Source organism: Pongo abelii, chromosome 1 (assembly GCF_028885655.2).
Source record: "Pongo abelii isolate AG06213 chromosome 1, NHGRI_mPonAbe1-v2.0_pri, whole genome shotgun sequence".
In the NCBI taxonomy this organism is placed as follows: Eukaryota; Metazoa; Chordata; class Mammalia; order Primates; family Hominidae; genus Pongo; species Pongo abelii.
Window position 1 is genome coordinate 94,449,337 of NC_071985.2, and position 138,634 is coordinate 94,587,970.

General features: G+C 51.3%; 6 protein-coding genes across 13 annotated transcripts; 3 read left to right on the forward strand and 3 right to left on the reverse strand.

The window, feature by feature from the left end:
- Window positions 1-3,564: 3,564 nt before the first annotated feature.
- Window positions 3,565-61,973, reverse strand: LMNA (lamin A/C). 6 transcript variants are annotated; one of them, XM_024245455.3, is made up of 13 exons: window positions 61,736-61,973; window positions 28,220-28,781; window positions 12,838-12,994; window positions 9,100-9,225; window positions 8,654-8,824; window positions 8,317-8,442; window positions 7,520-7,740; window positions 7,205-7,427; window positions 6,612-6,719; window positions 6,408-6,527; window positions 5,897-5,986; window positions 4,883-5,152; window positions 3,565-4,560 (listed from the first exon to the last, which is right to left on the reverse strand). In XM_024245455.3, exons 1-13 carry the CDS (start codon window positions 61,905-61,907, stop codon window positions 4,534-4,536), a joined length of 2,373 nt encoding a protein of 790 aa, XP_024101223.2. In that variant the 5' UTR covers window positions 61,908-61,973; the 3' UTR covers window positions 3,565-4,533. The 6 variants fall into 6 exon arrangements, with proteins under 6 accessions (XP_024101223.2, XP_063583509.1, XP_063583511.1 ...); XM_063727439.1 differs by lacking the exon at window positions 61,736-61,973 and adding an exon at window positions 36,661-36,904 and having other exon boundaries at window positions 28,220-28,824; XM_063727441.1 differs by lacking the exon at window positions 61,736-61,973 and adding an exon at window positions 29,211-29,265 and having other exon boundaries at window positions 28,220-28,824.
- Window positions 61,974-62,438: 465 nt separating this feature from the next.
- On the forward strand, window positions 62,439-71,107 carry MEX3A (mex-3 RNA binding family member A). The gene is made up of 2 exons (XM_024246034.3): window positions 62,439-63,362; window positions 67,238-71,107. Exons 1-2 carry the CDS (start codon window positions 62,909-62,911, stop codon window positions 68,344-68,346), a joined length of 1,563 nt encoding a protein of 520 aa, XP_024101802.2. The 5' UTR covers window positions 62,439-62,908; the 3' UTR covers window positions 68,347-71,107.
- Window positions 71,108-74,414: 3,307 nt separating this feature from the next.
- Window positions 74,415-83,790, reverse strand: RAB25 (RAB25, member RAS oncogene family). The gene is made up of 5 exons (XM_002810042.6): window positions 83,449-83,790; window positions 78,807-79,002; window positions 76,448-76,641; window positions 75,166-75,246; window positions 74,415-74,759 (listed from the first exon to the last, which is right to left on the reverse strand). Exons 1-5 carry the CDS (start codon window positions 83,489-83,491, stop codon window positions 74,632-74,634), a joined length of 642 nt encoding a protein of 213 aa, XP_002810088.2. The 5' UTR covers window positions 83,492-83,790; the 3' UTR covers window positions 74,415-74,631.
- Window positions 83,791-86,443: 2,653 nt separating this feature from the next.
- On the reverse strand, window positions 86,444-90,220 carry LAMTOR2 (late endosomal/lysosomal adaptor, MAPK and MTOR activator 2). The gene is made up of 4 exons (XM_002810043.3): window positions 89,982-90,220; window positions 89,521-89,683; window positions 86,884-86,973; window positions 86,444-86,636 (listed from the first exon to the last, which is right to left on the reverse strand). Exons 1-4 carry the CDS (start codon window positions 90,047-90,049, stop codon window positions 86,580-86,582), a joined length of 378 nt encoding a protein of 125 aa, XP_002810089.1. The 5' UTR covers window positions 90,050-90,220; the 3' UTR covers window positions 86,444-86,579.
- Window positions 90,221-91,110: 890 nt separating this feature from the next.
- UBQLN4 (ubiquilin 4) lies at window positions 91,111-113,306 on the forward strand. 2 transcript variants are annotated; one of them, XM_002810040.5, is made up of 11 exons: window positions 91,111-91,347; window positions 93,093-93,244; window positions 93,623-93,840; window positions 94,417-94,679; window positions 96,305-96,463; window positions 100,729-100,954; window positions 102,039-102,178; window positions 102,706-102,789; window positions 102,955-103,070; window positions 103,271-103,454; window positions 107,787-109,617. In XM_002810040.5, exons 1-11 carry the CDS (start codon window positions 91,240-91,242, stop codon window positions 107,937-107,939), a joined length of 1,803 nt encoding a protein of 600 aa, XP_002810086.1. In that variant the 5' UTR covers window positions 91,111-91,239; the 3' UTR covers window positions 107,940-109,617. The 2 variants fall into 2 exon arrangements, with proteins under 2 accessions (XP_002810086.1, XP_054407379.1); XM_054551404.2 differs by lacking the exon at window positions 107,787-109,617 and adding an exon at window positions 111,595-113,306 and having other exon boundaries at window positions 91,161-91,347.
- Window positions 113,307-126,009: 12,703 nt separating this feature from the next.
- On the forward strand, window positions 126,010-137,916 carry SSR2 (signal sequence receptor subunit 2). Of its 2 annotated transcripts, none has more exons than XM_024236832.2 (6): window positions 126,010-126,117; window positions 126,845-126,999; window positions 128,629-128,727; window positions 131,910-132,018; window positions 135,081-135,158; window positions 137,314-137,916. In XM_024236832.2, exons 1-6 carry the CDS (start codon window positions 126,025-126,027, stop codon window positions 137,422-137,424), a joined length of 645 nt encoding a protein of 214 aa, XP_024092600.2. In that variant the 5' UTR covers window positions 126,010-126,024; the 3' UTR covers window positions 137,425-137,916. The 2 variants fall into 2 exon arrangements, with proteins under 2 accessions (XP_024092600.2, XP_024092606.1); XM_024236838.3 differs by having other exon boundaries at window positions 126,114-126,279.
- The last annotated feature ends 718 nt before the right edge of the window (window positions 137,917-138,634 follow it).

Consider the following 138,634-nt stretch of genomic DNA (forward strand, 5'->3'; position numbering starts at 1 on the left):
TTTAGTAGAGTCGAGTTTCACTATCTTGGCCAGGGTGGTCTTGAACTCCTGATCTTGTGATCCACCTGCCTCAGCCTCCCTCTCTTAATCTTTTATTTTATTATTATTATTTTTTAAATTTAATAGAGACAGGGTCTCACTATGTTGCCCTAGCTGGTCTCAAACTCCTGGACTCAAGCAATCCATTCTCCTTGGCCTCCTAAAGTGCTGGGATTACAGGTGTGAGCCACCACACCTGGCCCCCTCCTAATCTTAAGGACTGCTATGAAGCTGGGGTGCCTATAGTCCCAGCTACTCAGGAGGCTGAAGCAGGAGGATTGCTTGAGTCCAGGAGTTCAGGGCCAGCCTGGGCAACATAGTAAGGCTCCAACTCTAAAAAAACCCCAAACACCAATAAACAAAGAGCAATATGACGAAGATAATCTTGCCGGGCACAGTGACTCACGCCTGTAATCCCAGTGCTTTGGGAGACCGAGGCCAGTGGATTGCTTGAAGCCAGGAGTTCAAGACCAGCCTAGGCAACATGGCAAAATCCCATCTCTACTAAAAATACAAAAAAAAAAAAAATGCAAAAAGAAAGAAAGAAAAGAAAAGAAAAGAGAAAGAAAGAAGGAAGCTGGGTGTGGTGGTGCATGCCTGTAGACCCAGTTACTTCAGAGTCTGAGGCACAAGAATCACTGGAAAACAGGAGGCAGAGGTTGCAGTGAGCTGAGATCACACCACTGCACTCCAGCCTGGGCAACAGAGTGAGATTCCATCTCAAAAATAAAGAAAAGAAAAAGATAATCTTTCCAGGCCAGGTGTGGTGGCTCATGCCTGTAATCCCAGCATTTTGGGAGGCCGAGGTGGGCAGATCACTTGAGGCCAGGAGATCAAGACCAACCTGGCCAACATGCGAAACCCCGTCTCTACCAAAAATGCCAAAAATTAGCTGGGTGTGGTGGCACATGCCTGTAATGGCAGCTACTCAGGAGGCTGAGGCAGGAGAAACGCTTGAACCCAAGAGGTGGAGGCTACAGTGAGCTGAGATCAAGACACTGCACTCCAGCCTAGGTGACAGAGTGAGACTCTATCTCAAAAAAAAAAAAAGAAAGAAAAAAATGGATTTTTAAAAAAATTATTTGTTCTTACCTGTTTTAAAAAAAAATATTAAAAATAAATAAATAAAGCCAGGCGCGGTGGTTCACACCTGTAATCCCAGCACTTTGGGAGGCCGAGGCGGGTGGATCACGAGGTCAGGAGATCGAGACCATCCTGGCTAACACAGTGAAACCCCATCTCTACTAAATATACAAAAAATTAGCCGGGCATGGTGGCAGGTGCCTGTAGTCCCAGCTACTCGGGAGGCTGAAGCAGAACGGCGTGTACCCGGGAGGCGGAGCTTACAGTGAGCCGAGATCGCGCCACTGCACTCCAGCCTGGGTGACAGAGTGAGACTCCGTCTCACAAATAAATAAATAAATAAATACCCTGAGCAACATATTGACTTTTTTTTTTTTTTTTTTTTTTGAGAGGGAGTCTCACTCTGTCGCCCAGGCTGTAGAGGCTGTAGTGCAGTTGCATGATCTCGGCTCACTGCAACATAAGCCACCCAGTTCAAGCGATCCTCCTGCCTCAGCTTCCTGAATAGCTGGGATTACAGGCATGAACGACCACACCCAGCTAATTTTTGTATAGTAGAGACGTTTTGCCACATTGGCCAGGCTGGTCTCAAACTCCTGACCTCAGATCCGCCCGCCTCAGCCTCCCAAAGTGCTGGGATTACAGGCATGAGCCACTGTGCCCGTCCCTTACCTGTGTTTTGAATTTTACCATATGATATGTATTTTTGTTGTTGCTGTTGCCCAGGTTGGCCTAGAACTCCTGGGCTCAAACAATTTTCCTGCCTCAGGCCAGGAGTTGCTGGGACTACAGGCGTGCGTGCCACCACGCTAGGCCAAGCATGTATTACATTTTAACAACAACATTTTTTTTTTTACATAATGAAATGTGGCTGCTGAGTGCTGACTTGTGCTGTGAGCATCATGTGAGGTGACCACATGTGTGGACACCTTAACTGCCGAGTCCCCGGCTGCCGCCCCCGCCACGCTGCCAGCTGTGGGGCAGTGTTTGCGTGCGGCCCTATGCCCTCAGCCCTCCTCCTCAAGAGCTAGGAACGTCGCCAGCTGCCACTGGTGTTCCCCAGCCCACAGTGTCCACGCAGCCAGCTCACCAGGGTTCAGCTGAGTAGCGAAGGACCCCTACCCAGGATGCACAGGCACCACCTTGGTGGGGCTCTGGCGCCCCAAGGTGCCCGACTCAGGAAGTGCAGGTGGGCGTCCTCACTCTGGGACACACGACTCCCTCACTGACATCTAAGACCCCATATCTGCGGGGCCTCAGAGTCTTTGCTGAGGCCTAGGAGAGGAAGGGTTTCCTTCTTGGAAACTGCCAACCCAAGCAGGGACCCCTTCCTCAAACCTCCTTCCACTTAACTTCCCTTCCCTAAAGGCACTGTGGGGTCTCAGCCTATGGTGGAATCAGGAGTGTTCAGCATGACCTCAGGGGCGCTTCTCCTCTCAGTAATTTTGCCTTCTCACATGTTTTCCCACGATCCCAGCCAGACATGCCCTTTCCTCACTGACTCTTGACTGCAGGCTCAACTCTGCCCAGGGAACATAAATAAACTTCCAGAATCTTGGGATCTGTGCCACCTTCGAGCTGAGTGGCCTGAGTTCCAGGGGCCTAGGAGACAATACCTACCTCTCAAGACAGTATGAAGGCCAAATGAGATGCTGCAGAAATGCTTTGGAAACTAGGAAGCGCCAGAGAAAGGCTGGTTTCTATAGCTCATTTTCCCTGTTTGGGGCGCCTCCCCTCAGTCTGGGCACCTCGTGCCCCCAGATTGGAACCCCCTCGGAGGCTCCTACTTGGCCTAACACATCCCTTGTCTGCAGTCTGTTTTCTGACTCCCACTGGGGTGTAATTTCCCTGGGGACAGTGGGCATCTTGTCTTGTTCATTTCCCAATCCCCCAAGCTGAGCACAACATGGCACAAAGGGACATTAATTGCTCCTTTCCTCTGCCCTTTCCTGCAGCTTCTGTTCCCTCCTCCCCGGGTGTCCTTGTCCTTACGTCCTGATATGTCACCACCCTCAGACTGGGTCTATGTCATATGTCTTATATTCATGCTTCGCTCAGGGCCCAGCACAGAGAAAGCACTCAGTTAAGTGCTGGTGGACGAGGGAAGTTAGTTAGCAAACGCCCTCCTTCAGGTGCTGCTTCTCTGAAGGACTTCCATTGGGAGAGAGCCGTACAGTGGGTGGTGATGGTTATATCAAAGCCTTTCCCCCTCAGCCACCACCGAGTGCCCAGATGTGCACCCAAAGTGCTCTGATCTCTAATTGTTTCCCCTGGAGCAGGGCAGGGCTGGGCAGCAATGAACAGGAGGATGCAGTGACCGTGCGGCGCTGTGTGTGTGTGTGTGTGTGTGTGTGTGTATGTGTGCGCACGCGCATGCCCACAAGTCTGCACCTCAGTACACACAGCGACGTCCACCAACAAAGATACCACAGCAGCCAGGGGTAGAAACAACTAGTGTATTGATTTGGGGAGGAGAGAAGGGGTGCAGATGGGAAACGGGGAGGCAAGGGTTCTTTAGTGTTTGCCAAAACCACTGCCACACCCCTCCACCCCCTCTTGCCTTCCTCCTCCACGGTGGGTGCCAGCAGGCTCTCCCCTTTCCAGTGACCTCCCTCTCCCTCCTCCCAGCACCCCACTTGGCTTCAACCTCCAGTGACTGCACAGAGCCCACCCAGGGTCTAAAGCTAGGGAAGGCAGCTCAAACTCACCTTTCTTCTCCCTTCTTCTACCTCCCACCTCATTCCCATCTCTTGTCTAAATAAAATACAGAAAAGCAAGCGCAGCTGGTACCTGGGAGAATGGACTCACCCCGGGGCTGGGGGCAGGGGTGGGGACTGGGGGCGGGGCAGGCAGAGGAACCTCAGCCAGGTGTAGTGGAATCACGGCAGGCCAAGCCCAGGGGCCCGGCTCAAGCCGTCTTCTCTCTTTCTCTCTCTCCCTCTCGGAGGCTGGCCTGGCAGTGAGCCTGCCGTCCAGAGGAGGCTGGCGGAGAAGCCTCCATGCCTGCCTCTCAGGCACCATGTCACGGGGTCCCCGGGGTGGGGGCAGCAGCCAGGGCAGAAAAGCAGAAGCTAGCCTGTATAAAAGCACCCCTTTCCCTTGGCTTCTAGAGGAAGCCCTCTTTGGTTTTAAGGCAGATGTGGAGTTTCCCGGAAGCAGGGAAAAGGAAGGGAGGAGAAATTAGGATTGAGATAGATGCTTTTTTTTTTTTTTTGCTTGTGTTTTTCCTTCAGTATAAAACCACTGTAGAAAATAACTTCTCTTAGAAAAAAAAATACAGAAGAAAAAAACCAAAGGGTTATTTTTCTTTGGCTTCAAGCCCCCTCCCATGAGGTGCAGGGCAGGGGGTGGGCATAAGGTGAGGAGGACGCAGGAGGCCTCCACCCCCACCCCTGCCTGGCAGGTCCCAGATTACATGATGCTGCAGTTCTGGGGGCTCTAAGAGAGAAAACAGAGGAGAGAGATGTGAGCAGCAGGGCCTGGACCCAGACCCTCCCTCCCCTGGCCCCTAGAAGGGAGGTAGCATCTCCCCCATCCCTCATACTCCAGCCCTGCCCCTGCCCTCCAGTCTGGGGCTCAGACAAGAGGCGCAGGATGCAGAGGTGAGCTGTCTAGGACTCAGGCTGTGGGGAGGAGGCTCCCACTCCCCCGGGCTGCGGAAGAGAAGGCAGGCTCTCCCCCCTGCAAGGCCACCTTGTCCTACCCCTCGATGACCAGGGACCCGCCTGCAGGATTTGGAGACAAAGCAGAGACAACTCACCTGGGTTCGGGGACTGGAGTTGCCCAGGAGGTAGGAGCGGGTGACCAGATTGTCCCCGAAGCTGCCACCCCCACTGCCCCCCACACTGCGGTAGCTGCGAGTGACCGTGACACTGGAGGCAGAAGAGCCAGAGGAGATGGGTCCGCCCACATGGGCTCCTGAGCCGCTGGCAGATGCCTTGTCGGCAGGCTGCCCGCAGGTCCCGCACAGCACGGTGCGCGAGCGCAGGTTGTACTCAGCGGGGTCCCCCGAGCTGCTGCAGTGGGAGCCCTGGGAAGGGAGACAAGGCTCAGGCGGGACAGCGAGTCTGGGACTGACCACTCAGGCCCAACCAGGCTCCAGGCTCCTGCAGGCTCCCAGCCGCCAGGCAGGAAGGTGGGGTTCTGTGCCTAAGGAGCCAGCGGGCAACAGGGGTTTGGGAGGCCAGGGGCCCGGAGGAGGAGAGGGAAGACATAAAAGGGGAGAAGGCTCAGGAAGACTTGGGGACAGAGAACCAGAGCGGTGACTCTGACTCTATTCTAGCTACTCTGAGCTTAAGAGGAAAAGAAGAGAGAAAGGGAGCAAGCTTGTAGGACAGCAGGCATGCACTATTAATTGGAGTGGGGGGGCGGTCAGGAATGAGAGAGAACATTCTTGCAGGAAAAATGACGGAAATGAGAGGATATGCATGCAACAAGAATGGGGGAGAGAGGCAGGGCGGGTATGCCCCACGTCTGTCCTCCCCTCCCTTTCCCAGAAGACAAATCCAGACCCTTGTCCACTGCTCCCACAGGAATATTCCATGGCATCAGAAAGTTCCCACTCCCTTCCTTACCAGAGTAGGGCACCCAGACACCTGGGTTCCCTGTTCAAGGTATAGGGAGGAGAGAGAAGAAAGGCCAGGCCAGCGAGTAAAGTTCCAAAACATTCTTTAATGAAAAGATTTTTGGCACGGGGAGGCTGGGGAGAGACTGCCCCCAGGCCTGGCTGGGTGGCCCCAGTGCAGGCTCGGCCTCAGCGGCGGCTGCCACTCACGTGGTGGTGATGGAGCAGGTCATCTCCATCCTCATCCTCGTCGTCCTCAACCACAGTCACTGAGCGCACCAGCTTGCGCATGGCCACCTCCTGGCGGGGACATGGAACCAGGCCCAAGGGTCAGGGCCAGGGAAGGGTTACACAGCATGTCTACCCCAGTGACCACCTGCAACTTTTCTTGTGGCCTGCCCTTTATCCGGCCTGCTGCTTACTCTGTCCTCTGTGGTGACGGAGCTAAGGAACTCATTTCCACCCCGGAGGGACACTGTCAAGCTCTCCGGGTAGGAGTATGGCTCTGCCTTTAACAATCCTCACTGTCTAACTTCCACCCCTTGTGCTGTTGAGGAAGCATCTTTTGGTTTGCCTACTGGGTGGGTAAGTCTGGGACCTGCAACACAGAGCTCTAGAAAGGGGCCCTGAATTGGCAAATTTGGGTTGGGGGCAGCTGGCTCCGATGTTGGTCATCAGGGGGAGCCTCGTCCAGCAAGCAGCCAGGCCCAGGCCTACTTACTTCCCCAGTGGAGTTGATGAGAGCCGTGCGCAGGCTGTTCCCGCAGCCCCAGGTGTTCTGTGCCTTCCACACCAGGTCAGTAGGGGGGCTATGGGTGGCCCCAGCTCCTGCAGCCCAGATCTGGAGAGGAGAAAAGGACACTTACCCCAGCGCTCCCATCGCCACCCAAGGCCTCCCCAGAGTCCCAAGCGCCCTGCCACTCACCGTCACCACCTGCCCAGCCTTCAGGGTGAACTTTGGTGGGAAGCGGTAAGTCAGCAAGGGATCATCTCCATTCTGGCGCTTGATCTGCCAATTGCCCATGGACTGGTCCTGCCGGGAAGATAGAGAAGAGGAAGGTGGGGGAGGCTCACCCAGGCTCTTGGGTGTATCTTGCTCAAAGGCTCAGCCCTCTGCCCGCCTGCAATTGAGGCCTCTCCTTCCATCTACACCCACCCCTGTCACTGCCCTTCCCCCTGGGGATAATAGCCATGATCTGTGGACACATACGCAGCACCAGGCACACGGATACCTTATCTTTCATCTTCCCGACAACTCAAAGACTTAGGGATCATTATTCGTCCCCATTTTACGGATGAGGAAACTGATGCTCTGAGAGGTTAAATAACCTGCTCAAGGTCTCACAGCCAAAGAGTCCAGGAGCCAGGCCTGGAACTAGAGTGTGGAAGAGATATACAGGCTCACCCTGGTCCACCCTCTGAGGGCAAGGATGTTCCTCTCTCCACATGCCATCCCTCTGTCTTGCCACTCTCTCCCTGATGCAGCTGTATCCCCTTAGACCCTGACCAGGAGCCTACCTCATTGGACTTGTTGCGCAGCCGGACAAACTTGCCCTCCTCGTCCACCTCCTCCACGGCCACGCGCCCGCTAGTGCGTGCGTGCTGTGAGAAGCTGCTGCGGCTCTCGGTGGACTCCAGCTTGCGCTTTTTGGTGACGCTGCCCCCACTCTGTGTCTGGGATGAGTGGGAGGAAGCACGGCCACGGCTGCGCTGCGAGGTGGGGCTGGGGGACAGGCGTAGCCTGGGGAAAGGGAGACCAAGTGGGGGTCTAGTCAAGGCCAGTCGCCGGCCAGAGGACACTGCCCTCACCTCCCCAACGTCTCCCCAGCCCACCTCTCCTCCTCGCCCTCCAGGAGCTTGCGGTAGGCGTGGATCTCCATGTCCAGGGCTAGCTTGATGTCCAGAAGCTCCTGGTACTCGTCCAGCTGCTGCTGCATCCTTGCCCGCATCTCGGCCATCTCCCGCTCCTTTTCCGCTAGCAGCCGCCGGCTGGTGTCCCGCTCACGGGCCAGTGAGTCCTCCAGGTCTCGAAGCTTCGCCTCCTTGGCTGCCAGCTGCAGTGGGGTGGGAAGGTTTGGTGAGCTCCCAAGGGCCCGAAGTATGGGGAAGGAGGGACGTGGGTTGGTGTAGGAGACACCTGGCTACTCTCTCCAGGATTTGCAATCAGAGGCTTCCCCAGAGCCCTCATCAGAGCCAGCTCTGAACATCACAAGCTCTAAACATAGTCTTGGCTGGCAACTGGGAAGTCCTTCCCCTTGTCTAACTGAAACCTCGTTCTAAGGCTAGACTCTTTTTCTCCTGTCACAAATGGCACAGCCAGCTAGAAAAATACTGACGCTTTTAATACCTCACATTGCAGAGTCTTATGGCAACTCTGAGTTAGGGAGATTAAGAACAGCCTCCATTTTCGAATGGGAAAATCAAAGCCCTGAGAAGTGAAGGTGAGGTAAGAGTGAACAGAAACAGCACACAGGCCATCTGACTCCACATCCTGCGACCCTTCTTTGTGGTTCTGGGGACACTTTTCATCCCTCTCCTCCTCAGGAACCTCCCAACCCAACCCCAGGCTTCCAGCCTGCATCCTGCCCAGACTCTAGGCCCCTGGAGGGAGGGGTGAGGTGGGGTATCACCTGCTTCTGGAGCTGGCTGAGCTGGGCGGAGAGGCTGTCGATGCGGATGCGCGACTGCTGCAGCTCCTCGTGGGCGGCCCCCACCAGGTTGCTGTTCCTCTCAGCAGACTGCCTGGCATTGTCCAGCTGGAGGGGAGGACAAAGGGTTAGGACTGTGGTGACCGGGAGGGGTGGAGGCACAGGCCTGAGTTGGGCATCACTGCTACAGCCTCAGGTCCTGGGCCACCCTGAGCTCCCTGCCACCATCTGCCTGATCCCCCCAAGGCATAGCCCAGCGTGGGCAAGGGTAGGGCTGCCAAGGGCAGAGGCAGTGAGGGAACCAGGCGAGAGCAAGCACCTTGGCAGAATAAGTCTTCTCCAGCTCCTTCTTATACTGCTCCACCTGGTCCTCATGCTGGGCCCGCAGTTCCTGCAGGGCATCCGCCAGCCGGCTCTCAAACTCACGCTGCTTCCCATTGTCAATCTCCACCAGTCGGGTCTCATGACGGCGCTTGGTCTCACGCAGCTCCTGGAAGGGTGGAGCAAGGACACAGAAACCAAAATCAGAATTAGTTCCTGGGAGGCCAAGACCCAGGGGCGGGGCTCCCTGCCCAGCCCTACTCCACGAGCCACTACTAGCCCCACTTTAACCTGGGAGCTGAGTGCTGGCCACCCCCAACTCCCTGTCCACTAGGACAAGGGACTCAGGAAGGTGAGCTCTGCACGCAGCTGGTCCCCCCAAGCCCAGCCCAAGTCTGTCATGACGCAGCTCCAGCCCTCTGGCGTGCAAAGCACAGTCCCCACCTCGCTGTAGATGTTCTTCTGGAAGTCCAGTTCCTCCTTCATGGTCTGCAGCCTGTTCTCAGCATCCACCCGCCGCAGCATCTCATCCTGAAGTTGCTTCTTGGCCTCACCCAGGGCTGCCTCAAGCTGTGAGGAAGCAGGCAGAGGTGAGGAAAAGGGGTCACAGAACACAAGGACTGGAAGGAAGCTGAGAGGTGGGCTGCTGCCCGTGCACCCCTTCATACATGTGGAAACAGGTCCAGGGAAGGAGGGCCTTGGATGCCTGCAGGGGTCAGGACATCTACTCACTCACTCTTGGTAGATACTGTGCTAAGAGAGAAAAGATATATCTAATACAAAAAAGTAGCCGGGCATGATGGTGGTACACACCTGTAGTCCCCACTACTCAGGAGGCTGAGGCACGAGAATCGTTTGAATCCAGGAGGTGGAGGTTGCAGTGAGCCAAGATCGCACTGTTGCACTCCAGCCTGGGCAACACAGCTAGACTCTGTCTCAAAAAGAAAAGATATATGCCCCCCAGCCACAGGACTCCCTTCTCTGGCACAGCATAACAACTGCTATAAAGGAGGTATGTGCAAAGTACTGAGGGGACACGAGAGAAGGAACCAAAGTATGCCTGGGGTATTTTTAGGGGGCTCTGGGAAGGCCTCCAAGAGGCTAAGACCCAAGGGACAGGCTAGCAGGGCCTACAGAGAGTTACTGTCACGACTTCAAGGGCAGAAACAAGCATGCACAGACACAGAGGTATGAAGGCATGCGTGTTCTGGGGTTTTTGGAAAGATCAGTACTGCTGAAGCCTGAAGTACGGGGTGGGAAGGGATGGGAGAGGTGGCTGGGTCAGTAGGCAGGGGCTGGTTCATGAAGAGATGCCCTTATCTGCCATGAAAAGAACCTGAGGATGTTGAGCAGGGGAGCACCGCACTTAGATTTTCTTTTTTTCTTTTCATTCTTTTTTTCAGACAGAGTCTCGCTCTGTCACCCAGGCTGGAGTGCAATGGCGCGATCTCGGCTCACTGCAAGCTATGCCTCCCAGGTTCATGCCATTCTCCTGCCTCAGCCTCCCGAATAGCTGGGACTACAGACATGCGCCACCACACCCAGCTAATTTTTGTATTTTTAGTAGAGACGGGGTTTCACCATGTTGGCCAGGATGGTCTCGATCTCCTGACCTCGTGATCCGCCCACCTTGGCCTCCCAAAGTGCTGGGATTACAGGTGTGAGCCACCACACCCAGCTGTATGCTTATATTTTCATTTAAGAAAGCACAGGCTGGGCTAAGTGTGATGGCTCATGCCTATAATCCCAGCACATTGGGAGGCTGAGGCAGGAAGATCTCTTGCGGCCAGGAGTTCAAGACCAGCCTCAACAACACAGAACACGTCTTGCCGGGCGTGGTGGCTCACGCCTGTAATCCCAGCACTTTGGGAGGCCGAGGCAGGCAGAACACCTGAGGTCAGGAGTTCAAGACCAGCCTGACCAACGTGGTGAAACCCAGTCTCTATTAAAAATACAAAAAGTAGCTGGGCATGGTGGCGGGCACCTGTAATCCCAGCTACTCGGGAGGCTGAGGCAGGAGAATTGCTTGAACCCAGGAGACAGAGGTTGCAGTGAGCCGAGATCGTGCCATTGCACTCCAGCCTGGGTGACAGAGTAAGACTCTGTCTCAAAAAAAAGAGAGAGAGAGGAGAACATGTCTCTATTTATAAAGAAAAACAGGGCAAGGAAGCACAGGCTTATCAGTGCATCCAGGAAGGGCTGGGGGAAGGGTACAACTGGGAGGCTGGAGACCAGACCCAGGAGGAAGGTGGCCCAGCTTTGGTTTGGTGGCCAACCTGCTGGCTTCTCCGGGTCTTTCCATGGTATACTATGATGGTAGGGCCTGGGAAGGGAAAGAACCCAGGATGGAAGCTTGGCCACTGACTCTAATCCTGGCCCCACTATGGACAGATGAGACTGTGAAATTAGGAATAAACTGCTTCTTTGATTCCTAGCTTTTATTTATTATTTATTTTTATTTTTATTTATTTATGTTTTTTTGAGACAGAGTCTCGCTCTGTTGCCTAGGCTGGAGTGCTGTGACCCGATCTTGGCTCACTGCAACCTCCACCTCCTGGGTTCAAACGATTCTTCTGCCTCAGCCTCCCAAGTAGCTGGGATTACAGGTGCCCGCCACCATGCCCAGCTAATTTTTGTATTTTTAGTAGAGATGGGGTTTCGCCATGTTGGCCAGGCTGGTCTCGAACTCCTAACCTCAGGTGATCTGCCCACCTCTGCCTCCCAAAGTGCTAGGATTACAGGCATGAGCCACCGTGCCTGGCTACTTTTTTTTTTTTTTTTGAGGTAGAGTTTTGCTCTGGTTGCCCAGGCTGGAATGCAATGGCGCAATCTCAGTTCACCTTTGATCCTGGGTTCAAATGATTTTCCTGCCTCAGCCTCACAAGTTGTTGGGACTACAGGTGTGCACCACCACACCCGGCTAATTTTGTATTTTTAGTAGAGATGGAGTTTAACCATGTTGGTCAGACTGGTCTCAAACTCTTGACCTCAAATGATCCACCCGCCTTGGCCTCCCAAAGTGCTGGGATTATAGGCGTGAGCCACTGCACCCAGCCCAATTCCTAGCTTTTAACATGATAAATTGGAGAAGAGTGTTTTGAAAGTAAAGGCCACTCTATATACACAAAGCATTGTTAACACATGTCCCATATGTAATTAGCCATCCACTTCTGATGATGGCCTCAGTAGATGATCAACTCCAGTCCTCCTTTTCCCCAGAGAGATCACAAGGGCCTATAGGAGGCCCTTGTCTACAGGAGGGCCAAACTGGGAGGGATCTAGGGCCAGGTACAGTTCATTGCAAAGTTAAGTAGAAATGGCTTGTGGATCATTTTATTTTATGTATTTATTTATCTAGAGACAGCGTTTCCCTCTGTCACCCAGGCTGGAGTGCAGTGGTGCAATCACAGCTCACTGTATCCTCGACCTCTCAGTTTCAAGCCATCCTCCCGCCTCAGCCTCCCAAGTAGCTGGGACTATAGGTGCACACCACCATGCCCAGCTAATTTCTTTAAATTTTTATTTTCTAGAGATGGGGTCTCACTGTGTTGCCCAGGCTGGTCTCAAACTCCTGGACTCAAGAAATCCTGCCTCCTTGGCCTCCCAAAATGCTGGGATTACAGGTGTGAGCCACCACATCTGGCCTGGATTATTTTATTATTTTATTTATTATTTTTATTTTTTTGAGATGGAGTCTGGCTCTGTCGCCCAGGCTGGAGTGCAGTGGCGCAATCTCAGCTCACTGCAAGCTCCACCTCCCGGGTTCACGCCATTCTCCTGCCTCAGCCTCCCGAGTAGCTGGGACTACAGGCGCCCGCCGCCACGCCCGGCTAATTTTTTGTATTTTTAGTAGAGACGGGGTTTCACCATGTTAGCCAGGATGGTCTCGATCTCCTGACCTTGTGATCCGCCCACCTCGGCCTCCCAAAGTGCTGGGATTACAGGCGTAAGCCACTGCACCCGGCCTCCTGGATTACTTTAAATTCACTGTGGTAGATCCCATGGGCGGCCAAATTAGGATAAGATATGGCCTCAGTGGGTAAAATGACTCTAGGACAGGTGAATGGCTCTGAAATCAGGTGACAGGTCAGACCAGGCACCACATGGGGGAGGGCCTAGGTAGAAGAGTGAGTGTACATGTGTTAGGTGGGGCCATGGGTGGGCCCTGCAGGGTAGCCTCACCTTGGCCACCTGGCCGCGCAGATCGTGCAGCTCTCCCTCCAGCGTGCGCTTCTCACTGAGAGCAGTGCTCAGTGCGGCCTCCTTGGAGTTGAGCAGAGCCTCCAGGTCCTTCAGCCGAGCCTGAGCAGCTATCAGGTCACCCTCCTTCTTGGTATTGCTAAAAAAAAAAAAAGGGGAGAGTGGATTTAAGAGAAGGAGTCTGTGTGCCTAGACAGTGCCAGGCTCCCAAGAGGTCAGCCATGGGGGCTGGCGCTGCTGTGCCTGCAACTACCAGGAGAGGGCATCCTTGCATTAGGTTGGTTTGCATCTGCTCGCCTCTGGGGCTGGGCTCCCACCTCCCCAAGGTCCCTGAAAACCCCCTTCCTGCTTCTCCACCCTTTCCATGACTCAGGGCTCAGGAACGTGCCTGGGGCCAAGGGCAGAGCTCTACCCCGTGATATGAATGCTTTTCCCTCTCTCTCCCCCCATTCTTTCCCAAAGAGACAGGGGTACCTTTGTCTCCTACCCCTTCCCACAAAGGGCTTTAGCATTCTCCCTGGACTCCACCCACTTCCCTTTGGCCAAGCTTCCCTCCCTCTGAGGAGCCTGACAACTAAGCTCATGGCCCACATGTCCCTAGCACTTCTCGATCTGAGCCCCAAAGGTACTGGTCACCTCTCCTAGTCCCTTTTACACATGTGGGACTGTGGGGAAGGAAAGTCTGGTTAGAGCTCAGAGGGACCTCAGACAAGGACAACCAGGCACAATATTGACCCTTTCCTTTCTCAGGACCCAGTCTGGGTGCCCTGATCTGCACTGAACAGAGGGGTCCCTGCCTCCCTCCCTCATGCCTCATCCGTGCCCTGGGAGAAGGCTGAGCCCTACCCATCTACCACAGCCTCAGCATCTGGCTCCAGATGTGGATCCCAGGCCTCCAGGTCCATCTGGGCCCCAGCTTTAAGCCTCCCTGCTCCTCAAAATGGGTAAAGCTTTAGCTATAACCAGTCGAACAGCGCTGTCTCTGCCACCTCCCTCACCTTTTCTGGGCCCCTGATTATTTTTGCTAGTGGACTGGAGAAATAGAAAGGTCCTATTTTCTTAAAAACCTCCAGAGAACCCAAGAACTTTCTAGATGTTACAATCGCTTCACAAATACAGGGTGAGAGAAAGCAGCAGACCCAGGGAGTGGAGGGAAAGATCCAGAGGCCCTGGTTCCAGCTGCCATCTGTAACTCATCAGTGCTTAATTAAGCATGAGCCCACCACAGCAGATGGAAAAAAGGAAAACCAAGCGTGGGCAGAAGGAAAAATCTATCCTGGAAAGGAGAAAAGCATCCCTGCCAACATTTTTCTTCTACCACAAAAGCCCTAAACTCCAAGAGGCCCAGCAATTCACTGTGAAGAGGGATAAGGAAGGCTAGATTTGCAGAAGCTCTGGAGGACGAGACCCAGGCAGTGTTCCGCTTAGGAGAGTCCAAAAAAGGAGTCACCCCCACCTCCCCCCACCAGGCAGGGAGGAGGATAGAGTGACACTCAGAGGGGCAGGGGAAGGACATGAGAAGCCAGAGGAAGCTCCCCCAGCCTGCACACTTGCTCAGTCCAGGCCTCTGGCCACACCTCAGAACAAGTTGTTTAATGCAAGTGTCTTTCTCCTGCAAAAAAAAGCCCCTTCCAGAACCGGAGAATGTATTCCCTCCTCTGTCTCAGTCAGAAAAACTAAAAATAAAGTCAAAACCCAGCTCAGGTTTTGGCTGCCATCTGGCCTAGCCCCTGGCTGGGAGCACAGCCCCAACTTTCCATGACTTCAGAACTTTTCCGAAGCTGAAGCAGCTGCAGGGGGAGGAGGGAAAATGAAGAAAAACCGCTGGTAAAGTGAAGCGACTGGGGCAGACTTAGATTCCGAACTCCTTGGGCCGACTCCCAGGCTGGCTGGGGCTTCCCAGAAGAGGCCTCTCTACCCTGAAGGCTAACGGCTACAGCTGGCTGTACTGGGAGGCTCTCAGAATTTAGAGAACTAAAAGCTTAGAGTTGGTTCAGCTCAACCCTCTCCCTTTTATAGATGAGGAAACTGAGGTGCAGAGGAGGAAGGTGAATGGCCCAGTGTCAATTACCGAAAGCCAGCAGCAGCATTCCAGTCAATTCTAGCTGCTGATCTAGAGTTCCTCCTCCTCCACCTCACTGCTTTCCTAAGCCACAAGTTCCAGAGAGAACGGAGAAGCCAGGAGGAGAAAGAGGGCAGATGCTATGGCACAAAGCGTTCCCTTGACCAGCCAGCCTGAGCTGAAAGAAGCTGGAAGGCGATGGGATGATTTCAGAAGATGTCTCAAGGGCACCTCTTCCCTAGTCCTGTCTCCCCAGCCTCCTTAGGTGCCAGGAGGAATTCCAGGAGTTCCCCCTGGTAACAGCCTTTCCTTGCCAGTGCCTGTCGGACACTGACTGAGGAAAACAGAGATGCATGATCCCTGTGCTCTGCGAGCTTATGGGCTGATGAGCACAGAAGTTTTTTCTTCAGTCTAACCTCTTCACCTTCTGCTGCTTGCAAAAGTGGTGGTGGCAGTGATAATAATAATATAATAGCAAACACTTATATAGAGCTTATTAGGTACCAAGCACTGCTCTAAATATAATGTTAACTCACGTCATCTTCACAGCTACCCTATGCGATAGGTGCTATTCCTATGCAATTGAGGAAATAGGCACAGAAAGCTACATCCAGGGTCCCGCAGCAAGTAGATAGGGGAGCTGGAAATCCATGCTGTAGCACTTTGGCACAAGCCACAGTATATGGTTTCCAAGGAAAGTAAGGGGGCTGGCTGGGCGCGGTGGCTCACACCTGTAATCCCAGCACTTTGGGAGGCTGAGACACGAGAATTGCTTGAGCCTGGGAGGCAGAGGTTGTAGTGAGTCGAGATTGTGCCACTGTACTCCAGCCTGGGCGACAGAGTGAGACTCTATCTCAAAAAAAAAAAAAAAAAATTAGCTGGGTATGGTGGTGTGCCCCTGTAGTCCCAGCTACTGAGGAGGCTGAGGTAGGAGGATCACTTGAACTCGGGAGGCGGAGGTTGCAGTGAGCCGAGATTGTGCCACTGCACTACAGCATGGGTGACAGAGCGAGACTCCATCTCAAAAAAAAAAAAAAAAAAAAGTAAGGGGGGTATTTGTCTTTCCCTGGTGGTGGTTTTGACTAGCACTGCAAAGAGAGATTAGAGGACTAAGACACACCCTGCAGATGAGAGAAACCACGAGCAGAGAGGGAAGTGAGGAAGAACCTTTGTGGTTTTCTTAGGCACAGGGAGCTCCCATCTGCAGGGAAGAAGCCACTATCACCCATGGGCTCATGACTCAGACCTCGGGAGCTCTGTGGCCAGGGAGCCACACGCACACCCCAAGAGATGACTAGGGGTACAGTAGAGCCCAGTGTCTCTCCTCCCTCCTCCCTGCCCCCGCCCCCAAGTGCCATTTCCTTCCTAGGAGGGGTCCTCAGACCTAGCAGGGACCAAAGTAGACCCTGGCCAGGCATTCAGTCCCAGGGTGGTGGTGCAGCCCACTCCACTGGGGGTTGGCATCGGGAAAGCTGAGCACACGCTGAGTGCTGTCCGCGTGCTGGGTTGGCAGGGAGGACAGGGTGGGGCAGGCCAGAGGAGCTGGGAAGGGTGGGAACCTGGGCCCCTCAGGTGACTCATGCTCAGGCACACAATACCCGGGCAGGGGTCGGGAAATCCTCTAGTGCTCACAGGGGAGACCCTGGCTTCGCCCGTGTCCTGCCCCAGGCCGGGTGCTGTGCCAGCAGAGTGCCAGTCCTTTCCCTTGCATCCTCCAGGTTCCCCAAGCACAGGAGTGGCTGCATCCCAGCGGCCTCGTGAGGCGAGAAGGGCTGGGCATCCTGTTTCTAAACTCTTCCCATCACTGGCAAATCTGATCTCAGAAAGAGGGAAGAGAGGGGGTGGGGAGGGGAACAGAGAGGAAAAGAATAAGGTAGAAATGAGAGTTGGCACTTGCAAATGTGACCCAAGGCAGGGGTCTGCAGGGCTGTGCCTGGTGGGACAAGGAAGTCTGGCTCCCGGGCTGCAGCAGGCCCGGGCCCTTGGGGCTGTTTGGGGAAGAAAGGCACCAGCACAGCAAAGGGGCTGGGTGGGCACCGGGCCAGGCACTGACCCACCCTCTGAGTCACCCTGCTCAGCCCAACTCTGATGCCAGATATGGAAGCCAGGGCCGGCCACAGGCCTGTTTGGGCCCGGTTGCTGGGGGCAACATGCTAGGCCCGGAGGGAGAGGCCTCCGTTTCCTCTCCCAGTCTGGGGGAGAAGCAAGAGGGACAGACACTGTAGCTAAAAATAACAAGTGGGAGGGGAAGACAAAGGGGAGGTGGAGGAGCTGGCCCAGCCCTGCAGGGACTCCTTAGACCCACTCACCAGCCCTCAGAGTTCCCCATCGCCAGGCAGCACACAGGAAGGGAGCAGAAGAGCAGAGGGTCTCCCAGCCCCTGGGCATTTCCTGTCTCCCAGGAACGTCGCCCCCTGTGGCCAGGTGGGTACAGGGAGTCCACCTGGTGGCAAATGCTCTCCTGTATCCTCCTGGGCATCTAATTTGTTTAATTTTAATTTAAAAATTTTAATTTTTTAATTTAAAAATGTTTCATTTATTATTATTACTATTATTATTATTTTGAGATGGAGTCTCATTCTGTCGCCCAGGTGATCTCACTGCAACTTTCGCCTCCCAGGTTCAAGTGATTCTTCTGCTTCTCAGCCTCCCGAGTAGCTGGATTACAGGCCTGCACCACCATGCCTAGCTAATTTTTCTATTTTTAGTAGAGACGGAGTTTTGCCATGTTGGCCAGGCTGGTCTCAAACTCCTGACCTCAGGTGATCCACCCGCCTCCACCTCCCAAAATGCTGGGATTACAGTCATGAGCCACCGCGCCTGGCCCCTATTATTATTATTTTTGAGACAGAGTCTCGCTCTGTTGCCCAGGCTAGAGTACAGTGGCGCGATCTCGGCTCCCTGCAACCTCCACCTCCCAGGTTTAAGCAATTCTTGTGCCTTAGCATCCAGAGTAGCTGGGATTACAGGCTCCTGCCATCACACCCAGCTAATTTTTGGCATTTTTAGTAGAGACAGGGTTTCACCACGTTGGCCAGGCTGGTCTTGAACTCCTGACCTCATGTAATCCTCCTGCATCAGCCTCCCAAAGTCCTGGGATTACAGGTGTGAGCCACCACACCCAGCCCCTCCTGGACACCTAGACCTCTGCCCAGGTTGACTTCCTGCCATGTGACAGGGCGTCTTCTGCTGCCACCCCAAGCCACTCCTACCACCCCTCCTTTTGTTCCAGCAACTCCTCCTACTGCGATATATCCTCCTTCCCTCTGTCCCTCCCTCCCATTCACCCAAAACCTCCCTACCCCTCAGCCTACTTGAGCCTGTCTCAGCTCTGCCCTGCTGATTTCAGCCAGTGTTCTACCTGTTGGGTCGTGGGGCTTTTTCTGTGTGTCCCCCAAATACCCTGAGACTAGACGGTTCACAGGCTCAAGGCTTCTAGAGGAACCTTCTCCTGAACCAACTCCTATACTTTTACAGGGGGAAACTAAAGCCTGGAGACGGGTAGGCTCAGGCACTAAAAACCAGCCCCTAGGTCACCTGAGGACACTCACAGCAGATTGGTGCAAAACATAGAAAATGGCACAATACACACAGACACTGCAGAGAATAACACAGAGAGACCCAGTAAGACAGTCTGGGAAGTGTGTCTGCCTCTGTCTCGCTTGCTGGGAGATACCCCAGTCAAGAGAGTGATACGGAGGCCTAGTGAAACAGCCACTCCCACCCACCCTCAAATATACACATACCCACACCTTTGTGTGCAGCCAGTCATGAGGTTTGATAGCCCCCACCTCCCCCCAACGCGGCAAAGTAACCACTGCTTGGTTTCTTGGCTAGTCTGTGGGTCTGCCACAACTCGGGTAAGGGCAGGATGTGGAGACTTCCCCTCCCTGGCATTCGAGGTGCTATCCCTCTCTGGAAAGGAGACCTTAAAGAGAGGAACTGAGGCTGGGCGCAGTGGCTCACGCCTGTAATCCCAGCACTTTGGGAGGCCAAGGTGGGCGGATCACAAGGTCAGGAGTTTGAGACCATCCTGGCCAGCACGGTGAAACCCCATCTCTACTAAAAATACAAAAATTAGCCAGGCATGGTGGCGGGCACCTATAGTCCCAGCTACTTGGGAGGCTGAGGCAGGAGAATTGCTTGAACCCAGGAAGCGAAGTTTGCAGTGAACCAAGATCGCACCACTGCATTCTAGCCTGGGCAACGGAGCGAGACTCCGTCTCAAAAAAAAAAAAAAAGAGAGAGAGAGAGAGGAACTAAGGGGGGCAGCTGTTCCAGAGACTTAGAAGCCCCCTTGAGCCTTCCCCAAACCCCAACCTATGAAGTTCTGAATATCGTACACCTCAAAAGCCCATAGGTGCCCCAGGATGAAACACCCGACTTCCTCACGCGGGCATGTGCACCCACAGCAGGCATGGCTCTGCTTCCACATGCTTCCCTTGGGCGTGACACCTGCCAAACAGCCAAATATGCCTAGGGTCTGAGGCCTCTCAGATCCCCTACCAGAGCCACCAGGCTCCCAGCTGTCCTTCCCTAAGACAAAGCCAGGTCTTAATTCCAGGCAGAGGGAGGGGCTGAAGTGGGGAGAACTGGTGCTGAGAGAGGGATAGGAAGCCTGTTGACATGTTCAGACGCAACTCCAGTAGAAGCGCTGGGCCTGGCAGGGGGCCAGGCCTGAGTCACAGCTGCTGGGCGTATCAACGTGGCATTGTACAGAGGCAGGAGAAGCCTGAGGCCAGAGGCCAGGGCACTGGGGTCCTGCACAATGGGCGGCTGGCTTCCTCACCAGCCGCCCCCTGCAAGGTCTCCTGCCAATGCCACTTTCCTTCTTCCTGGCCTCTCTCTCTAGAAGTCATTCCGGTGTCGTCACAAAAATGCAGGGGTGGGGCTTGGGGATAGAGCAAAAGAAGTAGTGCCTGGAGGAGGGAGGGATGGCCTAAGAGCATAGTAGAATGTCCTGAAGGGGGAGGGAGGGAGACCAGTGACCAAAAGGAGGGACATTTAGGGGATTCCCTTCACAAGAAGCCAATTCAGCAGCCCCTTAACTCTCTATCTGGTGGCACATAGTTATTAACCCTGAGGACACTGGGAGAGAGTGGGAGCCACGCCCCAAGGTCAGGAGAAGAAATGGGGGAGGACCTAGGCAGTCTGGTCTCACTGCATTCCAGCTCTAGCCTCAGAAGACACAGCTCTCTCCTAGCCGGCAGAAGGTGGCAGCGTTAGAGCTTTGGGAAGAAAGGGGAGCCTTGGTGACTCCAAATAGCCTCCTTCTCAACTGCCCAGAACCTAGACCCCTTGAAATGAAGTCTAGATCCCCTGAGCCAGCCCTAAAGGGACTCATGTGTCCTATCTCCCTTCCATTTGTCCCCGTCAAATTCAGACCACTGTCCTTCTTGCTGCAACTTGAATGTAGTTGTCAAGAAAAGGCCACCCCTCAGCCTCTGCTTCCCTGACTGGACAAGCTTAGGGTCTCCTGTCCACCCTCCACTCTGCCCTCTACCGTGACTCAGCGCCCCTGCCGGGCCTGGGATCTCAGCCAGAATTATTCCTGGCTTCGGCAGGCGGGATTCCGGCTTCCTCTCTCACGACTTGGGGGAGGCAGGGGTGAAGGGAGGACTCCCCTTCCCAAACTCTTTCCCCTTCCTTAAGGGATTGGTAGGGGCCAAGACCTCCTCCCAGCCCAGCCACAGGTTGGGGGAGCCAGTGTGGGTGCTGGAAGGGTGGAAGGTGGGCAGCTCAAGGTCACCATGCCCCTCCCCCGGGTTCCAGGCCCTGTTCTCTAATCCTGGCCAGCTCTAAGGTAACAGTCCTGCCTCTCCTAGGCCTTCACCCTAGCTCCCAACACGGGTCAATGGGAGCCATTCCTGTGCCGAGTCTCCCTTTCCGACTCTATGACACAGCCCTTTCCACCGTCCAGAAGGGAGAGGCATCGAAAACGAGTTGTCCTTTCCTAGTAGCAATGAAAACAAAACATTTGCCAAGACGGTAATGTCACAATTTAACCATTTCTAACAAACTTTCATGGGGAAATAGAGAAATGTGGTAGTATTTTTAATTCCACAGCTTGTGGGAAACATTTCTATTGAGAACAACATTAGCTATTAACTATATTCACATTATTTATATTTGATTTTACTATTAATAGCTTGGTATTTTAGAGGACTGTTTTCTCATTTTGTGGGTCACTGTACTACTTTGGAACCTAAAAGTTCTCTGGAGACTTTCTGCTCCAATCCCTTTCTTTTACAGCTAAGGAAAGCCAGAGAGGGGAGGCGATTTGCTCAAGGTCACACAGCAATTTAGTGAAAGGGCCACGCCCAGAACTAAGGGCACCGAGGGCTAGGGTGTCCACTATATCACACTGCCTGTCATTTTGTTGGTGGACTACTTTGCCCGTTATTTATTTATTTATTATTAGTATTATTTTTTTGAGACGGAGTCTTGCTCTGTCGCCCTGGCTGGAGTGCAGTGGCGTGATCTCAGCTCACTGCAACATCTGCCTCCTGGGTTCAAGCAATTTCTGGCTAATTTTTGTATTTTTAGTAGAGACAGGGTTTCATCAGGTTGGCCAGGGTGGTCTCTAACTCCTGACCTGAAGTGATCTGTTCCCCTTGGCTTCTCAAAGTGCTGGGATTACAGGCGTGAGCCACTGCGCCCGGCTTGCCTTGCCTCATATTGAGGGATAAGAGACCCTGCAATCTTCCAGAGATCTCCTATAATATTAGAGTTCGGCCTGTCAGTACACTGGGCCCCCAAGGAGGTGAGAATGGAATGAACCCTGCCCTTGTGTCTGGGCCTCTGAAGACTTAGTCTTGGCTGCTGCAGCTGCTAGGGGTGGCGAGGGGCTGGGGAGGAGGGAAGCAAGGGGGAGGGGAGCAGAAAGCACGGTTGGTAGGTGAAGGGATCTACCAGTTGTCCATCCAGCTGTCCTAGGTTTCAGCACAGACACTAAGCTACTGAATCACTGAAGGGTGGACCTGGAAGTGGGGGCAATGGGCACATCCATGGAAGAGTAAGTCTCAGACTCCTGGAGGCCAGGGGAAGTGCCAAGCAAGGGCACCAATAGTGGGAAGGCAATAGGGGGTCCTAGTGAGGAATTATCCTCTCTTTTGTTTCTCTTGGGCTCTTTAAGTACTTCTCACCCCCCAGGTTTAGCTGCACCCTTCTTTCCCTTTGAATCAGAATGTGGATTTGGGCCAGGCTCAGTGGCTCTCAGCACTTTGGGAGGTCAAGGTGGGTGGATTGCTTAAGCCCCGGAGTTCAAGACCAGCCTGAGTAACATGGTGAAACCCGGTCTCTACTAAAAATAGAAAAATTAGCCGAGCATGTGGCACGTGCCTATAGTCCCAGCTACTTGGGAGGCTGAGGTGGGAGGATCACTTGAGCCTGGGAGGTGGAGATTGCAGTAAGCCAAGATCATGCCACTGCACTCCAGCCTGGGCCAGAGAGCAAGAGTGTCAAAAAAAAAAAATGGATTTGGTGGTGGAGGGTTGGAGAGGTAACACCCGGAGGTACCCTCAGATAAAGCCCGGGGCCCATGCATCCTCAAAGGTCTCCAACCCCATTAACCTAATGGGTCTGCCAAAAGGCACAGCTTCCTTTCAATCCGGGTGGACAATTCCCATGACAAGTCTCAAGATAGTCTCAAGACAAGAATCACCAGCCTCCCAGAGCTCTGACCATCTCACGATCGAGGAGCTGGCAGGGGTCCTGGGTCCAGGTATAGGCTGGAGCAAAGGCTATCGATCATATGCTAACAGGCCCTGCAGGACAGTAGAGTTTTGTTTTGTTTTTTTTCTTTTTCAGAGACAGGGTCTTTCTCTGTCTCCCAGGCTAGAGTGCAGTAGTGCAGTCATAGCTCACAATAGCCTCAAACTCCTGGCTTCAGGTGATCCTCCCACCTCAGCTTCCCGAGCAGCTGGACTACAGGTGTTGACCGGCTAATTTTTTTGTACAGAAGGGGGTCTTGCTATGTTGCCCAGACTGGTCTCAAACTCCTGGCCTCAAGTGATCCTCCTGCCTTAGCCTCCCAAAGCACTGGGATTACAGGCATGAGCCACGAAGTATGGCCATAGAGCATTAAGGTGTCACTGGCCCCAGAGCAGAATTTCCAGGCTGCAGAAGTGAGCCTCAGCTACCTGACTTCACCTTACTTCACCCTCTAGATCCTCCCTCCAACCTGTTCCCCAAGCTAGAGAAGTGAGGCTTAATGGTAAGAGCACACCCAACTGGAAGTCATAAGGCCTGTGCTCAAGTGCTGACCTATCACCCCTTTACTGTGTGACATGGGACAAGCCTCTGTGCCTCTGTGGCCTCTGCTGTTCTTGTCTTGATCAGAGCCTACATGAACTGGAGCCTCCATCTCCCTGCCTGTCCACACTGGGGCTGCAACAGTGGGCAATCCAGGAAGTTGTCAAGCACCAGGGCCTTGTTGGGTGGAAGTAGCGCTTCTGCTTTGTGGGCCTGGGATCTCCCCACTTCTGACTCAGCCTTCCTCCATCAGTTTCACGTGGGAAGACACAGACCCTGGCACTATCCTGCAGCCCAATCCATAACTCTGAACTCAACTCTGGATTCTAATTACTTGTGCATGTTGCCTGTCCAGAGAGAGCTATGTGTCCAGACACCACCAGAGGGTCTCAGGAAGGAGCCAGGCAAGGGACTCCAGGATGCAATGGGGAGGGGGGCAGAAGATGTAGACATTCAGACCACCACTCCTCCCTTTAAGACAACTGCTGTCGCCACCCTGTCTCCTGCTGTCTTCTGTAAAGCCCCCAGGGTGGGAGGGAGGGGGCAGCATCTGAGTCATCCACCCAGCTGCCTTGCCTGGGGTGGGGCCCAGCTGCAAGCCTGGACTCCAGATGGGCTTCCCTGGTGCTTACAACCTTCCCATTCTGCCTGCACTTGGGTATCCAAATCCCTTGGGCTACAGACTAGAAAGAGACAGAGAAGGGGCAGGGGGTACCAGGTGCGGTAGGTAGCTCATGCCTATAAATCCCAGCACTTTGGGAGGCCAAGGCCAAGGCAGGTGGATTACTTGAGCCTAGGAGTTCGAGACCAGCTTGGGCAACACGGTGAAACCCCATCTCTATAAAATATATAAAAATTAGTGGCCGGGTACGGTGGCTCACACCTGTAATCCCAGCACTTTGGGAGGCCAAAGTGATTGAGACCACCCTGGCCAACATGGTGAAACCCCATCTCTACTAAAAATACAAAAATTAACTGGGCATGGTGGCGTGTGCCTGTAGTCCCAGCTACTCAGGAGGCTGAGGCAGGAGAATCGCTTGAACCCGGGAGGTGGAGGTTGCAATGAGCCGAGATCGCACCACTGCACTCCAGCCTGGCAACAGAACGAGACTCCATCTCAAAAAAAAAAAGAAAAAAAAAATTAACTGGGCATGGTGGCACACACCTGTAATCCCAGCTACTCAGGAGGCCGAGGCGGGAGAATCACCAGAGCCTGGGAGGTTGACGTTGCAGTGAGCTGTGATCACGCCACTGCACTCCAGCCTGGGCAACAGAACGAGACCCTGTCTCAAAAAAAGGAGAGAGAGAGTATTGGGGAAAGGGGTTTCTTCTTGAAGCCTATAATCCAGCCCAACAGAAGGTCCCCCAAACTCCTGAGTGTGGTTGAGGTACCCAGGTTGGGTCAAAAATTGCTACAGGGTCTTAAAAACAACTCTCCATCCCAACTCCAAATCTGGCCCTGAACTCTGAGCTCTAATTAAACATTAAACCAGACAACACCTTCTCTCTAGGCTTTGGTGGGAGGGGTTGGGAAAATGCCTTTTTTCCTCTCCCAAATTCTTTACTCTACCCACTACTCTACCTCACCCTGAGCACAGCAGACCCAGCAGGGAGTGACCAATCCTGGCTCCTTCTACTGTGGACATAGAAGAGGACAGACACCCCAGTCTGAGTCCCCTTTGTCTTCACCCCACTTTCTATCAGCTTGGGATCCAGGTGTGCAAATCCACCTCTCTTTTCCGGAAGCCCAGCCTTCCCAGCCAGGATCAGTGGGGGAGAACAGAGGCAGGTGGCTAAATATAACAAGTACACACACCACCCCCGCCCTGCCCCACGTGCGCACATACCCGCCTGGTGTCCCAGGCCTGGACAGCTGCACTAAGAGGCAGAGGAGACAAACTGGCGTGGCTGGGTGAGCAAGAGACTATCGAATCCACTCAACCTGTTTCCCGATCAAAGTTTTGACCAGAAAACTGCTAAAACTGCTAAAAATGTCCTTCACAGGGCTTTGGTAGATGAGTGGACTAGTTTAGATGCAACGAATTCTCTGGGTCTCCCCTTCCTTGCTTCCTATCTGTCTTGCTAACTAAATTGTTCATATCACTAGTAGAAAAAAGACAGGACTGGCGTCAGGCCTGGTGGCTCATGACTGTAATCCCAGTGCTTTGGGAGGCCGAGGCAGAAGGATTGCTTGAGGCCAAAACTTTGGAACCAGCTGAGCAACATAGCAAGTTTCCATCTTTACAAACAAAAAGCAAAAAAAAAAAAAAAAAAAATTAGCCAAGCGTGGTAGTGCCTGCCCTTAGTCTCAGCTATTCTGGAAGCTGAGACGGGAGGATCGCTTGAGCCCAGGAGGAGTTCCAGGCTGCAGCAAGTTATGATTGTACCATTGCACTCCAGCCTGAGCAACAGGGCAAGTCCCTGTCTCTGAAAAATATAATAAAAATAAAGAAAAGGACAGGTGTGCTCTCTTTCAGCAGAAATAAAATTTGAGGCTGGGTGCAGTGGCTCACGCCCTGTAATCCCAGCACTTTGGGAGGCCGAGGCAGGAGGATTGCTTGAACCCAGGAGTTCAAGACCGTGGGCAACATGGCAAAACCCCATCTCTACAAAATAATACAAAAACATTAGCTGTGGGTGGTGGTGCCTGCCTGTGGTCCCAGCTACTCAGGAGGCTGAGGCGGGAGGATGGCTTGAGCCAGGGAGGTAGAGGCTGCAGTGAGCCATGACCTTGCCACTGCACTCCAGCCTGGGTAACAGAGTGAAACCCTATCTCAAGAAAAAAAGAAGCCAGGCGCAGTGGCTCACGCCTGTAATCCTAACACTTTGGGAGGCTGAGGCAGGCAGATCACTTGAGGTCAGGAGTTCAAGATCACCCTGGCCAACATGGTGAAACCCCGTCTCTACTAAAAATACAAAAAGTAGCTGGGTGTGGTGGCAGGCACCTGTAGTTCCAGCTACTTGGGAGGCTGAGGCAGGAGCATGGCTTGAACCTGGGAGGCAGAGGTTGCAGTGAGCTGAGATCACACTACTGTACTCCAGCCTGGGCAACAAAGCGAGACTCCATCTCAAAAAAACAAAATAAAGGTTGATGGCCGGGCATGGTAGCTCATGCCTGTAATCCCAGCACTTTGGGAGGCCGAGGCGGGTGGATCATTTGAAGTCAGCAGTTTGAGACCAGCCTAGCCAACATGGTGAAACCCCATCTCTACTGAAAAAAGAAAAAAAAAAATTAGCTGGGTGTGGTGGCACGCGCTTGTAATCCCAGCTACTCAGGAGGCTGAGGCAGGAGAATCTCTTGAGCCTGGGAGGCAGAGGTTGCAGTGAACCAAGATCGCACCACTTCACTCCAGTCTGGGTGACAGAGTGAGACCCTGTCTCAAAAAAAAAAAAACAAAAAAAAATGGTTGAGCCTGTCTTCCTACACACAACTTCCATTGACTCTTCAGAAAGAAGGGTGATGGGCCTGGCGTGGTGGCTCGTGCCTGTAATCCTAGCACTTTGGGAGGCTGAGGCGGGTGAATCACCTGAGGTTGGGAGTTCAAGACTAGCCTGACCAACATGGAGAAACCCCATCTCTACTAAAAATACAAAATTAGCCCGGCATGGTGGCACATGCCTGTAATCCCAGCTATTCGGGAGGCTGAGGCAGGAGAATCACTTGAACCTGGGAGGCGGAGGTTGCAGTGAGCCGAGATTGCACCATTGCACTCCAGCCTGGGCAACAAAACCACCCCTAGCAAAGGGTTCTAGGAAGAGCAGAAGTTTGGAGTAGATGACAAAAGGGAGAGAAGAAGTCAAAGCCAACAGCCCTTTACGGATCTCCAAGCATCCTTAGTGCTCTTGGCCTGGGTCTGCATAGAGAAAGGGAAGGCAGGAAGAAGGGAAACAAATTCTGATGTGGCTGGAAGAGGAGGGCCTATACTTCCAAGCTCCCAAAGGCTTTTTTAGAAAAGAAGAAGGTGCAGTTGAGTAGGGTGGGGTAGGGTGGGGCAGGGGTGGGTAAAGTGGGAGTGGCCTGAATCTTCCAACGGCTGGATTTCAAAAATGTCACTGTATTCCAGCACTTCAATAAGACAAAGATCTAACGTCAGCAGCTAAGAGGATGGGCCCGAGCAAAGACTGCCTAGCCTGGCTGGGAAAATGAAAGTGGCTCACCCCAGGGAGGGAAGGACAGTGCCCCCAACCCTCGAAGACACTAGGCGGAGGGCCAAGGGAGAAGTGCGGCCAGACCTGGGCATAACACAACTTCCTGAGCTGGGAGCCTCTGCCCTCTGCCTCCCTCCCTCCCTTGCATTCCTGGGCCAAGCAGGCCAAGGGCTGTGGGAGCTGCGGGGGAGCCGATCTCTCATCTCCCGGAGCTCTTTTGGTGGGCCTGTCAGCGCCCAAGGAAGGTCCCAGACACGCAGAGTGGCAGAGTGAGGGAGATCTTCCCAACCCTTAGAACCCAGGACAAGGTCATGCCGAGGGGGCCACCGCCAAGCCCTTGGGAGGGAAAAGGGGGATTGCCCTGCCTTCCTGACCTCGCTCCAACACACTGGACAGATGCCAACTTGGGAGTTATGTCTTAGTGGGCATCATGTGTTCAGAGCCAGCTTGGGCAAAGCTGGCACAGTGCCAAGCCCTCCAACAAAGTTCTAACAGGACCCTTTCTGCCACTCCGATGTGTCCTGGGTGCCCAGAGTTCTTCGAGCTGGCAGGGCTAGTTCTGTTTTGCTCAAGCCCCTCCCCCCGGCTCCAAATAGCTGGCAAATCCTAATCTGACCGAATTCAGGCCGGCCCCAGCCCCAACTTGTCCCTGATACCCCCACCATTCCTTATATCCCCCCCACCCTCTCCCAGAGACCACCTCTTCCCTCTCTGTCCTGTCTTGACAATTCCCCTTGACACTGCCAGTCACCCGCTGGGGGCAGTTCCGGGGAGGGAGGAGACTATGGCAAAGTTATCGGCCTCCAGGCCCTCTCACTCCCTTCTTGCGGTCGGCCAGGGGCGCCGGCCCGCCGCCCTCTCCACTCCCCGCCAGGCACGCAGCCACCTGGGCGAACTCACCGAGCTTTCAGCTCCTTAAACTCCTCACGCACTTTGCTCAGCTCCAGCTGCAGGCGGGCGCGCTCCTTGGCTACTGAGTCGAGGGTCTTGCGGGCATCCCCGAGCTCGGCCTCGTAGGCGGCCTTGATGCCGGACACCTCGCGGCTGACCACCTCTTCAGACTCGGTGATGCGAAGGCGCAGCCCTGCGTTCTCCGTTTCCAGCGAGCGCACACGGTCGATGTAGACCGCCAAGCGATCATTGAGCTCCTGCAGGTCCTCCTTCTCCTGCAGCCGGGTGATGCGGGTGGGCGACAGCGGAGTGGAGCTGGCCTGCGCCCCGCTGCGGGTGGCGCGCCGCTGGGACGGGGTCTCCATGGCCGGCAGGGTGGCAGCGCTGCCCGCGGGGCAGGGGTCCCGGAAAGGGCGCGGGGCTCGGGCCGAAGGACAGAGACTGCTCGGAGTCGGAGTGCGCCGGCCGGTTGGCTCTCGGCTTGCTCCTGGCCGGCGTGGGGATCTGGGCCGGGCGCTGTCGGACCTCGGGATCTGGGTTGGCTGGTGTAGGTGCGGCGCTCCCGCGAACACTGAGTCACCGACGCCGGGGCAAAGGCTCTAATAGGTCCTCCTCTGAAGGGAGGAGGGGCCACTGCTCTTAAAGGGGCAGTCCCAGATCCACTGGGGGTGGGGGCGGGAGTGGTGAGGAGGGGGAAGGACCGTTGGGGTGTGGCGGAGTCGGGCCCCACCCTCTCCAGCGCACCCCTAACTGCGTGAGGCTTAAGCTTCCCCTCTCTTGGCTCCTGCCTGCTCAGCACTGCCGGCTCCAAGCTTGCCCCCATTGCCTCAGACCTTCTGGGCTAGAGGGCAGACCCAAGGAGCGAGAGTGGGTGGGCAAAAGGATCGGGGAGAAAGAGAGGGAAGTGGGTGCAAAGCAAGGGAGAGGGTCAGGTAGGCAGGGCTGGGAGCCAGGAAATTGGGGGGGAGGGCTGAGGCTGGTGCCCATCAGTGTGACTCACCCTTCTTCCACCACTGGCTCCCCCTGTCCTCCCAGTAGTAATAGTGAGTCACCCCAACCCCCCTCCACACGTGGGCAGCCCATTCAGAGCTGCATCTCAGTGTGCCAGGAGTGGGGTGGAGAAGGAATGCCTGGGTTCCCTGGGGGGAGCAAAGTTCTGGAACCTGAGTTCCTTTATGCCCCCAGTTTGGGGCCAGGGATCAAGGAATTTGGGGGTCCCTTTTTTTCTTTCTTTTGCCCCAATCTATCTCTCTTCAAAGCCAAGCATTCGTTTTTAGACCCAAGCAACAAGCCACAGTCCCCTAAAGAAGTCCCCTAAAGAAGGCCAAGAATAGGAGCCAGGCACTGCCCCCTTCCATCTCCTGTCCCCTTCCTTTGGACCCAAGCACTGCCTGGGTTCCTTCCCCCTTCAGTCCCTTTCTACTGCTTACCCCACCCAGTCAACTTATTTTTTTTCCCCCAGAACTGTACTTATTTTAATGGATAATTTAAAACAGATACCAGAGCTGTGCGTGCATTCATTACGTTGCCAGAACACTAGGTCCCAGATTTCTGTGGTTCCCAGAGGGGCCTGAAAGGGGGAGCAGGGCTGGGGGCTGGACAGCCAATGTTGGGTCTCTATCCTGGTTTCAGCCAGAAAGAAGGTAGTGGGGGGCAAGAAGGTAGTGGGCAACAGGAACAGAAAAGACCCCACAGCCTTGCTGGCTGCAAAGGCCAGCACCATACTCATCTCATCTCTACTTTCCTCTCTGGCCAGGTCCATTCTGCAGCTGGCTCTGGGGAGGGGCCACGTTCTCTCACAAAACGAGATCACTCAGGTCCTCAGGGTTCGCTACCTCAGGCTCTGGAGCCTCCATCCTCAGGCCTCACCAAGGACCCTTTTGATAAGCCTTCCACTCCCCTCCCCTCATCCTGGCCCCTATCCTGGTCCCACCAGCCACCTCACCCTCTATTTTTCTTTTTTTTTTTTTGAGATGAAGTCTTGCTCTCTCACCCAGGCTGGAGTGCCGTGGCATGATCTCAGCTCATTGCAACCTCCACCTCCTGGGTTCAAGAGATTCTCCTGCCTCAGCCTCCTGAGTAGCTGGGATTATAGGCACCCGCCACCATGCCCAGCTAATTTTTTTTTTATTTTTATTTTTAGTAGAGATGGGGTTTCACCATGTTGGCCAAACTGGTCTCAAACTCCCGACCTCAGGTAATCTGCCCGCCTCAGCTTCCCAAAGTTCTGGGATTACAGATGTGAGCCACCACACCCAGCCCACCTTATCGTCTCTAAGAGGTGACAGCATTGAGGCCTGGGCCCCATCTGCCTGCATGCCCTGCCCAACTGCCTCCCACAGCTTATCCTCCGATGAGCAAGCAGGGAAATCAAATTATGTTGCTACCTTGTACAGCTCCAAGATATCAGGGCTTCTCTCAAATACAAGGAAAGCAGGGCTGGACAGGCCCTCACTTCTGGGTTCTGAAGCCTGGCCTCAGGGTGGATGAGGGACTGGAGTGGGATTAAGGCAGGAACTTTGGTTATTAGGGGAGGGGAACAAGGAAAGTTCTCATCTCAGTGAGGGTGCCTGGGCGCATGGTGAGCACTAGGGATGCACCCGGATGAGGGGGCCCAGAATATGGCTTCTCTCCCCCAGGGCGTGGCACCCACCCTCAGCTTCCCAGACAATAAAAAGTCTTCTTCTTCTCTACACCAGAAGCAGAGGCAGGAGGGGTAAGCCAGTGAAACATGAGGGAAGGGTTCATGCTGTTCCCGCTGCCTCAGCCCCTCCCTGGCACTCAGTGCCCGCTTTTCCCTTACCCAGCTGCTTGGCCTGGCTTCCTTTTCGGGCTGGGAAAGCTAAACCACACTTAACCCTTCCTGTCCTAGACCTCTCCCCTCTTTTTTTGAGAATCTTGGTCTGTCACCCAGGCTGGAGTGCGGTGGCAGGATCATAGCTCATTGCAACCTTGAATTCCTGGGTTCAAGTGATTCTTTTATCTCAGCCTCGTGAGTAGCTGAGACTATAGGCTATCATGATAGAGAAGGAGTCTTGCTATGTTGCCCAATTTGGTCTATAACTCCTGGCCTCAAATGATCCTCACCTCAGCCTTCCAAAGCTCTGGGATTATAGGTGTGAGCCACTGTGTCTGGCCAGACCTCCCCATCTTGTGGAAAAGGTGCAGGAGAAAGAAGGAGGGCTTTCACCCCAAATTTCACTCCAAGCTCTTTCTAAAGGTTCCCTGCCACCACCACCAAAATGGCCTCAATCCTAAATCTGAACTTCAAAGTGAACCTTTATCCTGAATATTCAATCCTAACTCTGGACCCCAGATGTCATAAGTCTGCTCTCCCTTTGCCAGGGCAAAAATCACCAACCCAGAAGCAGCAGCCAGGTCCAGAGGAGCTGAGCCTGCTGGAGGTGAGAGGTGATGGGGGTGGTGGCTAGAGGGTGACCACATTCTAATCCTACCTCTTAACTGCTAAGTGATGCTAGATCTGCTACTGAATTCTCTGGACCTCAGTTTTCTTACCTGTAGTATGGGCAGAGTGGCTATCAAAGACAGGGACTGAGCTCCTGGGTGTGCAAGAGTTCTGCACACTATGCCACAGGGTGATAGCAATACTATGCTTGCTCTCAAGGGAGACTCCCACTAGTGGAGAAGACAGAGGGAGAAGCAAAACCAACAAGCACAAATGATTAAAGAGCAGTGGAGGACTCTGAATTGGATGAATTCCAAAGGGATCCCAGAAATCTGGGAGCTGGAGCATGCATGAGTGAAATCAGAAGCAGTGGTTGGGTCCACCGGACGGTTTGAGCATTTTTTTTTTTTTTTTTTTTTTTTTTTGAGACAGAGTTTTGCTCTTGTCACCCAGGCTGGAGTGCAACAGTACAATCTCAGCTCACTGCAACCTCTGCCTCCCGGGTTCAAGCGCTTCTCCTGCCTTAGCTCCTGAGTAGCTGGGATTACAGGCACGTGCCACCACGCCCGGCTAATTTTTGTATTTTGAGTAAAGACGAGGTTTCACCATGTTGGCCAGGCTGGTCTCGAACTCCTGACCTCAAGTGCCCCCTCACCTTAGCCTCCCAAAGTGTGAGATTATAGGCGTGAGCCACTGCACCAGGCCTAGGCACTTTATCTTGAAGACCAATGACCTTGATTGGGGTGGGGGGGCTCCTCTGTGTTCTTATAGCATCCTAGTGTTTCCTCTGTGACCCCCATTCCTGAAAGTGCTGTGAGGGACAGAAAGGACCAAGTCTTGGTCATCTGTCTCCCTAACACCTGGCCTAATACCTGGCACACAGCAGGCACTCGGTGTTTCTATTTTTTTTTTGAGCTGGAGTCTCGCTCTGTTGCCCAGGCTGGAGTGCAGTGGCACAATCTCAGCTCACTGCAACCTCTGCCTTCCAGGTTCAAGCGATTTTCCTGCCTCAGCCTCTCGGGTTGCTGGGATTACAGGCACCCACCACCACACCCGGCTAATTTTTGTATTTTTAGCAGAGACAGGGTTTCCCCATGTTGGCCAGGCTGGTCTCAAACTCCTGACCTCAGATGATCCACCTGCCTTGGCCTCTCAAAGTGCTGGGATTACAGGCACGAGCCACCGCACCCAGCCTCTTTATTTTTTTAAGAGATGGGGTCTCACTATGTTGCCTAGGTTGGTCTTGAACTCCTGGAGTCAAGTGATCCTCCCATCTCAGCCTCCCAAAGTGCTGGGATCACAGATGCCAGCCACCATGCCCAGCCCTCTCAGGGTTTCTTGGATAAACAAATGCATCTGGCCTTGCCACTTTTCAGGTCAGTGACTCTGGACAAGTTTTTCCAGCGTTAGTTTCATCATCTGTAAAATGGGGATATGCAATAACTAAATAAGGTTACATACATTTGAAGGAGGGCTTCTTGGAGAAGGTAGATTTAGGGGCTTTAGAGAATTGCCTTATACATAGAGAATTCATGCATTCAACAAAGATTTACTGAACATCTACTATATACCAGGAACTATTCTAGACACCAGGGATACAGCAGTGAATAAAACAGACAAAAATTCGTACCCTTATGGAGCTGACATTCTAGTGGAGGGAGATAGTCAATAAACCAAAGACAAAGTTATAGTTCGTTAGAACACGGTAGGAGCTATGGAAATAAAAATATAAAGCAGAGGCTGAGCATGGTGGCTCACGCTAATAATCCCAATACTTGGGGAGTCCGAGACAGGCAGATTGCAGATTGCTTAAGCCCAGGAGTTCAAGACCAGCCTGGCCAACATAGCGAAACCCCATCTCTTAAAAAAAAAAATTAGCTGGGGGTGGTGGCACGTGCCTGTAGTCCCAGCTACCCAGGAGGCTAAGATGGAAGGATCACCTGAGCTTGGGAGGTCGAGGCTGCAGTGAGCTGTGATTGCACTACTGCACTCCAGCCTGAGCAAGAGTGAAACCCTGTCTCAAAAAAAAAAATTACATATATATGTGTATATGTATATATACACACACACACATATACATACATACACATGCACACATTTAGCAGAATAATGCTCACACAGTGAATAACTTACATTTTAACAATCTTTATAGTTGTTGCATGTTTTCATACATTCTCAACTGGGTCCATAGAACAACCTCGTGGGTTGGAAATTATTTCCCTGCTTTGCAGATCAGGCTGACTTTCCTAAAACTAGGCGGCAAGTAACAGGCCCAGTGCAGAACTGGGACCAGGTAGTCTGGTCCAAATCCTGGACATGCTTCTCTGTCTTCTGCCACTCTGGCTGGAGGAAGTCTATGCAGAGGTGCTGAAGTGGGAAAGAGCTGAGTGTGCTCTGACCTGCCGAGGGGCATGGGGAGCCACTAGAGGTAAGGCTGGAAAGGAGGGGAAGAGAGACGGGAAGGGAGAAGTGGAAGGTGGGGGCAGGGGCCTGGTGCTGGGATGGGGCCTGAGGGAGAGACTTCCAGCTGCTTGATAGGCCTTGAGGTTAAGGAGAGAAGAAAAGCATCAAGACCAGTGAAGAAAGAGTCAGGAGCACTGGCCTTGGCAAGAAATAAGCCCAGCTAGGGTCGGGTGGGTTCAGCCCAGTGATGAAGCCAGGAGGGATTCCAGAGGCATGCTAAGAACGATTAGTGTAGGGAATATTTATGGACTACCTTTATTATTAGGCACTAGATACTTGCATTATTTTGTTGGACCAATACACTAGCTCTACAAGGTAGATACTATTAATAGCCCTATTTTACAGATGACGAAACTGAAGCCCAGAAAGGTTAAATTATTCATTTAAGGTCAGGTTTCTCAACCTTGGCACTACTGAATTTTGAGCCAGATAATTCTTTGTTGTCAGAGAAGGTTCTTTGTACTCTGAGATGGTTTGTAACATCCCTAGCCTCTCCCGACTTTAGGCCAGTAGCACTTCCACTCCCAGTTATGACAATCAAAAATATCTTCAGGCATTGCCTAACATCCCCTGGGGGATAAAATTACACCCTATTGAGAATCACTTGTCTAAGGTCATATGGTTAGTAACAGAACTGGATTCTTTTTTTTTTTTGAGATGGAGTTTCGCTCCTGTCGCCTGGGCTGGAGTGCAATGGCACGATCTCAGCTCACTGCAACCTCCACCTCCTGAATTCAAGCGATTCTCCTGCCTCAGCCTCCCGAGTAGCTGGGACTACAACCATGCACCACTAAAAAATTAGCCCAGCTAATTTTTTTGTATTTTTAGTAGAGACGGGATTTCACCATGTAACTCCTGACCTCAGGTGAATCTGGTTGCCTCAGCCTCCGAAAGTGCTGGGATTACAGGCATGAGCCACCACGCCCGACCAGAACTGAAATTTTAATACAAGTTTGCCTGAATCGGAAAGCCAAGATCTTACAGGTGGCTAGAACCCTGGACAGGTAGGAGTCAGAGAGAGGCGACTCTTTGGAGGAGGGTCTGAGGAGGTGGAGGTAACGTGGAGATTCTAGGACATGGTTTGGGAATCTCTTTATAGTGAGTTCTTGAGGGAAGGTCTTATCCTTTGACTACAGGGTATTAAACAATGATTGAAGTGCAGAGTCACTTGTGTGCAGGTGATAGTTATAACCTTGACAGTGGAAGACCGTGCCCATTCTTTAAGTGGCTGCCATGTGCCAGGAACCAGGCTAGGGGCTATACGGAGGTGATCCCATTTAATCTTCACCTCAATCTTTTGAGGTAGGTATTATTATCTGCATTTTATGTGTCAAGAACCCAAATTCCAGCTGGGAGCAGTGGCTCACACCTGTAATCTCAGCATTTTGGGAGGTGGGTGGATTACTTGAGGTCAGGAGTTCAAGACCAGCCTGGCCAACATGGTAAAACTCCATCTCTACCAAAAATACAAAAAATCAGCTGGGCATAGTGGCACGCACCTGTAATGCCAGCTACTCAGGGAGCTGAGGCAGGAGATCGCGCCACTGCACTCCAGCCTGGGTGACAGAGTGAGACTCCATCTCAAAAAAAAAAAAAAACAACAACAACAACCCAAACTCCACGAGGTTGTAATTGACCTGAGGTAGCACAGCTGAGTAGATTTCGTCTCACCCAGGCTCAGCAAGGGGGAATGAGGCAGGCTCATAGGTGATGCTGGGTGAGAAGTGGGCCCTTAGATGGAGCAAGTGAATGACAGCTATTTGTAAAGTCAGAGATCCCCCTCACTCAAATGAAATCTCACCCAAAAAGCACAATCTACTAAATGACAGAGGCAGAGCTTCTCTACTTAGGGAGCTTGAGGCCCCTGCATGGTTGATCCCCCCAGCCCACTTCCAGGAGGCCCCTGGGCTCTGAGGAATAAGCCCCTTTCTTTATAAGTGGAATTCTGAGGACAGAGGAGGAAAGATTTGCCCAAAGTCATACAGCCAGGCAGGGCCAAAACCTCCAAGACAGCACTGCAGCTCAGTGCCACGCTGCCACGGGAGACAGGGCAGCCACACTGGACAGATGTCAAAGAGCTGGTCCACTTAGGGACTGGCATGGGTTCCTACAAAGTCGGGAATTGGCTGCTGGGCTCACTGAGCCAGCCGGGCTGGAGGGGCGACTGGATAATAAGTAGTAACCAAGCCCTCCCACCTGCCCCGGTCCCCCAGGTGACAAGCCTTTCACAATCAAGGTTACTACCTTAGCCTTCTCAAATTTCTTTAAGGTGCACAGGCAAGCACCATTATGTGCATATTACAGCTCAGGAGACAGGCTTAGGCAGGCTAACTGATTGTCTTCAGGCCACACAGCTGATAAGTGACAGAAGCAGGCCCAAACCCCAGGTTTCTGCCTCCAGATTAAATATACTCCTTCCCTCTTCGACCCAGATCCCAAGGAACCCAATCCAACAGCAAAATCCTATAGTCTCCCCAGGAGCTCCATTCCCGACATTCCAAACCACCTCCCCCACCCAACCAGGCCCAAATCGCCACCCCACTTGTGAGTCTCAGGATCCCTGAACTGTCACAATACACACCAGACTATTGCCAGTCAAATAGAAATCGGGCAGCAGGCAGAAGGAAATTCAGCAGAAATTCAGCAGTGACATCTCCTTCCTTTCTCTTGTCCATCCCCCAGCTTTGGCCCCTCACCACCTGGGGGAAGGTGTTAAGGGGGGAACGGGGCCGGGGGCGGTAGGGGGGGTGGGGACAGAGGCGTGGGTGGGGCCATGTGGGCCGGCGGCGTCCCAGGCAAATCAGTAGGGGCGGGTAGTCGGACCGGACTCAGGCGGGGCTATTCTCCCCACTCCACACCCCGCAGGCGGGCAGCGAGGGCCTGACGGCTGGTGCTGACGCAGGCGACTGCGTGTGGGCGGCTGCGTGTGAGTCTGTGTGTCTCTGTGTGTGTGTGGTTGCTGGGGCCTCCCCGGCCTCCTAAATGGGGGTTTCCTTTCCCTGTTGCCAAGGAAACAAACAGAAGCGCCACAACTCCAGGACTGGAGCTGGAAGAGAGGGCCCCCTCGCCCCATGGCTCACGCCCCTACACATTTCCAGGAAGTGAGGCAGAAAAGGATTCCCTTTCTCCCTCACCCCCATCCCGGCGTGGGCCAAATGTTTGTGGAGCCTGAAACTAGGGTGGGCAATTGCCCTGGGTTTGCCGGGGACTGAGGAGTCTCCTAGGATAAGGGATTTTTTTTTTTTTTTTGAGACGGAGTCTCGCTGTGTCTCCCAGGCTGGAGTGCAGTGGCGCGATCTTGGCTCACTGCAAGCCCCGCCTCCCGGGTTCACGCCATTCTCCTGCCTCAGCCTCCCTAGTAGCTGGGACTACAGGCGCCTGCCACCACGCCCGGCTAATTTTTTTTTTTTTTTCTAGATTCACATATTTTTAATATTTTCTCTATTTTTGTGGCCACTTAATAGCTTGTGCGCTGTCACTCGCTTGTGTTCTCTTTTTTTATACTTCAAGTTTTAGGGTACATGTGCACAATGTGCAGGTTAATTACATATGTATACATGTGCCATGCTGGTGTGCTGCACCCATTAACTCGTCATGCCCAGCTAATTTTTTGTATTTTTTTTTTTTAAGTAGAGATGGAGTTTCACCTTGTTAGCCAGGATGGTTTCGGTCTCCTGACCTTGTGATCCGCCTGCCTCGGCCTCCCAAAGTGCTGGGATTACAGGAGTAAGCCACCGTGCCCGGCCAGATAAGGGACTTTTAATGCTAAAATAGGGACAGTTGTTCATCCTACCTAAAGTGCATACAATTTTGTGGGGAGGCCCTCTTCAAGAAATACAAAATGATCTTTTTGCAAATGTTATGGACATGGCATCGTGTGGAAAGTTTGGCAGGGCTCCTCTTGCAGCCTTGAAAGGGCCCGTGCAACTGAGAGGCCCTGAAGCTTCACTTTCCTTTGCTCCCTGGTGAATCCACCCGGGTCCACAGCCCGTGCAGCCCTCACACTCCTCAGGGTCCCCGTTGAAAGCTCTCCTCTGGCCCTCAGGCCAGGAGGTCAACTAGGAAAGTGAACTCCCAGCCAGGAGGGTGGTGGTGAATCTGCAGGAGATTTCCTGGCGGCTGGGGTGGAGCAAGGGGCACTCTCAGGAGGAGTGGGGAGCGGGGCTGCCAAGTAGGGTAAGGGGATGGCCGGGGTCTCCGCCCTGTGGGATGGGGAAGGGACTGCACTTGGGCCAGCGTTTCATCATTCATTGCCTAGAAGTAGAACTTCAGAGCTGGGAGGAGTCTTAAGGCATCGTGCAGCCCAACCACCTCCCTTCTAGATCCACATTTGTCCAACTCCCCAGATTCCCCTGTCCGCTATCCCTAAGCCAGCCCACAGGCCCGCCCCAGAAGAGCACCCCATTGGCCCTCTTTCCCGGTTGAGCTCAAAGCTTGCACAGCACGCCAAGAGCCCACCTCACTTTGGCCTTGACCTCTGAGGGGCTCTCCGTCAGTGACAGGTAATGAGAAAACCACTGGGAGAGGAGGGTGACAGGGGTCTGGCTGGGAAGGACAGGAAGACAGGCTAAAGCTGGCATGCTCTCAGGCCCTGGCCCGCTCAGGCTACCCAGGGAGGAGCTAAGGGGGCATCTATTTCCTCTTGGCCATGGTCCCCTCAGTCCTACCCCAGAGGAGGTGAAAATGGCGCTGGCTTCCAGATGCAGAGCTTCCTGGCCTGGGAGTGCAGTATGGGGTCCAGCAAAACATTCCCATATGCCTTCTTTTCTCTCCCCTTGGAGCTTGGTGGAGCTAAGGTTTAGAGGTGGAAGATGTGTTTCCTGTTGGAGGAAGGGAAAGAGATGTTGGGGCTCACTGCGCACCAATGACGTACTAGCCGTAGCCAGGCTGGGGTCCCAGTGAGATGTAGTGGGGGAGAAGCAGAGGACCTGTGTGGCTTAGGGGGTGGGACCTCACTCAGGCCCCTTGGTGAATGGATCCAGGAGTGGAGGATGGACCAGAGAGACCTGGACACAGAAGATGAGTGGGGATGAAGGAGAGTAAAAGGGGGACAGGGAGGAGGTTGGGGAGGAAATCAACCATGAGGGAGGGGGTGAGGACCGTATTTAGAATCCAAGCCAGGGGGCTCTGGAATAGGGAACTGAATAGAGAGGTGAGGCTCAGAAATTGAGGAGGGGGCAACTACCTCGGCTGACGCCAGTGCTGCAGCCCCAGATCCTGTTGGGGCAAATATTTACCAGACGACAACAGTTGCTAAGCAAGGAGGAAGGAGGAGGGAGGCCAGTAGCTGCAGGCCCTTCCAGGCTCCTCCCCAACAAAAGCCAGCCTACACAGGCCTGAGCCACCACTCCCCACCCCAGCTGGGAGGCTGAGCTATACCCCTCCATACACGCACCTCTTGGGATCACCCCGACCCCTGCCCCCCAACACGCCCAAGCTGGCAATACGCCAGAGAGCTGGGCTAAGGGAAAATCCCTGGGCTGTCAGACCTTCCCTCTACTCTGGGACATCTCTTGGGGCTCAGACCTTGCAAAATGTCCCCTTCCCAATCCCTCCTTCAGTGGGGGCTGTGAAGGGGGGAGCCAAGGAGTGTGGATATGATGAGGGAGGGTGTGCTGAAGAATGGAGCCAGAATGTCCCAGGAACTGAGGCCTGGTTCGGGGAAGGAAAGGAGTGACTCCACTAGAGGCTTCGAAAGGGCAGGGGAGCAGGGCTGGTGGAGCCAGAGAAGGGGGTCCAGAGGGCCACTCCCTACTCTCGTCCTTGGGCAGGGGAGGGCGTTGAGGGATAAAGAGGGGGGAGGGTGGGGTATGTTCAAATGGAGCCAGATGTGGCCCTGTGATGTGGGCTGTTGTTGGCACAGGCACAGCAGGGGCAGGACGTGCCACTGCCGATGGAAAGGATTAGTCAGAAACTGGGAGGGGGCAGCCCCCGGAGAGGGGACAGAGGAGAGCTAGTCCAGGACCCCTTCCTCCTCCCCGCCCGAATCAGGGCTTGCAAGGAGGGGTTGGCTAGGGGTATGCACTGCCCTCCCATCTCCTTCTCAAGGGGGCCACCATCTGCCCACCATCCTTAAGGTTCCCACCCATTTTCCTGGCTGAGCCTCAGCTACTCTATGCAAAATGGGGATCCTGGCACCCTCCCCACAGCTGTTAGAGGAGTCCCAGACAGAGGAAGTGCGAGGGCCCAGCACACAAGAGGGGCATACCGGGGGTCCTCTTCCTTGGTGGCCTCATTAGGGTGAGGACCCTCCTCTGCAAGGCTTCTCCCTGGGGGTCGATCGCTGGCTTCTCACCCTCAGCCACAGGCCCTCTGGAAATTGGGATGCAGAGATGGGCGGGAAGGACGGGTAGGGAGGACACAAAGAGGAAGCTGCGGGGGCAGGAAGGAGGTTCCTAGAGCCCAGGGCTTCCTGGTGCCTATGGAGGTTCTCCAGGGTTGGAGGGTTGGCCACAGCAGCTGCAGGGCCCAAGTCCCCAGCTCAGCTGCAGCCCCCATGGGTCCACCTTGAGGCAAGGATAGATGAGGGCTTGGCTGTGAAATGAAACCAGGGGGGAGACGGAAGCTGCACCACAGGATGGACTTCTCAGTGCCTCTGCAACAGCACAAGTCCCCAGGGAGAAGTGGGAAGGGATCCCAGGAAATAAGGCAGACCCGAAGGGTGGGCCGGGGCGCAGCAGTTACGGGAAGACCTATAGACACAGCATATGGGACCCTTGGAGAGCCGGGCCCAAGCTGGCAACCAAAAGACTGTTGTTTTCCAAACTCCCATCGGAAAGTCTGAAAAATACACATGGAAACGTGACTCACTGCCCCCTCCCCATGGCCCCCCTTTCCTGGTTTCTGTGATTTTTCTCCCAAGAGTTAATTCAAGTCACATTCCCACAGAAACCAAAGCTTAATGAGGGAGCGCAAAGAGCCGGCTGCAGGAGGCCGGAGGCTCCCAGGAGGGGCTGGAAATGGAGATGAGCACTGGGTGGGCCAGGGCGGACTGGGCTGCAGCGTTCTGCCCACTGTGGAACACCTCGGGTGGGGGAAAATTCAGCTCTCTCAAGGGTGGAAATGGAAGGGTTCATTCACACCACCTAAACCAAACCATCTTGAAGACCCAGTTTTAGGACAAGAATGAGCCCTTGGGTGCTCACAGGCTCCTAACCAGAGGTGACAGAACCAGGACTGAAACCTGGATGCCCTTGCTCTGCCTGGGTGTCTGCGGTATGTCAACTGTACCTTGCTGCCCTCTGTACCCCAGGCCCAGAGAACTTGCTTTCTGGCCTCTTACTCAGAATCCATTCCTGGGGCCACAACTGAGGCTAGAAGTCCAGGATGGGGGAAGTGAGGAACACCCCTGAATTCACTCACCTCCACTCCACTGTCCCACCCCCGTGTATCACGGAGCAGGTGCACAGGCACGTTCCTCCCTTTGGGCTGGGGAGCATCAAGGCCGGCCTGCCCCAACAGGGTATTTCTGAGACAGGAATTCCCAGCCTGTCCCAGAGAGACCAGGGAAGGTGAGGACCTGGCACTGGGCCAAGGGTGAGTGGCCTTCCACTCTTGAGAATTCTTAGAAGAAGACCCCAAGTATTCCCAGACCAGGAGTGATTCCTAAGCATCCATAACTCATCATCACTCCTTGGATATCTCAGATGGAGTTCATGTCTCCCAACACACAGCTTCACTCTGCTTCTCTTTCCTCAGCCTCTCCTCCTTCATCTCCCTTGGCCAATGAGCCCCCAAGTCCTTGTGGTTCCTACCTCCAGAATTGTTATCTGTTCTATGTACTACCTCCAGCTCTCTGGTCTGCTCACCACCAACCCCCACCTGGATAACTGCAGCAGCCTCCCAACCAGTCTCTCTGCCTCCACCCTTGCCTCTGCTCCCATCCTTTCTCCTCTATAAACCATAGTGATTCCCTTCCTCCCTTCCTTCCTGGGTAACTGCAGCAGCCTCCCAACCAGTCTCTCTGCCTCCACCCTTGCCTCTGCTCCCATCGTTTCTCTTTCCCACAGTGATTTCCTCCCTCCCTCCCTTCCTTCCTTCCCTCCCTCCTTTTGAGACAGGATATTGCTTTGTCATCCAGCAGGCTGGAGTGCATTGGTGCAATCATAGCTCACTGCAATCCAAAATTCATGGGCTCAAGTGATCCTCCTGCCTCAGCCTCCTGAGTAGCTGGGACCAGGTTCACGCAACGGCACCCAACTAATTTTTTTTTTTTTTTTGGTAGAGCTGGGGCCTCACTTTGTTGCCCAGGCTGTTCTCGAACTGCAGGGCTCAAAGAGATCCTTCCACCTTGACCTCCTAAAAGTGTTGGGATTATAGGGGTGAGCTGCCACGCCCAGCCCACAGTGATCTTTTCAAAATGAAAGCCTCATTTTGTTTCCAGAAGACTTTAAACTAACAGTGGCTCCACATTGTATTTAGGGTAAGTCCAGATTCCTTGACCTGACTTGTAATGCCCTCCGCGACCTGGGCTCTGCTTGCATCTCTAGCCTTATCTAAATTCCAGCAATCTCAACCTCTCTCATTGCTTCCTGACTAATATTTCCAGACATGGCACTTACTTTACCCTCTGATCAACTCCTACTCATCATCCAGGCTCAGCTAAAAGTGCCACTAAGTCTGGATTAAATGTCCCCACTCGCCACCAATATCCCTTGTCACACTGTCTGTGAGATTGTCTGTGTATGTGTGTCTTCCCCCATTAGAGGGACTCCTTGAGGGTAGAGACTGGGTGGATCTGGTGCTCTGCCAGCACCTGGCACAGTGCCTGGTGCACAGAAGGTTCTCAATACATGTTTGAGTAGAGTATCCTCATCATAGCCCCCTCAACAACCAGCACCCTCAACATGCTCTACTCCTTCCTCTACTCTTCCCACACACCTTACTCCTCAGCACCTCATTCTAAGCTCCCCTTCCTCCTGCAGGCCCCACCTTCACTGCCTCCCTTCGTCTGAGCTCCCTGTGTGCACTGTAACCAGGCCTCTCTCCAGCCTAGCCTGGGGCACAGTCACAATAACAATAGTAAGGAGAGCTACTGTTTAGAGAGCACTCACCATGTGTCAGGACCTGTTCTAGGCTCTTTCCATTCCTTGGCTCATTTCATAACCAGCAGGAGCTAAAAAGGGGGGTTGGCCCTATGACCTAACTTGTCTGATGGTTCAGGACAGGTCCCTCCAGGAGATTATTAACTCCATAGTCACCATGTGTAAAGGAGATGGGTGTGCTCTAGGCCTCAATAAAAGTTTATCAAGGGAAGGAACAATATAATTGCCTACCTTTATAGCAGGTCCTATCACTAGTAAAACATTATGTCTGGGCAGCCCTGGGAGGTGAGCATGGCAAAGTCATTATTCTCATTTTATAGAGGAGAACTCCCTCTAAGTGAGTGGAGAGGGACCTGCTTCCAGCCACACTGTTGGTAATGAGCTCTCTTCCAAAGTGCAGCACCTCCAGGGCTATGCAGAGGGGTCCTTGTGGGCGGCAAGCCACCCAGGCGCCGAGGCAAGAGACAGAGGACATGAGCTGTTCCAGTATAATAAAATATAAAACAAGAATAGTTATACCAGATATAGATCTTAGATATGATTATATATGAATATCATTAATCATTAGTTTGTAGCAATTACTTTTTATTCCAATATTATAATAATCCTCGCTCTATAATCATAGCCTAGGAAAAACCAGGCCATACAGAGATGGGAGCTGAGGGGACATAGTGAGGTGTGACCAGAAGACAAGAGTTCGAGCCTTCTGTTATGCCCAGACAGGGCCGCCAGAGGGCTCCTTGGTCTAGCGGTGATGCCAGCATCTGGGAAGACGCCCGTTGCCAGGCGGACTGTGGTCCAGCAGTAGCGTAAGTGTCAAGGAAAAACACCCGCTACTTAGCAGACTGGGAAAGGGGGGGGGGGTCTCCCTTTCCCCGGGGGAGTTTAGAGAAGACTCTGCTCCTCCACCTCTTGTGGAGGGCCTGACATCAGTCAGGCTCACCCGCAGTTATCTGGAGGCCTAACCATCTCCCTGTGATGCTGTGCTTCAGTGGTCACACTCCTAGTCTGCCTTCATGTTCCATCCTGTATGCCTGGCTCTGCCTTCTAGATAGCAGTAGTAAATGAGTGAAAGTACTAATAGTCCCTGATATGCAGAAATAATGGCATAAGCTGTCTTTCTCTCTGTTTCCTTTCCCTCTCTGCCTCGGCTGCCAGGCAGGGAAGGGCCCCCTGTCCAGTGGACACGTGACCCACGTGACCTTACCTATCATTGGAGGTGACTCACATTCTTTACCCTGCCCCTTCTGCCTTGTATCCAATAAATAACAGCGCAGCCAGACATTCGGGGCCACTACTGGTCTCCGCGCATTGGTGGTAGTGGTCCCCCGGGCCCAGCTGCCTTTTCTCTTATCTTTGTCTTGTGTCGTTATTTCTACACTCTCTCGTTGCCGCACACAGGGAGAGACCCACCAACCCTGTGGGGCTGGTCCCTACAGGTCCTGAGTGGTATGTGACAGGGAGGTGCTGTGCCAGGCTGGATGGAGCCGTCCAGACCATTCATCCAGTGATCTTAACCCTCACTGGGCATCAACATTGCTTGAAGGAAGGGGGCTTTCAAAACTGCCAATGCCCAAGGTCTTGGATATTTTGATTCAGTAACTGATCTGGGGTGACACATGGGCATTTTCCTTTTTTTTTTTTGTCACTCAGGCTGGAGTGCAGTGGCACCATCTCGGCTCACTGCAGCCTCTGCCTCCTGAGCTCAAGCAATTCTTCTGCCTCAGCCTCCTGAGTAGCTGAGATTACAGGTGCACACCAGCACGCCTGGCTAATTTTTGTATTTTTAGTAGACTCTGTAGGGTTTTTGCCATGTTGGCCAGGCTGGTCTTGAACTCCCAAGCTCAGATGATCCACCGCCTCAGCCTTCTAAAGTGCTGGGATTACAGGCGTGAGCCACTGTGCCCGGCCTAAATTATTTTTTAGAGATGGTGTCTTACTCTGTTGTCCCTCACTGCAGCCTTAAACTCCTGGGCTCAAGCAATCCTCCTGCCTCAGCCTCATGTGTAGCTAGGACAGAACTTTTATTATCAGTTCCATTTTACAGGGGAGAAAACAAAGCACAAAGCATCTAGTGTTGCACAATTAATAAACGGTGGAGCTGGGATTCAAACCCTAGAGACCTAGCTTCAAAGGCCACATTCTCAACCTTGACTCCATAGCTGTCAACCCCAAAGTTGCAAAGGAGCCAGTGGTGGAGCTAGGCCCAGAATGCAAGTCTCCTCTGGGCAGAAAAGTCAGAGAGCCAGTGAACGTGGGTAAACCAAGGCCAGAAAAGCCACACTCCAGGCCTAGAAGCCTAGTAACTCCTAGGAGCTAAGGAACTAAGGCCTAATTGCTAAGAAGAGGGCTCCAGGGCCCTCTCCTTCAAAGGGGAGGAAGGGGTTGACAGTGGGGCAGCCTTTGCCTGCCTGCCTCCCTCCCTGCCAAAGGGGAGCCCTGACCAACCCCAGCTGAGTTGTCACCTCCCTGTGCTAATTGATGCAGCCTCCTAATTGCCCATCATGAGGAGGCAATTAAGCCCCATTAGAAAGCCAGAGCTAATTAGTGCTCAGCTTCCCACAGCCTCTGGGCACCCCAGGGGTCTACAGGAACCTGCTGCCCACCCCCAGGGAGGAGAACTGTTGCTTGTATCAAGCATACTGGAAGTTTATGTTCCTCCCTTTGTTTCCCAAGGATGGGGGTGGGAGGGGTGAGCATCATGGCTTACCCCTTACCTTTGTACTGCAGGGTAGCTCTATCTCTGTCCCACTAGAAATGACTTGCCTTCCCTGACAACTGACAACATTCATGTCACCCCACAGTTCACAAGTACTCTCCCATCACCCCCTCCATCCTCCCCACAGGCCTGCAGGTAGGGTATCCTGAGTTACCACTGGGGCTCAGAAAAGGTAAGTGATTTGTCTGGGATCACATGGCCCATTTTGACCACAGATCTTGTACCCCTAACATACATATGTGAGAAGTCTTTCCCATGATTTCACCTCAGTTATTCCTGATGTAACATGGTAGACAGTCGGGCCATGAGTTGTGTACCTTCTTTTCACATGGCATTTTATGCTAGGTTATCCCATTTCATCTGTCTCACTCCATCTGTTCATCTACCTGACTCCCATCCTAAGAACTCAATGCCAAATTCAAGAAGTCCTTTCTGGGATTATAGAACCTGAAATCTGTGGACAGGGAATCTAGTTCACTCTTCCACTAACTTGCTCTGTGACCTCGGAAAAATTGCTCCCCTTCTATGAGCCTCGGTTTTCACACCTTCAAAACAAGAGAACCAGACTGGAAGATTTCTAAGGTCTTCCCAACCTCCATCCATTCTGCTACAAGGGAATAAATGATGAGGGCCTGAACTACACTCTTGCATGCTATCAAGGCCCAGGGTGAGATGGGCATACCCCTCTTGTACTGAAATTGTGTGGGCCCCAAAGCTGAACAAGAATGAAACTATCCTGACAGGGACTAAGAGGCTGGGAACTCCCAGGCTATAGCAGAAGCTGGAGGATAGGGGTGATGGTGGTGGGTGGTGTAGACATGATGATCACACACATGCACGCACGCACACACGCACACGCACCCCTGGCCCTAGGACCAGAGCAGAGAGAAAATGGTGGGGGAGCTGCCATCCAGTTGGATGGACTGGAACTGGGGCCTACTCTCTTGCGCTTGGAGGAGAGTGAGAGGTAGGTTGGCTGCCCAGGTTCTGGCCCACATTAGGCCATGCAGTTTGCCAGCTTCCCTCCGTATCAGTGTTGGGCTCACATAGGGCAGGGCAGGCAGGGAGGCTAGGGGCCTTGGGGTCCATCTCCTCTGGGGTCTGAACCATCCTCTAACTCCCATGCTCCTACTCTTCCTTTTCTGCTTTCTGGGCCTTCCCAAGCATGGTAAAGAGTCAGGCTAGCCTGGGTTCCAATCCTGGCTCTGCCACTCATGTCCTGCCCATGGCACCGTGGGCCAGGCTGAGAGTTTCCTCTTTGATAAAACAGGGGTAACAGTAATTCCATAGGACTGTTGTGAGCAATAAGTGATATAAGCGATATGTGCATGTATGGCATGGAGCAAAGCGCCTGCCCCTTATTGGGGCTCAGTTCTGCCATCCCTCAGTTTCCCTGCCAGTACCTGGCAGAGCAGAGATCCAAGGCCTGGGCTGGGGGAATGCATGCTCAGCAGTGAGAAGGAGCCACAAGGCATCCGGTCCCCAGCACCAGGTCACTCTGCAGCCTTCCCTTTCCTGTGGTGAATCACTGCTTGCGGGCCCTGGGGACCCAGGAGTCCCCAGCTTGCCACAAACACTACCGTTGTCATGGAAACCGGGCCTCCCCTTCCTCTCTCGCTGATTGATTTCACCACAGCTTCTCCCACATTGTGTCTGGTTCCTAGATCTCAGCTTTTGACTCACTGACTGACTTCACTGCCTCTCATTTCATGTCCTCAAGAGAATAGCAGCCTCATCAGGACCCCCAACCCCTCAGGCTGGCCCCTTTCCCAGGTGACCACCACTTCCTTCCCTGCCATGTTAGGCTGGACATCCCCTAAGAAAATGTATTTCTGGGAGGGGTGAGCGAGAGTCTGCCCCTGAGCCCCAGGGCTTGGAACTTCACCCAGGCCTCAGGACCCCATCTCTCCTGCCCCAGCTGAGAACCCTCAGCGCCCAGGCGTGAGATGAGCAAGCACAAGGGAGGTGGCCACGGGGAGAGACCGACGGGCGCTGGCGCCACCTGCTGGCCCAGCGGAGACCAGCCCCACCTTCTCCCCTGTGGGTGTGTCCAGGCTAGTCCTGAGTGGCAGGAGGCCCTGGCTGTGTCCTTCCAGAGGAGACATTCCACATCATTCATTCATTCACAGATATTTACTCAGTACCATCTGGGTGCCAAAGACAGCTTTCATCTTCATGGGTAAAGTAATTAATGTGTGATGAGTGCCTCCAAACGCTGGGGAGCAGAAAACCCGGCACCTAACCGGGTCTGCGGTTGTGTGGCAGGCCTGCCTGAGGAAGGGATGATTAAGCTGAGTCCTGGATAATAATCACCAACATTTATTAAGCACTTTCTGTGTACTAGACAGTATGTCAGTACTTTACATGCCTCTTCCCGCTAATTGCACAACAATCCCATGAGGTAATTGCTACTATTAGCTTCACTTTATAGATGGGAAAACAGGTTCAGAGATGTGCAGTAATTTGCATAGGGCTCACAGGTACTACACAGTGCATTGCCACCCACCTACAGGATCCTGCTTGAATAGCCAGTCAGAAAGGGAGAAGCAAGTGTGTTCCAGGCAGAGGAAACGGAAGGGGGAGCCCCTGGCTGTGTAGACAGAGGAGGAGAGATGGGCAAAGAAGGCCAAAAAGGAACACCCAGGAAGGTGGAGAAAAGCCAGGGAGAAAATCAGGACTTCAGAGGGAAAGGAGGCATGTGTTGGGTCAGAGGTCAAAAGCAAGGCAACATAAAAGCTGAGACTAGACTCAGCATCACTCTCAGGGAGCCCTGGGCAGTGTGGGAAGGTGGGGCACAGAAACACAGGAGGCCAGAGTAGATCATGCCTCTGCTCAGGTCTGAGTGTCAGAGCTGGAACCAATCCATACCCCTGAGTAGTCTGTGAAAGCTGCCTGGGAGAGACATGTACAGTTACCCGCCTGGAAGGGCATGCAAGTGCCTGAGTGGACCAGGCAGCCTGAGTGTAACTCTCCAGGTTCTGGGACCGAACACAAGAATTAATTAGAAGTGTGGGGAGGTAATAGAGTGGGGAGCAGCCTGACCTCTAACCCCCAGACTCCTGGGGGAGCTGGAAGAGGGCCTAGTACAAGGATGTTGGCATTAGAAGTGTCTTGGACACCGGGCGCAGTGGCTCACGCCTGTAATCCCAGCACTTTGAGAGGCCGAGGCGGGTGGATCACCTGAGGTCAGGAGTTTGAGACCAGCCTGCCCAACATGGCGAAACCCCATCTCTACTAAAAATACAAAAAAGAAAAAAAAAAAACATTAGCCGGGTGTGGTGGCAGGTGCCTGTAATCCTAGCTACTCAGGAGGCTGAGGCAGGAGAATCGCTTGAACCCAGGAGGCAGAGGTTGCAGTGAGCCAAGATTGCGCCACTGCACTCCAGCCTGAAAGACAAGAGTGACACACCATCTCAAAAAAAAAAAAAAAAAAAAAAGTGTCGTGGAGGTCATCTGGCTCAAATCACACCTGCAGGGGCTTGCACCTGCTGGTGACAGCCCACTGTTCACATTGAAATCAACCATGGTGAGAGAATTTACCCCATGGAAATTAGCAACTGCCACAAACCAGGGCTTTCTCCACCCTGGTTATTAAACATTTACCAGCACACCACTGTTCCCATTCTCCTACCCTCCCACTCTTTTGAGAAGAGGAAACTGAGATGGGGAGTGACTCATTCAGTATCACATGGTCATTTTATTCCTTTCATTTCATTCAATCAATCATTTACTCGAGAAATTTTTATTGAATGCCTCCTATATGCTAGGTTTTGGAGAGACACATCCCTTATTCATGGAGAGCGATCAGTCTGAGTAACACAAACACACAAACTGGCTTTGAAAGCACTGGGAGTTGGCCGGGCGAGGTGGCTAACGTCTGTAATCCCATCACTTTGGGAGGCTGAGGAGGACAGATCACCTGAGGTCAGGAGTTCAAGACCAGCCTGGCCAAAATGGTGCAACCACATCTCTAATAAAAATACAAAAATTAGCCGGTAGCCAGGCATGGTGGCATGCGCCTGTAGTCCCAGCTACTTGGGAGGCTGAGGCAGGAGAATCGCTTGAACCAGGAAGGCGGAGGTTGCAGTGAGTGCACGCCACTGCACTCCAGCCTGGGCGATAGAGCGAGACTCCGTTCTCAAAAAAAAAAAAAAAAAAATTAACTGGTTGTGGTGACGAACGCCTGTAATCTCAGCTACTTGGGAGGCTGAGGCAGGAGAATCGCTTGAACCCAGGAGGTGGAGGTTGCAGTGAGCTGAGATCGTGACACTGCACTCCAGCCTGGGCGACAGCACAAGACCCCATCAAAAAAAAAAGAAACCACTAGGAGCTAAGTGCTAACAAATGGGTAAATACTGGGTGCCACAGCAGACTTGGGGGTATATGTAAGACCATCAGCATGGTCAGGAAGGCCTCTCAGAAGACACAACTCCTCCTTGGCCAGGTGCGGTGGCTCACGCCTGTAATCCCAGCACTTTGGTAGGCCGAGGTGGGCAGATCACGAGGTCAGGAGTTTGAGATAGCACAGGCCAAAGCCCTGGCCAATATGGTAAAACCCTGTCTCTACTAAAAATACAAAAATTAGCCAGGCATCGTGGCACGCTTCTGTAGTCCCAGCTACTCGGGAGGCTGAGGCAGAAGAATCACTTGAACCCAGGAGGTGGAGGTTGCAGTGAGCCAAGACTGCGCCACTGCACTCCAGCCTGGGTGACATAGCAAGACTCTGTCTCAAAAAAAGAGAAGACATGACTCCTCCACTTCAGCTCAGGTCTGAAGGATGAGTGGGAGTAGCCAAAATGAGAGAGAGGGTTCGAGGCAGGGGGAACAGTGTGTGCAAAGCCCTAGAGGATGGAGAGGGCCTGGCCAGGAGCATATGACCCATGTATACTTCTCATGATAGACTCATTTTACTAGCAGTGAATGAGAGGAGGTGCATGCATGCTTAGGGATCCCTTCTGAGCCATCCACCAAGTCACGTCAGTGAGTTAGCAGCACTATTGAGTTCCTGCTGTGTACAAGCCCCAGACCAGGTGCTGGAGAGTGGAGGAACCCAGTGACAGGATATACTAAACCTCATGCAGACAGCAGCCCCTTGGAGATCAGAGGAGGGCAGGCTGCGAGGGCCCAAGTGTGGGAGTGGGGATAGAAGGGGAGAGGAGAGATGGAGCTGGATGTGGGAGTGAAAAGTATGCCAGAAAAGCAGAGGGAGAAGTGGAATATTTGGCAATATATGGGTGAGAGGGTGTTCAAGAGGGAAGGATGGATGAGCATACACAATTTCCGAACAGCAAACATTTATTAAGCACCTACTTTGTGCTGGGTGCTGAGAATACAGGAGTAGACTAGATCCAGTCCCTGTTCTCAAAGAGATTCCAGTGTACTGGGGAAACAGAAGTGTAAACATACAGTTACAATAGAGCATGATGAATTGTAAGGGATACCCAGAAGTGACCAGGGGAGATTTCTAGGAAAAAGTGACATGTAGTTGGGTGCAGTGGCTCACACCAGTAATACCAGCACTTTGGGAGGCCAAGGCAGACAGATCACTTGAGTTCAGGAGTTTGAGATCAGCCTGGGCAATATGGTGAAACCTGTCTCTAAAAAAATTACAAAAATGAGCTGCACATGGTGGCGCACGCCTGTAATCCCAGCTACTTGGGAGGCTGAGGTGAGAGGATGGCTTGAGCCAGGAGGCAGAGGGTGCAGTGAGCCAAGATCGTGCCACTGCACTCTAGCCTGGGTGACAGAGCCAGAACCTATCTAAAAAAAAAAAATTGACGTGTAAATTGAGTCCTGCAAGATGAACAAACATTAGCCAGGTGAAGGTTCAGGGAATAGCAGATGATGATAGCACAGGCCAAAGCCCTGAAAGAAAGTCCATGTGGGCTGGGCGTGGTGGCTCACACCTGTAATCCCAGCACTTTGGGGGGCCAAGGTGGGCAGATCACCTGAGGTCAGGAGTTCGAACCAGCCTGGCCAACATGGTGAAACCCTGTCTCTACAAAAAATACAAAAATTAGCTGAGCGTAGTGGCAGGCATCTGTAATCCTACCTACTTGGGAAGCTGAGGCAGGAGAATTGCTTGAACCCAGGAGGCGGAAGTTGCAGTAAGCCGAGATCGCACCACTGCACTCTAGCATAAACACAGCAAGACTCCTCTGTCTTAAAAAAATAAATAAATAAAAGAAAAGAAAGGACAAAGTCCATGTGGCTGGAGTAGAGAATGGGAAGAAGAGGCAGGATGGGCTGGAGAGGTGGGCAGGAGCCGGCCAGGACAAGAAGGACATCATCACCACACTAAGGAGTGTGAATCTGATGGCAATGGGGAACTAAGATGGTGCTTTTAGCAGGGGCATTTCATGATCACGTTTTGTTTTTTTTTTTTTTTTGAGATGGAGTCTCCCTCTGTTGCCCAGAGCCGGAGTGCAGTGGTGCAATCACAGCTTACTGCAACCTCCACCTCTCAACTTCAAGCAATTCTCCTGCCTCAGCCTCCCAAGTAGCTGGGATTACAGGTACCCACCACCACGCCCAGCTAATTTTTGTATTTTTTGTAGAGACGGGGTTTTGCCATGTTGCCCAGGCTGGTCTCAAACTCCCGACCTCAAGTGATCCACCTGCCTCGGCCTCCCAAAGTACTTGGATTACAGACAGGAGCCACTGTGCCCAGCCTTTTTGTAAATTTTTGAATAGTGATGGGATCTCGCTCTGTCACCCAATCTGGAGTGCAGTGGCACGATCACAGCTCACTGTAACCTTGAACTCAAGTGCTCCTCCTATGTCAGCCTCCTAAGTAGCTAAGACTACAAGAGCACCTCACCACACCCGGCTAATTAAAAAAAATTTTTTTTGGCTGGGCACTGTGGCTCACGCCTGTAATCCCAGCATTTTGGGAGGCCAAGGTAAGTGGATTACCTGAGGTCAGGAGTTCGAGACCAGCCTGACCAACATGGCGAAACCCCATCTCTACTAAAAATACAAAAATTTGCCCGGCGTGGTGACGCATACCTGTAATCCCAGCTACTGGGGAGGCGGAGGCAGGAGAATGGCTTGAACCCAGGAGGTGGAGGTTGCAGTGAGCCAAAATCATGCCACTGCACTCCAGCCTGGGCAACAAGAGCAAAACTCCATCTCAAAAAAAAAAAAATTTTTTTTTGTAGAGATGGGGTCTCACTATGTTGTCCTGGCCAGATAGCATGACCATCCTTTCTAAATTAGCCACCTCAAACCTTTCTGCTCCCATATCCTGCTTTATCTTTCTTTGCAGTGATGATCACTACCAGAAAGTACATTATCTACTTGACTACTGTCTGCCTCCCTCCCCAATAGAATATCAGCTCCGTGCAAGTAGGGACCTTGTCTATCTTGTTCTCTGATGTATCCAGGGCCTAGAATGGTTCCTGACACAGCATGTATTCGATAGATATTTATTGGATGAAAAGTTTGGTTTTGTTTTTCTTTTTTTTGAGACGGAGTTTTGCTGTTGTTGCCCAGGCTGGAGTGCAGTGGCGTGATCTTGGCTTACCGCAACCTGTCTCCCGGGTTCAAGAGATTCTCCTGCCTCAGCCTCCCGAGTAGCTGGGATTACAGGTATGTGCCACCATGCCCAGCTAAATTTGTATTTTTAGTAGAGACGGGGTTTCTCCATGTTGGTCAGGCTGGTCTCGAACTCCCCACCTCAGGTGATCTGCCCGCCTCGGCCTCCCCAAGTGCTGGGATTACAGGGGTGAGCCACCACACCTGGCCATAGATGAAATGTTTTAAATCCTTACAAGGTAGATATTATTTCCCTTCAGACCCAGGTCAGTTGGACTCAAATGCCTGTGTCCTCAGCCTGTCCCTTGAACAGTGTCTCCCAGAAACTCAGAAGGGTGCTGGACATGAAGCCAGGTTTAGGCGACTGCAGGGGTCTCCGGGTGACCTGGGTTGCTGCTCAGACCCACGGGGATTCCCAGGTCTCAGCTACCTGGGTGTTCGGCCCGAGTCAGGAAACGACTGGTAGCATCATTGTCCCCCATGTGTTGGATGCCAGAAGCCAGGGGCAAGCGGAAGCAAGCCAAGCATGGAGCCCTGGCTGAGCAGGGAAGCCACACCTGGGCCCTAGTGAGGGCGCTAAGGCGGGAGCCGCTTCTAGGAATTGGCCTGCGGTGCCACCTGGTGGCCAATGTTCAAAGACGTGTTTCTTTGAACCTGTCCCCTGATCCCCAAGATCCATGCAAGGGCCACTTGCTCAACCAGCAAGTCTCCCTGGGCACCTCCAGCACCAACTTCCAGACATCCCTCCAATTCTCTCCTTTCAAATGAACCTCACCCATCCTTCAGATCTACTTCATCCAGGAACCACTTCCTCCACCCTCTGTGGGCTCCAAGCACTCACTGAGTATCACTGTCTACCTATGGGGTCCCAGGCACTGGAGTCAGACTGCTCTGGTTTTGAACACTGAAGTCTCTACTTACGAGCTCTGTGACCTAGGAAAGTTACTTAACCTCTCTGAACCTCAGGTCCCTTCATGTGAAGCAGAGACACCAAGTCCATCGTCACAGAATTGTGAAGACAATTACACCGAGTCTGAAAAGGCCAGAACAGAGCCTGGCACCAAACATGCACTCAGGAAACATCAAGTCCCTTCCCACCCCTCTCTCTGCCTTTCTCTTCCCTTTCCTGAAAAAGGAAGCATGACAGATCAGAAAGCAGAAGGGAGTCACAGGACTCGGGTTCTCTGGGCCTCAGTCTCCTCTGTAAAATGACTGCATTAGGTAATTGATGAACTATTCATTCACTCATTCCCCTACTCATTCATTCATTCAACTTCTAGTCCAGCTCTGACATTCTATACTGTATACTGTCAATTCATCTGTGCCAGACTGCATCTTGCGTTGCAGAATCCCGTTAGTTCCTTGCACAGTGCCTGGCACAGACAGGGCAATTAGAAAATCCTCAACAACCTAGGAAGGACATGTTTACTGCCTCCCCCTCCCTACCCCAAGAGAGCATCCAGCCCCTGGCTGGCACCAGGTGCCCCTCCCCCTCCCTCACCCCAGCTCGAAACCAGAGCTGGCGCCACTGGGTGTGGAATCTGGGGACCAACTGTCACAGCTCCAGTATCACCCGCCTCCTGGATGCCTGGGTCCAGCCCTGAGTCCCAGAGGGGCCTCATCGACCAGCTGTCCTAAGGGGCCCAGACTCCGCCCCAGCCCCTCTGAGCTGCTCTCCCTGGGGAAATCAGACAGTGCAGGGGACCTGGCAGAGGGAGTGCCAGGGTAGTCCCAGGGGAGGAGCAGAGACGTTTGTCCAGCTCCAAACCTAGGCTGAGCCTGCAAAGCCCTTGGAGATCAGATCCACAACAACAGAAGGACTCACAGTGACCTCTCTCCCCCAATCTCTGTAGCCCTCCGAGTCCCAAAGACCTTTTTTTCTTTCTTTCTTTTTTTTTTTAGACGGAGTTTGGCTCTTGCTGCCCAGGCTGGAGTGCAATGGAGGCTAAGGTGGGCGGATCATGAAGTCAGGAGTTCGAGACCAGCCTGACCAACATGATAAAACCCCGTCTCTATTAAAAATACACAAATTAGCTGGGCGTGGTGGTGGGTACCTGTAATCCCAGCTACTTGGGAGGCTGAGGCAGAAGAATTGCTTGAAGTTGAGAGGTGGAGGTTGCAGTAAGCTGTGATTGCACCACTGCACTCCGGCTCTTGGCAGCAGAGAGAGAGTCCATCTCAAAAAAAAAAAAAAAAAAAAAAAACGTGATCATGAAATGCTCCTGCTAAAAGCACCATCTTAGTAAAAAAAAAAAAAACATTGAGCTGGGTGCCGTGGCTCACACCTGTAATCCCAGCACTTTGAGAGGCTGAGGTAGGCGGATCACTTGAGCTCAGGAGTTTGACACCAGCCTGGCCAACATGGCAAAACCCCATCTCTACAAAAAATACAAAAATTAGCCAGGCAGGGTGCGCATGCCTGTAGACCAAACAACTCAGGAAGCTGAGGTGGGAGGCTCACTTGAGCCTGGGAGTTCGAAGTTTCAGTGAGTCAAGATCATGCCGCAGTATTATAGCCTGGACGACAGAGCAAGACCCTGCCTCAACATAAACAAACAAACAAATCAATCAATCAATAAAATAAAATAGGGTGGGTGCGGTGGCTCACGCCTATAATCCCAGCACTTTGGGAGACTGAGGCAGGCGGATCATGAGGTCAGGAGATCGAGAACATCCTGGCTAACACGGTGAAACCCCGTCTCTACCAAAAATACACAAAAAAGTAGCCAGTTGCGGTGGCACATGCCTGTAATCCCAGCTAGTCAGGAGGCTGAGGCAGGAGAATTGCTTGAATCCAGGAGGCAGAGGCTCCAGTGAGCTGAGATTGTGCTACTGCACTGCAGCCTGGGCAACAGAGCGAGACTCCGTCTCAAAAAATATGTAAAATAAAATAAAAATAAATTAGATGAGGTCTCGCTTTGTTGCCCAAGCTGGTCTCAAACTCCTGGGCTCAAGCAATCCTTCCACCGTGGCCCCAAGGTGCTGGGGTTATAGGCATGAGCCACCGTGCTCTACCCCAAAGACCATTTTGTCCTTACATTTAATCCTGCTTACCCATGTTCTCTGGGTCATGTAGGCCAGTTTCTGTGTCTTACTGAGGGTGGGGATCACGTCTCACATTTCTTTTGTGTGGCCTACAGAATTTTATTCCATATTCTCATTGATTAAAATTAATTAATGCTAGTGAGGTTTGGACTGCTGGTATAAGGTAAAAAAAAGAAAACAAAAAAAAAATTAAATTAAATGAATTAATGTGTTGAGTGCATTCTATCAAAGGAGAGAAAACTGTCTGGACCCTTACCAGGAAGGATGGTGGTTAGATAGCAACACAGACTTTCCACAAGAAAGGGTTATTAAGGAAAAAAAGGCCGGGGCTGGGCTGGTGGCTCACACCTGTAATCCCAGCACTTTGGGAGGCCGAGGCGGGCGGATTACGAGGTCAAGAGATACAGACCATCCTGGCCAACATGGTAAAACCCTGTCTCTACTAAAAATACAAAAATTAGCTGGGTGTGGTGGTGCGCGCCTATAGTCCCAGCTACTCAGGAGGCTGAGGCAGGAGAATCACTTGAACCCGGGAGGCAGAGGTTGCAGTGAGCTGAGATGGTGCCACTGCACTCCAGCCTGGTGACCGAGCGAGACACCATCTCAAAAAAAAAAAAGAAAGAAAGAAAAGAAAGGCCGGACATGGTGGCTCATTCCTATAATCACAGCACTTTGGGAGGCCGAAGTGAGAGGATCACCTGAGGCCAGGAGTTCAAGACCAGACTGGGCAACATAGCGAGATCTCATCTCTACAAAAAATTTAAAAATTGGCTGGGTATGGCAGCATGTGCCTGTGGTTCAGCTATTGGAGAGGCTGAGGTGGGAGGATCGCTTTATCCTGGGAGATCAAGGCTTCAGTGAGCCATGATGAAGCCACTGCATTCCAGTCTGGGTGACAGAGCAAGACCTTGTCTCAAAAAAAAAAAAAAAAAAGAAAAGAAAAGAAAATGGGAGCCGGGCGCAGTGGCTCACGACTGTAATTCCAGCACTTTGGGAGGCCGAGGTGGGTGGATCACAAGGTCAGGAGTTCAAGATCAGCCTGGCCAACATGGTGAAACCCTGTCTCTACTAAAAATACAAAAATTAGCCGGGCATGGTGGCAGGCACCTGTAATCCCAGCTACTCAGGAGGCTGAGGCAGAGAACTGCTTGAACCTGGGAGGCGGAGGTTGCAGTGAGCCAAGATGGCACCACTGCACTCCAGTCTGGGTGACAGAGCAAGACTCCGTCCCCCCACAAAAAAAAAAAAAAAGAAAAGAAAAGAAAATGGGAAAATCTCATTATACATGGGAGAGAAGGCTCAGCTAACTAGGACAAATAGAGAAGGCATCCTGAGAGAAGTATGAAGATGGGGGAGATGACCTCTCTAAGGGCCAGTCTGCTTGGTAAGGCAGCCTTGGTGGCAGCCTCCTGTGTCTCCCTCCTTCAGGGTTCTGAGAATAGGGCTAAGGAGGGGCAAGTGTTAGGTGTGCACCCCCATCCCTTGGTACTGAGTGTTCAGACAGTGATAACAGGTGCCCAGAACTGCTCAGAGGAAAGAAGGGATACAATTCCTGGCCGGGCGCGGTGGCTCACGCCTGTAATCCCAGTACTTTGGGAGGCCAAGGTAGGGGTGGATCACCTGAGGTCAGGAGTTCGAGACCAGCCTGGTCAAGATGGTGAAACCCCATCTCTACTAAAAGTACAAGAATTAGCCAGGAGTGGTGGTGCATGCCTGTAATGCCAGCTACTCAGGAAGCTGAGGCAGGAGAGTAGCTTGAACCCAGGAGGCAGAGGTTGCAGTGGGCCAAGATCGTGCCACTGCACTCCAGCCTGGCAACAGAGCGAGACTCTATCTCAAAAGAAAAAAAAAGGAAGAAGAAGGGATACAACTCCAGACACAGACAAGCACACAGTCTGGATCATCCACCCCACTCCTCCCCCAACCTCCACAAGAATCCTGGACTCTCCACTGGGTCACCTTTCCTACCCTGCAGCCTGGCTTGTGTGTTTGTATGTACTAAACAACTCAACAGGGTCCTTTGTTCCCCAGGCATGAAGCCAGAAGCCTGGCTTGTGTAAGAAAGACAGAAAAGAGAGAGAGAGAGAGAGAGAGAGTCAGAGGTCACCTGCATTCCAGGGCTTAACAGGAATTATTTTTAGAATTATTTGCTGTTTGTTTGGAATGACCTTATTTCAGCGAGTCTAGACCTATAAGTGACTTCAAGTGACCTATGATGGGTTAGAATAAATCTCCTCCAGTGCCTGGCACATCCCAGGAGCTCAATAGGAAGTGGCTGGCTGAATGAATGAATGAATGAATGAATGAATGAATGAATGAATGAATCAAAATTCATGAAGACCACAATCTGGCTAAAGTCAACCACAGGGGGAGAACAACCAGGGCCAGGAAACTAAAACTGACTGAACACCTAAGATAGCCAGGCACTGTGTTAGGACCTTGGCTTATTTTATTTTTTGAGACGGAGTCTCCCTTTGTCGCCCAGGCTAGAGTGCAATGGCACAATCTTGGCTGCAACCTCTGCTTCCTGGTTCAAGCAACTCTCATGCCTCAGCCTCCCAAGTAGCTGCGATTACAGGTGTGCACCACCATGCCCAGCTAATTTTTGTATTTTTAGTAGAGACAGGGTTTTGCCATGTTGCCCAGGCTGGTCTCGAACTCGTGGCCTCAAGTGATTCACCCACCTTGGCCTCCCAAAGTGCTGGGATTACAGGAACGAGCCACCATGCCCTGCCAGACCTTGGCTTATTATTTCCATTTGAGAGATAAGGAAACTGAGGCTCCGCAATAAATGACTCCCCAAAGTGGCAGAATAAGCAGCATGTTTATCTCTGGAGACCTGCTCTTTCCTCCTGACACCATGAAGTTTTAAAAATGCAGTTACACTCAACACACCTCTATTGAGCCTCTGCTCTGGGCAGGGCTACATGCTAGGTTCTGGGCAGCTAGAGTTGGGGATGATGAAGATGAGGGACATAGTGCTGTCCTCCAAAGTCCTGAAGGGGAGAAGTATGCCACCTCTACACCTTTCTGGTCATAAGGCAGAGAGTGGGGAGTATTGTTTAAGTAAGACCTTCTGCTCTCATTGCCATAATTCTGGATTAGGCAAGCGGGGAAAAGGAGAACCTGTAGACAGAAGTCTACCTTCTCAGTTGAGGGAGGGGGTCTCCTGAACAAAGGAGGCCACCAGCCTCCAGGAGAAAGCGAAGGATTCGTAAAAAACACTCTGAGAATCCAGCTCCTCAAGGTGCCCACCCTGGGCCTCCTCTGTACCTGGGCACTCTCTCACATGATCTGCAGCACACACTCTCACATGTACACCATGCCACACACCTAACTGCATTCACACACATATCCTTTGCCCTCCAGGTGCCAGGCTCACATCTGCTGTGAAGGAGATTTGTCTGGAGTCCCAATGGGACCCTGAGGGTGGACATTAATTTACCCAGAGGGCTGATTCATTCTTGTTGGTGGGTCAGGGATGGAGTGGGTCCAGGGACCCTGCCTCGCCCACCCCACTTTCCGCCAGCCCCTTCCCCATTCAGCAGCTTGCCCCCTCCCCACTCACACATACTTGTTTCTGCCCTTTGTTTCCCTCCCTGGCCAAATCCCCAAGGCTTCTTTGGTCATTAACCTCCTGCTTTAATTAGCTTAGTGAGGAGGAAAGCAGAGGCAGGGCAAGTTCAGGGTGGGAGTCTGGGGGGAATCTCATTTCAGTGGGGACAGGAAGGCTCAGCCCAGCTGGTGGCCCCACAAAAATGCCTAGCACACAATAAGTCCTATGCAACTGTTGGCTATTTCTATTAATGTGAAAGATAGTCACCTGGTCCACAAAGCAAAAACTTTCTCCCAAAGAGACCCCATGGTCCCCAGTACCACAGTCTCTGCAATCCAGGTTCCTGGGGCAGACGGAGGGGACAAGAGGCAGAAACAGCCCACTCTCCAGGGCCCTGTCTCTCCAGTTCTTCCTCTTTCACTCTTGCTTGGTGGCAGTAGCATCAAATCCCACAATAAGGTTTACTGTTGATCTTATGTTAAATCCCCAGTCCAGGGGGCAAACTTCCCCAACTCCAGGACCCTCCCAGTTTCCTCAGTCAAGGTTCTCCTTCCCTGGACCTTCTGCCTAGCAAAGGAAAAAAAGCCCTGCAGTGTGCCAACTGCCCCCCCACCTTCTGAGATCCTCAGCTCAGGTTCCAGCGCTCCCATTAGTGTGCAAATTCACTCTTTCCAAGAAACAGTTTAGGGAACTGGGCTAAACAGCTCAGCCCTCAAGGCCCCACATTGCTAAGTCTGTGAAGTCAATTCATCTGTTTCCTTGCCTCTCAGCAGGACTTTATCTTACAAACTAGTTCAGATGTTTGTTTTTCAAGTCACTCCAGAAAAGGACACCTTACCACTGTGGCTTACCCACCCACTATTATAAAACTCTTTATGGAAGTTCTTCTTCAAGTCTGACCTCGAGCCCTCAAGCTGCAGTGCCATCCCTTCTTCCCTTGGGAAAGATCCAGACATAAAAAGGGTGATATAAAATAAATGCAGAAAATATGGGGTAAAGGGAGAAGAATAAATTGCATTACACTCCACCTTCCTGAAACTCTAAAAGTGCCTAACTCTCCAAGTTATTTTCATTCTCACCGAATTTCCGGAGTCAAACGGGACTGAATGGTTTTTTTTTGGTTTGTTTGTTTGTTTGTTTTGTTTTTGTTTTTTGTGGGGCGGACGGAGTCTCACTCTGCGATCTAGACTCACTGCAACTTCCGCCTCCCGGGTTCAAGCAATTCTCCTGTCTCAACCTCCTGAGTAGCTGGGACTACAGGCGTCAGTCACCATGCTCGGCTAATTTTTGTATTTTTAGTAGAGACGAGGTTTCACCTTGTTGGTCAGGCTGATCTCGAACTCCTGACCTCAGGTGATCCACCCGCCTCGGCCTCCCAAAGTGCTGGGATTACAGGCGTGAGCCACCGCGCCCGGGCCTGAGTAGGTTTTCAATGGGAGAGGGGTGGAGGAAACAGAGTGGAAATTACGATGAGTGCTAAAGAACAGATCACCCCAAGCTGTATTCACAGCCCAGGCCTGAAGGAAGCCTGGGTTCCCAGTCCATCCTGGTCTCTCCTCCCTCCTTCTGTCATACCCAAAGCTCAAGGCCCTCACCCCAAACGGTTAAGTCACCCCAGGCCTTTAAGACTTTTCCTGCCTCCCCACTCTCCGTCCGACCCCCACTTCTGTCCCTGCACTCCCTCAACCTCCGCACCTCATCACTCCACCTCCCTCCCGACCCCCTCCACCGAGCAGAAGGACGTGAACTAACTCACCTCCCAGTCGGTGCCTCTGAGATCTCCGAGACTGGGGGGGCGGGGGGCGGGCGAGGGGAGATGGCTTGCTGTTTAGGGATGAGGGGACCCCATCCTTTGCCAGGGGGTTCCAGCCCCAGCCTGGCACCCTTTCCTGGCCCCCACAACGCGCAGAGCCCAGCTCTCCCCCCATCGCTGCTGCGGGCTTTGTCTTCTCTGCCGAGAACCTCTCCCCGCGGCCGGGCTCTGGGATCGACTCTGGGAGAGCGGGAGGGGGAAGCGGAGAGGGAGCGCAGCAGGGAGGGGGGAGAGGGGAGCGAGAGAGAAAGCCGCAGTGAGCGAGCGGGGACGGCTCCCCGCCCGCGGCTCCCCTCCTCATTTCCATAAAAAAGCGGGCCCCCAGGACCGGCCGGCGCGGGGAAGGAGCGGGTCCTGGGAGGGGGCGCGCTGCGTTAGCCAGCTTCAAACCCGCTCCGTTTCCGCATACTACCCCTTCTCCCCGCACCCTCCTCTTACAAAATTAGGGACCTCGACTTCCATCCCACCCCTAGCTTGCCCCGGAGCTGCGAGGAACGACCGAAGGGCACATCCCTATCCTCCTCGGGTCAAGGAATTTGTCCCCGCGCCCCCAAGGGCGGGAAACTACAACTCCCGGCATGCCCCGGGCGCCCCCGGCGCGCCCCCCCTCCCGTCAGTTCCATGCTGCTCCATCCAGTTCATTTAAAACAAAAGAGTTTGAGCGCTGGAAGGGGCTGGGCTCTATTGGGGGCCACTGAGCGCTGCTCCCGGACTGGGGCTCGGTGCGGGAGCCTAACGGGGGCGCCTGGACGGCGGGGGCTAGAGACTCCCAGGTCCGAGGCGGGAGGGGTGGGGGCAGAGATCCTGCAGCCCCCCGCCCCCCGTCACCCCCGGAGAGGAGAGGAGATCTGCTTTCTTGGTTTTGCTTCTCTTTCCCCCCACCCCCACCCCGGGGGCTGGGGCGAGGGGAGTCGGGTTACAGGGTGTTTGGGGAGGGGGGCTTAGGGGGAGGGTCTATCTTTCTATCTCGCTTTCTTCCCCCCTCCCCAGTTCTTTGTTCCCCCCTCCCCACACACCCCCTCCTCTCCTCTCCCCTCCCCTCCTCTCTCCTCTTTTCCCTTCCACCACCTCTCTCTCTCTCTCTCCCTCTCTCTCTCCCCCAGCTTTTGTTTCGCCATGCCTAGTCTAGTGGTATCTGGAATAATGGAAAGAAATGGGGGCTTTGGAGAACTAGGATGTTTCGGGGGAAGCGCTAAGGACCGAGGGCTGCTGGAAGACGAGCGCGCCCTTCAGCTGGCTCTCGATCAACTCTGCCTCCTGGGTTTGGGGGAGCCCCCCGCCCCCACGGCGGGCGAGGACGGGGGAGGTGGGGGGGGCGGCGCCCCCGCGCAGCCGGCCGCCCCCCCGCAGCCGGCCCCGCCGCCGCCGCCCGCGGCGCCCCCGGCCGCCCCGACGGCGGCCCCCGCGGCGCAGACGCCCCAGCCCCCCACCGCCCCCAAAGGGGCGAGCGACGCTAAGCTCTGCGCTCTCTACAAAGAGGCCGAGCTGCGCCTGAAGGGCAGCAGCAACACCACGGAGTGTGTTCCCGTGCCCACCTCCGAGCACGTGGCCGAGATCGTGGGCAGGCAAGGTAAGCGGGGCGCCGGGACCACTGAGAGGGACTGTAGTGGGGGCACCCTCGTCCCTAGCGCGGAAAGTTCATTTCTTCCCTTCTTGCCCGCCTCCGGCTCTGTCCCTTCCCCACAAAGGGGGACCCGCCCCCAACCCTGATTTCCAAGTGCCACAAAGTTCCCTGTTACCCCTAGTCGGGACGGTTCTCCAGATCCTTCCTCCCCCAGGACTCTGCCTTTAGACAAAGAAATATCCTCGCACTGGAAGAGGGAAAGGGAAGGGTATCGGTCTCCCAATCCAGGGAGGCTGTCCTGAGGGGGTGTCCACTCCTAACCAGAAAAACTGACGGAATGTGCAAAGAGTTACTCAGAAGCCTGTACTCTGGTATCTGCTCCTAGGTTGGGGAGGGGCATCCCTGGGGCCCCCAGCCGCCTGGAGTTACAGACTTTGGGGGAGACCTGGCCCTCGAAGCCAGACTGAGTATCTGTCTCTTTGTTGGGTTGAGTGTAGGAATGGAAGGGGGTGTGGCCCAGGGGAGGGTCCCAGCCTGGGGAAGAGGCGGTGAGGGGGGCTGCTGAGAGAAGGGGGTCCTGTGGTCACCCACACCCCAAAGTTGGACTGTCTCTGGGGTTTTGGAAGGGGTGTCTCCAAGGAAGTGCTACGTCCTGGCTTGGACCTCTCCTCTTCCCTCTCTGGCTTTTGTTCTGGGCTGGCCACGGCCTTGGGCCAGAGGCCTAGAGAGGGGTCTCTGGTAGTGAAAGAGTGGGACAGGGTAGGAGGGGGAATGCTGGGGGGTAAGAAACCTTCACCTGGAAATTTGGTGGAGGGCGTGTGTCTGGGTGTGTTGGGAGGGGGTGCAGAATTAATCCAGCGTAGTATGTCTGGTACCACACCCTCTGCTGCTCCAGCATCCCTGGGTGGGTGAGTGGGGGTGTTGGTGAAGGTCCAAATTGAGCAGACGGGATCCTGGGGACCCTTCCCTCTCCTGGCTTCTCAAAAGAGAGTGGGGGGGGGGCAAGATTTGGAAATTGCAAAGAGGCTGGGCTGGGGAGGTGTGGGGTGGGGGAGGAGTGGGGGAGGAGCTGTCCCACAGTGGGGAACAATAGAGGAGCTGCATTCCGGCTGGGAGTGCGGGAGGAGGCCGGCTTCTGGCGGAGGAAAAGGGGAGGCGGGCCAGGGGGACCCCTACTCCACATCCCACCTCATCCACTGGGAGTGCTGGGGGTTAGGGGGATTTCACGGAGAGATCCAGAATGGAGGAGGGGAAGATGCCACTCCCCTGCACAGCCCTCATCCCCCTGGGGCACTCCATCTCTTGAGATTTCTGATTTAGAAAGTTGGATTTCCTCTTGTCAGAAACTGGGGATCCAAAGCCCTGGAATTGGGTGGGGACAGACATTGCTATCTTTTCCTGGGTGTGGGGGTGGTCTTGGGAGGCCCCGGAATTTAATGGAGTCATTCTTTCCTCTTCTGCCTCCGCATCAGATGGGCTTGTCCCTCATAAAAGTAGGGGGGTTTTTTATTCACAAAAGATAAGCCTGCCCCTCAGTCAAGTATATGGAAGTCCTCCCTCTTGTCTAACCTCCCTCCTCCTGCTGCAGTGTTAGTGCTCCTCTGTTTGACCTCTAGGAAGGTGAAGCCCAGTGGGTCTTCCCTTCAAGAGACGCTTCTTTGGGGTTGCAGAACCCAGGAAGAGACCCACCACCGGTTTTGCACCTCCAGGCCTCTAGTGTTTCTTCTTCCTCAATGCCTTGGCCTGTCCTCCTCACCCCAACCCCAACCGCTGAAGATACCTAGCTCTCATTTAAGTTTTTGGACCCAAAACTTAGAGCCAGAACCCAGGTGCCCATCAAACAATATGTGAGTAGAAATGGTAGGAGAGGGGAGTTCACTGTTTTGTGACCCTCCATACCTCGAAAATAGAACAATCATTTACTGACATTAAAGCAGCAAGGATGTGGGCTGGACAACAGGTAGGACTTCATAACTGCCAAGAGGTCTGAAGACAAGAGAGAACAAGCAAATTCTCCTTCTTAAGGTCTTTTAAAAGTGAGGGGAGGGGGTAGGGCGTGGTGGCTCACACCTGTAATCCCAGCACTTTGGGAGGCCGAGGCGGGTGGATCACCCGAGGTCAGGAGTTCAAGACCAGCCTGGCCAACGTGGTGAAACCCCCATTTCTACTAAAAATACAAAAAATTAGCCAGGCGTGGTGGCAGGTGCCTGTAATCCCAGCTACTCGGGAGGCTGAGGCAGGAGAATCGCTTGAACCCAGGAGGCAGAGGTTGCAGTGAGCCGAGATCATGCCACTGCACTCCAGCCTGGGTGACAGAGCAAGACTCCATCTCAAAAAAACAAACAAAAAAGTGAGGGAGAGGCCTCCAACCTACTCTCTTCCCCTCACCCCCCAGTCTGCCAGCGTTGAAGAAGCAGCCATCTGGAGTGGAGGAAGGAGGAAAAAATGAGCTCACCTCAGGTCTCAGGTTGGAGGGTTGGGGCAGAGGCAGAAAAGTAGGACCACTTGGTTTCGGTTGGAGAGAGAAGGGGAATAGTGAGTTGTGCTCAGAGAAGGGTGTGACTGGGTCTATATGTGAATGGGGGTGAAAGTCATGGGTGTGGGTGTGTATAGGAATGTGCTGTTTGTGTGCTGGGGAGGATGGCGATGGACAGTGGGATGTATGAAAGGCCGAATCACAGGGACTTGATGTGTGTGTGAAAGAGGTGTATAAAAGTGTACATTAGATTGGCCCCATAAGTATTATTTAGATAAAGGCACACCTCTTAGGTACATGTGTGTGAACTCACACACGTGACGTGTGCTTCCCAAAAGGGTGTGAGTCTTGGAAGCTCTGTGTGAAGCTAGGAGCAGGGAAGAGGAAGGTGGGTAAGGAGGAGAGGGACTTGTCCAGACCCCCAGGTCGGCAGCTTTTAGAAACAGAGTAGCCCTTACTTTTCTCTCTAGCCTTCTCCCTCTTTGTCTCTCTTTGTCTCATTTTTCTTCTTTCTCTTCCTGCCTTTCCCTAACCTCCCAGCTTTAACCCACTTCTACTTCAAAGCAGGAGTGTGGGTCCAAAATACCTCTCCCTCACCTACTCAGCCCCAGCCCAGCTCAACTGTCTTGCCCCCAGGGGACAGGGGGACAAGAGTGACACGGGGTTGGGCACTGTTCCCTCACACAGAAGTTTCTTTAACTCCATACTCCTCCCTTCCTCCTTGAACTTACGATTGTCAGACCCTTCCCAGTCCCCCACACTCTACTCGTTGCTGCAAACTCAATATGAATTTGAGGCCCACTGAGAGAAACTACTGAGTGGAAGGCATGTGGGACGGTCATAGAGCAGATAGACTTCAGTGGTCCCTGGGTAGTTTGGAGGACACTTTTAATGATCAAGGGTCAGATGAGTAGATTGTGAGGTTACTGAGCACATTGGGGTTCTGTGGAAAGATCAGGGTCAGTGACAGATGTGGGGGGTGATTAAGTGATTTGGAAGTTTGTGAGTAGCCAGGAATCAGTAGAGAAATTGAAGGAAGAGCAAATATTGGGGGAAAGGAGTGTAGTTTGTGAATGGATTTGAGTTACCAGCTTGTATGGGAGGGTCAGTGATTATTTGGGGGTTTTGAGGAGTGAATGAATTTGGAGGGCCCTGAATGGAACTCAGGGAAAGTTAGTACATTTTGAAATCTGTGGCTGAGAGAGACATTAGGTACATCTGAGATCTGATAAATGGGTTCTTCAAGTCAGGGTGGACTGTGTGTGCAGCAGTGGGCATTTCAAAGGGTAGACTGAAGTGTTCCTGGGAGGCTAGGTATTTGGGTGAGGATCAGGAATTTATTGGTCCCAGCACAAACCTTGCTGTGTGCGTTTCTTTGTCTCTCTCCTTCCCCGCCCTATCCCAGGCTGCAAGATTAAGGCCTTGAGGGCCAAGACCAACACCTACATCAAGACACCGGTGAGGGGCGAGGAGCCAGTGTTCATGGTGACAGGGCGACGGGAGGACGTGGCCACAGCCCGGCGGGAAATCATCTCAGCAGCGGAGCACTTCTCCATGATCCGTGCCTCCCGCAACAAGTCAGGCGCCGCCTTTGGTGTGGCTCCTGCTCTGCCCGGCCAGGTGACCATCCGTGTGCGGGTGCCCTACCGCGTGGTGGGGCTGGTGGTGGGCCCCAAAGGGGCAACCATCAAGCGCATCCAGCAGCAAACCAACACATACATTATCACACCAAGCCGTGACCGCGACCCCGTGTTCGAGATCACGGGTGCCCCAGGCAACGTGGAGCGTGCGCGCGAGGAGATCGAGACGCACATCGCGGTGCGCACTGGCAAGATCCTCGAGTACAACAATGAAAACGACTTCCTGGCGGGGAGCCCCGACGCAGCACTCGATAGCCGCTACTCCGACGCCTGGAGGGTGCACCCGCCCGGCTGCAAGCCCCTCTCCACCTTCCGGCAGAACAGCCTGGGCTGCATCGGCGAGTGCGGAGTGGACTCTGGCTTTGAGGCCCCACGCCTGGGTGAGCAGGGCGGGGACTTTGGCTACGGCGGGTACCTCTTTCCGGGCTATGGCGTGGGCAAGCAGGATGTGTACTACGGCGTGGCCGAGACTAGCCCCCCGCTGTGGGCGGGCCAGGAGAACGCCACGCCCACCTCTGTGCTCTTCTCCTCGGCCTCCTCCTCCTCCTCCTCTTCCGCCAAGGCCCGCGCTGGGCCCCCGGGCGCACACCGCTCCCCTGCCACTTCCGCTGGACCCGAGCTGGCCGGACTCCCGAGGCGCCCCCCGGGAGAGCCGCTCCAGGGCTTCTCTAAACTTGGTGGGGGCGGCCTGCGGAGCCCCGGCGGCGGGCGGGATTGCATGGTCTGCTTTGAGAGCGAAGTGACTGCCGCCCTTGTGCCCTGCGGACACAACCTGTTCTGCATGGAGTGTGCAGTACGCATCTGCGAGAGGACGGACCCAGAGTGTCCTGTCTGCCACATCACAGCCACGCAAGCCATCCGAATATTCTCCTAAGCCCCGTGCCCCATGCCTCCGGGGCCCACTCCACTGGACCCACCCTGGACCTGTTTTCCACTAAGGCCTTTTGGAAAGCGGTGATTTGAGGGGCAAGGTGCTTAGAGATACTCGCTCGCTGGGGAAGGGGGGAGGGAGGCAGTGGTGGCTGGAGGGTGCGCCACTTTCAGAGCCTCTGGTCACCCTGTCCTGGAAAGATTGGGAGGGGGCCAGACTGAAAATTTTACTAGAGTTACAACTCTGATACCTCAACACACCCTTAAATCTGGAAGCAGCTAAGAGAAACTTTTGTTTTGCCAGAGGTGGCCACTAAGGCATTCTGACGCCCTCTGCCCACCTCCCCCGCTGTGTGTCACTCCACCCCTTCTTCCGAGGAGAGGGTGGGTAAAAGGGAGAGGGAGAATTACCACCTGTATCTAGAGGTGCTCTTTGCAATCCCTAAGCCCTCTGGTCCTGACCTCCGACCTCTTAACATGACCCTTTACCCCCCACCCCACTCCCATATCCTGTTTGGGAAACTGTCACCAGTTTCCAGCAGTGTAAGGGAGTTGGAGTCCTATCAGAAGTTGCATAGATCTTCTAGGGGTTGGGGGAGAGAAGCATGTCAATCGTTTCTATGGCTGAAAGGCTCAGAAGCCATCTGCCCCCACAAAGCTGGGCTAGAGGAATCTGGAGAGGAGTCCTCCTCTCTGCCCCCGCCCCCCCAATGTTTCCCTTCACTCTCTCTGTCCATCTTCCCTTCCTTTGGGATCTCCCCTTTCCTCAACTCTTTCCTTTCCCTCCAGCTCTTTGCTTTGCTTTCTTTTGGTGGCTGTCACTCCCAGCTCTGTCTTGTTCCTTGTCTTTGTCTTTCTTCCCTTCCCCCCGCCCCTGCCCCTACCAGCCCAGCTTTGGGGACACCATCCTCCTGGGGAGAAGTAGGGGGAGGAATATTTGGATGGCCCCTCCATTCCTCTTCAGGCATCTGGAGGCCCTCTCCCCCACTCCTCCAAAGAAACATCTCAAATTATTGATGGAATGTATCCCCATTCTCAGTGAAAATGTGAGGAGGGGACTAATACTGGGGTAAAGGGTCAAACCCCCACCTTCATCACTATGGGCATTATATTTAGGGAGTAGTTCTTGGGCTGGATTTTCTGGTTGTGGAAGTCGGGGCGCCAGAGTAGTGTGTCTGCTATTTAAAGGAGCAGGAAAGGGCGTGAGGCAGGAGGAGAGCCTGGTGGAGGGAAGAGCTGCTCCTCCCATGCAGTGCCCGACTCCCTGCACCCCTCTCAACCTGACCTGAACCTTTATTGAATCCTTATTAGCTTGAATCCTTATTAGCTTGAATTCTCCATGCAAATCATGGAGTCTGTGTCCCACCCGATGTGGTTGAGGAGAAGCCAGGTCTTCAAAGAGGGGTCAGCCTGGGGCAAAGCAGGACTGGGCAGGGCGGGCAGCAGGGCCTAGTCTGAGAATCACGTATTGTTACAGGCCTTGCACCCCCTTTGCTGCTTCCCTCCTGCTCATTTGGGGCTGCCACCAGCTCTCCACCCTCCTGGTTCCGCTGGCCGGGCCAAGAGAGGATGGAGGGATGGGAGTCCCAGGAAATCCTTGTAAATAGTGGGGTGGGACTGTTCTGAGTGATCACCCGAGCACTTAAAGCTCCAGAGTCCCATTCTTCCTGGATGGAGCAGGTGGAGGTGCAGAGGGGATTTCCTCCTCTCCTTCTTCCTGTCGAGAATTAACACCTCTCCGCAGCCTTCCCCTCCAGAACACCAGCCAGGGAGGGGAGGGGAAGGAGGTCACAGCCAAGAAAACTGCCCTGTGACGACTTCCCTCCTTCCCGCCTATGTGAGCCATCCTGAGATGTCTGTACAATAGAAACCAAACCAAATGGGCACCCTCGGTTGCCGGGGGCAGGTGGGGAGGGGGGTGGGAAGAAGGGATGTCTGTCTGTCGATCCCCCTCCCCCTCTCCACTCTTTACCCACAAAGGCAGAAGACTGTTACACTAGGGGGCTCAGCAAATTCAATCCCACCCTTACCAATTGAGCCAAACCTAGAAACAAACACAAAACACGCATAGTGAGAGACAAAATAGAGGAGAGAAAGAGAGCATGAGAGGGAGCGAGACAGGCGACCAACACAGAGGAGAGAAAACAAAAATAGCAAAAAAAAAAAAAAAGCAGTTCTTTATAATTTAATATTCTATTTTAATAAAGGCGTTTATTACCATATAAATGTAGCAAAGAACCTGGGCTAATATGAAAAAAAAAGACTTTTTATTAGGTAATTTATTATATGAAAAGGATATTTTATTTTATGATAAAGTGATCCTTAAAAAAATAAAAAAACTTTAGAAGGTTTAGAATATATGTAGGGAGAGAAGAAGAAAAAAATACATTTGTATTCAGAGTTAAATCTTAAAAAAAAAGTGTTTTTAATATATGTTTGGGTTTACGTTGCTTTTTTCCCCCACTTTTTTTTTGGGGAGGAATGTCATTTGCTTTTCTTGGGGGAGCATCCCAGGGGTGAATGGTGGAGAGAGGAGCTGGGGGAACCCGGTCCCTCCTGGGACCCTTCCAGTAGATTGGATTTCACTCCATGGACTCCTCCTCCCCTCTCCCCCTCCCCCTCAGGGGAGCCGGCAGAGCCAAACAAAGAAAGGGATTAACAAGAAAGGAAGAAGCTGTAGGACTAAGGACTGAGGATCCTGGGGTGTCCCCCACCACTTTCCCCTGCCCTGTCCCAGGGGCAAGTGAGGAGGGGGAATCCAGAATTAAGGCCTAGCAGGCCTATAGGAACCCTCAGAGCTGTGTGAGATTTAAGAGATCTAGATTTTTTTTTTAACCAAAAACAAGAGAGAAAGAGAAGAAAAAGAGAAACCGAGGGGTTTAAAAGAAAAGAATACTACAAAATAATAATTATTAATAATAATAATTCAAATTTATTTCATATAATCCTAGAGAGAGAAAGAAACAATTACTAGTTACTTAGTAGACAATATTAAGATAGCTTAAAGTTTAGTAGCGTTGAGGGCCCCTGGGTCCAGTAGAATGTATAAAAGTCGTAAGGAAAAGATAAATAGAGGAGGGAAGTGGCTGAGTCCACCCTGAGTTGCCCCATCTTCAGATATCAGGGTTGGAGCAGGTTGCTAGTTTAAGATTGGGAGCTTCCAGTCTGCTGGGGTTGATTCTGAGAATCCTTGGATTTTTAAATTGTAGGACAAAGAAATGAGGGGTTCATTTCCCAGGGTCTTGGAAAGGATGCACACTGATCATCTCAATAAGACAGGGGCTGGGCTGGGGGCAGCAGAGGAGGCCAAGCACATTCACCTGCACCCCTAGTACCTGGGCAGCCCATACTCCAATGTGGTATGTCCTCTCCTGGGGCTCCCAGCTCAAACCCTCCCATGCCTGCTTCCCCCAGGCCTAACTGAGGAAGTCCTTCTTGAAGTGTGACCTCGGTCCACTTCTCTACAGATTGATTTAAGAGCCTGGGAAGTCATTCCACAAACAGACACACATGCACACACGCTTCTCACCTTCAGAGCTTCAAGAGCACTGAGGGGATCAGTCTCCTACCCCTGTTCCCATCCAGCTTTCCACTTAGCTTTGACCTCCATGGCAGCAGTAGTGATAACAATCTCAGTAATTGTTCTTTAAAGCTGACTGGTTCTTCACCTACTTGCAAAGTGCTTTCTTGTCTCATAAAAGCTAGATTCCAAGAAGGACTTCCCACGGAGTGGAGTGGAGACACTGTCCTTGAAGGCCTGGGAGAAAGGCATCCCCATGGGCACAGAGGCAGGGGAAAGGCACAGGGACTTTGGGTGACCCCAACCCTGACCCTCTGCTCTAGTTCACCTCTATCTGTATGTGTTCAGGTAGGGGTCATCCACTGTGCCCTGGCCTGGGAACACATTGCCCTCCCCACACAAAACTAGGGGGCTTGGCTTCTGCATGTGAGAAATCAAAATTTTTAAAGCACTTGCCTTCTACCAACCCCAGCTTGCAATCACTGGGCCTTCCCCTCCTATCCAAGGGGATGGAGGGGCCCCTTGGCTCTCCTTTTGGCAGGAGGAGCCTGCTTCATTACACCAATGACTCTGCCATGCCCCTCCCTGGCCCTAGACCCCAAACACATCTCCCTCTACCCAATTTACTCTTCTCGCCCCACCTAGGGACAGATTCCCCCTGCTCTTTTTGTCCTAGAAACCCCGCTAGTTTGGGATGGTAGCGTCTGGGGTGGGGAGGGCTTCCCCTTCCCCACTCGAGGGTGCGGGTGGGGAAGGGGGGGTGGGTGGAGACAGCCCTGGGGCAGGGAGGATGGTCTCTCCACTGTAGAAAGTAGAGTAGGATTGTGGTCAGACTTAATTTGAGGCATCTAGTGAAGACACGTACAAATCCACCGAGGAAAAAGATTTCAAAAGCAAAATAAAAGCGGGAAATAAAACAGACCCAAGAATAATCAAGTCAAAGTGATGTTGCACAAAATGCAGAGAAACCAAGAAGGGGGAGGGTTAATGTATTAAATGTGCTATTAAGAACTTAATTTTATTAAAAGTACTATTACTTAAGGCTCTGTCTTCGTTCTCTGCATGTGAGTCTGTGCCATCTTGGGGTGAGTGGGAGGATCTGGGTGGGGATTGCAGCTTGGGGTTTCCTCTAGTGTAGCTTTGGGCTCCCTACACACCTGTGAGTAGTGGATGTCTCCGGAGTTCCTTGCCACCCTGAAGCTCCCCCTTTCAGCTCTCCATAGCTCTGCTTGAGTCTCCAAGCTCTAATCCCCTGCCTTTTCTCTCCATTTACTCCATTCTCTTCTTTGGAGGTGCAGTCAGGCCTTGTTCCACCCTGACCTGAAGAACAGGGGAAGGTGACTGGGCACAGTGGCTCATGCCTGTAATCCCAGAACTCTGGGAGGCCGAGGTGGATGGATCGCTTAAGGCCAGGAGTTCAGGACCAGCCTGGGCAACATAGCGAGACCCTGTCTCTACCAAAAATACAGAAAATTAGCCAGGCATGGTAACACATGCCTATAGTCCCAGCTACTCGGGAGGCTGAGGCAGGAGAATCACTTGAACCCAGGAGGCGGAAGTTGCAGTGAGCTGAGATCACGCCACTGCACTCCAGCCTGGGCAACAGAGTGACATTCCATCTCAAAAAAAAAAAAAAGAACAGGGGGAGGTGAGGCAGGGTGACAGAGATGCTACCTGGACAGCCATCTCCTACACTCCATGGAAAGGGGGCAGAGAGCTAAGAGACAGGGACCCTCCCCATTTACCCCACCAGATTCAATCCATCCCTCTTCTTTGGGATCAGGAAGAAGACTGGAAGGGCTCAAGTTTGTAATCCTAGCACTTTAGGAGGCTGAGGCAGGCAGATCACCTGAGATCAGGAGTTTGAGAGCAGCCTGGCCAACATGGCAAAACCCCATCTCTACTAAAAATACAAAAATTAGCCAAGTGTGGTGGCGGGCGCCTGTAATCCCAGCTGAGGCTGAGGCAGAGAGAATTGCTTGAACCCGAGAGGTGGAGGTTTCAGTGAGCTGAGATCACACCACTGTACCCCAGCCTGGGCAACAGAGTGAGACTCCATCTCAAAAAAAAAAAAAAAGACAGGATGGAGGACTTGGACCTTCCACCTCTCAGGCTTAAAAACCCCTTCCCCAGTACACACCTGCAGGACTGGCCCCGACTCCCTCTTCTCCCCTTGTATCTCCCGCTGCCTCCTCCCCTTGCCCCTGGCATTGGAGTGACCTCAGTTCTTGGCACCAGGGCTCTCAGCACCAGATGGTGCCCGCCGATGGTTTCCTTTGTCTCGCCTTCCAGATACCCCCTCCCCTCCATGCTCTCCTCCCTCCCCCACCTGCCCTGGGGGTTGGCAGAGGGAAGGGCAAGCACCTCCCATCCCCTTGGCACCGTCCCCAGACCACAGAACTCCAGAGGCAGCTGGCCCTGAGGGGCAGTAGGTATGGTGGGGAGGACAGAGGAAGGGGATTAGGGACTCAGAGGAGGAGCCAAAGTTGAAGGGGAGGCACAGAGAAGGAGAAGATGGAGGAACAGATGGGAGGCAGCAGAATGACCAGGCATTGATATAAAACAGCTTTATTTGAGGGTCCTAGTCTGTGAGGGGTGGACTGATAAAAGAGGTATTTGTGATAGGGCATGAAGACCTTAAGACCCTGAGGGTGCTGTGAACAGGGAACAGTCTGATATCTGGAACCAAAGGGCAAGGAAAGATCCTGGGGCTGAAGTGGGGACAAGGGGCACCAAAAAGCCAGTGGGGGCAGGTGGTGCTGGCCAAAGTCAGAGGCTGATGCAACAGGCCCTCTTCTCCCCAGGGTCGGGCTCCTGCCCAGGCTGGGCACTGCCCAGAGTGATGGCATTGGTCCGGATGCTGTTCTGTCTCTGCTTGGACACCTTTGCAAAGATTTCTGGGAGGGCAGAGGGCAGTGATCAGGCCAGAAGATTTAGAGCCCATGCTCCCTTCTCCCCAACCCCCCATACATACTGCATGCCCCTTCTGAGCATGGGGGTGGCCACACTTGCAGGAGGTTTTGCAGGAAGGAAATGAAGTGTGGACATAGGGGTCCCTTCTACTTACTTGGGTGGAGAAGGAACCAAGAGTCAGCCCCATGGGGCGTGTGGCCTGTTCCCTCCCTGAGCTCCAGGCTGAGTGGGAGGCACTGGGGAGGGACTGAGGGGGACAGGCAGTGGTGCCAGGACCCACAGAGGAGCTGAGAAATTAGCTGGGGTGAGGGCTGAGTGTCTGCATTCCTACTGCTGCCTGTAGAAGCCACGGGGATGGAATAGGGGTGCAGGATAAAGGTAGGCTCTAACCTTTCAGGACAGTCTCAAAGGCTAGCTCAACATTGGTAGAGTCCAGGGCTGAGGTCTCCAGGAAGAGCAGTCCATTGTTTTCTGCCAGGAAGGGAAACACACCATTAATTGTGGGAGTCAAAGGCAATAATAATAATAATATTAATGTTTGCTATATACATTTGCCATGTGCTAAACTCTTGGCATGTAGCAGATCATTTAATCCTTAAAACAACTTACGAGGTAGGTTCATTTAGAAAACTGAATCCAGAAACACAAAGAAAACAAATAAGGGGCTGGGTGTGGTGGCTCACGCCTGTAATCCCAGCACTTTGGGAGGCTGAGGTGGGTGGATCACGAGGTCAGGAGTTCAAGACCAGCCTGGCCAAGACGGTGAAACCCCATCTCCACTAAAAATACAAAAATTAGCTGGGCGTGGTGGCGGGCACCTGTAATCCCAGCTACTCGGGAGGCTGAGGCAGAGAATTGCTTGAACCCAGGAGGCAGATTTTGCAGTGAGCCAAGATCGTGCCACTGCACCCCAGCCTGGGTGACGGAGTGAGACTCCATCTCAAAACAAAGAAAGAAAAAGAAAAAGAATAAGGAAATTGCTCCATGTCCCACATTTAGTAACTGGCCAAGAGCAGATGGGAGACTGGGCCATGGGACTCCAGAACACCCTTAACCACCATATTGTGCTGCCTCTAAACTCAGAAAACTCCTGGGAAGCCTATCCTCTCCATAGGATCTTTGAGCATTACAGGGTGGGGCTGCCTTAAAATTAACTATGGGCCGGGCACAGTGTCTCACACCTGTAATCCCAGAACTTTGGGAGGCCGAGGCAGGTGGATCACCTGAGGTCAGGAGTTCGAGACCAGCCTGGTCAACACGATGAAACCCCATCTCTACTAAAAATACAAAAATTAGCCAGGCATGGTGGCGCACACCTGTAGTCATAGCTACTTAGGAGGCTGAGGCATGAGAATCACTTGAACCCAAGAGGTGGAGGTTGCAGCGAGCCGAGATCGTGCCACTGCACTCTAGCCCTAGGCAACAGATTGAGACCCGGTCTCAAAAAAAAATCAATAAAGACAATCTCAGGGCAAGTGGTGGGACATCATGGGAGACACAGGGTCCCAAAGGGGAAGTGTTGGGAAATCCTGAGGAAGAGGGGATGGGGTAGAGGACTGTATGGAGGAAGGCCAGGCTAGGGGCTCTATGGGTGGGGGCAGGGCCTGGGAGGCTGCAAGGGGAAGGTGGGGTAAGCTTGGAGGAGTCAGCCTGGGTAGTGGCAGGCTCTCACCAGCGAACATTCGGGCCTCCTCAGTGGGCACTTCCCGGGCCTGGCTGAGGTCACTTTTGTTACCCACGAGCATGACGACAATCGTGGCTTCAGCATGGTCATAGAGCTCCTTCAGCCATCGCTCCACCACAGCATAGGTCTGGTGCTTGGTTAGGTCAAACACCAGGAGGGCCCCCACTGCACCACGATAGTACCTGGGTGGGAATGAGAAGGATGGACAGAGATATGATCAGAGGCATCGGACCCAGCGTCAGAGCAGAGCCATCAAGCTGGAACACCCGGGATCAGAGTACTAGAGATCAGGAAATACAGAAACTTGCGGCCAGGGGCCCAGAACCCAGCAGAGCAGCCCAAGGCTCCTCTGCCTTCCAGGGACACTAGTCTTGGAGCCTCTAAAGTTTCACCTCCCTTGGCCAGGCGCAGTGGCTCACGCCTGTAATCCCAGCACTTTGGGAGGCCGAGGCGGGTGGATCACCTCAGGTGAGGAGTTCGAGACTAGCCTAACCAATATGGAGAAACCCCATCTCTACTGAAAATACAAAAATTAGCCGGGCATGATGGCGCATGCTTGTAATCCCAGCTACTCAGAAGGCTGAGGCAGGAGAATTGCTTGAACTCGGGAAGTGGAGGTTGCAGTGAGCTGAGATTGCTCCATTGCACTCCAGCCTCGGTAACGAGTGAAAATTTGTCTCAACTAAATAAATAAATAAATAAAGTTTCACCTCCCTGCTCTAAAATCTCTATTGGCTTCCTCACAGCCAGCCCCTCTACTTTCTCAGGTTCTCGTCCTGATTTTAGCCCCTACTCTCCACTAATGCACATCTGGGCTTTAGCCAACTCTGCCACCTTCAAGATCTTCCTCGCATGGCTCCTTAACAGTGGCCTCTTCTCTCCCGTGGCCATCTTTCTAGGATTAGCTGAATGTCTACCTCTTGCAGCAGTCCCTGGCCTGACCATTCAAGGCATCACTGAAAGCATCCAGTCTCCCTCTTGGAGTTGGATGGGATGTCTTCAGACTAGTGATGTCTAACTCCCAATTTATTGATGAGTCAACTGAGGCTCATAAGAGATCAGGTAACGAGGAGCGTGTGTAACCAAAGCCCCTGACTCTTGCTTCCTGCCCCCTGGCAAGTGCTATCCACCCCATATACACACAAACAGACCCCATTTCACATGCTTAGGCCTCACACTGACTGGAAGACACTTTCTTTCTTTTCTTTTTTTTTTTTTTTGAGACAGAGTCTTGCTCTGTCGCCAGGCTGGAGTGCAGTGGCACGATCTTGGCTCACTGCAACCTCCACCTCCCAGGTTTGAGTGATTCTCCTGTCTCAGCCTCCCGAGTAGTTGGGATTACAGGCACCCACCACCACGCCCGGCTAATTTTTGTATTTTTAGTAGAGACGGGGGTTTCACTATGTTGGCCAGGCTGGTCTCGAACTCCTGACCTTGTGATCTGCCCGCCTCGGCCTCCCAAAGTGCTGGGATTACAGGTATGAGCTACCACGCCCAGCTGACCCATTTTTCTTGAGACACAGTATCGCTTTGTCACCCAGGCTGGAGTACAGTGGGGCGATTTTGGCTCACTGCAACTTCCGCCTCCCGGGTTCAAGCCATCCTCCCGCCTTAGCTTCCCAAGTATCTGGGACTACAGGTATGCACCACCAAGCCCAGCTAATTTTTTATATTTTTGGTAGAGACAGGATTTTGCCATGTTGCCCAGGCTGGTCTCAAATTCATGAGCTCAAGCGATCCACCCACCTTGGCCTCCCAAAGTGCTGGGATTACAGGTGTGAGCTAACACACCCGGCCTAAGAGACACTTCGGATGTGGTGTCAGGAGGCCTAACCTCCTGTGTGTCCTCTGAGTCTTCATAAAATGCAGATGCCAGGTTCAGCTTTTGGCCATCTGTGGTTAGATGAAAGTTGCCAAGTGCAGAGCATTGTGCGGAAGTGAGGGGGCGCTCTCGATCCGTGCAGCTCACCCCCATCCTGGCTCCACCCTGATTTCACCTTGCTTGTATTTATACAGAAATTAATTAATTATAACACTTTACTCCTGTGGTACTTCAAGGGTTACATAAAATGCCAAATGTAAAGTGCCTTGTCCCTTCCTGGACACATAGCAAAGGCTTAGTAAGTGGCAATGATTCCTGCTTTTAGTAGTACTAGTCAGTGTTACTATATCCTGGCTTGTGCTGTTTCTGTTTACAGTACCTTTTATCTTATGTGATCTCCATCCCCACCCCCCAGAGCCCACTGCTGAGCCCCCTTGCCTCCTCCTCCCCCACTTCTCCTCCAGAAGTGTTCCTTGACTTCCCCAGAACTCCCACCACCCAGCAGCCCCCCAGGCCCGGGCTCACGCCGAGGTGATGGCTCGGTACCGCTCCAGGCCAGCTGTGTCCCAGATCTGAGCCTTGACAGCAGCGGTGCCCAACATCACAGTGCGGGTGGAGAACTCAACCCCAATGGTGGTGCGGCTGTCGTGGCTGAACTCATTGCGCGTGAATCGGGAGAGTAGATTGGTCTTCCCCACACCTGATTCGCCGATCAGCACCACTGAAGGAGTGGAGAGATAAGGGCTGAGCATGGAATAGAGCAGCTCCAAACCCACCTGAGCTTGGAGGGTCTGCCCAGCAGAAAAAGGGAACTGAGATCAGAAAAAAGATTAGGGAACGGAGTCTCCTGTGAGACTGGAGTCTGCAACTCTGCATAATGCATCTGTCCCAGTGGGCAGGAAAGCCAAGAGTTTAAAACAAAGGGGCTTGACGGGTTATAGCCTGGTCTGTTCATACATGGTTGCAGAGTCAGCCTGCATCTCTGGTGAGGGAGTGACATCTGTGGGCTCTTTATGAGTGTCATGCAGAGACTTTACTGTTGTGTGTGAATATGGACGGGGATGGTGGGAGGTCAGGGGGTGCACAGTTCTGGACTAGGACTTGGAGTATGAGAACATTGCGCTTGTCTCTATATATATGAGCTGGGAGGACAAGTGGGAGGTTTGGTGTGTGTGTGTTTGCATAAGGAACAGAGGTGTGAATCGAAGTGTGGGTAAGGAGAAAGTTTGGCAGTTGACACATCTGTGGGTGAGAGGAAGGCATGTGTGCTCGTGTGTGTAAGAAGTTAGGTTCCAGTTGTCCCTAAGGAGGGGCAGTCCCGCATGGTTAAGAGCATGGGGCTGGGTGTTAGACCAGCTACGTGTCCTTCAGCAAGTTATTTAACCAATCTGAGCTGTTCTTTTCATATGAAAAATGGGGAAGACATTAGTATCTACCTTAAGGGTTATTGTAGGAAGTAAGTGAGACGTTGCCCAGGATATAGTAAGTGTAAAAATCATGACTGGTATGATTGTTGTTAGCAGGCCAGAGTTTTTGCCTTTGGGTTTTCAGAGACAAGGATCCACCTGAGGGGCCATGAAGACCCTTTAGACTGGTGGACAGCATCCAGGGCCCAGTCTTACCCACGTGGATGAGCTGGGGGCTGGGGTAGAGTGTAGGGGGCTGATGTGAGTAGAGCCCACAAATTGCACTGGCACTGAGCTGAGCACACAGAATTAGAAGAGACCACCCAGAGTGGTTCTGGAAAGGCAGGCTGGCACCCAAGGACTGGGAGCCACATATTGTGGGCTCTGGTCCCTGCTCAGCTTCTAACTAACTGTGTGAACTTGAACAAGTGACTCACCTTTTCTCAGTCTCAGTTTCCTTGCTTATACAACTTATAAAGGCCTCCTCCAACTTTAAAAGTTCCTTGGCTGGGTGTGGAGGTTCACGCCTGTAATCCCAGCACTTTGGGAGGCCAAGGCGGGAGGATCTCTTGAGCCCACAAGTTTGAGACCAGCCTGGGTAACATGGTGAAACCCCATCTCTACAAAAAATGCAAAAATTAGCCGGGCATGGTGGCATGTGTCTGTAGTCTCAGCTACTGGGAGGCTGAGGTGGGAGGATTGCTTGAGCCCGGGGGTTGTTGCAGTGAGCCGAGTTTGTGCTACTGCACTCCAGCCTGGGTGACAGAGTGAAACTCCGACTCAAAAAAAAAAAAGAAAAAAAAAAAATTAGCCAAGTGTGGTGGCACATGCATGTAGTCCCAGCTACTCGAGAGGCTGAGGTGGAAGTATTGTTTGAGCCCCGTAGGTTGTGGCTGCAATGAGCTGTGATGGCATCACTGCACTCCAGCCTGGGTGACAGTGAAATTGTGTCTCAAAAAATAAAAATAAAAAATATATATTTAAACATTCCTTATTTGCATAGGACAGTATGGAAAAGCTGGAAATAATATGGATATGTGTGGGTAAGAGGATGTGTGTGTGTGCGTGTGTGTGTGTGTGTATATGTGTGTGTGTGTGTTCCTGCCTCTCCCCTACTGGGCACATCTCCCTCATCCCTCTCAGTGGGTGGGCTCTCAGCCCTAGCTTCATACCGCAAAGGTGCTTAGGGCAAGGGCATTGAAGTCAGACTTTGTGGCCTTTTGTAAACTACTTTGTCTCTAAGCCTCAGTTGTAAAGTGGAGATACTAATGGGTCATGTTTACAGTATACTGAATGCTTACTATGTGCCAGGCAGTGTCCTTAAAAGCTTTACACATATTACCTCATTTAATCCTCATAACAATGCCATGAATCCCATTACTATTTTCCCTGTTTTTACAGACAAGGCGCTTTGGAGGTCAAATGACTTGCCCAAGATAACAGGGCTAGTGTTGTAAACACAGAGATGTGCTGGCCAGATCAGCCAAGGAAGGACTTGCCCCAAGCTGCAGGGAGTGCAGGCTGCGGACAGGCTCCAGCTGTCAGCTCCTTCAGCGTCTGCTTCTGGTGCAGACAGCGGCCTCACTGGAAGTCATGCCTTTTCTGGGCAGCCTACACCCAGTGCTCAAGCAAGGTGAGGCAATCACAGAGCTCCCCGCCCTTGACCCAGGTTTGTCCAGCCTGTGTTGCTGTTTGACTTCTCCCTCTGCCCAATTATATTTCCTCTCCCTTCCTTTCACAGGTGCTGATTTGTAAAAAAACATTGAGCTGGGCGCGGTGGCTCACACCTGTAATATCAGCACTTTGGGAGGCCTAGGAGGGCGGATCACAAGATCAAGAAATCGAGACCATCCTAGCCAACATGATGAAACCCTGTCTCTACTAAAAATACAAAAATTAGCTGGGCGTGGTGGTGCACACCTGTAGTCCCAGCTACTCGGGAGGCTGAGGCAGGAGAATCGCTTGAACCCAGGAGGTGGAGGTTGTAGGGAGGCGGAGATTGCAGTGAGCCAAGATCGCTCCACTGCACTCCAGGCTGGGCAACAGAGTGAGACTCCGTCTCAAAAAACAAACAAACATTGAACACCCCAACTTCTTCTCAGCATCTGCTTCTAGGGATCCCAACCCAACCCTCAATACTTTTTTTTTTTTTTTTTTTGACAGAGTCTTACTCTGTTGCCCAGGCTGGAGTGCAGTGGCGCAGTCTCGGCTTACTGCAACCTCCGCTTCCTGGGTTCAAGCGATTCTCCTGTCTCAGCCTCCCGAGTAGCTGGGATTACAGGCACGTGCCACCACGCCCAGATAATTTTTGAATTTTTAGTAGAGACAGGGTTTCCCCATGTTGGCCAGGCTGGTCTGGAACTCCCGACCTTAAGTGATCCGGCCGCCTCTGCCTCCCAAAGTGCTAGGATTACAGGCATGAGCCACTGTGCCCGGCTGACCAACCCGCAATACTTGCAAGTGGCAGGGCTGAGATCTGAACCCAGTCTGGCTCCTGACCACAATGTTATACTGCCCCTCAAAATAAAATATGACTTTTGGGGATTGTTATGGTATTAATGAGGTAGTGGCTGGTACACAGTAAGTGCTCAGTAAATGGTAGTTCCTCATATTATTGCCCCAGACTATTGCTAACCCTTTCCTTCCTGGAAAAGATGCCAGCAGTACAGGTTCCCCAGCTCGAGGGCGGGTTCTGGAGTGAGAGTCCCAGCTCAAGGGAGGGGCCGGGCTGAGGTTGGGAGAGGCAGTGGGGTAGGGTGGCTGGAGAGTCCACCCTGCCCTAAAGGAAGTATGAAGGTGGGGTTGGGAAACAGCAAAGGGACCAAACACAGGGACTAGAAAGATACATACATGCTTCCAGGGACAGCAAAGTTGAGCCCAGTGCCTGGTATGCAGGTCCAGTGAGTCAGCCAAGGGCCAGGCAGACGAGGCTACAACCCTAGGAGTCCTCTGGATTCTATCAGACTCTGCGGCAAATTCATATTTTCTGTCTTCCCTATGTATTTATTGCCCCACCCTATAATGGGATATGTCTCTCCTTTCTCTCCTTCCCTGTACACCTGCCCAGAAAAGATGACTTTCTTCCTCTTGTTTGCTGGTTTCCCTTTCTTCTCAAGAGAGAAGTCCTGGCCGGGTGTGGTGGCTCATGCCTATAATCCCAGCACTTTGGGAGGCCGAGGCGGGCAGATCATGAGGTCAGGAGTTCCAGACCATCCTGGCCAATATGGTGAAACCCCGTCTCTATTAAAAATACAAAAATAAGCCGGGCGTGGTGGCAGGCGCTTGTAGTCCCAGCTACTCGGGAGACCGAGGCAGAAGAATTGCTTGAACCCAGGAGGTGGAGGTTGCAGTGAGCTGAGATCGTACCACTGCACTCCAGCCTGGGCGACAGAGCAAGAGTCCATCTCAGAAAAAAATAAAAGAGGGAAATCCTTTCTGAAGTCTGACCTCCATTTCTTGTGCTGCACTGGCTGACACCAGGGATTTGGGTTTCTATTAGGAACGGGGCAGAGGAGCCTAACTCAGCACTCTTAAGGAGGAATCAACATCATTATTTACCACAGTAGAGCATACTCAGAAGCTCCCTGACTTTTGCCCCTGCAACCAGACCCTCCCCGACTCCCTGCAGCTTTCTTTCTGAAGGAATGAGGAGCCCCAGGAGGTCTTGGTAAGAGATAAAAAACGGGAGGGCCCTCTCTGGCTCTATTCAATCTCTTTCTGGGTCTCTCAGGCTTCCTCTTGCTTCAGGGAACCCAACTCACCCTTGAAGACAAAGTTATAATCTTCCTCAGTTCCATTCCCCATCTTGGCTCCGCATGGAGGGTGCAGGTGTCTTCGGGGACAGAGGTGACAAGTCTGTGTGTTGGCTCAATGCCCTCAACCCTCAGCTCTCAAAAGATCTGGTCCTGCCCCTTCTCTCATTGGGGGTAAGGGGACTTCTGCAGCCAGAGGGATTGGGGGCCAACTCAAGGTTAGGCAGGGCCTAGGGAGGATCAGCTCTGGCAGGTGGGGGTGCTGTAAGGAAGCTGAGAGGACGGAAGCTGAGAACAGGAAGAGCGGGGTGGCTGGAGACCTGGGGCCCAGGTGGGTGGAGAGACGATGACGTCAGACAGGTTCGACAGGTTGGGTGTCTGCTCTCAGCCTGGGCTCCCGCAAGCGGGAGAAGCAGCTCCAGCGGGGGGGAGGCTAAAAAGGGACAGAACCTTCAGAGACAGGACCTTCAGAGACAGGACCTTCAGAGACAGCCCACTGAGGGCTGAGTGTGCATTGCTGGGCTTCTGGAATCTGTGGTGAGGGCCGGTCCCCCAACTAATGAGCAAGAAATAGCCCCTCAGAAACCCACTTGAGGCCAGGCGCGGTGGCTCACGCCTGTAATCCCAGCACTTTGGGAGGCTGAGGTGGGCGGATCACCTAAGGTCGGGAGTTCGAGACCAGCCTGACCGACATGGAGAAACCCCGTCTCTACTAAAAAAATACAAAATTAGCTGGGCATGGTGGCACATGGCTGTAATCCCAGCTACTTGGGAGGCTGAGACAGGAGAATCGCTTGAACCCAGGACGCGGAGGTTGTGGTGAGTCGAGATCACGCCCTTGCACTCCAGCTTGTGTAACAAGAGTGAAACTCCGTCTCAAAAAAAAAAAAAAATTAGCTGGGCATGGTGGTGGGCGCCTGCAATCCCAGCTACTTGGGCGGCCAAGGTAGGAGAATTGCTTGAACCCGGGAGGCAGAGGTTCCAGTGGGCTGAGATCGTGCCACTGCACTCCAGTCTGGGCAACAGAGACTGCTTCTCAAAAAACAAAAACAAAAAAGGCCAGGCGCGGTGGCTCACACCTGTAATTCCAGCACTTTGGGAGGCCAAGGCAGGCGGATCACAAGGTCAGGAGATCGAGACCATCCTGAAGGAATGAGGAGCCCCAGGAGGTCTTGGTAAGAGATAAAAAACAGGAGGGGGCCCTCTCTGGCTCTATAGTAGAGACGGTGAAACCCTGTCTCTACTAAAAATACAAAAAATTAGCCAGGCGTAGTGGCAGGTGCCTGTAGTCCCAGCTACTTGGGAGGCTGAGGCAGGAGAATGGTGTGAACCCAGGAGGCAGAGCTTGCAGTGAGCCGAGATCGCACCACTGCACTCTAGCCTGGGCGACAAAGCAAGACTCCGTCTCAAAAAAAAAAAAAAAAAAAAAAAAAGAGGCCTGGTGCGGTGGCTCCCACCTGTAATCCCACCACTTTAGGAGGCCGAGGTCAGCGGATCACGAGGTCAGGAGTTCGAGACCAGCCTGACCAACATGGTGAAACCCCGTCTCTACTAAAAATATACAAAAATTAGCCAGGCATGGTGTCGTGCACCTGTAATCCCAGCTACTCAGGAGGCTGAGGCAGGAGAATCACTTGAACCCGGGAGGCAGAGATTGCAGTGAGCCAAGATTGCACCATTGCACTCCAGCCTGGGCGACAGAGCAAGAGATTCTGTCTCAAAAAAAAAAAAAACGAAAGAAAGAAACCCACTTGGCCTGCTTTTCCTTCAGAGCTGGTAGCAGGGTACACTGGGGGAACCAGAGTAAGGGATATTGGACCAGGGGCTGATAGAACACCAGTCACCCTGCTGCAATGCAGAGCTGTGGGAGCTGCATCATGGCCACAGTAACTTCTGCCCTTCCTTGACAGCCCAGGGCCTGGGATGGGCAATGTTTCTCATCTTGGGTGGAGCTGGGACTTGAAACCTACCCACTTCTCTGGGATGGGTTCCTTTATATGGCACTGGGGAAGTGGGCTGGTAGCTCCCTATACAGACCTGCTTTAAGGATATTGGGTAGGCAGAGACCTGGGGCAGAAACAGACAGCTGGGGTGAGTGATCTGAGTGTAGGAGCAGGATCTGGAGATGAAGGCCTTTGGGAGGTCTGGGTTACTTCTACTCCCTGTATAGGACCTGAGGCCTCACAGCAAAGGCCTCTTGTCTACAAAGGGCTTCAAGATCTGGGGAGGGTCTGTGTAAGCACATGAACACCTGGAAGAAGAGGAAAGGGATAGCTTGTTCTAGGCTGTTAGGGGCACCCTCCCAACCCCAAGAATAGAAAAGGCACTCACTGGCCAGTCGAAGTGGTTCATATCTGTAATCCCAGCACTTTGGGAGGCAGGAGGATGGCTTGAGCCCAGAAGCTGGAGAACAGCCTGAGCAACATATTGAGACCTCATCTCTATCAAAAACAACAACAACAAAAAAAAATGAACCCTAAAAAACACAAAAAACAAAAACCCAAAAATTAGCCAGGCATGATGGTGTGTGCCTATAGTCCACGCAACTCGGGAGGCTCAGGTGGAATCATTTGAGCCTGCAGTGAGCTGAGATTGTGTCACTGCATTACAGCCTGGGCAACAGAGGGAGACCCTTTCAAAAAAAAAAAAAAAAAAACGCACGCACCCCCCAAACCTGAAATGATAGACACTAACCTCTCAGGGCCTTTATATTCTCTGTGCAACACAACCCCCACCAGACCCTTGCACCTCTGAGCTCACTCCCACGGTTTTGCCTATGAGGTGGGTAAGACTCTGTTCTGAGCGGCAGGGTCTAGGTGAGGTCACGCCATTGGTGAGGACAAGGACTATTTGGCATAACTGCCAAGAACCATTGTTTGCCGGAGGTCATGGTGAAGGGGTGGGTAGACGTCCATCCTTGCAGAACATGAGGAATCCTAGAAGCAATGCCTGCTTCTTCCTATCTTCTCTGATTCCTCCCATCCAAGAAAGTAGCCAAGACACATGACAGGAGTTGAAGTTTATTCTTGGAAAAAAACAAAGTCCCATCCTCCCCCCGTTGTCTAAGAAGGTTCTTCTATGAGGCCCCGCCCCTCCAAATGGTCATTTCTCTTTTCTGACCCCAGCTTCCACCAATGCCGTTAAGATGCTGCCACTTGGGTGAGGGGCTCCTCCAGGTACTGCACCAAAGCCTGGGCCTGCAGAGAGAGAACAGAGATCAGTCCCGCACACGGCCTGGCACTAGGGACCCCAAATCCAGGTCTGCTCCCAGTGCCACAGGGAGCAACCAGCCCCCAACCCCCACCTGCTCTTGGGAGCTGGCCCACACCAGAAATGGACTGAATAGATATGAGGACTCTAGAAACAGGGTCCTGGTGGGAGTGAACACAGTGTAGAAGCACGAAGGCTGGGCCCAGGGCTATGGAGGGATGGGCACATACACACCTTGGCCTTCAGCATTCCAAAGCCCACGGTCTCCTTGGCATACATACACAGCAGAAGGTTGGCCACTCGGGTGATGGCTACACGGCCCTCCTGGTGGGGGTGATATGATGGGATGTGATGTTCTGCTTGGCACCCTTAGCACCCTCCTTCCCCAAAGGCTTCTCTGGCCCCAGAGAGACTATATCTTCCTCCCATGCCCTGGGCACAGCAGGAGGTTCAGCGGAAAAGCTTTTGGCCACAGCCCTGAACATGGGGTTCTGAGCCCAGGTTCCAGCCTCAGCACAGCCACCTACTAACCATGTTACTCTGGGAAACTTAGTCTCTCAGAAATTCAGTTTTTCTTTCTGTAATCCCTACCTCATCCCAGTTGGTGAGGGTGCTAATACCATGAAATTTCATATCTGCCAACAGTTGTCCAAATGAGTGATGTTATTACTGTGAGCTCACCCCACAGACACTGAGAGGGGCATGGGAGCGGTCACCCAACTGATATTTCTCCTCTTTTCCCATGGTAATGTTTCTCAAATTGCAGATTTGACCCCACAGTTAGGAGATAAATTAAGAAGGTTGATCAGCATTAAAAAACAAAAAAGAAAAAATGAAGTATATTACATGTAGTAGGAAAAGTATTGTTTCATGACTTTTGTTTTAGTGGGTCTATGTGAGTGTTGAGCTCTGACTTAAAATGTCTTTCTTAAAAAATTTTTTCCTATTATTTATTAAAAATTTTTTTGTAGAGATGAGGTCTTGTTAGGTCACCAAGGCTGGTCTTGAACTCCTGGCCTCAGATAATCCTCCAGCCTCAGTCTCCCAAAGTGTTGGGATTACAGGAGTGAAGCACTGTGGTCAGCCTTAACATGTATTTCTTTTTTTTTTTTTTTTTTTGAGATGGAGTCTTGCTCTGTTGCCCAGGCTGGAGTACAGTGGCGTGATCTCGGCTCACTGCAAACTCCGCCTCCTGGGTTCAAGTGATTCTCCTGCCTCAGCCTCCTGAGTGGCTGGGATTACAGGTACGCACCACCATGCCCAGCTAATTTTTGTATTTTTAGTAGAGATGGGGTTTCACCATGTTGGCCAGGCTGGTCTTGAACACCTGACTTCGTGATCCGCCCACCTCGGCCTCCCAAAGTGCTGGGATTACAGGCATGTGCCACCATGCCCAGCCCCTTAAAATGTATTTCTTATGGCTGGGTTGTGGTCAAAACGTTTGAAAGCTATTGCCTTATAGCACCAGCTCTAGGCATCCAGTAGGAGTCATATGTTGAACTAAAAATGGCATTGGTTGTGCAGGGGGTAGGGGAGAGTAGGCAGTTGAGTTACAATGAAGATCCTTCCTGGAGAGTTCACCCTCTGGCCAATTTGAAAAAAACAAAAGTAAGTTCAGCAAACTTTTACTAGGTATTTATTGTATGCCACGAACCAAGCACTGCACTCCCTGCCTCTCTGACCTCATCTCCTACTACCCTCCTCCATTCTCACGCAACTCCAGCCATACCAACCAACCCTGTTGATCCTTGAGCAGGCATAATTCTGCCTCAGGGCCTTGGTACTTGCTGTTCTGTCCAAAATATTCTTCCCTCAGATAGCCACATGGCTTGTCCCCCACCTTTCTCCAGATCTTTGATCAAATGTCACCTTTTCAGTGAGACTGTCCCTGACACATATGCCCAACAAACTCATACTCTTTCACTTCCCTGCTTTCTCTCCATTGCATTTTCAATACCTAATATATACTACATATTTTACTTATTTTAAAAAATGTGGCCGGGCACAGTAACTCACGCCTGTAATCCCAGCACTTTGGGAGGCCAAAGTGGGTAGATCGCTTGAGCCAGGAGTTTGAGACCAGCCTGGGCAACATGGCAAAACCCAGTCTCTGCAAAAAATGCAAAAATTAGTGAGGTGTGGTGGTGCATGTCTGTAGTCCCGGCTACTCAGGAGGCTGGGGCAGGAGGATCACCCGAGCCCAGGGAGGTCGAGGCTGCAGTGAGCTGTGATCGCATCACTGTGTAAGACGGATTAGGGGTGGGGGTTTTGTCTTTCTGTTTGCTATTTTTTCCCTAGTCGTGAGAATACTGCAAGGACCTAAATACTTGTCGACCGAACAGATACTAAGAAGTTCACAATCTAATGGTGACTTCCCCTTTCTGGACTTCATTTTCCTTTCTTTGAAAGCTTAAGGGGTTGGACTAGGGTCTGGAGATTGCCATGGTTCTGTGAGTCGGTGAAACTGGGATGACAACACTTTGTGTTTGCACGTCATTCTAGTGTTTATACCCATTATTTCATTTGACCTTCACAACAACCCATGAGGGGAGCGGGGAGAGGGAAATTATTGTTTTCTCCTTAAACAAAGGTAAGGAAGCTGAGAGAGGTTAAGCGACTTACCCAAGGTTCCACAACTGATAAGTGGATGGCTGAGACCAGAACCCAAGTCAGACCTCTCAGGTCCAGGGATCCTTCCTCACCACCACTTGATGAATAGGGTCCTGCCTATTACAAATGCTGCTGCAGACCACCTCTTAGTAATCTTCCGGAGATCCTGTCCCTGCCCCTCCAACCATCCAGGATGGGGTCCAGGTCGCCCCCTTGGGATTCCCTTGGGGGACAGGGGAAGTCTGGCTCCCCTCTCCATACCATGCAGTCCATGAGGATGAATTTGAGATTGTCTTCATTAAACGCTTGGTTCCCGTTCCGGTCGTAGGCGGCCCAGATGTTACTGGCTATGGCAGCGGTGACCCGGGCGTCAGTGTCCCCGTAACCAGAGTAGGCCAGCAGTGATCCCTCGTTATTCAGCAGCCTGGTGAGGGGCGGGGAGGGATAACGATGTGCTCAGAGCGGGGAGTAAAACGTCTGGGTTTCCATCCCAAGTCCCACCAAGGGCACATCCAGCAAGGCTCTGGCCTGAGTGTGTCCCGGAACGTGCCCTAAGCACCCAACACACCTGCTTCCCTTTTCGAGAGGGGACCTCCCGGCCGGTACCCCCAGCCGCTGCCCTCTCTGCCGCCTCCTCCCTTCCTGGTGATCCTTGCCCACCCCTCCCTCAGCGCGCCGCCCCACTGCAGCGCTCGCCGCTCGGGTCCGTGGTCCGCACTCACAGGGTGCTCTGGACGCCTCCAGTGTTGGCTTGGCTTAGCACCTGGGTCAAAGCCTTGGGGCGCAGCATGCCTACGGCTCCTAACCCTGGGCTTTTGCACCCAGATCTCCGAGGTGCCTCCCGCGGGCCGCTGCCCGCTGCTTCCCGTAGTCCCGTCGGCCTGCTCCGGGACGCCCTGGGAGTTGTAGTTTCCTCGCCTGGCTATTGTGGTTCCGACTCAACCCCGCCCCACCGCGGGGGGCTCTGGGAATCGTAGTTCCTTGTGGCCTCGCGAGGCACCCTGGGAACTATAGTTCGCCTTTCCAGGCCGACCACGCGGTTGTTGGGGGGCGGAAAAGAGCGGGAGTGAAAGGACAGCAGCAGCGCTGGAAGGACATTTAACCCCTTCGAGGAAAAAGGAATCAACGTGTCCGCTTGGCAGTCCACGATTCAATAATTATACTACATCCTCATATGTCAGGCACGCCTTTGGTTACTTTCAAAACAGTTTTCTCCGTTATGCACAATTCTGTGCGATGAGGCGAGAGGTACTATTATTATTATCTTGAGGAAACCAAGGCTCAAAAGGCCACGCAGCCAAAACCCAGCTCCCTGGAACCGTTCTTAATAGACCATTCAGGCCGCGACCCTCGGGGCTATAGGGTCAATCCCAGAGCTGAGATCCTAAGTGGACGTGCTTGGTGGGAAAACCCAACCTCCAAGTTGGGAAAGTCCCCTGGCCTGGAAGGGACTTGGGCTTCCAAGAAAGACCAAGTTATCACAGGGAACGGAGATAAAGCGGCGACACAGAAAGTCCTTTGTCCCGGAGCCGAGTTAGCCGCGGAGGGGGCGGGGAGGTTTTGGGCTGGAGGGGACCGCGGCACGGCTCGGGCGGGCAGCATTGGGTCGCGGTCTCCCGGGGGTGTCCGCCCTCGCCCCCGCAATGAAGGGCACGCCCCTTCCCCCGCCCAGAGGCCCCCGAGGGGCCCCCGCCTGGCGAGACCCTGGCTGGGCTCCGGACCTGGGGCTTGGCCCTGGGCGGACCCTGCTGCAGTGGCCCCCCCGGTCCGCCCGGGGCGCTGTGGCTGCGGCTGGTCCGGAGGGGGCGGTGAAGCCTCGGGGAGGGGAGGGGAGGGGAGGAGAGAGGAGAGGAGGGGAGGGGAGGGGAGAGTTGGAGAGAGGGGAGTGTTGGAGGCGCAGAAGCCGAGCCGGGCCGGCCGGGCGGGCGGGGAGGAGGAGGAGCCGGGCGGGCTGGCGGGCGGCCGGGTGGCGGCGGCGGCATGGCGGAGCCGAGCGGGGCCGAGACGAGGCCCCCCATTCGGGTCACCGTCAAGACCCCCAAGGACAAGGAGGAAATTGTGATCTGCGATCGAGCCTCGGTCAAGGAGGTAGTACAGCAGGCAGGGGGCGGGGGGAGCGCGGAGGAGGGGTCTGCGAAGAGATGGGGGGCCTCTCTGACGGTCCGGCGTCCCGGAGGGCCCCGGAGAGGAGGGCGGGGGCCAGCTGGGACTCCGAGGAGCTGAAGGGAAGGAGAGGCGGATAGGGGGCGCCCTGCGAGGGGAGATCTGGGGGAGCGTGGCGCGTGTTGGGGGGCGGGTTTTGCCTTGTGGCCTGGGGGCGTGGTGGAGAGTGAGGAGGGGACACCTTGCACCGGGAAGGGGGAAGGACCCTGGGTTTGAGGGGAGTGTGCCGGAGTGGGGGCCAGGGCTAGGTGCTAACTGAGAGAACGGGCCGGGGGCAGGCGGAGAGCGCCGGCGCCTACTCTGTGCCTCAGAGAACGCCCAGTGTTCTCTGAGCGACGGGGCTGTCGGGGGAGGATTTCCCTGTGCCCAGATCCTTCCCACTCTTTCAAATCGACGTGGTTACATTTGGTTCTCAGCTCTTCTGAGATTTACACGGTGTGCAGTAGGTGCTCAATAAAATCTTGTTGAATGACGGACTGCTGCCTGTGTTCGCCACCCCCTGTGGCCGCTCCATAATTTCACATAGGCGGGGCTTAAGATAGGCCATCTGGTTGGAAGAGAGGGATCTGGAAGCTGCCTCTGCTTAACAAGTGCACTGTTTTTACTTAAAGTGTGTGCTATGTTTTGTTTTGTGTTGTGTTTTGGAGGGGCTGGTAGAATTTGGGAAGTCCAACTCCATCCTTGCTTCCTCCCTAACCACATAGAATTACTAAATTTCAGAATTTAAATACTGTACTGTTCCTTACAAAGCTGAATTTGAAAACGGCTCTCATTGAGAGGCAGTGTGTTTAGTTAAGAGCCTGGACTTTGGTGTCAAGACCTGAGTTCTGATCTGCCTGGGGCAAGTTACCTTACCCCGCTGATCCTCAGTTTTCTCATCTTTAAAATGGAGATAAGGCTGGGCGTGGTGGCTCACACCTGTAATCCCAGCACTTTGGGAGTCTGAGTCTGGTGGATCACCTGAGGTCACGAGTTCAAGACCAGCCTGGCCAACATGATGAAACCCCGTCTCTACTAAAAATACAATTAGCCAGGCATGGTGGTGCGTGCCTCTAGTCCCAGACACTCGGGAGGCTGAAGCAGGAGAATCACTTGAACCCGGAAGATGGAGGTTGCAGTGAGCCAAGATCATGCCTCTGCACTCCAGCCTGGGCTACAGAGCGAGACTCCATCTCAAGACAAAAATAATAATAAAATGAAAATAATAATTAATATACTATATCTTTAACTGGTGAATAGGTAGTGCTCAATAACTGGCATCTATTTTTTTGTAGTTGTTAAGAGAATACTGGGAATAGAGAGGAGAGAAAACTGGGTCTCAGAAGGCTGAAGGTCCAAAGATGTTGAAGGAGTTGGGATGGGAGGAGGCTGCCCTGCCTCACAGAGAACTAGGTGGAGGGACTGAAGCTGGGAGGCAGATAGCAGCAAGGGCTTTCTAGGGTGGGAGACTCTGGGATGGAGCTGAGAGAAGAGCCTCTCACTGGTTCATCTCGTTTGTTAAGAAAGGAGATGCTTATTGCAGCTGGAGGAATGGCGTCGAGACTACAGAAAGGACTTCTCATGACTAGAGATGAGAGCAAGAGAGTGCAGAAGCTGTTGAAGAAGAGTCAGGGTCCCTGGTAGGGGGAGTCCAGGCAGCCTCCACAGTGACCTCTGCCTCTTGATCACAGTTCAAAGAGGAAATCTCCCGGAGGTTTAAGGCTCAGCAGGATCAGCTGGTCCTGATCTTCGCAGGCAAGATCCTCAAGGATGGGGACACACTGAACCAGCACGGAATCAAGGACGGGCTCACTGTCCATCTGGTCATCAAGACCCCTCAGAAGTAAGTTCAAGAGCAGAGCAGATCCAGCTTCTGATTGGGCTTCCCCATCTGATACTTTCTCACTCATTGCTCAACTGTACCCAGAGGACCTAAGCTGAGGCCCAGGCAGATAGCTCCTGGATGAATATGATCTCATCTCTAGGGGAAGGGAACCTGATTTACCACTCCCAGAATGCCCTGAAGACAGATAGTACTAGCTCCTTTCTCCCTCTGCTGGTTTACTGACTGCCCTCCTGCCATCACCCCACTCCAGCCTCAGGACTGCTCAGGAGGGGGCTTGGGTTAAAATAGTAGTCCCATAGCAAGCACAGAGATTGTTGCGGTACCTTCCCTCTTCTAGTGCTCACTCCAACAGCATTCTCCTTTCTCTACCCTCAGGGCTCAAGATCCAGCTGCTGCCACTGCCTCTTCCCCCTCCACACCTGACCCTGCCTCAGCACCCTCCACCACACCTGCTTCACCCGCCACCCCTGCCCAGCCCTCCACCTCTGGCAGTGCCTCTTCGGATGCTGGCAGTGGAAGCCGGAGGAGCAGTGGTGGGGGGCCCTCTCCAGGGGCTGGGGAGGGATCCCCCAGTGCTACTGCGTCCATACTCTGTAAGCCCTCAGAGAGGAGAGCACAATCTTGTTAGGGGTTGGGGAGCTGGGGAAAGCCAAGAAGAGGGAGAAACAGGAGTTCCTGCTCCTGGTCTGATGGGGATAGGGGACCCCATGACATAGAGTTCCAAACATGGATACTTGATTCAAGCTGGGGAAGAAACTAGTCTGAGGAGTTCTCAGAGGTGGGGACCATGGCTAAGGGTTAGGAGTGAGGGGAGAAATGGGGTTGGGGATGTGGGGAACCCTAGGTAAAGGGAATGGAAGACCCTGTGAGTCTGGGGAAAAGTTGGATCCAGCAGCAGCCACATGGGCCACTCATTCAACAGACCATTGCTGGTTGCCTTCTCTCTGCTCAGTTCTATGTTTGGCACAGCCTCAGTCTTCAGAGAGGCCTCAGTCTAGTAGGCTCACATTCTTTTGCCAGCAGTGGATCAGGGCCGGGCTGTGGGAATGACTGGAAGAGGGACATGTGAGAAGCATCTGGGGCGTGTCCTGGAGATCTGAATTCATTGGCTCTAGCTAAGTGAGGACACTGCTCTTGTGGCAGACTATGACCCTGCCCCCTTCCCACAGCTGGCTTTGGGGGCATCCTGGGGCTGGGCAGCCTGGGCCTGGGCTCTGCCAACTTCATGGAGCTGCAGCAGCAGATGCAGAGGCAGCTGATGTCCAATCCTGAGATGTTGTCGCAGATCATGGAGAACCCCCTGGTCCAGGATATGATGTCTAACCCTGACCTGATGCGTCACATGATTATGGCCAACCCCCAGATGCAGCAGCTGATGGAGCGGAACCCCGAGATCAGCCACATGCTCAACAACCCTGAACTCATGAGGCAGGTGAGTATGTGAGGGCTGGAGAGCTGGAGGACACTGGTGCCCAGCCGTGCCCTGCCCAGCCTTTCCTACCTTGTCCTACATTGATTTGTTCATTCATGTATTCAGCAGTTTTGAACACTGGAGGTACAGGGATGAAAAGACAGGCCTAGCTTTTCAGGAATTCCAGGTGTCAAAGGGAAGTGGGACAAGTAAACCGGCAATTAGAATACAATGTGGTCATTGCTATCAGAAGGATAATCACGGGATCCTCTAGGAGCATAGAGAAGAGCTCCTGACCCTACCCTAAGGCTTAGAGGAGGCCTTAAGAAATGTCACCAAGCTGAGACCCAAAGGAGGAAGACGAACCAGGGGGAAAGAAAGGGAAGAGCATTCAGGGCCAAGGGACAGCAAATATAAAGGCCTGGGAGTGAAAGATAGTAGGTTGTTTGGGGAGCACTGTGGCTGGGCAGGGCCCAGTTGGGAATGGAGAACCAGGGGAGACTGTTGTGATGTTGCTCTTTGGGAGTTTCAACTCATGGTCTGCTCCTCCAGAGGACCAAGGTAGATGATCTTCCCAGCAGGGCTGTGGACACCAGTGCTGGACTCACCAGAAGATAATTTATGTAAGGTCAAGGACTTGTAGTGTTTTGTTCACTGTCTAGAACAGTGCCTGGTGCGTGGTAGTCATGCAGTAAATATTTATTGAATGAATGAATTATAGGACAAGAGATCAGAGTTCTGGGAAGCTGGGCGTATCAGTTATAAAGGAGTCTTAGAAAAGGCAAGTGTGGAGCACATTTGGGAAGGAGAGGGAAGGTATTCCAAGTTGAATGAGAACACGTAGTTAACACTTGTTTTTCTGTGATGAACTCCCCTGGGGTTGACATAGCCACCCCTTATTGAGATTGTGCCATTGGCTCCATAGAAGAAAGCCCTCATCTTCAGTGTTTCTCAAGGTTCAGGCAGAGCAAAGACTTGGGGGTGGGAATTACAGGGTGTCAGTAGTTTTATTCCAGCTTGGACCCTCTCCTTCCCCAACTTGCAGTCATTTACCAGGAATCACAGTATGGTCTTGGACAGACCAACCAACCTGGCTTTGAACACTGTCTTCACCACTCAGTGACTGTGTGTCCCAGGGCAGCAAGTCAATTAACATCTCTGAGCCTATTTGCTCATCTGCAAAATAGGGACAGAAATAAACACCTGAGATGGTTATTGTGGAGATTACATGACTTGAATTCCGTAAGCCACTTGGCCCTGTGCAAGTAGGTTCTCAGTAGATGTTAATTTTCTCTTCTGCCTCCTCCCCTTTCTTTCTGTGTCTTTTCTGACTCAGTTTCCTTGTGCACCCTGACACTTCTTTGGACACTCTGAGCCTAAGGGAGGAAAGCTGCTGCCCTCACTTCAGCTGGGATCATTCTCCTCCACTAGAAAAAGCCAACCAAAATACCCACAGGGAGGCAGGCTTGGAGCCAAGATTACAGTAGAGGAAGGAAGTCCAGTTTACTCTACTCCCTGTCACTGTGGGGCAGTTCCTGGGCCCTGGTCCTGATCCTGATACAGACCCCCTTCCTCAAGGCCCATCCTTTTCCTAGGTTGGTGCTCCCCTGGTTCCGGGGCCCATTTTGTCTCTCTCCCTTGATCAGACAATGGAGCTTGCTCGGAATCCAGCCATGATGCAAGAGATGATGCGGAACCAGGACCGGGCCCTGAGCAACCTTGAGAGCATCCCTGGAGGGTATAATGCCCTCCGCCGCATGTACACGGACATCCAGGAGCCCATGTTCAGTGCTGCCCGGGAACAGGTGGGACCAAGGGCCAGGGTAGTGGGTTGGGCTGTCTGGGCTCGAGATTCCCTACCCCAACCCCAGGCAAACCTGGGTCTGCTCTTCTTTCTTTCCCCAGTCCCCTGAGGGGTGGGCCTTGGCTTGAAGGCAGTTCTCAACAGTACATATCCAGGGATGGTCCAATTTGACATGGACAAAAGATAAGCAGAGGTCCTTTTGGAAGTGGTTGAGGCATAGCATCCAAGGAGCTTGACATCCTGACAAACTTCTTGTACCAGGGGCTCAAAGGTCACATGGCAGGCCTGAGGTCAGACGCCAGCCCTGATACAGCATGTCTCAAGTATGGTCCATGGATCACCTGCATCAGAATCACCTGGGGAGCTTGTTGATAATGAGAATCCTGGTCCCCACCTTTGAGCTACTTATTGAATCCATTTCTGGGGTTGGGCCCCAGGATTATACACTTTTAAAAATGCTTTATGAATCCTATTCAAGTACACACAAAAAAATAGATAAAAATATAACATTCTTTTTTTTTTTTAATCAATGTTGCCCTAACATGTTGCCATATATAATTTCAGTGCCCTTTTCGTTCTTTCCTTTTTTTTTTTTTTTTTGAGACGGAGTCTCACTGTATCGCCCAGGCTGGAATGCAGTGGCGCAATCTCGGCTCACTGTAACCTCCGCCTCCCGGGTTCAAGCAATTCTCCTGCCTTCTCCCTGGTAGCTAGGATGACAGGTACATGCCACCACACCCAGCTAACTTTTTATATTTTTAGTAGAGATGGGGTTTCACCATGTTAGCCAGGATGATCTTGATCTCCTGACCTCATGATCCGCCCACCTTGGCCTCCCAAAGTGCTGAGATTACAGGCGTGAGCCACCGCGCCTGGCCATGGTTCTTTTTAAAAATTTAATTTTACATTAAACACATTCTATGTTTGTATGTTTGAAAATGCAAAAGTTAGCCAGGCACAATGGCTGATGCCTGTAATCCCAGCACTTTGGGAGGCCGAGGTGGGCGGATCACGAGGTCAGGAGATCGAGACCATTCTGGCTAACACCGTGAAACCCCATCTCTACTAAAAATACAAAAAATTAGCCAGGCATGATGGCACATGCCTGTAGTCCCAGCTATTTGGGAGGCTGAGGCAGGAGAATCGCTTGAATCCGGGAGGCAGAGGTTGCAGTGAGCCAAGATCGTGCCACTGCACTCCAGCCTGGGCGACAGAGTGAGACTCCATCTCAAAAAAAAATTCAAAAGTTACACAAAGTAAACAAAAGGGTATTCCAAAAAAGTATGGAAAAGTATACAGGCTAAAAAAAGGTTTACAGAAGGGATCCCTCTGTTTCCATCTCCCAGCCAGCTCTTTTCTACCTTAGTGGTAACTAATGTTGTTAGTATTTTGTTTATTTTCCTAGACATATTTAATATTTGCAAATAAGACATAGATAGAGTTGTAGCCTTTACAAACCCCTCCCCTCTCCTATTCTTTTTCTCTCCAGAGGTAACTACTATGCTGAAGTTGAGGTTGGGGTTTATCATTCTGATTTTTTTATTACTTATGTATATGTCTATAAACATCTATATATTATCATATTTTTAAATATGAGGTGGTACCATGCTGGTCTTATTATTTTAACTTGCTTTTTTTTTTTTTTTTTTTGTTGAGACACAGTCTCACTGTTTCGCCCAGGCTGGAGTGCAATGGCGCAATCTCAGCTCACTGAAACCTCCACCTCCTGGGTTCAAGCGAGTCTCCTGCCTCAGCCTTCTGAGTAGCCGGGACTGCAGGCGTGCACCACCACGCCTGGCTAAGTTTTGTATTTTTTAGTAGACACGGGGTTTCACCATATTGGCCAGGCTGGTCTCGAACTCCTGACCTTGTCATCTGCCTGCCTCGGCCTCCCAAAGTGCTGGGATTACAGGTGTGAGCCACTGCACTTGGCCACTTTTTTTTTTTTTTTTAATACAACCTTTAAAAATGTTTTGTGTTTTTGGTTTGTTTTGTTTTTTTGAGACGAAGTTTCACTGGTTGCCTAGGCTGGAGTGCAATGGTGTGATCTCAGCTCACTGCAACCTCTGCCTCCCGGGTTCAAGTGATTCTCCTGCCTCAGCCTCCCGAGTAGCTGGGACCACAGGCGCCCACCACCAAGCCCAGCTATTTTTTTGTGTGTGTTATCAGTAGAGACAGGGTTTCACCATGTTGGCCAGGCTGGTCTTGAACTCCTGACCTCAGGTGATCCACCCACCTTGCCCTCCCAAAGTGCTGGGATTATAGGCGTGAGCCACCGTTCCTGGCCTAAAACTGAGAAACTTTTAAAATATTTATTTCATTTAAAAATGACAATTTATTACAAGTTGGAGGGGCGTAGTGGCGCATGCCTGTAATCTCAGCATTTTGGGAGGCTGAGGCAGGTGGATCACCTGAGGTCAGGAGTTTGAGACCAGCCTGGCCAACATGGCAAAACCCCATCTCTACTAAAAATACAAAACTTAGCCAGGCGTGGTGGTGGGTGCTTGTCGTCCCAGCTTCTCAGGAGGCTGAGGCAAGAGAATCCCTTGAACCCTGGAGGCGGAGGTTGCAGTGAGCTGAGATTGTGCCATTGCACTCCAACCTGGGCAGCAGAACGAGACTCCATCTCAAAAAAAAAAAATTTATTGCAAGTTAACATAAATAACATTATTTTGAAAAATAACTTTATTTTCCAAAACAAAACTGTAGAGGAAAGTGTGGACTTGTTTTACATTTTTGTAGTTCTCTTTGATGTCTAGCTTACTGCAAGACAGCTGGTTCTCAGATCTGCATTCAGTTTGCAATGTCACATGTCATGTAGACTTTGGAAAACTCCACTGTATCCTCATAAGAGAATAAGAGTGAAAAAGACAAATTCACGTCTTAGAATTATGAAAACAGTTTTAATGCTTGCAGGGGTCCCAGGACCACACTTTGGGAACTGTTGTATTAGAGGAGTATTATAAGCATTAGAATAAATGTGTCAGGCACATAGTAGGTGCTCAATAAATGATGGTTGTTATCACTGTGGGTAGTTCAGCAAAAGAGATTTTGTCCTTAGAGTGTACCAGGAAGAATAAAGCGAGCCCAGAACAAGGTGGGGTGAGATGCTAGGCAAGTATCAGAACAAGAAATCTGAAACAGGCACAGAGGCTGAAACCATGGTGCATGAACCCTGGCCTGTGAGCTCTGTTATCTGAACAGGATCTGGTGAGGTGAAGGAAACAGCTCAGAGTAGGGTAAATCCTTGGTTAGCCCCAGTCCCCATGACCCACTTTGAATAAACAGGAAAAGCAGCTCAATATGAAACCCTATGGTGGGGAGGGGCTGAGGTAGGACCACTTGGGAACTCAGGAAAGGGAGCTGCTGAGCTCTTAGACCACGAGAAAGGCTGAGTAGGGAAAACTGAGTCTGGGACTCACTCAGCCAGAGCTCTGTGCTAGGTGCTGGAGGGGAGGAGGTTCTGGTGTTGCCTTTGGGAAGCACACCATCCCATGGGGTATGGACCTGAGATATCCTGGGGAGCACAGTGAGGAGCATGGTAGGGCAAGGGGGACCAGAAGTAAACTGAGGCCTGTCTATCTGAAGTAGCCAGTGTGTAGAGGTAGGGTTTGGAGCAGGAGGGGAAAACCTAGAGGGCATATTCTGCCGGAGGTGTGTTCTGCTAGGGGCCGCCACTGTGGTGTGCCTGGATGGACAGAGAATGCCAGGTAGGGGACCTGGGGAGTGAAGGAAAGGTTCTGGGGAGTTAGGATTAGTCCAGGGAGGCTGGGGAAAGGGAAGATCAGGGTTCAAGTAGAGAGCCAGGTTTGACAGCCCACTCCCATTAAGCCAGTAGTTAGTTATTGAGCACCTACTAGTGTTGGGGCTGGGGGTGCACAGGCAAATCTGACATTGTCTCTGCCCCTTGAGGTACAGGAACACAAATATTTGGCTACACAATGGGAAAACTGTGTGTAAAGTGCAGTGGGTTGCATAGGAGATGATTAGAGACCAAATATTGAAAGCCACCAGGGGGGATGGGAAGTTTTCAATTATCTGAGAGGTTCAGTTATCCAGTCACTAGTATCAGCTAGCTCTCACCCTATGGAACAAGGAAGGAGCTATCCATTGTGGGGCAAAGAACTGAACTGAGGACCTCCAAGATCTTAGATCTCTCTCCCTTTTCTGGGGAAGGGGAGGCTATTAAGTGAGAGGAGAGAATGGGCCTAGCCCTTGTCCCTGATTTGTTTCAGTCCTTAACCCAAAACCTTTCCCTCCTCCCAGTTTGGCAACAATCCCTTCTCTTCCCTGGCCGGGAACTCCGACAGCTCATCCTCCCAGCCTCTGCGGACTGAGAATCGAGAGCCCCTCCCTAACCCCTGGAGCCCCTCGCCCCCCACCTCCCAGGCCCCCGGGTCCGGTGGGGAGGGCACCGGAGGATCGGGGACCAGCCAGGTGCACCCGACAGTCTCGAACCCCTTTGGGATCAATGCGGCTAGCCTGGGGTCAGGTATGTCCTAGGATGGAAGGAGCTTAGTGGGGTCACCAGGGCAGCCCCTCTGGCCCAGGAGTGAATGGGGTTCATACTGCTCCAGGATTTTGAAGACAGAGGTGAGACTATCGAGGCCACAGAGGGGGCTCTGCCATCTGGGATAGTGGCCGGGTGAGGGCTGGTTCTGGCCATGTCCTGATATCCCTGGGAGTGACCTAGGTAATAGCTCATGAGTAAACCAGGCCCTACTTCCTAAGCTCCATGAGCACCTCTGGTATTAACCAGTGTAAAAGGTTCAGACTGCTGTGGGGAGAGGGGGCTGGAGAGGAATCAAGGCAGACCTGGGGAAAGGCAGATGTGAGGCTGGGGGAAAGGGATGTGCAGGGCTTGCCATGTACAGAAGAACAGGTTATGCACTGCACAACCCTAGAGGATGCTCCATTTATCTGGACTATGACTGTACACATGGCCTGGGGGATGTCTTCAGCAGATGCTCTAATTTCTCTGCACTCTGGGGGATGTCTTGATTGGGAAAGTTCCTTCCCTCTGTGTGTTTTAGTTTCCTTATTTGTAAAATAAGGACTGGAACTTGATCCATGATTTTAAAATTGTGCTCCTACATCCTGGAAAGGTCTTCGTCTCCAGGATGAGGAAGGACCCAGTGGGAGAGGCTGCAGCCCTCCTGCCCCAGCTCCAGCCAGACCATTAACATACTTGGTTTCTGAGTGAGATTTGGCATGAGGAAAGGGTCTCTGCTGCTAAGACAAGTTTGATCTAGATGATATTTAATCATTTCTTTCCAAATTGGACATAATTTGAGCTTATGGCAGGAACAGTCCAGAGAGGCATAAATCAGACCCAGTTCCTATCTGGCTTGTCCTTATCAAGTAAATGGAAAAGGGGCCAGGCCAAAGCAGGGCAAGATGACCTCGGACTTGGGAGAGACTTGGACTCATGCCACAATCCTAGGGTGCCCACTGGACCATTGCTTTTCTGAGTTTTGTAGTCATTCGGTGTCTGAAGTAAGGTAGATTGAAGTGAGGCCTTTGGTTTCCATCTGGACCCTTTCTCTCCTGTTTTCTTTTTTTCCACCTTGTCCTAGGGATGTTCAATAGCCCAGAAATGCAAGCCCTCCTCCAGCAGATCTCTGAGAACCCCCAGCTGATGCAGAATGTGATCTCAGCGCCCTACATGCGCAGCATGATGCAGACGCTTGCCCAGAACCCCGACTTTGCTGCTCAGGTATCAAACCAGTATGAGGAGAGTATTATTGGGGAGAGAGTTCCTCTTGGTTGGGGGCAGTTTCTTGTGGTCAAAACACTGTGGAGCCAGACTGCCTGGGTTTGCATCCCAAGCTCTTCTGCTTCCCAGCTGTGTGAGCTAAGCAAGTTATTTAGCCTCCCAGTTTCTTTATCTGTAAGACGATAATAACAATAGTTCCTACCACCTATAGTTGTGAGGATTAAATGAGTTAATACACATTAAGTGCTTAAAACACGGTGTGTGACAGAGTAAGTTCTGTATACCTGGAAATGTTAGCTGTCCTCATCATCATCAGACCCAGCCTGACTCCTCAAACCCTTCATTGCCCAGAGCATAGTTCCATTTCCTCTCACTGTCCCACTTAGGCCTTCAGGATACTTTGAGATCTCTGGAGAAGCTGGCCAGATTTCCTGCAGTGGTAGGGGGTGCCGAGGGAGTCTGAGGCTGTGGGGGAATTCTTAGGGTGAAAAGGCCCAGGTCTCCCCCTGCTACCTTCACCCTGGCAGATGATGGTGAATGTGCCACTCTTCGCGGGGAACCCCCAATTGCAGGAGCAGCTCCGCCTGCAGCTCCCAGTCTTCCTGCAGCAGGTGAGTGAGGAGCCTAGATGGGTGGAGGATGAGGGCAAGGGGTAGTCACTGAAGCCCAATGGGTGGAAATGAAGTTGGGGCAGAGCTTGACTCTGGACTCCTAGTTGAGGTTGTCTCCTCTTTTCTGCCACCTCTTGATGCCTTTCTCTGCTTTTTTCCCACCAGATGCAGAACCCAGAGTCACTCTCCATCCTTACCAATCCCCGAGCCATGCAGGCATTGCTGCAGATCCAGCAGGGACTACAGACCTTGCAGACCGAGGCCCCTGGGCTGGTACCCAGGTGAGGGTAGGGGGGCAGGAGGGCAGCAAGGTTCTAGCAACTTCTCCCCTTCAACTCTTCTCTCTGCCACTCTCCCAGCATCCTTTGTGTCTCTGAGGGTCTGTTTTCCTGTTTCTTCCAACTGCTTTTCCTTCTGGATCTCACATTCTCATCCCTTTCTTGGATGCCATCTCCTACCTCTTGGTCTCTCTTGCCTACAGCCTTGGCTCCTTTGGGATGTCCCGGACCCCAGCACCCTCAGCAGGCAGCAACGCAGGGTCTACGCCCGAGGCCCCCACTTCCTCACCAGCCACGCCAGCCACATCTCCAACAGGGGCTTCCAGCACCCAGCAGCAGCTCATGCAGCAGATGATCCAGCTTTTGGCTGGAAGTGGAAACTCACAGGTACATGAGACGGTGGGGGCAGGTGCTGGGAGCACCACTTTGATCCCGGGAGGTTTCAAGGGAAGCAATAGAGTAGAGGCAGCAGGGCAAGCTTGGGAGTCAGGTCCTGTTCTGCCACTTGCTAGCCTTGGGCAGGTTACTGATCCTCCCTGAGTTCAGTTTGTGCAGATGTGAAATAGAGATGAGAAGAGTAATGGTACTTACCGTGCACTACGTACTGTTCTAAATGCTTTAGATTTCAGAGCTCATTTACGACTCATTTACCACATTCCACACAATAGCCTCATGAGAAAGCTATTATTATTTCTGTGTTAAAGATGGGGAAAACTGAGGCCCGGAAAGGTTAAGTGGCTTACTCACTTACATAGCTAGTAGATAATGAAGCCAAGACTCAAACCCAGGCATTCCACCTCCAGAATTTACACTATACCATTTCTGCTTATATCAAAGAATCCTTTTGATAATTAAAGCAGCCCCCATCTCTGAGACTCTGGGGAGGGGGATTCTTCGAGGTAACCAAAGCCCTGGGAAAGTCAAGGCCAGGGGCTGGCAGGAGGGGCAGGGATGACCTACCTCGAGTGAGCCTCTTAACCTTTCTCTGACCTCTGTGACTCATCTGGAAAAGCCATTCAACCAAAATGTATGTTTACCCAGCTTTGTGCAAGGCACAAGAGAGCTAAACTAGGTGGTGTCCAGTCCAAGTGCAACCCAAGTTAAATTCTGTGGACTAGCTGGGCGCGGTGGCTCACGCCTGTAATCCCAACACTTTGGGAGGCTGAGGTGGGCGGATCACGAGGTCAGGAGATCAAGACCATCCTGGCTAACACGGTGAAACCCCATCTCTACTAAAAAATGCAAAAAAAAAAAATTAGCCACGCATGGTGGCAGGCGCCTGTAGTCCCAGCTACTCAGGAGGCTGACGCAGGAGAATGGGGTGAACTCAGGAGGCGGAGCTTGCAGTGAGCCAAGATGGCACGACTGCACTCCAGCCTGGGCGACAGAGCGAGACTCCATCTCAAAAAAAAAAAAAAAAAAATTGTGTGGACTGTGATGAGAAGCAACAAGGAGCACTGGAAAGGGCTTTCTTTTTTTTTTTTTGAGACAGAGTTTTGCTCTTGTTGCCCAGGCTAGAGTGCAATGGCGCAACCTCTGCCTCCCAGGTTCAAGCCATTCTCCTGCCTCAACCTCCCGAGTAGCTGGGATTACAGGCACGCGCCACCACACCTGGCTAATTTTTTTGTATTGTTAGTAGAGATGGGGTTTCACCATGTTGTCCAGGCTGGTCTCGAACTCCTGACCTTAGGTGATCTGCCTGCCTCGGGCTCCCAAAGTGCTGGGATTATAGGCGTGAGCCACCACACCCATCCGGAAAGGGCTTTTATACTGCAAGTCAGGGGGCCTTAGTGACTGACTTTCTCTGTGACCCCAGGCAAGTCCTGTCGTTTCTCTGGATCTAACATTGTTCCTTTCAACACCAGGTGAACAGTGCTTGCTGGACTTTTTCTAGCTATAAGAGTCTTTTTTTTTTTTTTTTTTTTTTGAGATGGAGTCTCGCTCTGTCGCCCAGGCTGGAGTGCAGTGGCATGATCTCAGCTCACTGCAAGCTCCGTCTCCTGGGTTTAGGCCATTCTCCTGACTCAGCCTCCCGAGTAGCTGGGACTAAAGGCACCCACCACCACGCCTGGCTAATTTTTTGTATTTTTAGTAGAGACGGGGTTTCACCATGTTAGCCAGGATGGTCTCGATCTCCTGACCTCGTGATCCGCCCACCTCGGCCTCCCAAAGTGCTGGGATTACTGGCGTGAGCCACCGCTCCCGGCCGCTATAAGAGTCTTTTGTTCATAATCAAGGCTTGTGCTTTCCAAATACCCCTTGGGCAAACATTTACAGGAGATAATTAGAGGAATGACAAGAATGAAAAGCCAAGCTAGCCAGGTGGTGGCTCACACCTGTAATCCCAGCAACTTGGGAGGCCGAGGCAGGCAGATCACCTGAGGTCAGGAGTTCAAGACCAGCCTGACCAACATGGAGAAACCCCGTCTCTACTAAAAATACAAAATTAGCTGGGTGTCATGGCACATGCCTATCATCCCAGCTACTCGAGAGGTTGAGGCAGGAGAGTCACTTGAACCTGGGAGGCGGAGGTTGTAGCAAGCTGAGATTGTGCCATTTTACTCCAGCCCGGGCAACATGAGCGCAACTCCATCTCAAAAAAAAAAAAAAAAAAGCCAGGCCAGGAGTGTGGCTCATGCCTGTAATCCTAGTGCTTTGGGAGGCCGAGGCAGGGGACTGCTTGAGGCCAGGAGTTCGAGACCATCTGGGCAACACGGGGAGACTCGGTCTGTAAAAATTTTTTTCTTTTAAAAAAAGGCTTAGTGCAGGCTGAGCATGGTGGCTCATGCCTGTAATCCCAACACTTTGGGAGGCCAAGGCGGGTGGATCACTTGAGGCCAGGAGTTCAAAACCCACCTGGCCAACATGGTGAAACCACTTCTCTACTAAAAATACAAAAATTAGCCGGGCTTGGTGGCATGCTCCTGTAATCCTAGCTATTCAGGAGGCTGAGGCAGGAGAATCGCTTCAATCTGGGAGGCAGATCACACCACTGCACTCCAGCCTGGGTGACAGAGCGAGACTCCGTCTCAAAAAAAAAAAGACCTAGTGCAGTGGCTCATGCCTGTAATCCCAGCAGTTAGAGAGGCCAAGGCAGGAGGATCACTTGAGACCAGCCTGGGCAACATAGCAAGACCCTTTCTCTGCTAAAAAATTTTTTTTCTTTATTTTTTATTTTATTTTTATTTTTTTGAGATGGAGTCTCACTCTGTCCACCATGCTGGAGTGTTATGGCATAGTCTCGGCTCACTGCAACCTCCGCCTCCCGGGTTCAAGCGATTCTCCTGCCTCAGCCTCCTGAGTAGCTGAGACTACAGGCTCCTGTCACCACACCCAGCTAATTTTTGTATTTTTAGTCTCGGGGTATCGCCATGTTGGCCAGTCTGGTCTCGAACTCCTGACCTCAAATGATCCACCTGCCTCAGCCTCTCAAAGTGCTGGGATTACAGGCATGAGCCACCACGCACTTTTTTTTTTTAAGATGTACTCTGTCTTCCAGGCTGGAGTGCAGTGGCGCAATTTCAGCTCACTGCACCTCTGCCTCCCGGGTTCAAGCGATTCTTCTACCTCAGCCTCCCGAGTAGCTGGGACTACAGGCATGTGCCACCATATCTGGGTAATTTTTTGTGTTTTTAGTAGACATGGGGTTTCGCCATGTTGGCCAGGCTGGTCTTGAACTCCTGAACTCAGGCAAACTGCCCATCTTGGTCTCGCAAAGTGCTGGGATTATAGGCATGAGCCACCATGCCCAGCCAAAAAAAATTTTTTTTTAATTAGCTGGGCAAGGTGGTACACACCTGTAGCCCCAGCTACTCAGGAGGCTCAGATAGGAGGATCACTTGAGCCCAGGAGATAGAGGCTGCAGTGAGCTATGATTCTGCCACTATATTCCAGCCTGGGTGCAAGACCCTGTCTAAAAAAAAAGGAAATACTTCTCTTTTATAAATATTGTTGATCAGTGAAACAAAATTAAATAGCTTCTTAACTGGGACCCTTCTCTAGCCTTTCATATGGCTGTACGTGTGATGACTATTAGGAGGGGCCTTGGAGGTCACGCTTAGTATGCATCTTATTTGACCACAGAGCATTTGGCTTTTGGAGTGCCTGTTAACATCTCCAGTGTTTATGGAAAGTAATGAGGAATATATGCTGATCTAGGCCTATCAGTTATCTTGAAAATCTAAAAAAGATATCCGCCTGCCATATTATTACACAGTTTTGTTTGTTTGTTTTTTGTTTTTGTTTTTGTTTTTTGAGACAGAGTCTCGCTCTGTTGCCCAGGCTGGAGTGCAGTGGCGCGATCTCGCCTCACTGCAAGCTCCGCCTCCTGGGTTCACACCATTCTCCTGCCTTAGCCTCCTGAGTAGCTGGGACTACAGGGCGCCCACCACCACGCCCAGCGAATTTTTTGTATTTTTAGTAGAGATGGGGTTTTGCCGTGTTAACCAGGATGGTCTCGATCTCCTGACATTGTGATCTGCCCACCTCAGCCTCCCAAAGTGCTGGGATTACAGGCGTGAGCCACCGCGCCCGGCCATTACACAGTTATTTAGGACTTGGGACCTAGGCTCCTGGGCCCCCATTTGCAGTTCATCTTCCTTGCCCTCCTGATTGACTCTGAGGATATTAGAGAAGACCTGCTGGTCTTAGAAACCCTTAATTCAAATAGGGCCCCCAAGATTGGTCCTGTGCCCACTTCACAAGGCCTGTCCCCTCCAGGTGCAGACGCCAGAAGTGAGATTTCAGCAGCAGCTGGAGCAGCTCAACTCCATGGGCTTCATCAATCGTGAGGCCAACCTGCAGGCCCTGATTGCCACAGGAGGGGACATCAACGCAGCTATCGAGAGACTGCTGGGCTCCCAGCTCTCCTAATCCCTCAGCCCATGCCTCCTGCCTCTCCCCTTCCTCGATGTCAGCATTTGGTTCTTCTGTCAACCCTTACCCTCTGCAGCTTGTCATCCTTTCCGTCTTCTCCCTCATCCTTTCCAAACAGCAGGGTGACTTTAGAGGCATGGGCTCCAACCCCTTAGCTCTGTCTGAGAATTATGGTTTTACTGCTACATCTCTAACAGAATCTTCTCTCCTGGTCTCCTTGAGCAGTGCTACTTAAACAGTTTTCACAGTTTCATTGATTGACTCTACCTCCTTGCCCCACACCACCTTTTGCAATCTTTAAACTTTCAGTGGCTGTGCAGAGTCGAGGGAGGAACCAGCTGTCTGGTTTACTGGAACATAGTCTTCCATCTATACCACTAGGGTTTTGTCTTATGTTTACTTTTGGTAACTCTCTTCCTTCTTTTTCTCCCTACCCCCCAACCCCTAGCCCAACCAATGCTAGAATTTCTCGCTCTGAAGGAGGAGCAGGTGAAACAGGTGGTAATTTTCCTCCTCGGCCCCTATTCTGGTTCATTCAGCACTTTTTGGTGGGAACTGTTGGAAATTCCAGGGTAAGGAGGAAGACGCCTGTTCTCCCTGTCTGAAGAGGGAGAGGAGACAGCCCTCTGGACAGGAATTAACAAACCCTGGAGCAGCCCAGAGGAAATTGGTGTGAAAGAGGAGAGAATGAGATTATTCGGAGGAAGGGAATGGGGGAGACAGCCTGAGTAAAAGGCTTGGAAGTTGGAATTAACAGTGAGGAGCAGAAGCACTCATAGCTCTTTTAGGCAGAAGAATCCAGGCCCAAGCTGGCAGAAGAGACTTAGAGATGCTAATGGAATTTAAACTGAAGAAAGGAGCTCAATGAAGCTAAGCTCCACGCCCCACAAGGGGTCATATTGGCTTTAGTTCCTCAAACACATGTGCTTATATGCACACACACACACATTTCCATGGACCCAGGACTTGCTTGTGTCCCCAGGCACCAGTAATTTGAGCCCCCCTCAAAAGACATGAAGTGGGTTGGGGTCTGTGTGAGTAGTGGGGAGGTACATGTGTATCCGCATGTGTGCATACACTCTTAAGTTGGGTGGGAAGTGGATTCCTTGTTGGTTTCTGGTTCAGAGTGCTCTCCCACCACCAGAGACAAGTGGGTAAAAGGGTCAGTCCATTGCAGGAATATATATCTGGGAGAGCTAGGTCCCTTGGGGCTCTGGATGCTGGGTAACCCAGAAGTAATGTGGGTACCCTTTCTGAAGCTGTCGGGGCTGTGACTAGCACCCTTATCACCCCTCACTGCCTTGTGGGAATAGTAGAGGGTTTTTTTCCTCCAGAGCCCCTGGCCTTTCAGTTCTTAACTATTTCCCTCCAGGCCAGAAAGTTTTCTTTGAGGAAGGAGAGGAGAAGGTGGCAATGATGCCTTTGATCTGGAATTGGACATTGCTCTGTCAGAGCACAGAGGAGGCTCATAACACCTCTTCCCTCTCCTACTTGGCCCAGCTGCTTGGAGGACCAACTCCATGGCTGAGAATATGACGGCAAGAGGAACAGAGTTTGCTCCAAGTGGGAAAGGGTCCCAAGCAGTCCAGAGAAGATGTCTGTGTGGCTTTCCCTCCCTACCTCCCCCAGCTCCCACACTGGCCTTTGTAAATAAATGGCGTGGTCTTTGTTGTGAGAGTGTGTTGGCGTTTGTTTTTTTGAGGAAGAAGCTGGCTGAAAACAACTTCTTGGTTTTCCAGGGCAAGAATTGTGATCTAGAGGAATTTGAAGTTTGGTTCAGTTACTACAGATGTTAAGAAATATTAAAAGTGGCTGAGATCATGCCATTGCACTACAGCCTGGGCAACAAGAGCGAAACTCCATCTCAAAAAAACAAGAAACATTAAAAGGTTTTAGCCTGGCAACATAGGGAGACCTTGTCTCTACAAAAAATTTAAAAATTAGCCAGGCATGGTGGTGTGGGCCTGTAGTCCCAGCTACGTGGGAGGCTGAGGCAGGAGGATCACTTGAGCCCAAGAAGTCAAGGCTCCAGTGAGCTGTGATTGTGCCGCTGCACTCCAGCCTGGGAGACAAAGTGAAACCCTGTCTCAAAAGAAAAGAATTATATATATATAGAAGGTTAAGGGATAACTGATGATGGAAGTATCAATAATATATGACTTGGGAATGGGGAGGATTGCATTCTTCCATTCCCCATCCTTAGACCATTGGGTATCTGAGATCTCTTCCCCCACTTCCCCATAGGTCAGGTGTGGTAGAGGAAACTATGAATTGTAATATTATTGCCTCCATCCTCTGATCTTTTGGCAAGATTGCCCTCCCCTTACCTTAGGTTAAAAAGTAAAACAAGGCTGGGCGCAGTGGCTCATGCCTATAATCCCAGCACCTTGGGAGGCTGAGGCGGGTGGATCACAAGGTCAGGAGTTCGAGACCAGCCTGGCCAAGATGGTGAAACCCTCTCTCTACTAAAAATACAAAAATTAGCCAGGCACGGTGGCAGGTGCCTGTAATCCCAGCTGCTCGGGAGGCTGAGGCAGGAGAATCACTGGTACCAGAGAGGCAGAGGTTGCAGTGAGCCGAGATTGTGCCACGCACTCTAGCCTGGGGGTGACAGAGCAAGACTCCGTCTCAAAAAAAAAAAGTAAAACAAAAACTCTTGCAGTCAGGTTTTATGCCAGTGAAGTTTGGTAATTATTAATCTTGAGCTCAGACTAAACCTGGCATTACCACTAATCATGTAAGTTTGAGGAAGTCTTTTCACACCTATGGGGCTTTATCTTTTGTACAGTGAAGTTATGGACTACAGTTCTGTGGAACATGAATAAGCCAAGAATGGGAGGTTCCACTTTGATAATGGTAGACTAGATGCCTGAGACCAATACTCTCACTAGAAATTTTAAAATCTGGGAAAAATACATAAAAAAAATCTAAAAAGCATCAAAGAGTGAATAAGACTGACTGGGAACCCAGAGGGGAAAGAAACTCTAAAGACTGGCTGCCTTTGACCTGGAGGCCAATTAGGAGAAGGTTGCTGAGAGGCTGAGCTGTGGGTTTTTTTGTCTTGTTTTCGGTTTTTTTTTTTTCTTTTTTTTTTTTGAGAAGGAGTTTCACTCTTGTCACCCAGGCTAGAGTGCAGTGGTGCAATCTCGGCTCACTGCAACCTCCCCCTCCCAGGTTCAAGTGATTCTCCTGCCTCAGCCTCCCGAGTAGCTGGGATTACAGGTGCCTGCCACCACACCCAGCTAATTTTTTGTGTTTTTAGTAGACGGGGTTTCACCATGTTGGCCAGGCTGGTCTCGAACTTCTGACCTCAGGTGATCCGACAGCCTCGGCCTCCCAAAGTGCTGGGATTACGGGCGTGAGCCTTCGCGCCCAGCCCATGCCCAGCTAATTTTTATATTTTTTTGTAGAGACGGAATTTCATCATGTTGCCCAGACTGGTCTCAAACTCCTGGGCTCAAGCAAGGAAGGAAGGAGCAAGCAAACGGGATGTTCAGAGAGATAAAGTGGGGCAGGGATTGAATACATCTAGAAAAAAAAAAAAAAAAAAAACCTGGAATCATCAGGCTCACACATGCCATTCACAAAAATAAAATGTGCTTTATTTCTAAGCGGAAGGATTACACTCTCTGCTCTTCTGGCTTCTGCCCAGAGCTTTCCTTGCAGCCCCGTGGAGATCTGGACCATCACCCATTAGTGAAGCTCACAGCTGAGTCAGTCTCACCCGGGCTCCTCCTTGCTCCAGAGTCGGATGCCTTGTTTTCCTCCACTGACTTCTGCTTCCTGTGGCAGCAGCTACATAAGTATTGGCAAAACATGGACAGACTCCAGCCAGACAACTTGGTTTCATTGGTGGATAAGCTCAAGCTACTTTCCAAGATGCTCAGGTGCTCCTTGTGCCTCACTTGGCGGATTCTTGAGTACGGGCATTGCCTCTGTCCTGTCCTAGGTGATTGCAAAAAGGTAGGGGGCCCCTCTGCCGGGTCCTCCTCCTCTTCCTCATCCTCCTTGTCCTCCTTGTCCTCCTTGTCTTCCTCTTTCACTTCATTTTTCCTCATCTGGAGAATGCAAACCTTGTTCTGCTTCCGCCTCTTCGTCTGAACAAGGCTGGGATCTTTTTCCTTGGGGGAATCCAAGAGCAAGGAATGAAGCATGCTCTCCACCGACCCATCCTGTTACATATGAGACTTTGCCTCTGTCGTTGAGGGGGGAGGCGAAGTGCCGCAGAGAAGCGTGGAGATCAGAGAGCAAACCTAAACCAAGCGCCCATCTGTCTGTGAGAACTGAGCAGACAGCAGAGGTTAAAAAACACTGTACTGGCCCGGAAGACACGTTCACTTAAAATAGTAAAGACAAGCTACAAAGCAGTATCTGCAAAGGATACACAGGCATATCCTGAATGCATTAAATGTTCATTCTTTTTTTTTTTTTTCTGAGACGGAGTTTCACTCTTGTTGCCTGGGCTGGAGTGCGGTGGTGTGATCTCTGCTTACTGCAACCTCCACCTCCTGGGTTCAAGTGATTCTCCTGCCTCGCCCTCCCAAGTAGCTGGGATTACAGGCGTGAGCCACCGCGCGCGGCCAAATGCTCATTCATTCTTTTCAAAGGGTTGTAATGCAAATATTTAGGTTAAATAAAGACTCATTTTGGCTGGGTGCGGTGGCTCACGCCTGTAATCCCAGCACTTTGGGAGGCCAAGGCAGGGGGATCACGAGGTCAGGAGTTCAAGACCAGCCTGCCCAATATGGTGAAACCCCCATCTCTACTAAAAATACAAAAACTAACCAGGCGTGGTGGCAAGTGCCTGTAATCCCAGCTATTCAGGAGATTGAGGCAGGAGAGTCGCTGGGCAGCAGAGCAAGACTCCATCTCAAAAAAAAAAAAGACTCATTTTGGAAGGCAAATAATCACCCATTAATTTATCTGCACTAGAAATCCTGCTTGTTCATATTTGAAGGTGATGGATACGTTTATTATCTTCATTGTGGTGATGATTTCATGAGTATATATATATGTCAAAACTTATCAAATTGTACACTTTAAATATGTACAGTTTATTGTGTGTCAGAGCTCAATAGCAAAAAACAGCTAGCATTTAAACCCTCCCCCAAATAGACAATTAAGAAGTTCCTCCATCCTGGCTAACACTGCAAAACCCCGTCTCTACTAAAAATACAAAACAAAAAAAATTAACCAGGCATGGTGGCATGCACTGGTAGTCCCAGCTACTTGGGAGGCTGAGGCAGGAGAATTGCTTGAACCTGGGAGGCAGAGGTTGCAGTGAGCTGAGATCACGCCACTGCATTCCAACCTGGGTGACAGAGCGAGACTCCATCTCAAAAAAAAAAAAAAGAAAAAAAAGAAGTTCCTATACCAAGTGCATTTAAGAGCATATAAATATTGAAAGGATATTATGAAGGACTGATAAGAATCGAGTGGCTAACTGGGAGGTGGTTCTTTTGTGTGTGAACTCTTGAGCCAAACTGAGCTCAAACTCTAGCATCTTTGCTTCCTACTTATGCGGTCTTGGGAGAGTTATTCAACCTGCCTGTGCCTGAGTTTGTTCATCTGAAAAATGGGGATAATAGTAGTACCTGCCTTATAGGATTGTTATGATATTTAAATGAGATGTAAATTCTTACAAAATAGCATGTGGTAAGTACTCAATAAATGTTAGCTATGATTACTATTATTGTTAGTATTACTATTATTATTGGTGATGGTATTTTTTTTTCTGAAAGTGGTAATTCTGTTTTGTTTTGAGGCAGAATCTCCCTCTGTCACCCAGGTTGGAGTGCAGTGGGGCATTCACAGCTCACTGAAGCCTCAACCTCCCAGGCTCAAGCAATCCATTCAACTCAGCCTCCAAAAGTGCTGGGATTACAGGCATGAGCCACCGAATCCAGCCTCAAAGCAAATTTGAGCCATGTTTTAGTAAAGATACGAATCAAAAGCATGTAGAGAATGCACGGGGGGTTGCCACAGTATGTCTTAGTGAGCTAAAGTGCTCAAATGGTGGTAGAACAGGGGTACAAGACCTGAGGGGTGGGAGGGATGCAGGGTGGGGCACTTACACTGGTCAGCTCCTGACTCGTTTGGTAGCCCAAGTCATCAATGAAGCTGTTGATGGATGTCAAGGATACAGCAAATTTGTTAAAGGAGGGATTTCCTTCCCCTGAAGCCCCCCAAGCTTCTTTGATCTCCTAAGGGAGAGGTGGAGAGTCCAATTAAGAGTGGAACAGCCCATAGCTGGGCGTGGTGGTGTGCGCCTGTAATCTTAGCTACTCAGGAGGAGTTAGAATCAATCAAACCCAGGAGGTGGAAGTTGCAGTGAACCAAGATCACGCCACTGCACTCCAGCCTGGGCGACAGCATGAGACTCTGTCTCAAAAAAAAAAAAAAAGAATGGAGCAGCCCATATCCTGAGAGTGACACTGTAAAATAAATAAACACCAAGCAGAACTTCAGGAATCACCCTGCCCTTGCTCCTGGCTGTGTCCCATACCCTGCCAGCTTTGAGAGTCGATAAAGACCCATTCTCTTTTTTTTTTTTCTTTTTTTTGAGATGGAGTCTTACTCTGTCGCCCAGGCTAGAGTGCAGTGGCACTATCTCGGCTCTCTGCAAGCTCCGCCTCCCGGGTTCACGCCATTCTCCTGCCTCAGCCTCCTGAGTAGCTGGGTCTATAGGCGCCCGCCACCACGCCCGGCTAATTTTTTGTATTTTTAGTAGAGAGGGGGTTTCACCGTGTTAGCCAGGATGGTCTCAATCTCCTGACCTCGTGATCTGCCCGCCTCGGCCTCCCAAAGTGCTGGGATTACAGGCGTGAGCCACAGCACCCGGCCTGGACCCATTCTCTTTCTTCTTCATTATCATAGAGCTCTATGATCACTAATGCCATGAGACTGGCATGTCCCCCTCCCTCCCTCACCACACATTCACAGTTCTTTACTCCCCGAGTCCTCACAGAAGTGGTTGTCATAGCAACAGGAGGGTGGGGTCCTGGGCCCATGGGTTCAAGGAGGGCTCCTCTGAAGGTTGTGAGAGGCCACACGTGCACATGCATGCACACACACAGATGCACATGCACACACACTTGCACGCACACACACACGCACACACACTCCTTCCTCACTCTTCAGCAAGAGGAGGCTGGGCCTGCTCAACCCCTCCCCCAGCTCCCACCCGGGCTAATAGAAAGGGAGAAGAGGAGATGGTGGTCAAATTCTGAAAATGGGATGAAACCTCAAAAGACATCAAGACAGCAGGTATAGACTCCAGAATCCTCCTTGGAATTTGCATGTGTTGGGGAGAAATTTGGCAAGAAGCAGAAAATAGTCCTCCATCCACTTTCAACTTGGGGTGGCCAGGTCTGTCCAAGATTTTCAAGTGATCCCAGGACTTAGAAAGGCTCCTTCAGAGTCTGTTTCAGGAGCTTGAGCTCTTTCTGAGCCTTCTCCGCTCCTCTTTCTACTCATCCTCTCAGTAGTCAAAGTTCTTCTATCTACCATGCATTTCTCCTTTTTCTCCATGCTCTCTCTAGGAGAGAAGCTCATTTGGTTTAGTCTAAACTTTATTGGTCAAATACAATGCTGTAATATGCGATTCTTGGTTGGATTCTAGTTTTCTTTCGAAAGTCATAAAGAAGCTAGGCACGGTGGCTCACGCCTGTCATCCCAGCACTTTGGGAGGCTTAGGCGGGCAGATCACCTGAGGTCAGGAGTTCGAGACCAGCCTGGTCAACATGGTGAAACCCCTGTCTCTACAAAAAATACAAAAATTGGCCGGGGGTGGTGGTAGGCACCTGTAACCCCAGCTACTCAGGAGGCTGAGGCAGAAGAATCCCTTAAACCTGGGAGGTGGAGGTTGCAGTGAGCTGAGATGGCGCCATTGCACTGCAGCCTGGGCAACAAGAGCAAAATTCTGTCTAAAAAAAAAAAAAAAAAAAAGGCCATGTGAGGTGGCTCATGCCTGTAATCCCACCACTTTGGGAGGCCAAGGCTGGTGGATCATGAGGTCAGGAGATCGAGACCATCCTGGCTAACACAGTGAAATCCCGTCTCTACTAAAAATACAAAAAAATTAGCCGGGTGTGGTGGCAGGCACCTGTAGTCCCAGCTACTTGGGAGGCTGAGGTAGGAGAATGGTGTGAACCCGGGAGGCGGAGGTTGCAGTGAGGCGAGATCGTGCCACTGCACTCCAGCCTGGGGGACAGAGAGTGATACTCTGTCTCAAAAAAAAAAAAAAAAAAGTATATATGAATGTGTATACAACCAGCCCTCTGTATTTGTGAGTTCCACATCCATAGATTAAACTGACTGCAGATTGGAAGTTATTATTATTATTTTTGAGATGAAGTCCTGCTCCATTGTCCAGGCTGGAGTACAGTGGCAAGATCTCGGCTCGCTGCAACCTCTGCCTCCCAGGTTCAAGCCATTCTCTTGCCTCAGCCTCCCAAGTAGCTGAGATTACAGGTGCACACCACCATGCCCGGCTACTTTTTTTGTATTTTTAGTTGAGATGGGATTTTGCCATATTGGCCAGGTTGGTCACGAACTCCTGACCTCAGGTGATCTGCCCACCTTGGCCTCCCAAAGTGATGGGATTGCAGGCATGAGCCACCTCACCTGGTCGGAAAATTGTTTTTTTAATTTTTAAAAAAATAGAGACAGAGTCTATGTTGCCCAGGCTGGTCTTAAACTCCTTGTCTCAAAAATCCTCCTGCCTCTGCCTCCCAAAGAGCTGGGATTATAGGCATGAGCCACTGCACCTGGCCCAGAGATTATGTAAAGTGTATGGTAGGCCCAGCGCAGTGGCCCACGCCTGTAATCTCAGCACTTGGGGAGGCCAAGGTGGGCGAACCACTTGAGGTCAGGAGTTTGAGACCAGCCTGGCCAACATGATGAAACCCTGTCTCTACTAAAAATACAAAAATTAGCCAGGCATGGTGGCGCACACCTGCAATCCCAGCTACTCGGGAGGCTGAGGCAGGAGAATCACCTGAACTTGAGAGGCAGAGGTTGCGGTGAGCCCCAGATTGCACCACTGTACTCTAAGCCTGGGCATCAGAGTGAGACTCCATCTCAAAAAAATAAATAAATAAGTTGGGCGCGGTGGCTCACGCCTGTAATCCCAGCACTTCGGGAGGCCGAGATAGGCGGATCACAAGGTCAGGAGATCAAGACCATCCTGGCTAACACGGTGAAACCCTGTCTCTACAAAAAAAATACAAAAAAAATCAGCCGGGCGTGGTGGCGGGCGCCTTTCGTCCCAGCTACTCGGGAGGCTGAGGCAGGAGAATGGCGTGAACCCAGGAGGCAGAGCTTGCAGTGAGCCGAGATCACGTCACTGCACTCCAGCCTGGGCGACAGAGTGAGACTCCGTCTCAAATAAATAAATAAATAGTATATAGTAGGGGCCAGGTGTAGTGCTTCATGCCTGTAATCCCAGCACTCTGGAGGGCCAAGGCAGGAGAATCGCTCGAAGAGTTTGAGACTGACCTGGGGCAACACAGTGAGATTCTGCTCTACTTATTTATTTATTTATTTATTTATTTATTTCTGAGACGGAGTTTTGCTTTTGTTGCCCAGGCTGGAGTACAATGGTGTGATCTCGGCTCACTGCAACCTCCGCCTCCTGGGTTCAAGTGATTCTCCTGCCTCAGCCTCAAGTAGCTGTAATCCCAGCTACTGTATCCCAGTAGCTGGGAATACAGGTGTGCCCGGCTAATTTCGTATTTTTAGTAGAGACAGGGATTCTCCATGTTGGCCAGGCTGGTCTCAAACTCCCAACCTCAGGTGATCCGCCTGCCTCGGCCTCCCAAAGTGCTGGGATTACAGGCATGAGCCACCATGTCCGGCTGCTCTACTTTATATAAAAAAAAAATTAACAAAAAGAATAAAGTATATGGGAAGATATGCATAGGCTATATGCAAATATTCTGTCATTTTATATAAAGATAATGAGCATCTACAGATTTTGGCATTTGCAAGGGTCCTGCAACGGATCCCCTAAGGTTGCCAAGGGACGACTGTACATATACAGTCATGCATCATTTAACCACGGGATACATTCTGAGAAATATGGTGTTAGGTGATGTCATTGTGTGAACATCATAGAGTGTACTTACAAACCTAGATGGCATGGCCTATTATACATCTGGGCAGTAGTATGGTACAGCCTATTGCTCCTAGGGCACAAACCTGTACAGCACATTACTGTACTGAATACTGTAGGCAATTGTAACATATGATATTTGTGTATCTAAACATAGAAAAGATACAGTGAAAATACAGTATCATAATCTATGTGACCACCATTATATATACAGTCCATTGTTGACCAAAACATCATTATGTGGCACAAGACAGTGTATACATATATTAATTTACATATAGAGTGACAGCAAATGGGCAAAATGTTAGTGACTGATAAATCTAGATGAAAGGCATACAGGTGTTAATTCAACCATTTTTTCAAGTTTCTATAGGTTTGAAGTGTTTCAAAATAAATAATTGCGCGTGGGGCACTGTTCTTGGCTCTGGAATCTGGTGTCCTTTTCCAGCCAAGCCTGACCATTGCAGGGTCAGCAGCAGTCATTTTCTTCTCCCCGTGTGGCTCAGCTATGCTCAGTGACTACTTATGGGGAAGCCATTCCAGAAACATGAGGTGTGTCCCTGCCCTCTAGGTACTCACAGTCCAGGGAGGGGAAAGAGCTGGGACAAGTTGTCTGACTACAGCGTGGTGGATGCAGTGGCAGAGCAGAAGCACAGCACAGAGGCTCGCCGACACTGCTAGCATCCCCTAGTGTCTGGCAGGAGACTGAGTACACACAGCTCATTGTGGAAAAGAAAAGAGACCCCTTGGTAGCTGGATGGTAACACACATAGACTCCTGGCCTGGGAGGTAGGATGTGCATGCATGCCCTTTCTCCCAAAGTTGTCTTCCAGAGCCAGCCTGGAGTAGATACCCAGAAGTCCCTTTTCACAAAGGACCCTTGCCTTGTTCTTATCTACTTTACCACTTTTTTTTTTTTTTTTTTTGAGATAGAGTCTCCCTCTGTTGCCCAGGCTGGAATGCAGTGGCACCATCTCGACTCACTGCAACCTCCACCTCCTGGGTTCAAGTGATTCTCCTGCCTCAGCCTCCCAAGTAGCTGGGATTACAGGTGCCCGCCACCATGCCCAGCTAATTTTTGTATTTTTAGTAAAGACGGGTTTCACCATGTTAGCCAGGCTGGTCTCGAACTCCTGACCTCAGAGGATCCACCCACCTCGGCCTCTCAATGTGCTGAGATTACAGGTGTGAGCCACTGTGCCCGGCTACTTTCCCACTTTTAGTTGGAGCCCTACTTCTTCCTGCTGCTGCCTCTTGGGTGAGGTCGAGGAGACCCCTGTTTCTGGCCTCCTCACTGACGTCGCCATTCCATCTTCAGAGTATGATATCTACAACCAAACCAACAAGTCATGCAGTCGCTCTCATCCTGAGAGACTGCCTCTCGGGATGATGTGCCCTTATGCTAAAATGGCTCCTCATCACTGGCTGTGAGGCTGGGAGGGAACAAGAGGGTGAAGGGGCTGAGAGGACACAGACATCCTTCATGTGTGTGGGGGGAAGGGGGATACGGTGTGCTTTGCATACCTAGAAGCATTTACCTCAGGAAGGTGTCTTCCCTGGGTTCAGACATTCCATGGGGTCAGTCAAGATTTGGAGGTCTTTTGGGGACTCACTGGGAGCTGTCCCACATCCCGTGCCTCAGACCAGAGCTTTCCCAATGATGGAGGAAGAATTGTCTCAGAGAAAAAGCAGAGAAAATGCTTTCTGAGTAGCAAAATGCTGGGCTTTTGCATTTCAAAAGCCAAAGTCCAGACATATGTCAGAGTACACTAGAGCTGTGCTGTTCCATATACTAGTCGCATGTAGCTATTCAAACTTAAATTGAAATGAGTTAAAAAATGAGGCCAGGCATAGTGGCTTAAGCCTGTAATCCCAACACTTTGGGAGGCCGAGGTAGGTGGATCGCTTGAGGTCAGGAGTTGGAGACCAGTCTGGCCAACATGGCCAAACCCCGTATCCACCAAAAATACAAAAATTAGACAGCTGTGGTGGCACTGTCTGTAGTCCCAGCTGTTTGGGAGGCTGAGGCGTAAGAATCACTTGAACCCAGGAGGTGGAGGTTACAGTGAGCCAAGATCGCACCACTGCACTCTGACCTGTGTGACAGAGTGAGACTCTGTCTCAAAAAAATTAAAAAGCAATAAAAACAAACAAAAAAGAAATGAGTTAAAATGAAATAAAATTAAAAATTCAGTTCCTCAGTCTACCCAGTCACATTTCAAGTGCTCAATAGCCACATGTAGTTGGTGGCTACCACGTTGGACAGTGGAGATATTATAGAATATTTTCATTACCACTGAAAGTTCTACTGGACAGTGTTGCATTGGAAAGGCATGGGATTTTGTCTGTTTTGAGAGAAAGGTAAGGAGATTTGTCTGTTTTGGCCACTGCTATTGCCCTAGGGCCTAGAACAGTGTTTAGCACATAGGAGGGTAATCAGCAAATCTGTGTTGAATTAATATTAGAGAAGTTAGAGCCAGTTTTCCATCACATCTGCCTCTTTAACCAAGATGGGTACAGTTTGTCCAAATTGGTGAGGCAGGAAGATCACTTGAGCCTAGGAGGTCAAGGCTGCAGTGAGCCATGATTACGCTGCTGCACTCCAGCCTGGGTGACAGAGTGAGAACCTGTCTAAAAAAAAAAAAAAGGTTAAAATGATCAATGTTGTGTTATGGTGTTATGTATATTTAATCACAATAAGAAATTGGCCAGGGCCGGGCACAGTGGCTCATGCCTGTAATCCCAGCACTTTGGGAGGCCGAGGTGGGTGGATCACTTGAGGTCAGGAGTTAGAGAACAGCCTGGCCAACATGGTGAAATCCCGTCTCTACTAAAAATACAAAAATTAGCCAGGCATGGTGGCATGTGCCTGTTGCCTGTAATCCCAGCTACTGGGGAGGCTGAGGCAGGAGAATGTCTTGAACCCGGCAGGCAAAGTTTGCAGAGAGCGGAGATGGCGCATTGCACTTCAGCTTGAGTGAGACTCAGTCTTAAAAAAAAAAAAAAAAAAAATTGGCCAGGCAGAGTGGTTCATGCCTGTAATCCCGGCACTTTGGGAGGCCAAGGCAGGAGGACTGCTTGAGCCCAGAAGTTCAAGATCAGCCTGGGCAACAAATGAAACCTTGTCTCTACAAAAAATTTAAAAATTAGTTGGGCATGGTGGCAAGCGCCTGTGGTCCCAGCTACTCAGGAGGCTGAAGTAGGAGGGTTGCTTTAACCCAGGAGTTCAGGGATGGAGTGAGCTGTGATCATGCCACTGCTTTCCAGCCTTGGCCACAGAAGGAGACCTTATCTTAAAAACAAAAACATAAAAACAAAACAAAAAATAAAACACAATTTAAAAATCAATGTAGGCTGGGCGCGGTGGCTCACACCTGTAATCCCAGCACTTTGGGAGGCCAAGGAGGGAGTATTGCTTGAGTCCAGGAGCTCAAGACCAGCCTGGCCAACATAACAAGACACCATCTCTACAAAAAACAAAAAAATTAGGCATGATGGGGCATGCCTTTACTCCCAGCTACTAGGGAGAAAGGATTGCGTGAGCCCAGGATGTCGAGGCTTATTGAGTCACTGCACTCCAGCCTGGGTGACACAGTGAGACCCTGTCTAAAAAAAAAAAAAAAAAGGCATGAAACCTGTTATACCATCCTAGGGGCACAACTGACACCACAGGTGGCCTCACACTGGCTCTGTACACCTCCAATCCTGACACACAATTCCTGCTCATCTAACAAAGTCCTACTCAATCTCTTGGTTTGGAGTCCCCTTGAGGATGGCAGGAAGCATTGGTATTCTTTTGGAGCTCTTTCAACAGAAACATTTCCTTTAGCAATTGACTCAAAATCTCTCTACTTTAGTCAGAATGAATTCCAGTAGGGAGATTGAACAGAGATGATGTGTCCTCACCAGCCCATCCCTTGTCTGAGACTTTCTGATCCACAGTGAGATATGTGAAAGTTCCAGGGGTGAAATGATCTGTTATCACAGCATTTTCCCAGGTTCTCTCTAGTTCTAGAGAAAAAAAGAAAAAAATCAATCTATACTAAATCCAAGAGATTTTCTTGACAGACTCACTTTGACATAAGTCACTTTGGTGGATGTTTCCCATCGACTATATCAGGGATGCGCCACCCCACCCAGCTAATTTTGTATTTTTAGTAGAGACAGGTTTTCTCCATGTTAGTCAGGCTGGTCTCGAACTCCTGACCTCAGGTGATCCGCCTGCCTCGGCCTCCCAAAGTGCTGGGATCACAGGCGTAAGCCACTGCACCCGGCCCATGTGTTTTCTTTCGAGACAGGTTGTTGCTCTGTCACCAGGCTGGAGAGTAGTGGTGCAATCACAGCTCCCTGCAGCCTCAAACTCCTGGGCTCAAGCGATGCTTTCACCTCAGCCTCCTGAGTAAGCTGGGGTTACAGGCACATGGCACCATACCTGGCTGCTTAAAAATTTTTTTTGTAGAGACAGGTCTCGCTGTGTTGCCAAGGTTGGTCTCGAACTCCTGGCTTTAAGCAATCCTTCCTTCCAAGGTGCTGGGATTGCAGGTGTGAACCACCTTGCCTGATTGTTTTTTTGTTTTGTTTTGTTTTGTTTTTTTAGGAGTGCTTGACACCTCATTTGTCTTTTCATTATGGTTAGGACTATAGGTCATCCTCCTTGAGGGCAGGCACCATATCCTATTTTGTATCTCTCTTTTTTTTGAGATGGAGTCTCACTCTGTCACCCAGGCTGGAGTGAAGTGGCACGATCTCGGCTCACTGCAACCTCCACCTCTCAGGTTCAAACGATTCTCCTGCCTCAGCCTCCCGAGTAGCTGGGATTACAAGGGTGTGCCACCATGCCCGGCTAATTTTTGTATTTTTAGTAGAGACGGGGTTTCACCATGTTGGTCAGGCTGGTCTCGAACTCCTGACCTCATGATCTGCCCACCTTGGCTTTCCAAAGTGCTGGGATTACAGGCATGAGCCACCGCGCCTGGCCCTATTTTGTATCTCTTATAGTGACTATCACAGTGCTTGACACATAATAGGTGCTCAAAAAATGAATGCTAAATGTACTAATGAAAGAACAAGTGACTCAGATGGGATAGAGGCAGGAAAAGGGTCAGTGTATAAGTGGGCAACCCAAAGATGAAGACATTTCTCTTCTGGACCTAGAAGTGGCTACATAGTAAGGTGTCCAAACAGTGTGTGCTAAAGATATATTGCTTTCGGGTACAGCAGAGTCTGAGAAACAAGAACACCCACACTTTCCATCTTTCCAGTCCTGAAGAAATGGCTATAGAAAGCAATATTTGAGCAAACAAGGTGGCCCATGCCTGTAATCCCAACACTTTGGGAGGCAAAGATGCGTGGATCACTTGAGCCCAGGAGTTAGAGACCAGCCTGAGCAACATGGCAAAACTCCGTCCCTAAAGTAAAAAAAAAAAAAAAAATTACCCAGGCATGGTAGGGCACACCTGTGGTCCCAGCTAATCGGGAGGCTGAAGTAAGAGGATCAGCTGGCCCAGGAGGTTAAGGATGCAGTGAGCCATGTTTGTGCCACTGCACTCAGCCTGGGCAAAGGGTGAGACTCTTGTCTAAAAAGAAAAAAAAGGAAAGAAAGAAAAAGGAAGGAATAAAAATTTCTCCAATTGGCTGGGCGTGGTGGCTTACACCTGTAATCCCAGCACTTTGGGAGGCTGAGGCGGGCGGACCACAAGGTCAGGAGATCAAAACCATCCTGCCAACACGGTGAAACCCCATCTCTACTGAAAATACAAATAAATTAACTGGGCGTGCTGGCATGTGCCTGTAGTCCCAGCTACTTGGGAGGCTGAGGGAGGAGAATCGCTTGAACCTGGGAGGCGGAGGTTGCAGTGAACTGAGATAGCACCACTGCACTCCAGCCTGGGCAACACAGTGAGACTCTGTCTCAAAAAAAAAAAAAAATTTCTCTAATCAGCAGATGTTTCTTGAGCACTTTCTTTGCCCTTGAAAAAGTGTACACTATAGAAATAGGATCTAACCATTAAGGTACATTTTTCTTTTTCTTTTTTTTTTTAAGACGGAGTCTTGCTCTGGCACCAGGCTGGAGTACAGTGGTACAATCTCGGTTCACTGCAACCCCTGCCTCCTGGGTTCAAGCGATTCTCCAGCCTCAGCCTCCTGAGTAGCTGGGATTACAGGCATGCGCCACCACACCCAGCTAATTTTTGTATTTTTAGTAGAGACGGGGTTTCACCATGTTGGCCAGGATGGTCTCGTTCTCCTGACCTCGTGATCCACCCGCCTCGGCCTCCCAAAGTGCTGGGATTACAGGCATGAGCCACTGTGCCCGGCCTAAGGTACATTTTTCAAGCCAGAAACAATTAGAGGAAAACAAATAAACTGTTGTGCTGTAAAAGAGCAATCAAAGCCAAGGAGGGCTTCCCAGAGAGGATGAGACCAGAACAGGGTCCTGAAGGATTGGCTGGATTTGGATAGGAAAGAGGGGCAGTAGGACATTTCAAGGAAGCCACACACCAAGGCCTGAAGTCAGAGCAGATTGGAGGTTGTATGTAGAGAAGTCATTATTAATTCCTGGACTACTTCCTGTGTGCTCAGGCAGGACACTAAGCAACGGGAAATGGACAACCTTTTCTCAAGAAGCTGCAATCTTGGAGGTGGAGAATGGAGGGACAGATACTAAGGCAGATACAGGCAATGTGTATTATTCTACAAGAATGTAACCCCCAGAAAGTAGAAACCATATCTGTCCTATTTATCACTGTATCTCCAGAACCTACAGCAGCACCAGGAACAAAGTAGGTGCTCAGTAAACGCATATTGAATGCAGGAATGCTATAATGGAGGTATAGAATAACAGCAATACTGATAGTTACCATTTACTGAGCACATACATGTGCCAGGCACTGTACTAGGAGTTTTACATACATCATCTTATTTGATACTCTAACCTTTTATGAGTGCTATAATTATCTTGTTTTACAGATGTGGGAACCAAGGTGTTATATAAGTAATGCTTGTTCAAGGTTACCTAACCAGTAAGTGACAGAACGGGGATTGAATTCATGACTGCCTAACTTCACAGTTCATCCTCTGAACCTAAAATCTACTGTTCAAAATGCTGTTTTGGGAAGTTTGGCAGCTAATTAAAAAGTGCAGGGAGGCCGGGCGTGGTGGCTCAAGCCTGTAATTCCAGCACTTTGGGAGGCCGAGGTGGGCAGATCACTGAGGCCAGGAGTTTGAGACCAGTCTGGCTAACATGGTGAAACACCGTCTCTACTAAAAGTACAAAAAATTAGCCGGGCGAGTGGCACGCTCCTGTAACCCCAGCTACTGGGGAGGCTGAAGCAGGAGAATCGCTTGAACCCGGGAGGCAGAGGTTTCAGTGAGCTGAGATCACGCCACTGCATTCCAGCCTGGGGTACAGAGCAAGATCCTGTCTTAAAAATAAAATAAAATAAAATAAAATGAATAAAAGTAAAAAGTGCAGGAAAGACCTAAGATAGAAAGACTACTAGAGTAAAACCCACATCCAGTAACCAGCAAGAACTGAAGCAGTTATAGTAAGAATGGAGAAAAAAAGATCTATTTTTTTGGCACTTCAAAGGGCTTCTAAATAAAGCTCAGGGCTCGGTGACCTGCTGGATGTAGGGAATGTCTACGTGTCTTGCCTGAGAATAGAAAAAATACTGGTTGGAATAGCTTTTCTCTAATTCTCTGTTCGACAGTACTAGTTGACATTTTAGATAGATGATCCAAATTTCTAGGTTTGCTAGTTTCCCAAAGCACCTAATCAGGTGCGGGTCACATACAGTAGTGAAAAATCAGCTTGAAAAGCCCCCCAAAGAGGGCCGAATAAGAAGCCTGGAGAACGCACACACCTCTTAGGAGCGCTCACAGCCTCTCAGGTAGGCGAGCACTACAAAGAGAGAGGTGGGGCTTCTCCAAGAACTACAACTCCCACAAGGCATTGGGCGGAACACCATGGTTTCCGGCCAGTGCTTATTTCCGGTCTTTCCGATGCTGACGCTCTCTTCCTGTCTTTGTGGCTCCGGAAAGGCGTTTGGGATGCCCACGGTGAGTCCGGAGGTTTAGGGCGTCCAAGCGGGAGAGGCGAGAGCCTCGTGTCCGCGCATCACCACGTGGCTGGGGGTTAGCTAGGGGAGGGCGGGAAGGGCAGAGGACGCCGTGGCTGGAGGACGTGTAACCTTGACAAGAGGCGGGAGGCGGGGGGCAGAGGTGATTGACCCCCGCCCCCCGCCCGTGGGACCAAGAAAGGGATGTGACAGGCGAGGACGAATGGGATCTTAGGGGCTGGAGGGGAGAGGGGAGTACAGGGATGTGAGGAGGACCCCGCGAGTCCGCGGTGGGATCCCAGTGGAGCTGTGGCCAAGGAGGAGGGGAGCAGCGGGAAGGCTGCAGCTGTGGGCACTCCTGTGTGAGGGAAAGCTACAGGCTCCTGCAGGTCCGAGATCGGCCGAAATCAGGCACCCCAAGGAAAGCCCTGCTCTGGCCACATGGTGTCTCCTCAGAAGACCCCACCAGCCAGTGGGCATCCCGGGGCTTCTGACAGGAAGAGGGCAGTAGGTATATTGGTGCTTGTACCGGTTTTTCGAGGGCTGCAGGGTGAAGATGGTAGGAGAGTCTGGAGAACGGGTCTGCCCTGGTGGCTTATGGACTACTCTGTGGAAGGGGCTGCTGCTCTGGTAGCATCGAAGGAGCTTTCTATGGGAGCGCTGTCAAGAGGATTTTGGTGAATTTGACGTACTTGGTTTGATAACTCACTTTGCTTTTTTCTCTAAAGATGAGGCTGCTGTCATTTGTGGTGTTGGCTCTATTTGCTGTCACTCAAGCAGAAGAAGGAGCCAGGCTTTTGGCTTCCAAATCACTGCTGAACAGATATGCCGTGGAGGGACGAGACCTGACCTTGCAGTACAACATCTACAATGTCGGCTCAAGGTAACTCGAGGCCCTGGAGTTACAGATTAAGCCTATTTCTGGATTCTTAGTTTTCAGATGGGAATAGGGAGCATATTGGTGGGTAGTGGTTTCTCTTTGGGACACTTCCAGCATCAGATATATTGAGTGAATGAATACACTTCGGGATCTGCCTTTGGAAAGGAGGACATTCTTACCTAAGCTACAAGAAACCATCTTTCGCGTTTTGGGTTGGAAGAATTTTAGAGTAGGGAAGTGGCAAGAATTGTGGAAAAACAAGGAGGGAAAGATAAAGACACAGAAAATACACAATCCCTTGTTACCTCAGGGGTTTAAAGTGTCATCTTCCAGCCTGGCATGGTAGCTCACGCCTGTAATCTCAGCACTTTGGGAGGCTGAGGCGGGTGGATCGCTGGAGGTCAGGAGATCGAGACCAGCCTGGCCAACGTGGCAAAACCCCTTCACTACTAAAAATACAAAAATTAGCCAGGCGTGGTGGCGGGCACCTGTAGTCCCAGCTACTCGGGAGGCTGAGGCAAAAGAATCGCTTGAACCCAGGAGGTGGAGGTTGCAGTGAGCCAAGATTGCACCACTGCACTTCAGCCTGAGCCACAAGACCGAGACTCCATCTCAAAAAAAAAAAAAAGTGTAATTTTCCTTCTTTCATTAGCCTAGAGCATTTTTGTTGCCTTTCTTTCATTTTATTCCCTTTAACTTTCTCCTCTGTATTCACTGTGTTCCTCTTCTCCCTCCCTCCATGCACATAGGCATGTACATGAAGAAAAATTGAGGCAAGGATAAACTTGGACGTATTGCCTCCTGGACACTTGATTATTTTGGTGCTTCTGAGCAATAGAATCCAGTCCTTGACCTGGATTCTTCAATGCAACAGAACCAAGTTGCTATATTACTCATATCTCTCTTTTGCAATTCTGATGTTTTTGGAGAAGCAGGCAGGTTTGATTGTTTATTGCTTTAATTTAATTTTATTATTATTATTTTTTTAGATGGAGTATCACTCTGTCACCCAGGTGGGAGTGCAGTGGTGCAGTCTCTGCTCACTGCAACCTCTGCTTCCCAGCTGCAAGTGATCCTTCTGCCTCAGCCTCTCGACTAGCTGGGATTACAGGTGCATACCACCACGCCTGGCTAATTTTTGTATCTTTAATAGAGACGGGGTTTCACCATGTTGGCCAGGCTGGTCTTGAACTCCTGACCTCAAGAGATCAGCCGGCCTCGGCCTCCCAAAGTGCTAGGATTATAGGTGTGAACCACTGCGCCCGGACTATTCCTTTAATTTTTTTGTTTGTTTGAGATGGAGTCTCACTCTGTCCCAGGCTGGAGTACAGTGGTGCGATCTTGGCTCACTGCAACCTCCGCCTCCCAGGGTTCAAGCAGTTCTCCTGCCTCAGCCTCCCAAGTAGCTGGGATTACAGGTGCTCACCACTGCGCCCAGCTAATTTTTGTATTTTTAGTAGAGACAGGGTTTCACCATGTTGGCCAGGCTGGTCTCGAACTCCTGACCTCAGGTGATCTGCCCACCTCGGCCTCCCAAAAGTGCTGGGATTACAGGCATGAGCCACGGTGCCCGGCCTGCTTTAATTTTATATCCATTACTTACTAACCCTTTTTGTTTCATCTATTTTCTAGTGCTGCATTAGACGTGGAACTATCTGATGATTCCTTCCCTCCAGAAGACTTTGGCATTGTGTCTGGAATGCTCAATGTCAAATGGGACCGGATTGCCCCGTATCCTCTTGGCACTTGGTGATGAAGGGTCAGGGGGCAGGGAGAGCCTTGCCTGCAAAGCAGCAGGGGTACTTCAAATAGGCTGGATATGTGTGGCTGTCCTCCTGTCATCTCTCTGGATAAGATGGAGCAAGAGAGGTTGGTGTAAATTGTGTGAGCATGATTTAGAGTAGACATGAAGAAGGAGGATCCTGAAGTTCAGATTATAAGACCCTGAAACAAGCTGGGCGCGGTGGCTCATGCCTGTAATCCCAGCATTTTTGGGAGGCCGAGGTGGGTGGATCATGAGGTCAAGAGATTGAGACCATCCTGGCCAACATAGTGAAACCCTGTCTCTACTAAAAATACAAAAATTAGCTGGGCATGATGGCACGCGCCTATAGTCTAGCTACTTGGGAGACTGAGGCAGGAGAATCGCTTGAACCCAGGAGGCGGAGGTTGCAGTGAACCGAGATCCTGCCACTGCACTGTAGCCGGGGCAACAGAGTGAAACTCTGTCTCAAAAAAAAAAAAGCAAACCCTGAAACATACTGTACTGGGAGGATATAGACACTTAATAAAAATGTTTGTGGCTGGACAAAGGTATTTAAGGTGCTTTTAAAAGAAATTCAGGCCAGGCACAGTGGCTCATGCCTGTAATCCCAGCACTTTGGGAGGCCGAGGTGGGTGGATCACGAGGTCAGGAGTTCGAGACCAGCTTGGCCAAGATGGTGAAACCCTGTCTCTACTAAAAATACAAAAATTAGCCAGGCACAGTGGCGGGCGCCTGTAATCCCAGCTACTCGGGAGGCTGAGGTAGGAGAATCGCTTGAACCCAGGAGGTGGAGGTTGCAGTGAGCCGAGATCACGCCACTGCACTCTAGCCTGGGCGACAGCAAGACTCTGTCTCAAAAATAAAAAAAAAGAAATTCACTGGGATGCTAGCATGAAGGATCTGGGTGACCTTTTAAAGTCTCTTATTCAATGAGTCTCTTATTCTAATCTACCAGTTATCTCCTGAGTATTGAATTAGATGGTATTTTTCTTCCTGTGAATTAAAGTATATTTAAGCCAGGTGCGGTGGCACATGCCTATAGTCCCAGCTACTTGGGAGACGGAGGTGAGAGGATTGCTAGGGCTTGGAGATTCAAGCCTGCAGTGAGCTATGATAGCGCTGCTGTACTCCAGCCTTGGTGACAAAGTGAGACCTAGTCTCTTAAATAATAATTAATTGTATTTTATTAGTCTGTTCTCAAGTTGCTATGAAGAATAAGCTGAGACTGGGTAATTTTAAAGAAAAGGGGTTTAATTTGTTCACGGTTCTGCAGGCTGTACAGCAAGCATGGCTGGGGATGCCTCGGGGAACTTATAATGGTAGAAGGCAAAGGGAAAATAGGCACGTCTTACATGTCTGGAGCAGGAGGAAGAGAGTAAGGTGGGAGCTGCTACACACTTTTAAACAACCAGATCTTGTGAGAACTCACATCATTAGAATGGCAAGGGAGAAATCTGCCCCCGTGATCCAATCCCCTCCCACCAGGCCCCTCCTCCAACATTGGGGATTACAATTCCACATGAGATTTGGGCAGAGACACAGATCCAAATCATATCAATAATAATTATATATACATTTAGGTTTATTGGTGAGGGTAAATGTGGTCTTTGTATTTGTTTTTGTTTTGTCTTTTTTTTTGTATTTTCAATAATTTCCTTCAATTATAGTTAACAAAAGGTTTTCTATGAGCTTGGCCAGGCGCTGTGGCTCACGCCTGTAATCCCAGCACTTTGGGAGGCCAAGGCGGGTGAATCACAAGGTCAGGAGATCGAGACCATCCTGGCTAACACACAGTGAAACCCTGTCTCTACTAAAAATACAAAAAAATTAGCCAGGCGCGGTGGCGGGCGCCTGTAGTCCCAGCTACTCGGGAGGCTGAGGCAGGAGAATGGTGTGAACCCAGGAGGCGGGCCTTGCAGTGAGCCGAGATCATGCCACTGCACTTCAGCCTGGGCGACAGAGCGAGACTGTCAAAAAAAAAAAAAAAAAAAGATTTTCTGTGCGCTTAAGTGACTATAATTTCTTTTAATCATCCAAGAAGAAGCACTGATTAAATGACTGTAATTTTTTTTTGGAGATGGAGTTTTGCTCTTGTCGCTTTTGTCTTGAGTGCAATGGCACAATCTCGGCTCACTGCAACCTCCGGCTCCCGAGTTCAAGCGATTCTCCAGCCTCAGCCTCCAGAGTAGCTGGGATTACAGGCACTCGCCACCATGCCCAGCTAATTTTTGTATTTTTAGTAGAGACGGGGTTTTGCCATGTTGGCCAGGCTGGTCTCGAACTTCTGACCTCAGGTGATCCACCCACCTCGGCCTCCCAAAGTGCTTGGATTATAGGCGTGAGCTACCATGCCTGGCCAAATGACTATAATTTTTTTATCCATAACATATATTACTTTGGAAGTTTACTTCAAAAACCATGACACTGGGTATAACATGGGCCCCTTAAAATTTAGCTGGAAAAACAACCTGTAATACCATTCACTTTAGATTTAAAAAAAGATGCCTAGGCCACATATGGTGGCTCATGCCTATAATCCCAGGACTTTGGGAGGCCAAGGCGGGAGGATCACTTGAACCCAAGAGTTTGAGACCAGCCTGGGCAACAAAGTGAGACCCCATCTCTCTCTCTCTCTCTCTTTTTTAATATTTAAAAAAATCAGTAAATTTTAAAAAGAAGCCTATATATATATAAAAATTTTTTTTTTTTTTTTGAGGCGGAGTCTCACTGTCACCCAGGCTGGAGTGCAGTGGCACGATCTCGGCTCACTGTAACCTCCGCCTCCTGGGTTCAAGCAGTTCTCCTGCCTCATCCTCCCAAGTAGCTGGGACTGCAGGCGCATGCCGCCACGCCCAGCTAATTTTTTTGTATTTCATTAGAGACGGGGTTTCACCGTGTTGCCCAGGCTGTTCTCGAACTCCTGAACTCAGGCAATCCGCCCGCCTCGGCCTCCCAAAGTGCTAGGATTACAGACATGAGCCACCGCGCCTGGCAAAGAAGCCTATATGTTTTCATTCCTGCAGAGTATTGCCAGCATGAGATCAGCACGTATTGGTAAATGTTTTGTAAATGGTGCATTTAGTCCACAGGTTGAAAGGCTGCTACAACTTCAGCTTCATCTCTTTCCGTTCCTTAACTCTTGAGCCAGTGCTAGCAATGTCTCCCACACCGTGGTCCTGCGCCCCCTCAAGGCTGGTTATTTCAACTTCACCTCAGCAACAATTACTTACCTGGCCCAGGAGGATGGGCCCGTTGTGGTGAGTTGCCCAAACCCTTAGCTGGATGGAATTTGGATCTGCCTTCCCTTAAAATCTCTTGTGGTGGGGTTAAGAGGGGGATGAAGAGAGGTTGATTAATAGTTACCAAAATACAGTTAGGGCTGGGTGCAGTGGCTCACGCCTGTAATCTAGCATTTTTGGAGGCCAAGGTGGGCAGATCACCTAAGGTCAGGAGTTCGAGACCAGCCTGGCCAAAATGGAGAAGCCCCATCTCTACTACAAATACAAAAATTAGCTGGGCGTGGTGGCAGGCGCCTGTAATCCCAGCTACTTGGGAGGCTGGGGCAAGAGAATCACTTGAACCCAGGAGGCAGACGTTGCAGTGAGCTGAGATCACACTACTGCACTTCAGCCTGGGCGACAGAGTGAGACTCCGTCTCAAAAAAAAAAATACAGTTAGAAAGAATAAGACCTAGTGTTCGATAGTTCAGTAGGGTGACTATAGTTAACAGTAATCTAATGTATATTTCAAAATAGCCAGATGAGAAGCATTTCAACATTTCCATCATAAAGAAAAGATAAATGGGGCCAGACGTGGTGGTTCATGCCTGTAATCCCAGTACTCTGGAAGGCTAAGGCAGGTAGATTGCTTGAGCCCAGGAGTTGGAGACCAGCCTGGGCAACATGGTGAGACCCCTGTTTCAAATAATTAGCCGGGCATGGTGCACGCCCCTATGATCCCAGGTACTCAGGAGGCTGAGGTGGGAGGATTGCTTGAGCCCGAGAGGTTGAGGCTGCAGTGAGCCATTTTATTGCCACTGCATTCCAGCCTGGGCAACAGAGTGAGATCCTGTCTCAAAAAAAAAAAAGAAAAAAAAGATAAATATTTAAGGTGATGGATATCCATCTAAAAAGTATAGATTGTAAAAACAAAAACCTCTTACAGAAAATTTACACAGTAGCTACTAAATTCTGAGGGAGATAACATTAACCAGACACTTGGTATTGTCCTAAGGAAGTATGTTTCAAATTAAAGTTCTGGACTAGAGTGATTGAAATGGATGGGAGAGGTGTACCATGGCCTTCCCCTCCTCTTCATTCCTTCTGCCTTCCTTTTCATCTGGAGTGTGTCATTTGCTGCCTGCTGATGTCCTTGTCTTTCTGATCTGTCTTCTCTGCCACTGTCAGATTCTTCCCAGTCTCCACTGTTACCCTCTCCTTCTCTTGCTTAGATTGCTCCTGCTTACAGCATCAGGGCTGAGCTTTTCTGCCTCTCACTGCACCCCCTCCAATAGTCTAGCTAATTTCTGCCTCCAGCCTTCTCTCCCACTCTGCCCATACAGACCCTACATCCTAATTAGGCCAAGCTACTTCCCATACCTTCTCCCCCAACTCAGTCCTTATTCTTTCCTTTGTGCCTTTGTTCTGTTTGAAGTACCCTTTTCCCTCCACTCCATTATATCTGAAGCCTTCTCAAGATCCAGCTTTGAGCTATGTCTCCTTGTTTTCTGTCTTCAGTTCATATCGCTCTTTGCTATTCATTCTTTTCTTTTTTTCTTTTTTTTTTTTTTTTGAGACAGAGTCTCACTCTGTCGCCCAGGCTGGAGTGCAGTAGCGCAATCTTGGCTCACTGCAACCTCCACTTCCCGGGTTCAAGCGATTCTCTGCCTCAGCCTCCCAAGTAACTGGAACAACAGGTGTGTGCCACCGTGCCCGGCTACTTTTTTATATTTTTAGTAGAAATGGGGTTTCACCATATTGGCCAGGTTAGTCTCAAACTCCTCACCTGTGATCCGCCTGCCTTGGCCTCCCAAAGTACTGGGATTACAGGCATGAACCACCGTGCCCGGCCACTATTCATTCTTTCATAAACATATATTGACTGCATCTAAACTTCTGTAGCACTTATAGTCTATGCCACTTGAACATTTAATCACTGTCTTCAGTAGTTTGTTTCTTATTTATAGATCTTCCCTCTCCCCACCCCCACCTCCCAATTTAATTATAAACTCCCTGAGGCCAGTGACTGTCTTAGATTTCTGTTTCCCATATATGATAGAAACTCAGTAGTAAACAGTCTTTTGATTGATTGATGTAAAGGTCAATAGACATTTATGAAGCCCCTGAAATGTGCCAGACTCTGGGGAATACCAAGAGGATTAAGATACTGTCCAAGTCCTCAAAAAGCTTAAGTCATAAATGTATAAAGCCAAATAAATGTATAAATTTATGAAGCTAAAATGTGTGATCCTCAATACCAGTAGGGCTGTAGGCTAATTAGTACACAGTGGGGAACGGACTTAACACAGTCAACCATAGAATGAAAAGAACTAATACTCAGTGCACCTTCTGCATTTTTGTTTTTTATAAACTACGTGGAACCATATTCTTCTAAACCTAGCGTTGTTTTCACATCCGGTATCATTTCTGCTTTCAGAACCAACCTCAGGACTCTTTGGTTCTACCTGATAGTTAATGGGTTAATAGACATAAAATCAAAGGCTTAGCTGCCACTTTGGAATAAAGTTGTTTGCAGTGTGCTCCAAACTCTTGGCCTCCTCTCCAAGACAAAGGAATGTGAACCAGACTCAACCCCTCCTCTAGTAATGTACATTTGGGTAGGGCTTTATACTTCAATGTATATTTTTGCTATTTCATCTGAGCCTCACATTAACCCTGTGAAGTAGTGGATTTTTGCTAGAGGATTAAGTAAATGATTACCAAGGGTAAGTCATTCCATTGCACATCCTGCCCTGTAGAGGGGCCAGTGGTGGTGAGCAACTTCACTCTTTCCAGAGTCTGAGGCTCAGACAGAAGAATTTGGCTTTAATTTCAGTTGCATGCCTGGCCTACCTTGTTTAATATATGTTCTCCATGGGGTATTTCTCAGGTCTTCTGGCTCCTAGGTACCCCTCTTTACAACACACTAAGAGAATCATCCAACTCTCTCTAGCCAAAAGCTTTCCCTCATCTTCTTGAAGTTCTCCTGAGCCTTTGGGAGCTCAGACTCTAATGCACAGAGTTGGGTTGGTTGGGACCGCCCTTTCTCAGAGTAGATGAGGTGGAGACTTACCTTAATGTGGTTCTTTTCTTCTTTTCAGATTGGCTCTACCAGTGCACCTGGACAGGGAGGAATCCTGGCTCAGCGAGAGTTTGACAGGCGATTCTCCCCTCATTTTGTAAGCTTTCTAGTGTTCTCTCTCATCAGTCCCTTGGTATGAGAATGCCCTTTTGGTTCTGGACCTTCTTGGCTTCCATAGATTTGTTTTGTTAGTCGGTTCTTGCCCTGTCTGTTTTTTGGTGTCTGATATAGATACTCATCAGATAGATTGATTTAGCCACGTCCAGAGATTTTTGGCAATGAGATCACAATTGCCAAAACCATAAAACTGACTTAAGTAGAGTCCCATCTTTGAGTAGATACCCATCTTAGACTCCTGGGTCTATTTTGAGGTTTAAAAAAAAAATCTGGTTAGATTCAGAGGGTCATAGATCATTGGGTAGGTTAAGTGGGAACTTTACTGTGGTCTAGTCTAGGAAAGAATTTTTTGAAGATGAGCCTGAAGTACTGAATGCTGGAATTCATTCAGTGAATAAGTATGATGTTCCAGATTATGTGCTCATTCTGTGCTCTGCTTTGGGGACACAGTGATGAATAAGACACAGTCCCTTCCATTAAAGATCTTACAGGCTGGCGAGGCACCATGGCTCATGTCTGTAATCCCAGTGCTTTGGGAGGCAGAGGCGAGAGGACCACTTGTGGCCAAGAGTTTGAGGCTGCAGTGAGCCATGATCACACCACTGCACTCTAGCCTTGGTGACACAGCAAAACCCTGTCTCTAAAAATAAGATCTTACAGGCTCATAGAGGACTCAAAATAGGTAAATGGGGAGGCTGAGGCAGGGGAATTGCTTGAGCCCAGGATGCGGAGGTTGCAGTGAGCCAAGATCGAGCCACTGCACTCTAGCTGCCTGGACGACAAGAGCGAAACACTGTCCAAAAAAAAAATGGTAAAAAGGGAAAATGTTACGATAGAGGTTATATGCCAGGTGCTGGAGGAGCATGCAGTAGGAACATCTAATGAGAGGGGACTTTCTGGGGGAGGTAAGGAAGGGCAGGCACTTGAGGAGAGAGAGCAGCCGAGATTGAGAAAAGCATGGTGTGATTCAAGAATGGCAAGTAGTTTATCAAGGCTGAAGGGCAGAATGTGAGGTGGAGGAATGGAAAAGAGGGGGCCTGAAGTGTAAACAAGGGTTAGATCATAGGTGGTTTGACTGTCAGGGGCGAGACCAGGGCATCTCCATTCTCAAAAATTGTCTGGAACAGAAGCTTCTCTTCTAGTCTGGTTTGAGTCAGGTGAGTCCTTTGGTTTCACAGCTTGAAAGATTGGTCTTTAGAGAGCCATTCTGTATCAGGATTGGTCAGACAGGATTGGTCTTGCCTAAAGTTCTGCTTAAAATTTGTGCTGAGTTAGGCCTGGTGGTGTGTACCTGTAATCTCTGCTGGAGGATCGCTTGAGCCCAGGAGTTTGAGGCTGCAGTGAGCTATGATTGTGCCACTGCACTCCAACCTGAGCAACAGAGTGAGACCCTGTCTCTAGAAAAATAAAATAAAAATTAAGAAAATTTAGGCTGGGTGTTGTGGCTCACACCTGTAATTCCAGCACTTTGGGAGGTCAAGGCAGGAGAATCACTTGAGCCCAGGAATTCGAGACCAGCTTGGGCAACATAGTGATATTTTGCCTCTACAAAAAATAAAAAAAAATTAGCCAGGTGTGGTGGTATGGCCCTGTGATCCTAGCTACTCAGGAGGCTGAAGTGGGAGGATCATTTAAGCCCAGGAGGTCAAGGCTGCGGTGAGCCGTGACCGTGCCACTCCACTCCAGCCTGGGCAACAGAGCAAGACCTTGTATCGGCCGGGCGTGGTGGCTCATGCCTGTAATCCCAGCACTTTGGGAGGCCGAGGTGGGCAGATCACAAGATCAGGAGTTCAAGACCAGCCTGACCAACATGGTGAAACCCAGTCTCTACTAAAGATACAAAAATTAGCTGGGTGTGGTGGCATGTGCCTGTATTCCCAGCTACTGGGGAGGCTGAGGCAGGAGAATCATTTGAACCCTGGAGGCGGAGGTTGCAGTGAGCTGAGAATGCGCCACTGCATACCAGCCTGGGTGACAGGGCGAGACTCCGTCTCAAAAAAAAAAAACTAAGACTTTGTATCAAAAATAAATAATTTGGGCTAGACTGCTCCCTTTCTCATTGGACTCATATTTTCCCTGGCTTCTCCTGTGCCCTAATCCACACTTCTGAGCAAGGTCTTTGTTTTCCTTTACAGCTGGACTGGGCAGCCTTTGGGGTCATGACCCTTCCCTCCATCGGCATCCCCCTGCTATTGTGGTACTCCAGCAAGAGGAAATATGACACTCCCAAAACGAAGAAGAACTGATTGGGGCTTCTACAGCCCTCCTCTCCCAAGAAATCCAGGCTCCTCTCCCAAGAAATCCAGGTGCTTTCCAGACTCCAAAGGGTATCTTAAATGCAATCTCTTCTCTCTTAGCCCTTGGCCACTTTCTCCTGGATCCTGCCCTGCTCTCAGCCATAGTGAAGAACCAGGCCTAGGAGTCTGTGAGAGCCTCCTTGGTTCCATCGTGAAGCCATAAACAGGAATGCCTTTGGCAATAGCCTTGAGCCTAGAGGGCCCTCTGATGCCCCACTGAGGTGCTGTTGGTTTATTGCTGGCAATGTGAATTCTCTCAGGGGTCTAGGAGGGGCATTTTGGAGACTGCCTGACACCACCCCCATCCCCTGCCTCCCCCTCTCAGAAGAGGGTGGAAGATGAAATGAAAGCTATGGGACTCTAGGAGGATACCCAGTGTCTATTCTGGGTTAGAGAAGTGCTTACTAAGGGGTTTTCTAATAAAAACAAATGCCACATTGACTTGTCTGTTTTCTTAGCCCCCTGGTGAACACAGGTGATTATTGGAACTCAGTCTTTGCCCAGACCCCTGGGCAAGCGAGCTGGGTTCTGGCCCTGCTGCAGGGGTTGTGGGCGGGTCCTGTTCCCGTGGAGATATCTGCCCTTTTGAATGTTTTGCTTCCATCCCTTATTTTCCTCTGATTGTTGTTCTCATCAGTCACCACCTATTGCCATACACCTTCCTTGCCAGGCAGCTCCTCTTCACAGCTGGAGAATGTAGGATGGGGAAAGATGGTCTGCAGAGGAACAGCTATTCTCATCCCCTTAGATCTCATCTGATTTATTGACTCAGTATTTGTTTTTTTTGTGTTTTTTGTGTTTTTTTTTTTTTTTGAGATGGAATCTCACTCTGTCACCTAGTGGTGAACACCCGTGCCTGGCAACTGAGTGTTCTTGAGAAGCTATCTCTCATGCCTGACTCTAGCCCTTTCTCATTAAGAACTAGCTTTTTGGCCAGGCGTGGTGACTCATGCCTGTAATCCCAGCACTTTGGGAGGCCAAGGTGGGCGGATCACAAGGTCAGGAGATCGAGACCATCCTGGCCAACATGGTGAAACCCTGTCTTTACTAAAAATACAAAAAATTAGCTGGGCGCAGTGGCATGGGCCTGTAGTCCCAGCAGATCGTGCCACTGTACTCCAGCCTGGTGACAGAGCGAGACTCTGTTTCAAAAAAAAAA

Bases quoted from the DNA above. Each gene is read 5' to 3' on its own strand.
- MEX3A (XM_024246034.3), top strand. From the start codon at position 62,909: ATGCCTAGTCTAGTGGTATCTGGAATAATGGAAAGAAATGGGGGCTTT. The intron at 63,363-67,237 runs GTAAGCGGGGCG...GCCCTATCCCAG, and splicing joins CGAGATCGTGGGCAGGCAAG to GCTGCAAGATTAAGGCCTTG.
- LMNA (XM_024245455.3), bottom strand. From the start codon at position 61,907: ATGGGGGGAGAGCTGGGCTCTGCGCGTTGTGGGGGCCAGGAAAGGGTG. The intron at 8,825-9,099 runs GTGGGGACTGTG...CCACCCTTCCAG, and splicing joins AGAAGAACATCTACAGCGAG to GAGCTGCGTGAGACCAAGCG. The intron at 5,987-6,407 runs GTAAGTAGGCCT...TGTCCCCGCCAG, and splicing joins TCATCAACTCCACTGGGGAA to GAGGTGGCCATGCGCAAGCT.
- SSR2 (XM_024236832.2), top strand. From the start codon at position 126,025: ATGGTTTCCGGCCAGTGCTTATTTCCGGTCTTTCCGATGCTGACGCTC. The intron at 132,019-135,080 runs GTGAGTTGCCCA...TCTTCTTTTCAG, and splicing joins AGGAGGATGGGCCCGTTGTG to ATTGGCTCTACCAGTGCACC. The intron at 135,159-137,313 runs GTAAGCTTTCTA...TTTCCTTTACAG, and splicing joins GGCGATTCTCCCCTCATTTT to CTGGACTGGGCAGCCTTTGG.
- UBQLN4 (XM_002810040.5), top strand. From the start codon at position 91,240: ATGGCGGAGCCGAGCGGGGCCGAGACGAGGCCCCCCATTCGGGTCACC. The intron at 96,464-100,728 runs GTGGGACCAAGG...CCCTCCTCCCAG, and splicing joins TCAGTGCTGCCCGGGAACAG to TTTGGCAACAATCCCTTCTC. The intron at 102,790-102,954 runs GTGAGTGAGGAG...TTTTCCCACCAG, and splicing joins TCCCAGTCTTCCTGCAGCAG to ATGCAGAACCCAGAGTCACT.
- RAB25 (XM_002810042.6), bottom strand. From the start codon at position 83,491: ATGGGGAATGGAACTGAGGAAGATTATAACTTTGTCTTCAAGG. The intron at 75,247-76,447 runs GTGAGAGCCTGC...CCTTCCTGGCAG, and splicing joins GGAGGCCCGAATGTTCGCTG to AAAACAATGGACTGCTCTTC. The intron at 74,760-75,165 runs GTTAGAGCCTAC...CTGCCCTCCCAG, and splicing joins CTTTGAGACTGTCCTGAAAG to AAATCTTTGCAAAGGTGTCC.
- LAMTOR2 (XM_002810043.3), bottom strand. From the start codon at position 90,049: ATGCTGCGCCCCAAGGCTTTGACCCAGGTGCTAAGCCAAGCCAACACT. The intron at 86,974-89,520 runs GTATGGAGAGGG...CACCCCCACCAG, and splicing joins TCATCCTCATGGACTGCATG to GAGGGCCGTGTAGCCATCAC. The intron at 86,637-86,883 runs GTGTGTATGTGC...CTCTCTCTGCAG, and splicing joins TTGGAATGCTGAAGGCCAAG to GCCCAGGCTTTGGTGCAGTA.